The sequence below is a fragment of the Mastigoproctus giganteus genome, chromosome 12 (assembly GCF_048544385.1).
Source record: "Mastigoproctus giganteus isolate SK-2022 chromosome 12, ASM4854438v1, whole genome shotgun sequence".
Lineage (NCBI taxonomy): Eukaryota > Metazoa > Arthropoda > Arachnida > Uropygi > Thelyphonidae > Mastigoproctus > Mastigoproctus giganteus.
Window position 1 is genome coordinate 51,100,213 of NC_143586.1, and position 142,398 is coordinate 51,242,610.

General features: G+C 36.7%; 2 protein-coding genes across 3 annotated transcripts in view; both read right to left on the reverse strand.

Moving 5' to 3' along the window:
* Positions 1-887: 887 nt before the first annotated feature.
* Mic26-27 (MICOS complex subunit 26/27) lies at positions 888-74,798 on the reverse strand. 2 transcript variants are annotated; one of them, XM_090386162.1, is made up of 8 exons: positions 74,778-74,798; positions 71,711-71,848; positions 52,270-52,395; positions 40,810-40,864; positions 38,850-38,945; positions 28,723-28,869; positions 9,967-10,061; positions 888-1,066 (listed from the first exon to the last, which is right to left on the reverse strand). In XM_090386162.1, exons 1-8 carry the CDS (start codon positions 74,790-74,792, stop codon positions 968-970), a joined length of 771 nt encoding a protein of 256 aa, XP_090242288.1. In that variant the 5' UTR covers positions 74,793-74,798; the 3' UTR covers positions 888-967. The 2 variants fall into 2 exon arrangements, with proteins under 2 accessions (XP_090242288.1, XP_090242287.1); XM_090386161.1 differs by having other exon boundaries at positions 9,904-10,061.
* Positions 74,799-119,259: 44,461 nt separating this feature from the next.
* The window catches only part of LOC150077049 (coiled-coil domain-containing protein 32), a 25,679-nt gene continuing 2,540 nt past the window's right edge, over positions 119,260-142,398 (reverse strand). The window contains exons 2-4 of the mRNA XM_090386293.1: positions 141,175-141,368; positions 130,435-130,562; positions 119,260-119,503 (exon numbers count right to left, since the gene is read on the reverse strand). Of these exons, the coding sequence (XP_090242419.1) occupies positions 119,500-119,503; positions 130,435-130,562; positions 141,175-141,368 (326 nt within the window). The 3' untranslated portion in view covers positions 119,260-119,499. The remainder of the gene's footprint in view (positions 119,504-130,434; positions 130,563-141,174; positions 141,369-142,398) is intronic.

The window sequence follows — 142,398 nt, forward strand, 5'->3', positions numbered from 1 at the left end:
CTTCAAAATGGAGTTCAATGAGAGAGAACTTGCAAAAACTTTTGAGTAAGGTAACAAGAATACTAATCAATTTCTAAAGTGCATTAAATACCACAACTCCTTTCAACATATTTTTACAAATCTGCTTTTCATCATTACTGGTTATCAAAAACAAGTACAGGGCCTCTTTGGATGCAAATTTAGGAACTACCATTTCAAATATGCCTGATATTTTGATTTATTGTGCAGAAATATGAAGTTTCATTAAAGTGGCTAGTAATCAAGAAAGGCTGCTGTAAATTTTAAGTTCATTTTAGTTATTCCTTTTTATGTAACTATAATTTTTGCCATGTAAAAGAAATTTCTTATATTGGTATTTAGTAAAAATGCATATATAATTATTTACATACTGTTATTGGCTCGTAGCAAAAGTTACTGGTTTTTGTGGGGGGGGGGCCTTGAATCTCCATAATAAAATTTGGGGAGCTGTGAGATCAAAAAGTTTGAAAACACTGATTAAAGTAACGTATATAGAATGCAATTAAGGAGAATGAATGCTGTAGCCAGTTTGAACGATGCTCAGAACAATTTCTACAGAGCAGGTAGAACAGAACAACACTTAGAAAGAGTTCTGTATCAACAGAACTCTTTTCTTTCAGTTACTGCTGCTGCTATGAAAACTTTCAAATTCAAACATTACCATCTCTAGTATAGATATACGAGAGATGGCTATGAAAAGTAGTAAATCAAAAATTCTCTTTTCTGCTTGATGCTTAACCCTAAACTAAAATTAACGTAACAAATTTCTTGGTTTTTTAAATGCACTTATAATTTTTGCCATCCCCTATAAGGTGACAAGTTACAACAAACATGTTTTGTTGGCTTTTATTACATTAACATAACAAAAATAGTGGTTAAATATTTTATTTTACATAACCCTTATGCAACTATCCATTCTACTAATTCTCTACATTCCTATTAAATGGTTTCACTTATTTGACCTTGTGGTATACATATCTTTATCCTCAGGATTACTCTGACCATGATCACCTTCTGTTGGTTTAACGACTGAGGTCATATTTTTTAGCTGAAAGAAGAATATACAAAATATGAGAAACAGTTCTGAAATTTACAGTCATTAAGCTATCAATATAATTTTAATCAATTTATAATATCCTGAATGTTCTGCCTACTTTTAAATTCTTAATTTCTGATCAAATAGTAGTATCCAATGCTTTTTTTGGGACGGTATGCAATGGTACTGTGTACTGGCACCTTTATTAACAGTGGTGTGTGACATTTGATGCAGTACACTTTGAAATTTGTAATATTACATAAATTTTTTTAACAAGTTTACCTGATATTCAAATAAGCTTAAAGTTATTTAACTAAATTTGCAATTTTCACTGTCTATTAAGATATTTTCTATATAAAACTTTATAACCATTTTTAGAATTCTAAATTACTCAGTTGGACCTCTGTTTAACAAACTCCTTTTATAGCAAATTTTTTTGAATTCTCGTTGGAAGTTACATTTAAAATAGTTTCCATTGAGCAAAGAAAATTTTCATATAAAGAATGGATTAGGATAGACTTAACTTGGTACATACTGTTCGCATTTCTGGCCTTTAGGCAATTAGTGCTGCTGTACGAATTAAGAGAGCTAACGGGAATACTATTCTACAACTGAGGGGTATTCGTACCACCTGTCCTACATACGGAGAAATTGCACTGGTCAACAGTGAGCAGATCAAGGGGTATTCCCAATGCTGACAGTGGGCTTTGGTCAACCTTCTACTGCAGTGGTGTCCAACCTTTTCATGTCAGGCTAGCAACCTCTCACCCACTCTCGTTTTTTTTTCCCCCTCTAGAAATTTATCCTGGGCTGGGGGAGTCCCCCTCCTCTTTTGTCCTTCCCACTCTTCACCTTACTCTAGTTTTCTTTTCCTCCCTGGGAAACTCACTCCCCAGAGAGGAGGGCGAGCAGATAGTATGGGAGGCCTTGCCTTCCTGCGGCTAGGGATAAGTACCTGGATGCAGAAGTCCAGGTGATCACTGCTTCCAGGTGGCCAAAACACACAAGCTCACAGACAAAATTTTTCTGTCCTATCACTTTCTTCCATGTGGGATGAAAATCTCCTGTGCGGGATTAAAACTTTTTTTTTTCTCTCTGCTTCCTTTTCCCCTATCCTAGTTCAACCGGTTGGAATTTTTTTTTTTTTTTTATTACACGACACACACCTTACCTTGACAGAGCATAAAAACTGAATAGAGCAATGAGGCTGAGATTAACTTCTGTTCTAGGAACCACCCATACAAAAACAAATACAATTTTCCCATATAGGGGCCAAATTCAAAGTTAGATTTGTTTTGCGGGTTGCACTGAGTGATTCGAAAAAAATTAGTGTTCTTTTTCCATATCTTGTTACATGTAAAAGAAAAATTGAAAATATTCGGAATTTTATTAAGTACAATACACAATTACATTTACTGAAGAAAACATTTAATGAGAAAATTTTTTTTTTGATAATTAACAAAATTTAAAATGCTGTTTTAGTTCACTTTCTGCACGAGCCATAGGTTGGACACCACTGTGAATCAACTGTAAGCACCCTGTTCAAGAATTAGGAGAGAGTGATTTTCTTTTACGCCGACAAATAATCATCTATTGTTTCATGGAAGTGCATTTTTTTTTCTCTATCCACATTTTTTCATAAATTTTCCTTATCTCTGTTTACACAGTCACAATATCTAAATGACACCGACATTTTGGACAGTTTCAAAAAAAAAAAAAAAAAAAAATTTTTCAAATTTAACAATTAATTCAAAGAACTAGTGACAATATTGATGACGAGATATTGTCACAACGAAGGTATTAAACCTAAACATAAAATGTTGGCATTTGGTGAAAATGAAGTCAGAAAATTGTCAATTAGGTTACAGTTAAATGAAAGATACAATTCGAGGATTTCAAGAAATAACTAATTGACAAGACGGTTTTGGAAGAATTGAAGCATTTGATGAAAGCTCTGAGTGCGATACCAATTTCATCGAGTGAATATGAACAAAGATTTTCACAAATGAATCTGATCGTCAGCACAACCAGAGCTTCATTGATGACAAAAATAATTTCTTCACTCCTATTTCTTAAAATTGTGGACCCACCGCTGACACGCTTCGATCCAGCAAATATGTTGATTCGTGGCTGCTCGGAAATGTCATTCAGCAACAGACACAAAAAAAAAAAAAAAGAAGTCGGCATAGCATGTCAAATGAGAACTTAATAAAAATTTGGAATATTCTACAAAAACTTTATTATGAAATTATTTTTACTTATTACTTATTTTACTTATTTTTTTTACACACTTAATATACTTAATTTGTTGTTTTTATTCCAAAAACATTACTACTAAAGTAACAATATCAGGGGGAAAAAAAATTTTAGAGTACTTTATATGTCCTTTTAATTTTCAATTTTTCTTGATAGTAAAGAATAAGTACTGGCACCTATTTTTTTACAAAAAAAAAGCACTGGTAGTTCGTTGTTTGGTTTTTAGGAGCATTAGCAACTATGGCCATATTGCTCCGGGAATATGCGGTGGTCATTCCCTAACCTTTCCGCATCCTCGGTATTTGGTGGTGACGGGCTCGAACCCCGGTCTAATCAAGAAGCGTGTGCTACGCACTGCTGCTCCTTCCCACCTGGCTACGGAGGCGCCTGCACTGGTAGTATCTATTTTCAAATAATCTCTATCTTTTCACATATTCATGTAATTTTGTGACCTGTGGTAAGCTAGGCCATGCCAGATAACATACCCACTACTGTTTCTATTATTTCATCTTAAAGATTATGAGCTTATATTTCAATACAGCATTAAAATAATCTGAAGATTATATGCATCTCTGTATTCAATTAATGACATTAGCAATTTAGGTTACTCATGGATATAATAAGGATTGCTACATGGTGATTTTCCATGAAATTTTTCTCTCTAAATAACCACTTATTATACCACGAGTTTTTAAAATTTAGTTTATTTAGCCTTATAGACTAAATGTACAATACAATTGGGTAATTTTTGGGGAACCTTGCTGGAACTCATGATCAGACCATACTTGGATGTACTAAAAGACAGAAAAATAAATTGTTATAATTAATTGTGTTACCACAAACTTCCAATTATCTATAATTGAAATACAAATAAAGATAAACAAGAAATTGGCTCACCTGTTAACACATTGTGTTAAAACAGGTAAGCCAGCTTCTTGTTACCTATGCTAGGCCTGGATCTGGAGAATAGTAGGTTGCCAGGTTGGCTATCCTTGAACTACAAAAAGCATTGGGCTCCAGGATAACAACCCAGCAACCTACTACAGGTATAAAATGAGCTGTTAACAGCTCCTTGAGTGAATGAAGGAGACTTAGTCGCTCAGCAAGCAGGAGGCCATTAACAAGTTAAAGGCTAAATAAACTAACTATAGAAACTCGTGGTATTATAGTGATTATTTAGAGAAAAAAATTTCATGACTCTTAAGCATATTACCCAAGCCTTCAAAGCCAAAAATTGATCTCTGTCACTGGAGGGGACCAAAGCATCTCCAAAGCAACGTATCAACTCTGTGGTACTACACTGACAGTGGTAGAGAATGAAAGGGACTTGGGGGTGGTTGTGCAGGCAGATATGAAGTTCTCTGAGCAGTGCAGACGGGCTGCAAGAGTAGCTCATGGAGTATTGTCAATGATATACAGGAATTTTTCCAGCAGGGATAAGGAGGTGATTATTCCCTTGTATAAGGCAATGGTCAGGCCACACCTAGAGTACTGTATACAGGTCTCGAGGCCTCATTTCAAGAAGGATGTAGAGCTGCTGGAACGAGTACAGAGAAGGGCAACAAGATTAGTGAATGGAACAAAGGGGTGCTCTTACGAAGAAAGGCTTAAGTTTTGCAAATTACAGTGTCTGGCGACTAGGCACCAGCAAGGTGATCTGATAGAGGTGTATAAAGCCTTGAATGGTTTGAGCATGCTCAATGCTGATGGGATTCTTCCTCTAGCTCAGAATAATCACCTGAGAGGGCATAAATTCAAATTGAGGAAAGACAGATGTAGGATAGACGTGCGGAAATTTGCCTTTAGCCAGCGGGTGGTTGGTTGGTGGAACAGACTTCCATCCCTTGTAGTGGAGGTTGATAGCCTAAATAAGTTTAAGGCTCAGCTGGACAGGTATTTTGAACGAACAGAGGGGTGAAGTGGAAGTGGGGTTTTTTTTTTTTTTTTTTTTTTTGGCTGATGCTGCATAAGCTTGCTTTCTTGCATCAAATGCCTCTACTAATGCTAATGCTAACTTAATGAAGCACAAAAAGGAAACTGAACACAAAGGTATACACACACAATTTTAAAATTACATTAAATTTTATATGTATTTACATCTAATGATATCAATACATGAGTCTCCCAGAGAAATTATCTCTTGATCTCAATAATGATAAAATTAAAATAATGGGAACAGTGTTTCCGTTAATCTTTGGTGATTCTATTTATAATTCTTAAAATATTACAGATACAAACATTCACATATCCCAAAGTTTAGAAATCAGAAACAAGAAAAATTTTAATATAGATCAGCATTCAGCCATATGAAACTGGAAAGCACAAAAAAGCACATTTTAATGAGAATTGCTTGCAGTACATAATTTTGCTAGCTCCCCCATAGGAGGGGACTCTGTGGAATAAGTTTCTTCATGAAATTTGGAAGTTTTGTAAAAATGAAAACTTTCTCCATAAATGTGTTTAAATATTAATTTCTTATTTTGACTTATCAGCATTTCAGAAAATTTTCAAAAATTAAGCCATAATGTTTTTAAAAAATAAAAAATATAAAATTTTCTTTTTTTTTTTTTTTTTTTTGATGCAATGATATCATCTACACCTATGTATCACTTAAGTCTTCCACATCTGAACTTTGATTTCAGTTTTTGTAAGGAAAAACTGGACTTACGGCTGATAAGAGTGATATTCTCATCTGATTTTCAAAGCTATGTTTTTTGTCTACTATATGGTTGGAAACACAGATGGTAGCATGTAATAAAAAAAAATTTAGACAGTTTAAACATAAATGGACACATTATTTGAAATATTCTTGAAAAGACCTCAAAAACAAACACCTACAAACATACCTCCCACATGAAAACCATAGATCCTAGATAAGTACTCCCCAGAGCCAACTTATGAAAAATGTAGATCTATGTACATACTTACGAAAAGGTTAAAATTGATAAAATTAATTTCACTCCAAAGAACTAAAAATTATAGCTTATCCAAATGCTAATGATGGACAAATGCACCATTTCTATTTAATGAATGTACATTTGAAAAAGCAAATGTGAAAAGTTTTTGAATCTGAATTTTAAGGAAACAATTTTACAAATTTTAAAATGGATTACACATTTCATCTCTCCTGAGGAAAACATTTTGCACAATAATTTACAGCTATTAAATACCATTATTAATTCGTAGCTGCCAAACTCTGACTTTTGGAAAGCTGAAATTTTTTTAATTTTTAAAAGAACAAATCAATAAAGTAGGAAATTAATAGAGAACACGTGCAGATTACTGGAAAATAAGGATGAGGGAAACAGATCTTTTGAAATCCAGATTTTGTCCTTGAAATTAAATTTCACTGACAACATACAATTTTTTTTATTGATTAATGCAGCTATATATTTTTTAAAGTAAAATATATTTATAACTGAGAGTTTTATTTTTTTTAAATTTTGTACAGAATGGGTGAATGGGTCACTATGGGTGATTTTTTTCAGATTTAAAATTAATGTGGCCATGTATCAATATATCTTATTGGATATTTTTTATTTCTGTTTAACGATTCTATGCTCACCTTAACTTTAAATTACTATATTCATAATCTAAATAGCAAAATAATAATAAAATAAAATTATAATCACTTTAGGTGACTCATTACGGTATCTTATTCTGATCAGCTGGGGTATGGTACAGTATAAATAGCACTGAGCTGCAAAGTGGCACACTGCTACTTTAGATTCTACATGTGATATTAGTAATTTATATTTAATGTATAACTTGAAGTACTTATGTTTCTATAATTATTGTGTACAAATGAAATATTTTTTATGTGAGAAGTGAAATGTTGCATCAATGACAGGTTCTGTTATGTTTGTGGCAAATATGTAATTGAACAGCACAAAGAACAATTTATTCTCCGACCAATAAAACTTATGATCTATGTTTTTGGTTGCAAAATAGAAGATCAAGATAGGTTTCAGGCCCCACATATTTGATATGCACATTGAGCAGTGACACTTCAAGGATGGCTGAATGTAAAAATTAAATCTTTATTTTTAGCATCAATTATGTGGCAGGAACAGAGAGATCATTTCGAGGTCCTGCTACTTCTGTTTACCAAAGTCCACTGACTTTTCTAAAAGTAAAAAGTTTCAGTACTTCAATATGCCTTCCAAAATGCAGCTAGTAGCCCATTCTGATGGTATGCCAGTTCCTAAGTCTCATCAAACAGGTACTTTTTAGATGAAGGTATATCATCTCATGAAGATGGTGTACAAATAGAAATTAGCATTAGTGGAGGCATATGATGCAAAAAAGAAAGCTTATACAGCATCTCAAAAAAAAAAAAAAAAAAAACCCTTCCCATTTCACCCATCCATTTCACTCCAAATGTTTGTCTAGTTCTGCCTTGAATTTATTTAAGCTGTCAACTTCTACAACAACAGATGGAAGTTTGTTCTAGAAATCAACCACTCGCTGGCTAAAAGAAAATTTCCACACACCTACAACTGTCTTTCCTCAATTTGAATCTGTCCACCCAGGTGATTAATCTGGGCAAGAGGAAGAATCCTATCTAGCAGCACTGAGCTTGCTCAAATCATTCAAGGCCTTATACACCTCAATCAGATCACCTCACAGGGGCCTAGTCTCCAGACACTAATTTGCAAAACTTAAGCCTTTCTTCATAAGAGCAACCCTTTGTTCCATTCACTAATCTTGTTGCCCTTCTCTGTACTCTTTCCAGCAGCTCTACATTCTTCCTAAAATGAGGCCTCCAGACCTGTATACAGTACTCAAGGTGTGGCCTGACCATACAGGGGATGATCACCTCCTTATTCCTGCTAGAAAAATTCCTATATATCACTGACAAGACACCATGAGCTGCTCTTGCAGATCATCTGCACTGCTCAGTAAACTTCATATCTGGCTGCACAATTACCCCCAGGTCCTTTTCATTCTCTACCACCCTGAGTGTAGTACCACACAGTTGATACGTTACTCTGGGGTTACTGCTACCCATATGCAGTACGTTACATTTTTCTTTACATTACATTTGTCAATGTGTATCTTCTATCAAGTTTAAGTTATATGTATTACGTTATAACATAATGTAAAGTAAAGTGTCCAACAAGGATACAGAATACATAACTGACTCATTCTTGACTGAAGCTAAAAGACCTGAATTGATATACAACTTTCTACAAATGTAGTATATAAGCTGAATTCTTGGGCTCTAGATTACAGGAATGGAATTTGGCTGCACAACAGACAATCATATATGGATAATGCAGCTTGGATATCTGGAAATATATTTCACTTGCAGTGTCAATGATGTGGCAAGAACAGAAAGACCATTTTGAGAATTGCTACTTTTGATTAACAAAGGTAGCTGGCTTTTCTAAAAATAAGATTTGGTACCACAATCTGCTTTTGAAAATGGCCAGCCCATTCTGATGAAATGCCAAATTCCTAAGCCACCCTAAAAATTCTTATCGACTAACTTCTACAAGAATACAGAGAACTTGATTGTAATATGAGCTTCATTTCAAAAGATTTGTTTTCTATATTTGCATTTTAATTTTTTTCCTTTGAATTTGAGTGATGCCAGTGTTAATAATAGTCAATAGCATTGGCCAACAAATTTAAGCAGAACACAGACCAACTGAGCATAAATGCTGAGAATGATGATGTGAATATGTGTCATGATGTCATATCATTCATATCACAGTGACACTGTTAAGTAGTATCGCTTAAAGTTTAACTAATAAGATGAATACCCTTCTATGCAAGTCTGTGGTGTGTTACCAAAACTGTTTATAGCTGCAGCATCATGCATGTGTTATACATATATAACATTGTTTGTTTGTTATTTGGTTTTTAGGAGCATTAGCAACTAAGGTCATATTGCTCCAAGGGATATGTGGTGGTCATTCCCTGATCTTTCTGCATCCTCCATATTTGGTGGTCACAGGCTCGAACCCCAGTCTAATCAAGAAGCATGTGCTACGCAGTGCTGCTCCTGCCCACCTGGCTACAGAGGCGCCCATATATAACATATACATATGTGTTATATATGTATAACATATAGATGATATGGTAGACTGAACTCAACAGCATGACAACCATAGTCTTGTATTTAGGTCTGCAACATTAATAACCATACTAAACACAATGTTCTTCCCATGATAAATCCAAGAGATACTGGCTCCTGCACTTTTTCTTGTGGGGATGATATCTGTGGACAATATAAGTTCCAAAAGCATCTAGTAAATTAAAAACATTAAAAAAACCTTAAAAGATGTTTTGCATTCAACAAGGTAAAAAAACACTGTTCAGCATAACACTTTGCATTTCAGTATTTGTCAGCTTAACATGCTCATTTGTTTTATAATGATGAAGACTTTTCTTAATAATGAGCAAAAGTCCCCAACTAGTTTCCTAATTTAATTAAATTAAACCAGGAAACTAGTTCAGGGCTTTCTTTCTTTCATCGGCATAATGCACTATATCTCTGGTATATTGACATATACCAGAGATATAGTGCATTAGTTCCATAATTTAACTTTTAATAACAGTAATGAATAATGGCCATATATTATTACCCCTTCCTCATTATCTGTGCTCCTTTCAAAAAGCCTAAATCCATAAAAATGAACATCACTCACTTGCTGTGAAATTTTGTCAAATGAGGGGAAATCCACCTTTTTCTTCCAGTCACTGACATCAAACATTCTGATTGATATCTCTCTTAGGTCTTTACCTGAAATAAAAAAAAAATAAAAAAGAAAAGAAAATTTAATTTGATACTCCAAAAGTATGGCTGAAGGGAACGAAAGCAGGAATTACAATTTACTCACATTACACTTTTCTGTATTAAAATAGAAAGAAATGATTTTTTGGAATCATACATAGCTTGCTAATATGACCTTGTCTTCTTTAAGGTAACATCCTAGTTTATGAAAAAGACAGACTGTGCTTTGTCCATATCTAATGCTAATTGTATGCAAGGGGGATAGTATATACGTACAGTAGTATATATGTAGTTAGCCATTAATTATGATTTAAAGGAAATTAAAAATACTGTTACACCATGTGTTAGTTTTAAATGTTTTTTGAAGTGAATCACACCAACTTACACTTAATACTTTGGTGATGTTTCAAGGCTCAACTGGGTACAGGTTTGGCAAACTGTACTTTCATGATTCCAAAAAGTCATTGCTTTCTATTTCAATGCAGAACAGTGTTATATGAGTAGATTAATTTAATACATATACCATAAAATAAAACGGCCTCCGTAGCCGGGTGGTCAGGAGCGGGAGTGCAGTAGCACACGCTCTTTGAGTAGACCGGGGTTCAAGTCCCTGACTGCTGAATACGGTCGATCTGCCAACCCGCACTGGACCAGCGTGGCAGATTATGGTCCATTTCCCTCAGCATGAATTGTTGAGGAGGCTTCCATCCTGCAGTGGGTTGATAATGGTTGCACTTTACCTTTACCTTTTTACCATAAAATACCTCTCTACATATGAAATGGAATGTTATTCTTTCAGCATTTCAAGATGGCAGCTGACATTCACTGGTTGCTGTTAGGAGTGCCACGTTCTTTGATTTTGTCAGTGGCCATGGAGACACACATGCACACTGCATACATGTTACTTGTAAGTGGAGTTTCCATCAAGTACATATTTACCACCATTTAAATTTACATAACTTAAATACACATTTACCACTAACCATTTAATTTTAGACAATTTAAATAATCAAAGTCACTTAAGGTGGATGCATAAGGCAGTTTTCAAAGAAAAGGTAAATTTAAACATCCATTTTACTTACATTTATCAGTAATTAATTATTCAACCAAGTTTCTTTTACTGTATCATGAAGGAAATTTTACTTGAGGGGAGTTACAATGGCCATTCAATAAGTTATCTACCTAAGGTGCTTCTCATAGTTATATTTCAATGATTCATGATTTATCATGTTCCTATGTATCGCAACTTGTTTATACTTTGGCACGACCACCAGGTCAGTGGAGCTTACAATAAATCATCAATACAAATGTTAATCATATTTAAGTGACAGGCTCAAACCCCAATCCGCTCAAAAGAGCGAGTGCTACTGCACTCACGCTTCTGACCACTCGGCTATGTGAGGCATCTTTGAATCATACTAATTTTGAATCCACTATGTTTTTAGGTTGTGCTGCTGTAATAGAAAGAAGGAAGACACCTGTATCAAATTATGGATTTGCTGAAGTACTAGTAATAGAGGCATGTGATGCAAGAAAGCAAACATATGAGCTTACGTAGCATCAACCAAAAAAAAAAAACAATTTCACACAACCATTCCCTCTAAACGTTTGTCCAGTTCCTTCTTGAATTTATTTAAGCTATCAACTTCCACAACGACAGATGGAAGTTTGTTCCAGAAATTGACCACCAGCTGGCAAAAGGCAAATTTCTGCACATCTATTCTATAACTGTCTTTCCTCAATTTGAATTTATGCCCCCTCAGGTTCATAATCTGAGCAAGCAGAAGAATCCCATCAAATTCAGTGTGCTCAACCCATTCAAGGCCTTATACACCTCAATCAGATCACCTCACAGGTGCCTAGTCTCCAGCTGCTGCAATTTGCTGCCTTAAGCCTTTCTTGGTAAGAGGATTCCCTTCGTTCCCCTCATCAATCTTGTTGCCCTTCTTTGTACTCACTCAAGAAACCTAATATCCTTCCTAAAATGAGGCCTCCAGACCTGTATGCAGTACTCAAGGCATGGCCTGACCATTGCTTTATACAAATGAATAAATCACCTCCTTTTCTCTGCAAGCAAAATTCCTGTATATCATTGACAATACTCAATGACCTGATCTGGCACCCTGTCTGCATTGCTCAGAAAACTTCATATCTGCATAAAGCAGTTTCAAAGAAAAGGTGTAGGGTGGTAGAAAAATGAGCCCTATAACACACTCCAGTTGGTACGTTCCTCTGGGGTTACTTCTACCCATATACAGTACTTTGCATTTGTCAATGTTAAACCTCAGTTGCCACTTCTCAGCCCATCTGCCAAAATTTTCTAGATCCTGTTGTAATAGCACACTGTCATTAATGTCATTAACAACCCTGCCAACCTTTGTATCATCTGAAAACTTCAACATTAAGCCTGATATACCTTCATCAATATCATTGACAAATATACAAAACAACAGTGGGCCCAACATCGAACCCTGGGGGACTACAATAATAACATTAGTCCACAAAGAGCAGCATCCATTGATTACCACTCTCTGTCTTCTCCCATTCAACCACCCTTTTATCCATTGTAGCAACTTACCCTTAATACCATACTGCTCCAATTTGTACAGTATTCTTACATGCACAATAGTGTCAAAAGCTTTCCTGAAATCCAAGTATATGATATCAAAATTATTTTTTTGCATCTAGTTCCTTTGTACCCATAACCACATCATAGTATTCAATCAAATTTGTCAGAGAAGACTTTCCCTTAACAAACCCATGCTGTGTCTGAGTTATTGCTGCAGTCTTGTCTAGATGATCCTGCAATACATCTTTAACCAGTGACTCCATTAATTTACCTGAAACAAAAGTTAAACTAACAGGACTGTAATTACTCATGTCACCATTAGATACACCTTTGTGAATTGGGGATACATTTGCACATCTCCAGTCCATGGGGACTTTTCTTGAGTCCAAGGATGATCTCATAATTATGGTTAAGGGTTTGCTTAGTTTGTTTGCTGCCTCCTTTAATATAACTGGATAGATCCCATTAACCTCAGGTGCCTATCTTTAGTTAAAATTCAACAATTTCTCCTCCACTTTTCTCAGTTATTACAAAATCATTATGCACTCTGTTACAGTTTGATAAACTTCTGGAATTTTCATCCTTTAATAACTCCTCATGTGTGAATGTAGATGAAAAATAGTCATTCAGATTATCAGCTATCTGAGCAGGATCATCAACAGTCGAACCATTGATATCAAGTGGACCAATCTGATTCATCTCCATCCTTTTAGAGTTAATATAAGTTAAAAAGTCCTTGCTGTTTTTCTTAGCATCCTTTGTCAAAAATTTCTCATAATCTGCCTTCGCTTGCCTAATCTCCTTTGTGACTTGATTACAGACTAGCTTATATCTGCCATAGGCTTCTGTGTAGCCTGATAATTTATATGCATCCCATGCATTTTTCTTCTCTGTCACGAGTCTTGTTAGTTCATCTTACATCCATTTAGGCCTAAACCTTGAACAATATTTCTTAATCGGTATGAAAAGTCTAATAGCTTCCATGATTAATTCCTTGAATGCTTCCTGCTTAGAATTTGCCGTTGGTAACATCATCAGTTGGTCCCACTGTACAGAATTTAAAAACTGTCGTCTGAGACCACTGTAGTCACCTTTATGGAAGCAAACATCCTTCCCTTTACAACTGATGGTAATTATATCTTTAAGTAAATCCCACATCATTACAGTGTGATCACTGCCACCTAGTGGTTCCTTTATCTGTAAATTCTTAATGCACGAATAATCAGTGCTGATAACCAGATCAAGAGTATTACCCTCTCTGGTTTCCTCTCGAACACGCTACTGCAGAAACAATGATCCAATAAATCCACAAAAGTCTTGCTAGTGTGCGAGAGACCAACCCACAAGTTTCTGTCAATATCTGGGAAGTTAAAATCCCCCATTATAACACAATCTGATTTACTGGCTCATTCTATTTCTCTGTACAATTGTTTGTTGTGCTCATTAGTTTCATTAGCCCTATAACACACTCCTACTCTCATTTTTGCTTTTCCAGTGCTTATGTCACACCAACTTGACTCAACATTGCACTGTCCATCTATATCAATGGGATGCACCTTAGATTTTATGTTTTTCTTAATTAACAGCATAACCCCTCCTCCCTTCCTATCCTTTCTGTATACATTGTACTCCCCAAATTCCAATTCTGCGTGACACCATGTCTCTGATATCTCAGCAATATGCACCTTTGATGTCTTGACCAGCACTTCAAATTCATCATATTTATTTTCTATAATTCTAGCATTGTTACCTTAACACAGCCCATGTATTTATTTGTTTCATGATGACTGCCCCTGAAACCCCTAGCAACCCGCCCTCCAGGCCGCTGCTCATTCTAATAGAAGTAGTCAAGAATCACTTTCACCTCTGCCTGCAGCTACTTTTAACCTTGTAGTCTGTGAATCCCCCTCAAGCTAGCAGTTTTCGGACCCACCTAACGCTGTCTCGATAGCATCAGCAAACACTTGCACTCTCTTCTATTTAAGTGTATCCCATCTCTGTAGAAGCAGTCTCTCCTGTTAACAAGCACAGACCATGCTGGGAAAAATCACCTCTGCCTGCAGCTACTTTTAACCTTGTAGTCTGTGACTCCCCCTCAAACTAGCAGTTTTCGGACCCACCTAACGCTGTCTCGATAGCATCAGCAAACACTTGCACTCTCTTCTATTTAAGTGTATCCCATCTCTGTAGAAGCAGTCTCTCCTGTTAACAAGCACAGACCATGCTGGGAAAAATTCTACCCTTATCCTTGCACATTCCCTCCAGGGCCAAATTTATTGACAAGGCTCTCATCATATGTTGGTGGAACAGACTTCCATCCTTTGGTGTGGAAGTTGATAGCCTAAATAAATTTTAAGGCTGAGCTGGACAGGTATTTGGATCGAACAGAGGGGTGAAATGGGAGCGTATTTTTTTTTTTGGCTGATGCTGCATAAGCTTGCTTTCTTGCATCATATGCCTCTACCAATGCTAATGCTATACTCCCTCCTATTGTGTCTGGGCCAGAATTGCAGACACTTTCAAATTTAACCCTAAATCATGACTTTGACAAGTTTGTTTGTTTGTTATTTTGGTTTTTAGGAGCATTAGCAACTAAGGCAACTGAGAGCCATATTGCTCTGGGATATGCGGTGGTCATTCCCTGACCTTTCCGTATCCTCCGTATTTGGTGGTGACGGGCTCGAACCCCGGTCTAATCAAGAAGCGTGTGCTATGCACTGCTGCTCCTTCCCATCTGGCTACGGAGGCGCCACTTTGACAAGTGCAGGTCAACATTGACCTGTACTTGTTAAGTAAATCTGCAGATCCTCTACTCTTAATGTCATCACCCTTTGTGCCCTTAACAGATGATATCTGCTCTACAACATCATAAACTCTTGCCCCTTGCAGACATACCCTGGTCCTATTCAGTCTATCCTTTTTACACAATATATTACCCATCTCCCTGACAATAGAGTTGCTGACAATAACTAACTCCTGTGGGACCAGTGCATTCTGCCTTGGAGATTGCCGCTGTGTTGCCTGATGCACAAGAGTGAGCTCTGGCATTGAGTTGAGCAGCTGAGAGACTGATGGGCCCATCATATTAATTTCTTCAGAGCCATCTACCCTACACCACAAGTTCTCATAGATGCCCATCAGAATGCTGAGTTGGCACCTAATTTCTAGACACACTCTGCATCTAGCACACACACAAAGACTTCCTCCTTGGCTGGATCATATTCTGATCCAGAGAGTTCTGCAAACATTTCACGAGTTGCACATTTTTTTAAGCTGTGATGCATTGGAGAATTGCTCCCTCCCCTCAGTTCTCTCCCGAGGCACAGCACTGCTGCCACTTTGTGCCCATTGCTTTGTTGCTCTAGTCTGGGGCATAATATTGAAAATTAATAAGATCAATAAATTTAATTAATTAATTATTAATACTACACTATCTAATAGAATCCTCAATGCAGTTATATGTATTACACTACCTAGTTTTACATTAGAGCTACCTATTTACCACAATTAAAAATTTGAATTCCCTACCACTCTCTCTATATGAAAACAATGGCTGCAAGATTCAAATGAAACAACGGTTTTACATATATTAATAGTAACCTATAAAAACTATCTAAATTTAAAATAACCAGCATAACTAGAACTATAAGGCTACTTATAAAGTACAATATAATATAACAATTAAGTAAATAAAATGGCAAACGCATTGCTTTTTTGGAGCCTGTAATTCACAGCTGAAATTTGTAAAGAGAGTCATCACCCTCTCAAAATTGGAGCATCGTTCAGTCATCAAGTTTCTCACCAAAGAAGGAAATGGGCAAAGGCCATTCATGAAAGGATGGTGGCTGAGTATGGTAACAGTGCACCATCAGTGTACTAGGTGAAATTCTGGTCAAAACAATTCAGGGGGGGTAGAGAGTCCGTCGAAGATGATCCACGTCCAGGAAGGCCTGTAACAGCGACCACTCCAGAAATGTGCCAAGCTGTGGAAACACAGATGTTTCCACAGCTTGGCACATTTCTTGGCATCTTGGCACAGATGAATGACAGATGTTTAAAAGTGTCCCAAATCTCCAGAGAATATGATATACCTGTAGGAAACAGTTATAACCATCCTCCATGAACATTTGGGGATGACTAGGGTCAGCATAAGGTGGGTCCCCATATTTCTGATCCCTGTGCAGAAGCAATTGAGAGTAGTGTTGTGAAGAGACTTTAGAGCTTTCTGGAAGGGATCCTGAAACTTTCATCTCTAGAAATGTTATGGGTGATGAAACGTGGGTTCATCACTGGGATCCTGAGACCAAGCAAGAATCAATGCAATGGAAGCACAATGGTTCTCCCCCACCCAAAAAATTGTGGACACAACCTTCAGCTAGCAAATTTACGGCCACCATTTTTTAGGATGCTGGAGAAATTTAATAGATTCACTACTTAGAACACAACTGGAGAGTCATATGCATCCATATTGTACAACTTAAGGGATGTCATAAAGGAAAAATGACATGGAAAACTTTCCAAAGGTGTGCTGCTTCTTCAGGACAATGCACAAGTCACATGCTGTTGCTTTAAGAGAGATAGCTAATCATTGCATCTAGAAGTATAGCTTGCATTCCAGGCCAGCCTATATTTTTAGATGATTTAAATAAGCAACACTATCATATATCTACAATGCATGCAAAAGATGACTTTCAAGATGAATTAAATTTTTCATTAATTTGACTTAATTTATATTTTATTAAAAACTAATTATTTAATCAAGTTCCTTTTATTGTATCACGAAGGCAATTTAATCTACCCGTTTTGAAGGATTTACCTGTTAGTTAATTTATGGTATGCACGTTGCACACAGGCATTGCTAGTTCTTCAATATTATAAAACCCTTGGACACTTTGAAAAACTGTACATAAGAAAAGGAAGATAAATAAATCTAAATTTGAATTTGAAACTGTCTGCAATTCTGCCCAGACACAATAGGAGGGAGTATATGATGAGAGCCTTGTCGATCAATTCGGCCCTGGAGGGATTGTGCAAGGCTCAAGGGGTAGAATTTTTTTCAGCCTGGACTGTACTTGTTAACAGGAGAGATTGCTTCTACAGGGATGGGATACACTTAAATAGAAAGGGTGCAAGAATTTTTGCTGATGCTGTCGAGGCAGTGTTAGGTGGGTCGGAAAACTGCTAGTTGGGGGGGATACAAGGACTAATAGATTAACAGTAGCCACTGGCAGAGGTGGAAGTGATTCTTGCACTGCTTCTATTGAAATGAGCAGAAGCCTGAAAAACAAGATGCAGGATATTTCAGAGACTGCTGGGAGTCATTGCGGTAAAAGTAAACACATGGGTTGTGTTAGGGTAGCTAAGAATAGAAACAGGTGCATGTATACCTGCGTGTACACCAATGCTAGGAGTTTGGTAAATAAATTTGATGAATTTGAGGTATTGCTCAAAACATCAAAAGCAGATATTGTTGGGATATCAGAGACGTGGTGTCACACAGATATAAGGAATGCGGAACTGGAATTTGGGGAATACAATGTGTATAGAAAGGATAGACAGGACAGGAGGGGAGGAGGGGTTATGCTATTAGCTAAGAAACACAAAGTCCAAGGAAGTGAAGCCAGTCGACATCGATGGACAGGGCAGTGTCGAGTCAGTTTGGTGTGACATAAGCATAGGGAAATCAAAATTGAGAGTAGGAGTGTGCTATAGGCCTAATGACTCTGATGAGTATAATAAGATATTGTTTAGATAGTATGAATCAGAGCTGAAATACTCAATATGTTCTACGTTGATAATAATATTAGTAAATTAATAAGAGGAGTTTACCTCAATATAGTACGTGGAACACTTCCGTATGATACCCTCCAGAAATTAAAACGGAAAAAACGAAAAAATCGACAACTTACCGGTACATTAAAGTAAAATATAAATAATTAAATAATCAATTTAACACAATTCAAAATCAATTCAAAACAATTAAAATTCAAATTAACGCAATTAAAAGAATCTAACGAAAATATTCAAATAAGATATTCAAATAAAATATTCGAATAAGATATTGTACAGGGAAATAGAGTGGGCCAGTAAATCAGAGAGTCTTATAATGGGGGATTTTAATTTCCCAGATATTGACTGGAATTTGTGGATTGGTCACTCGCACACTAGCAAGGCTTTTGTGGATTTATTGGATGATTGTTTTCTACATCAGCATGTTCGTGAGGCAACAAGAGGGAGCAATACTCTTGATCTGATTATCAGTAGTGATTCTTCATGCATTAAGAATCTGCAGATAAATGAACCACTAGGTGGCAGTGATCACAGTGTGTTGAAGTGGGATTTACTCAAGGAGGTAACTACGATCAGAGGTAAAGGGAAGGGTTTTTGTTTTCGTAAAGGCGACTATGATGGTCTGAGACAGTATTTAAATTCTATACAGTGGGACCAACTGATGATGTTACCAACAGCAAACTCAAAATGGGAAGCATTCAAGGAACTAATCTTGGAGGCTACCAGGCTTTACATACCAACTAAGAAATATTGTTCAAGGTTTAGGCCTAAATGGTTGTCAGATGAACTAATGAGACATGTGGCAGAGAAGAAAAATGCATGGGATACATACAAATTAATGGGTGACATGGAAGCCTATGATAGATATAAGTTGGTCTGTAACCAAGTCACAAAGGAGATTAGGCAGGCAAAGGCAGACTACGAAAAATCCTTGGCAAAGGATGCAAAGAAAAACAGAAAAGAGTTCTTTACCTATTTAAACTCTACAAGGAAAGGGACGAATCAGATTGGTCCACTGGATATTTATGGTTCAACAGTTGAGGATCCTGCTCAGGTGGCTAACAATCTAAACGAGTATTTTGCATCTACATTCACGCACGAGGAGTTATTCAGGAAGGAGAATGATGTAGGTAAAGTAAACATTGGCAGTGAGCTGGATGATTTTGTAATGACTGAGAGGAATTTTTTTTTTTTTTTTTTTTGATTTGGTAGTTGTTGGCGCATCGGCTTCTGTGGCCATATTGCACCTCCCAAGGTTTTTGCAGTACTTTGATCCAAGCCCGAGGCGGGAATCGAACCCGCGACCTTTGGGTTGCCGGGCAGGTACTTTACCCATTCGGCTAGCCCGGTCGGCTATAACTGAGAGGAAAGTGGAGGAGAGATTGTTGAGGATAAACATAAAAAAGGCACCTGGGGTGGATGGGATCTATCCAGTTATATTAAAGGAGGCAGCAAAGGAAGTAAGCAAACCCCTAGTCATAATTATGAGAGCTTCTTTGGACTCAGGGGAGGTACCCATAGACTGGAGATGTGCAAATGTAACCCCAATTCACAAAGGAGGATTAAAGGCTAACACAAGTAATTATAGACCTGTTAGTTTAACTTCTGTTCCAGGTAAATTAATGGAGGCACTGGTTAAAGAAGCACTGCAGGATCATCTAGACAAGAATTCAGTTATAGCTCAGACGCAGCATGGTTTTGTTAAGGGCAGGTCGTGCCTGACCAATTTGATTGGATACTATGATGTAGTCACAAAAGAACTGGATGCAGGGAATAACTTTGATATTATATATTTGGATCTTAGAAAGGCTTTTGATACTGTTGCACATGGAAGACTGCTGCAAAAATTGGGGCAGTGTGGCATTGGAGGCAAATTGCTGCTATGGATAAGGGGATGGTTGAGTGGCAGAAGACAGAGAGTGGTAATCAATGGACACTGCTCAACGTGGACTAATGTTATTAGTGGAGTTCCTCAGGGTTCAGTGTTGGGTCCGTTGTTGTTTTCGGTGTTTATGAATGATATTGATGATGGGATATCAAGTTTAATGTCCAAGTTTGCAGATGATACAAAGGTTGGCAGGGTTGTTAAGGACACTACTGACGCTATGCTGCTGCAACAGGATCTGGAAAGGTTGAACAGATGGGCTGAGAGGTGGCAAATGAAGTTTAACATTGACAAATGTAAAGTACTACATATGGGAAACAGTAACCCCAGAGCAACATATCAACTCTGCGGTACTACACTGACAGTGGTGGAGAATGAAAAGGACCTGGGGGTAATTGTGCAGGCAGATATGAAGTTCTCTGAGCAGTGCAGACGAGCTGCAAGAGTAGCTCATGGTGTCTTGTCAATGATATACAGGAATTTTTCTAGCAGGGATAAGGAGGTGATTATTCCCTTGTATAAGGCAATGGTTAGGCCACATCTTGAGTACTGTATACAGGTCTGGAGGCCTCATTTCAAGAAGGATGTAGAGCTGCTGGAACGGGTACAGAGAAGGGCAACAAGATTAGTGAATGGAACAAAGGGTTGCTCTTACGAAGAAAGGCTTAAGTTTTGCAAATTACAGAGTCTGGAGACTAGGCACCGGCGAGGTGATCTGATAGAGGTGTATAAGGCTTTGAATGGTTTGAGCATGCTCAATGCCAATGGGATTCTTCATCTTGCTCAAAATAATCACCTCAGAGGGCATAAATTCAAATTGAGGAAGGACGGATGTTGGATAGATGTGCGGAAATTTGCCTTTGGCCAGCGGGTGGTTGGTTGGTGGAACCGACTTCCGTCACTTGTTGTTGAAGTTGATAGCCTAAACAAATTTAAGGCTCAACTGGACAGGTATTTCGAACGAACGGAGGGGTGAAATGGGAGTGGTGTGTTTTTTTTTTTTTTTTGGCTGATGCTGAATAAGCTTGCTTTCTTGCATCATATGCCTCTACTAATGCTAATGCTAATGCTAAAAGTACCACACAACACTATAAAATGACTACGCTTCACTATGTGCAACAAAGGAAATTTATCCCATTATCTTGGATAGCTAACTTACATTTTAAATTTAGGATAAAACAGCCTTATGCTATGATTTTTCTCAAGGAATCCCTGCTTTATTACAGAGCTATAGGGCAGCTTGACCAAAAGCATGCAAGTGTGTGTTTTATTTTAAATTGAAATGTAAATCAGTTATACAAATTAATAAATTTCCTTGCTATTAATGTGAAGTATAGTCATTCCATACTTCAAGTTACCAGAATGTCTTTGTTTTCTAAATTACAAATTTCACAAAAATTAAATATACTCATGTTATTTGTTTTTAAGGTTTTTGGCAAAGCTAATTTAAAGTTTCAACTAATCCACCAACAGCAAGGAAAATCAGCCATTCCTTCCACTGAAAAGATTTTTGCACAATTTTTTGGAATAAGGCCTACATTATTTACTTGTTCATCCCCATTTTTTTCATGTGATTTGGTCCTATTTATCTTAGCACAAAAATTTTTCAGGTGGGTAATAGTGGTGGTGGAGGGAAGGGGAGATAACATCTGTAATATAAACTTGCCAGCCTTTGAGTTTTTAAAAGAATGTGGTGCGCACTATCAATCCTTGACTTTGTCTCTTCAGGTAATAACTACACCAGATTTTACCAATAACTTACACTATTGCTTCTTTACAGGTTAACTTCAGTTAACAGCAGCAATGTCAGCTAGCTATATAATTGAAATCAGCAGTTATATGCCTGAATTCTGATTTTATGCTGCAATTTTAATAGTTCATGATCCACAAAAAGTATGAACAAAGGCATAATGAAGAATAAAAACATATTTATCTAGTGCGACCAATACTAATGTGACTATAATTGAATACTCTGGCAAGAATCTTATAAAATGCAAAACAATATAACTACTCACTCTATGCAAATCTTAAATCCACCCTTCCATGGAATATTATTCTTATTAATGGGGTAATACCTTTAAAACTTCTCTCAAGCTTCTAGATTCTGTTCAAAAGAAGGCAGTCAGATTAATTAATGACCCATCTCTTACAAAGTCTCTCTCTGCTCTCTGTCTCATTGACATCCAGTTTCTGCTGCATGCCTTTTCTGCAGATATCCATGGCTACTGTCCTTTTCAATTGGCATCTGTAATTTCTTCACTCTCTCCCAAACCAGTCCAAACATATGCCACAACCAGTCAGCATCCATTCACTGTCCAACTTCAAACTCACAGAGCAAACTTTACCTCTTCCTCATTTATTCCTACTACTTCTGTTCTCCAAAATCATCCTTCCTTCACATGTATTTCCTAAAAAATTATAATCACCGAAATTCATGTCTAATATTCCAGTTAAGTATATTCCAGCCTTTGACTCAGAGTACTAGTAATACCTCTTGTATTTTCTTTGAGGGGCGGAGGGAGGGAGGGAGGGAGAGAGGGAGGGAGAGAGGGAGAGGCCATTCAAAAAGTTTCTCTCCCTGCCAGTTAGGAAGTTCTTTATACCATCTTTTGGGAGAGCAAGACTGTTCATGTATATTTCCTAAAGATGGGTCTTAAAGGTATTAATAGACTACTATAAGACTACTACCGTCAGACTACTATAAGCAGTGCTTTTTTTGGGACGGTACGCTGTACCGGCACCTTTATTAACAGTGACGTGTGACATTTAGATGCAGTACACTTCAAAATTTGTAATATTCCATAATTTTTTTTCACTTTTACTTACTATTCAAATAAGCTTAAAGTTATTTAACTAAATTTGCATTTTTCACTGTCTATTGTTAAGATATTTTCTATATAAAACTTTATAACCATTTTTAGAATTCTAAAGTACTCAGTTGGACCTCTGTTTAACAAACTCCTTTTATAGTGATTTTTTTTTTAATTTCCTCTTGGAAGTTACATTTAAAATAGTTTCTGTTGAGCGAAGAAAATTTTAACATAAAGAACGGATTAGGACAGACTTAACTTGGTATGCACTGTTCGCATTTCTGGCCTTCAGGCAATTTAGGCAATTAGTGCTGATGCACGAATTAAGAAAGCTAACAGGATTACCATTCTACAACTTAGGGGTACTCATAACACCTATCCGACCACCTGTCCCACATACGGCGAAGACGCGCTGGTCAACAGTGAGCAGATCAAGGGGTATTCCCAATGCTGACAAGAGGCTTTGGTCAACCTTCTACAGCAGTGGTGTCCAACCTTTTCCCCCAGGTCAGGCTAGCAACCTCTCACCCACTCTTGTTTCTCCCCCGCCCCCTGGAAATTTATCCTGGACTGGGGCCTTCCCTGGGCCGGGGAAGTCCCCCTCCTCTTTCGTTCTTCATCCCTCTTCACCTGACTCTAGTTTTCATTTCATCCCTGGGAAACTCGTTCATCAGGGAGGAAGGCGAGCAGATAGTAGGGGAGGCCTTGCCTTCCCACAGCTAGGGATGAGTACCTGGCGGCAGAAGTCCAGGTGATCACTGTTTACAGGTAGCCAAAAGGCCAATACACAACACTATACTACAAAACACACACACAAGCTCACAGACAAAATTTTTCTGTCCTATCACTTTCTCTCATGTGGGATGAAAATCTCCTGTACTGGATCTTTTTCCCATCCCAGTTCAACCTGTCAGAATTTTTTTTTTTTAATCACATGACGCACACTGGCCTTACCTTGACAGAGTCTGTAAAAATTGAAGAGAGCAACGAGGCAAAGAATAACTTCTGTTCTATGAGCCGCCCATACAAAAAACACAAATACAAAAACAATTTTCCCGTACAGGAACCATATTCAAAAAAATTCAAAATTAGATTTCTTTCGCAGGCCACACTGAGTGATTCAAGAAAAATTAGTGTTACATTTTCCATATCTTACGTCTAAAAGAAAAATTAAAAATATTCAGAAATTTTATTAAGTACATACACAATTACATTTACTGAACAAAACATTTAATGAGATAATTTTTTGATAATTAACAAAATTTAAAATTCTGTTTTAGTTCACTTTCCACGTGGGCCATAGGTTGGACACTGCTGTGAATCAACTGTAAGTGCCCTGTTTGAGAATTAGGAGAGAGTGGTTTTCTTTTACTCCAACAAATAATCATCTGTTGTTTTGTGGAAGTGCGTTATCCACATTTTTCCGTAAATTTTCCCTATCTCTGTTTACATGGTCACAGTACCTGAATATCCGAATGACATTTTGGACAGTTTCAAAAAAAAAAAAAAAAATAAAAAAAATAAAAAATTCAAATTTAACAACTAGTTCAAAGAACTAATGACAATATCGATGAAAAGAGAAGGAAAATGAGGAGAACAAAGGTATTAAAATTTCAAAACATGAAATGTTGGCATTTGATGAAAATGAAGTTAGAAAATTGTCAATTAGGTTACAGTTAAACGAAATAGATACAATTCATGGATTTCGGGGGTACCTTATTGATAAGACGGTTTCAGAAGAATTGAAGCATTTGATGAACGCTCTGAGTACGATACCAATTTCATCGATGAATGTGAACGAGGATTTTCACAAATGAATGTGATTGTCAGCCCAACCAGAGCTTCGTTGATGACAAAAACAATTTCTTCATTGCTATTTCTTAAAATTGTAGGCCCACAGGTGACATACTTCGATCTGCAAATATGTCGATTCGTCGATGCTTCGGAAACATCATTCAGAAACAGACGCAAACAGTAAGAAAAGAATTAGCATAGTGTGTCGGATGAGAACTTAATAAAAATTGGGAATATTCTACAAAAACTTCATTATGAAATTATTTTTACTTATTACTTATTTTATTCACATTTTACTTTTTTTTTTTTTTTTTTTTTTTTTTTACACATTTTACTTATTTTTTATATATTTAAATAATAAATTTATGCTTAATAAACTGTGTTAATATACTTAATTTGTTGTTCTTAATCCAATAACATTACTACTAAAGTAACAATATCAGGAAATAATATTTTAGAGTACTGTACTTTTCGTGTCCTTTTAATTTTCAATTTTTCCTGACAGAAAAGAATAAGTACCGGCACCTATTTTTTTACAAAAAAAGCACTGACCATAAGCATACAAAACAAAAGCTTTTACCAGTAAAAGACAGATTATATCCTACCAATCATTCTCCACCTTTATGACAATGTGGTAAGTATATGTACTTTTCTAAATTTCCTTTTAGCCTCCCTTGCAGTCTCTATACCACTTGTAAGAATTTTTTTGCATTCCTTTATACTTAATATTAAGCAAATATATTTCTTTGTTCATTTTTCCGTGTTTTATTTTTCTATGAAAAATAAAACTTGGCGGCTTTTTTTTATTAATACAAGCTGACAAACAGGTTATCTTGATGTGCTGAAAATTTAGTAAGTCAATGGCCCACTTGTTTTATATTTAAAAAATAATATATTTTGAATAAAGCATATATATATATTTTTTATGTAAACATAGCATAGTTAGTGGCCTCCGTAGTCGAGTCGTCAGGAGCAGGAGTGCAGTAGCATATGCTCTTTGAGTATACTGAGGTTCAAGCTGCTGACTGCTAAATACGGTCGCTCTACCAACCAGAACTGGATTAGCGTGGCAGATTATGGTCCATTTCCCTTAACACGAATTGTTGAGGAGGCTTCCATCCTGCAGTGGATTGATAATGGCTGCTGCTTACCTTTTTTTTTTTATAGCATGGTTGAAGAAACAAAACTTTTAAAACCATAGCTATAATTTTCATCTGAAGCTCTTTTTAAATACTTTTTTTGGAACTAATTGAAAAGGTCTCTTAGTTTAACTTTTACAAATTTGATGCTCTTAAACTTTTATCTTCAACTTTATCTTAAACTTTTCTAGCTTTCATTGACATTAAACTGGATCCATTAATAACAGTAAAAATTCCTCTTACTTGCAATTTTCTTCTTTTCATATAGTGCAAGAGTGTGTGTGTGTAAAATTTTTAACTACTATTAAACATGCATTTTAAACCTTTCAAACATCAGCTGTTTTCATCACAATATTCCTGCCACTATGATGTGCTGTAGTTCCTAGTGCAAAATTCGCAGATTAATTTTACACAAAATCTTTATTCACACTGAACAAAACTAATTTCCTAAATAAGAAAATGATTTCTATGAAATTTTGCATGCATTAACTAAGTTTCAATAAGTTATACAATCATCACGTTCTATTTTCACTCACAGAACATGTTCAATTTTTCCTTCTCACCTCTGACAATCATTCATAACAACCAACATGGACAATGAAACTATACATCATTTAGTACTGGTCTTCTCACAAAATTATTTAAATATGCATATTTCTTAGCAGGAACATATACAGAACTTTTCTAGTGATAGCTGAGTTAGAAAAAAAAAGGTTTTTTCTCTCAGTAATTGTTTTACTCCTGCAGGAAAGAAACATTACAATTGCACCCCTTGCCAATAAAGGTGCAATTTCAGATAGGACATGGACATGAAAGGAATAGATAAAATGAATAGATAACATAGAGAACAGAAACTGTGAAATGGTCTGAGAACAAAGGTGTATTCGTTGCAAGCACATTTGCCAATAACTATCCCACTGATACTAAAAGGTGGAACAGAACCCTGAAAATCCTCCCACACACACACATTATTACTCTCTGAAAGTTCATGAAAAGTGTCAGTGACTAAACTATAGCTTATTAAACTTAAGCTATTCAATAGCTTAACAGTTTATTACTAAATAATATGTAATATCAGTGGAATGTTACCACAAGCTATTCCTTCACTTTTCCAATCCACTAATTGTTTACAGTATACTCAGTAAATGTGAATCACTGGTGGAAATACCAAAGATAGGAGAGGGGGGGAGGGAGGGAGAGAGAGAGAGACTACATGTTATCCAAAAAATTGAATAACATCTATTTAAAAACACAAATTGTACAGCCTGAAACCTAGGCACCTATGAGGAGGTCTGATTGAAGTAATTAAAGCTTTAAACGGATTGAGTAAACTAAATGCTGATGGCATCCTTCCTCTTTCTTGGACAATGCATGCATAAAGTTATGAAAAAGGATAGTTGCAGGATTGATGTGCAAAAATTTGCTTTCATCCAGAGAGTAACTGATTACTGGAACGAATTTCCATCTGGTGTTGTGGAAGTGGGTAGTCTGAATATTTTTAAGGAAGGATTACACAAATTATTAGAGGAGATGAGTAGTTCTTTTCTTCTTTTGGGTGATGCTGTACAAGCTTGCTTCCTTACATCATTTGATACTATTTGCTACGTATACTATGTGTATACTACTATTAATACCAATCCAGGACATATGAATAGAAGCTGATGACCTGTATTCCACAGTTGGTGATTCATAGTGCCAATGTTAAAAATTCAAAGTGCAAAAGGCAAACTGTCTTCAAATGCTATGTCCATTCTTTGGCTTGACAAGAACTGCATCCTGTTATTTCATTTCAGTGCTTGTTTATGCAAATTTGCAAGAAATAAAGGTAAAATTATTTCACTTTTTACCCATTTGTCTACACATAGAAACAAAATCATGAGTAACTGATTTTTTTTTAAACCAGCAAATAATTCATGCATCAATGAGTAATAAACTAATCAAACAGATTACCTTTTCAATCTATTTGGACAAAATATCCTCTAAATCTGTATGCTTAACTTTGAGATTTTCTCTCCTCCATCTCCTACTTTTTAACCCTTCAACATCCTGCTGCCTTTCTAATTACATCATAATTTTTAAGGTGAACAGACAATACCAACAATGGAATAAAAAATTCTTGCACAATTTCAGTCATGCTCTTCTGATCAACTTCAGTGATTATTTTCAGTTTAGTATTAACCACATGGTACAAGAAAGCCCTAAGCGTTTGCAGCAGCATTTCCCAGAAATCACCAGAAGATGATGGCAGGGAAATTTTTATTCTGTACTTTTCTGTTTGAGCAATATGACAGTTGACAGTACCACAGACAGGAATTAATTTCAAATTAACCAAGTTTTCCTTCTCCACAGGAATGAAATTATGCCTTTGGGTTATCCAACTCTAAAGCATACAAAAGCCATATTCTCTTTGATTGGATTTGCTGCTGATTTTGAGTTGTCAAGCACTTTGGGATATACTATACAATATCAAGTTAACAAGGTTTTCCTATATTTATGTTTATAACATGGCAACCAAGTCTAACTGTAAAATTATTCATTTATGCCAAGAATAAAGATGAACTGTTACTTCAATATAAACAGTTCACTTGTCAGAATAAAACAAAGTAAACATCAACAAAGCAACTGTAATGTAACAAAACTACCTCTAAATAACGAAATCACAGGGAATATATTTGAATCTTACCTGTATACTCTTTAACAGCAGATATAGTATTCTCACTGACAGTATGATAACTCGATTTTGCTATCTCAAGAGCTGCTTTAGGATAACATGCTGCTGAAACACTTGCTATGCCTATACCACTATACAAAATTTTCCGTATCAACCCACCTAACAAATATAAAAAAAGATACTTCTCTGATTGTTCTGAATTAAATAATAATAAAAAAAAAAAAGTTCATATGCTGATAAGACACTTTTATAATGACAAAGTTAAATCTTATGTAATAAATTTCAGCTGATTAATGCATTATAACTTAATTTTTATTTAAATTACTTTATATTTACCATAATTTTTTAAATAACAATACAAGGTGTTCAGAAAGTTCCATTATTCTTCCCCCCCACACACAAAACAATTATTTATGATAAAAATATACACTGGTGTTCAAAGAAACTGCATCACCCCTTAAAATTGTAATTGTCGTCCAAATAACATAAGTATATGGCAATATTTCTTACAGATTGCATCAGATAAGATTGACACACATAGATTATGACATAATATTGCATCAGCTGTTACTTTCAGCTATCTAAGCACACTCTGCAAGAGTTGCAGTCATTCCTTGTTTGTGTCAGGATGGCGAGTTACATGCAGTTGACGCCACGAAGAAAGAGTGCTATTATTGCTTTATGTGAGGAAGGATGTTCTTCCCATCATATTGCTTATAGAGTGTCTTGTAATCAGTCAACAGTGAGTAATTTCTTTCCAAACTCAAGAATACTGGTTCTGCTGATAGGAAAAAATGAACCAGATGCAAATGAGTCTGTATGCCAAAACAGGGTCGTGTTTTGAAGTGCTTATGCCTTAAAAACTGTAAAGCTTCTTCATCTGAGCTGAAAAGAGAATAGGAAGAACATATAGGAGTGGTAGCAAATGCAGAAACAATCAGAAGACGCCTCTTCAAAAATGGACTTGTAGCTCGTCATCCTAAGAAGCCCCTCCTCACACAAAAAATGAAAAAGGCCCGATTAATTTGGTGTAAGGAGCACGTCAAATGGAGCCCCGAGAAGTGAAAGTCAGTTATTTTCTCGGATGAGAAGAAATTCAATCTGCATGGCTCTGATGGGAGACAAACGATTTGCCATAGACGTGATGAAGAATACCATCCAGACTGTATGGATGTACAGTGAAATTCCGTACCAGCCAAATGATATGGGGGTGCATTTTCATATCGCGGAGTAGGTCACCTGCAGTTTATAAAGTTTCCGTAAATGCCAATGAATACATGGTATATTGGAAGGCAAATTGCTGCCAACCATTAGCTAAAGACCATTTCAATTTGCCAAGTAACTGCATCTTTCAGGACGACTCTGCTCCTTGTCAATGGGACCAAAAGTGTAAGTAGGCACTTCCGTAGTTACTTTAGCTTCATTTCTGCATTAGAGGTTTGAAAGTAATGTGTTTACATTTGTTACAGGTGAAAAAATGGTTGGAAGAACGGTAGTAGTAGTAGTAGTGGTGGTGGTGGCATGTGATGCAAGAAAGCAAGTGTATGAGCTTATGCAGCATCAGCCAAAAAAAAAAAAAAAAAATCACACCATTCCCTCCAAATGCCTGTCCAGTTCCTCCTTAAATTTATTTAACCTATCAACTTCCACAATGACAGATGGAAGTTTGTTCCAGCAATTAACCACCCGCTGGCTAAAGGCAAATTTCCGCACATCTATTCTACATCTGTCTTTTCTTAATTTGAATCTATGCCCCCTTAAGTTCGTAATCTGAACAAGTGGAAGGATCCCATCAGAATTCAGCATGCTCAACCCATTCAAGGTCCACTACAACTCTTAGCTGGCCAGGAAACAGCCCGCAACTGAATCCAATATTGTTGGCATCGTGTGGAATCTGCAGTTGCCAGAAAGAAACCCAAGACCCTTCATGAACTTCAGGAAGCCATAATTTGTGCTTGGAACCACGCACTATCAGTTTATTATCTTCAGAAATTGATCTTGTCAATGCCTCGATGGTGTGCTACTGTCATCAGGGCCAGAGGCAGTTCAACTAAATATTAGTTTGCACCTGATGAACTTTTCATTTTGTTTTCCATTTAAAATGATAAACTGAAGAAAATTAAGGGCTTTTGATAACATTTCAGCCATAATTGTCGTGTTTACCAAAATTGTTGTATAAAGGTTGCAAATGCTCATTTTGGAATATTTTAGAGCACCTGTCAAATATTACTTAGCTTTGCCTTAAATATCTTTTGTTTATATTTCTATTTGTGATGCTAGTCATTAAGGTAACATACCATTGCGAAAAAGGGTTAGAAATGCAAAATTTTTAGGTGATGTACTTTCTTTGTACACCAGTGTATATTAATGATACATTCTTTATTTAATATTTGTAAAAGAATAAGAGAAGTTTATCTCAATATGATATGTAGAACACTTCCGTATGATACTCTCCAGAAATTAAAATGAAAACAATTAAAAAATTGAAAATCTTACATTACAGTAAGAAATAATTCTTTATCTAAATTTTTTTCATATGTAATGGCAGTTGGTACCAGGAGTTTCAGAAGGGGGTTGGGGATCATGGAACCATGCATCCAAAAACACTATTAAAGAGTTATTGTGCATGAAAATGATTTACAATAATCATTTGAAGTTGTATCCTTAACCTGGGTTAAGGATACAACTTCATATAGAGATGTGAAGGTACCCAAACAGCAGTAAATAAAACACTGATATTATTGCTTTGTTTGTAAGAATGCAATCTCAAAATGAAGGGGAAGCCTTTACTTCTATTGTTAACCCCTCCTCTTTTTAAAAGCCAATGCATTCTGACATGGTGATTCTGTGTATAAATATTACTTATTCATTGGGGCTCATTCATTGACAATACTGCTTAATTTCATGGCAATGAATTTATTTTCCAATCTAAGTATGTAGATATGCTTAAGCAAAGTAATTACATCACAAACACATTCCTGACAGATTTGTCTTCCATGACAATATAATAGTTTTGATTCCCAGACCTCTCCAAAGAGAAATTCCTCCAGTCATAGAAGTGAGAGGTCTGAATTTGATCGGCAAACCTCTCACATCTATTACTGAAGAAATTTTCTAAAGTTTGTTTCAATCTAAAGGAATTTCTCAAGTCCTCTTCAATGTAGCAAGCTGATCTCAGGCAGAGGAAACAGGGTTTCCATGTAAGCCATTCCAGATTTTTCAGCCAACATGCACACAACATGCAAAATTGGCCAGTGAACCCACACTTATATAGACATAATACACAATGGCACATTATAGCCTAAGCCACTGATGTGCCGAAAACCCAACAACAACAACAACAGAGGATTTCCAAATCATTGACATTTGTGGTTATCTACAGGCATTTTAGAAAAAGCAGTACATTTTGCCCAGCTAAAAACCTGCCAAGACAACCATAAGCCTAAAATCAGGAAGTTGAAATTCTTCAGATTAGCATTAGTAGAGGCATACGATGCAAGAAAGCAAGCTTATGCAGCATCAGCCAAGAAAAAAAAAACAAAAAACGCTCCCAACTCATCCCTCCATTAATTCCAAATAACTGTCCAGCTCAGCCTTAAATTTATTTAGGCTATCAACTTCCACAACAAAGGATGGAAGTCTGTTCCACCAATCAACTACCCGCTTGCTAAAGGCAAATTTCCGCACATCTATCCTACAACTGTCTTTCCTCAATTTGAATTTATGCCCTCTCAGGTGATTATTCTGCGAAAGAGGAAGAATCCCATCAGCATTGAGCATGCTCAAACCATTCAAGGCTTTATACACCTCAATCAGATCACCTCGCAGGTGCTTAGTCTCCAGACATTGTAATTTGCAAAATTTAAGCCTTTCTTCATAAGCACATTTGCTTTCATTCCATTCACTAATCTTCGTTCCCCTTCGTTCCACATACCTCTTCGTTCCATTCACTAATCTTGTTGACCTTCTCTGTACTCGTTCCAACAGCTCTACATCCTTCTTAAAATGAGGCTTCCAGACCTGCATACAGTACTCAAGGTGTTGGCCTGACCATTGCCTTATACAAGGGGATAATCACCTCTTTATCCCTGCTATAAAAATTCCTGTATATCATTGACAAGACACCATGAGCTACTCTTGAAGACCGTCTGCACTGCTCAGAAAACTTCATATCTGAATGCAAAATTACCCCAAAGTCCTTTTCATTCTCTACCACTGTCAGTGTAGTACCACCGAGTTGATACGTTACTCTGGGGTTATTGCTTCCCATATGTAGTACTTTACATTTGTCAATGTTAAACTTCATTTGCCACCTCTCAGCCCATCTGCTCAAATTTTCTAGATCCTGTTGCAGCAGCGTACTGTCATTAGTGTCCTTCACAACCCTGCCAACCTTTGTATTGTCTGCAAACTTCGACATTAAACCTGATATACCATCATCAATATCATTTATAAATACAGAAAACAACAATGGACCCAACACTGAACCCTGAGGGACGCCACTAATAACATTAGTCCACGAAGAGCAGTGTCCATTGATTACCACTCTCTGTCTTCTCCCACTCAACCATCCCTTTATCCATAGCAGCAATTTGCCTCCAATGCCACACTGCTCCAATTTGTGTAGCAGTCTTCCATGTGCAACAGTATCAAAAGTCTTTCTAAGATCCAAATATATAATATCAAAGTTATTTCCTGCATCCAGTTCCTTTATGACCACATCATAGTATCCAATCAAATTGGTCAGACAAGACTTCCCCTTAACAAACCCATGCTGTGTCCGAGCTATAACTGAAGTCTTATCTAGATGATCCTGCAGTGCTTCTTTAACCAATGGCTCCATTAATTTCCCTGGAACAGAAGTTAAACTAACGGGTCTATAATTACTTGTGTCACCCTTTGATCTTCTTTGTGAATTGGGGTCACATTTGCAGATCTCCTGTCTATGGGTACCTCCCCTGAGTCCAAGGAAGCTCTCATAATTATGGCAAAGGGTTTGCTTACTTCCTTTGCTGCCTCTTTTAATATAAGTCGATAGAACTCATCCACCCCGGGTGCCTTTTTTATGTTTATCTTTAACAATTTCTCCTCCACTTTCCTCTCGGTTATTACAAAATCATCTAGCTCACTGCCAGAGTTTAATTCAATTCTGGCATTCCCCTCCCTGAATAACTCATGTGTGAATGTAGATACTAAATACTCATTTAGTTTGTTAGCCACCTGAGCAGGATCATCAACATTTGAACCATAAATATCCAGTGGACCAATCTGATTCGTCCCTTTCCTTGTAGAGTTTACATAGGTAAAGAATTCTTTGCTGTTTTTCTTTGCATCCTTTGCCAAAGATTTCTCGTAATCTGCCTTCGCCTGCCTAACCTCCTTTGTAACTTGGTTACAGACTAGCTTATATCTATCATAGGCTTCCATGTTGCCCACTAATTTTTATGTATCCCATGCAAATTTCTTCTCTGCCATATGTCTCATTAGTTCATCTGACATCCATTTAGGCCTAAACCTTGAACAATATTTCTTAGTTGGTATGTAAAGCATAGTAGCTTCCCAGATTAATTCTTTGAATGCATCCCATTTTGAATTTTCTGTTGGTTTCATCATCAGTGGGTCCCACTGTATAGAATTTAAATATTGTCTCAGACCATCGTAGTCGCCTTTACGAAAGCAAAAACCCTTCCCTTTACCCCTGATGGTACTTACCTCTTTGAGTAAATCCCACTTCAGCACACTGTGATCACTGCCACCTAGTGGTTCCTTTATCTGCAGATTCTTAATACATGAAGAATCATTACTGATAATCAGATCAAGAGTATTACTCCCTCTAGTTGCCTCCCGAACATGCTGATGTAGAAAACAATCATCCAATAAATCCACAAAAGCCTTGCTAGTATGGGAGTGACCAACCCACAAATTCCAGTCAATATCTGGGAAATTAAAATCTCCCATTATAAAGGACTCTCCGATTTACTGGCCCATTCTATTTCCCTGTACAGTTTCTTATTATACTCATAAGAGTCATTAGGCCTATAACACACTACTACTCTCAATTTTGATCTCCCACTGCTTATGTCACACCAAACTGACTCGACATTGCACTGTCCAGCGATGTCGACTGGTTGCACTTCCTTGGATTTTGTGTTTCTTAACTAATAGCATAACCCCTCCTCCCTTCCTATCCTGTCTATCCTTCCTGTACACATTGTACTCCCCAAATTCCAGTTCTGCATTCCTTACATCTGTGTGCCACCACGTCTCTGATATCCCAACAATATCTGCCTTTAATGTTTTGACCAACACCTCAAATTCATCAAATTTATTTACCAAACTCCTAGCATTGGTGTACACGCAAGTATACATGTACCTGTTCCTATTCTTAGCTACCCTAACACAACCCATGTGTTTACTTGCACTGCAATGACTCCCAGCAGTCTCTGAAATACCCTGCACCTTGTTTTCCAGGCTGCTACTCATTCCAATAGAAGCAGTGCAAGAATTACTTTCACCTTTTCCAGTGGCTACTGTTAATCTATTAGTCCTTGTATCCCCCCAAGCTAGCAGTTTTCCGACCCACTTAACACTACCTCAATAGCATCAGCAAATATTCTTGCACCCTTTCTTTTTAAGTGTATCCCATCCCTGTAGAAGCAGTCTCTCCTGTTAACAAGTACAGACCAGGCTGAAAAAAATTCTACCCCTTGATCCTTGCACAATCTTTCCAGGGCCGAATTGATCAACAGGGCTCTCATCATATACTCCCTCCTATCGTGTCTGGGCAGAATTGCAGACACTTTAAAATTCAACCCTAATTCACGGCTTTTTTTCAATAGTGACCTGTACTTTATTATTATTATTATTATTATTAGCATATGGAGTAAGGAAGCCCGAGGCTTATGCTGCACCCGCTAAAAAAAAAAAAAAATTCTGAATTACCCCGAGAGAGAGAGAGAGAGAGAGAGAGAGAGAGAGAGAGAGAGAGAGAGAGAGAGAGAGAGAAGAAGAAGAAGAAGAAGAAGAAGAGGAATCAAAAGGGAATCACCAAGAAAGAGAAGAATGATGATATCTAGCTCAGGACCCTGGATGTGCCAAGCCCATACTCACCAAATGTGAGCCCCTGCAGTTAAGTAATTCTGCCGGTCTCCTACTCTTAATATCATTAGTGCCAACGTATACAACAATATCACCTTTTGTCCCCTTAAAAGATATCTGCTCTATAACGTCATCAACCTTTGCCCCTGGCAGACATACCTTGATCCTGTTCCACCTATCCTTTTTATACACCATGTTCCCCATTTCCCTGACAACAGAGTCACCGACCACTACTAGTTCCTGTGTGACCAGCACATGATACAAGAAGATCCATGGACAAGTACTGTGAAGCAACACCAATAAATTCATGTTGCTCTGCAGGTTCCTCACATCTCTTCGGCACATTCTTTAATGACAGAAATTGTATTCCCTTTGTATGCAGAAGACTATCATCATCATCATCAACAACAGTTCTGGTAATGGCCCTGGCATTTGAGAGAATTGTTGAATATGCACAACAACCTATTTTTGCAAGTCAGATACTATTAATTGGTGAAGAGAGCTTTGCATGAGATAGAATCATCAACTTGCATGAGTAGGTGGAAGAAAATCTGCATGGTGTAACGATAAGAGGACCCATAAAGAGTACTTCTCTATTCACATCTGGTACAGTATTGTTGATGATCATTTAGCTGGGCCATACATTTATCTACATTAACTGACCAATCAAGATTACTAGCATTTTTTGGGAGATTTTGGCAGGATTGCTTGAAGATGCTCCCCAATATTAGTCAATAATTATGAAGCATAAAAGACAAAAATGGAATCGTTGCCAACTTGTGTTATGTGACCATAATGCGCAATTCCATTATTTAATTTTTAGCAAACAATGAAATACCAAATGAGCTGAATGTTTTTAGTATGGCATACATAAAAAGAAATATCGATAATAAATGTATTAACTGAAATGCAATTATAGCAGAACTTCAATCGTCCATCATGGTATGGGACCGAGACCATGATGGATAATTGAATAGATGGGTAATAGAATATGTACATTAAAAACATTATACATACAATAGACCGGGTCATCTAACTTGTTTATTTTATTACATAATACATAACATAATGAAATTTAATTAAACTTTAATTATTATTTATTTTTTACCGGGTCATCAAAAAATCATAGTACAGATATCTGACTATTTTAATATATTTTGACTTAATATTTTGTCTAGTAATGTCATAAAAAAATTTAAAAGAAAACAATATTACATAATTAAATTAATATTACATAATTAAATTAATTTTCTAAAAAAGTCAGTGAATTTCTTTTGTTTCATTATCCCTCAAGTATTTTGGGAGGCAATGTTACGAAATTTTATGCAAAAGTAACACTTGCATAGCATCTGCTTCTTGTACCTCGAACCACTCAATGCACTTTGACAGCAAAGTTTCAGCTTCACAGCGGCTAATTATGTTTGTTGTTCTATCAGCAGCAGTTTTTTCTTCTTCTTCAGTTTCAGAATCATCCGAAGTTGTCATCACTCTTTGCACAATTTCATTGTCATCTAAAATTTCAAGTCCGATGTCCACATCCAGTCCACATTAAAACAAGGAACAATTGAACATAACTGCAAAATTTCAGTTTCTTTGGAATGGTTCCTGTATCACTTGAATATATTTCTGACCACAACTTATTCCAGCTTCTTTGTATTGTTTGAACTGGAACATCATTCCAGGCATAAGCAACATTAAAAATAGAATCTTTTATAGTGTAGCTTTTCCAAAACTCTATCACATCTAATTTATTTTCTGCTGAAACAAGTTTTTGAACATTTTGTGTTAACGACATTTCATACTCTTGATCACACTTTGGTCCATCGGTTAAATGAGAGGTCATGTTTGCTGGCAAAAAGTGGCATGATATTTTGCTATCATTGCTTTTTAAATCACTTATGTGTATGGGATGAGTCCATCAATAGCATTGCATATTGTGGTAAACTTTTTGATGCCAAATGTGATCTTACACATGGTACAAATATTTTATGGAACCAATCATGAAATATATCTTGGCTCATCCACTCATTGTTTTGTGTGAAATATTTAACTGGCAAACCATTTAAATTAATATTTTTAAACGATCTAGGCTTTTTTGGTTTTCCTATAACAACCAAAGGCAATTTATGACTACTGCTGGCATTAGCACATACCATTATAGTGATGCTATCTTTCTGCATCTTATATCTCGGTGCCATATGTTCAATCATTGAGGCCAGTGTCTTTAGAGATAGTGCCTTCCAATTAAGGCCAGTCTCGTCACAGTTGTATATTTGATCTTTAACCAAACTTCATTCAGCTATTTCCTTCTGTAGTTTTTCACAATAAACAGAAATTACTGTGCTATTTGCACTTATCTTCTCACCCACCCTGGATAGACAACTGTTGAATACCATGGAAAAACTTAAATTTGTCCAACCATCCAATGCTAGCCTTGAATGAAGGATCTCCGCCTAGTTTTCTATTGATTTCAATGGCTTTTCGATTATTATAGGTCCCATCAATGGAATTCCTTGGCTACGTTTTTGAATAAACCATTGAAACATTGCAATTGTTCATTTTTAGCATGCTTCACTGTTTTACGACTTTTAACATCACCATCAGTGGTTTCCATTTTCAACACGTGGTTTTCAATGTTGTCTACATCATGCTTTATATCATTTACTCTTGTTCTTCCTATTCCATAAACCGATGCTATACTTGTAGAACTTTTACACTTTTACCTTTTCTTAGACAATTGATTATTTCATTTTTTGTGATAATCCCAACGCTACTCTCTTACATTTCTCTGTCATTTCAATGGGTTTACTAAATAAAAATTATTAAAATATGAAACAAGAGGTTAAAGTAAAACCATATACGGTGGGTTGTAAACAAAGACTGGGTGACACATGGCGCCAGTATCACAATGCATTACAGCATAGTAGGGTTAAGTGATGGTTAACAGAGACTGACAGTAAATAGGGTGATGGACAATTGAAGTTCTACTACATATATATATATATACTTTATATTTTAATATAAATACAGTGAACTTTTACCTCTAGCACCCAAAATAAAACCTCCAAGACCACCAGCAGTAATCGCAGCTGCACGTGGCAAAATGTTGGATTTGTCAGTAATGTAAGCATAAGCACCTATAAAAATAAATAAAAAAAGAAAAAAGAAACAAAATAGAATATCTGACAGAACTTTTCCTATACCTAACTGATAAGTATTTACAGTTAAATTAGCATTATTAAACACATTTTATCTATGTCTAATTAATTATCTATGTCTAATTAAATAACCATTTAAGAGAATGTCTGTCTCACTTCATTTGGACATACTGAAAAATTATGCATGTAAAATCAAAATCTTTTTAATGAAATTGAAGGTTATAGTGAAAATATATATTTTTTTCATTTTCATTTATTTACTATTTGCTTGTTTGATGGCACAAGTTTCAGGGGATCTAGACTCCCCATACCTATGATGTTTTTGAGCTCAGTTTATGCAATTTAGATATGATCAAAAGAACTTAGTAAGACATACAAAACTACTCTCATTTTTACTTACCAATTGTGAGAGGGCACAACCATCTGTCTAGAATCTGTGTACAATTTTAAGATGTTTTGCTATAAACTGTTACAGACAGGCACATTGCCAACGCTCTTGTTTAGTTTGAACATTTAAATGTATAATCAGAAGTTTATTTCAAGGGTCAACATTGTGCCTAACTGCACTTATACCTCAGTAAGTCTTGAACATCCTGAGATTTTTGAGTATTGACAAAGGAAGGGTTCAATGTGGTGCACATAATTGTAATTCTACTTTCACTTATAGCCAGAAATGCTATGTTTTTCATATGCTGATAGTAAAAGTGCCTATGTGCAATCATCGCTCACCAATACTAACTGATCTTTTCTGAATTATATGTTTAGTCTTTGAGCTATACCTTTTTCATTATGAGTTTTTCAAATTTATTATAGAGTTCCATAACAGCTAATTATCACCACTTTTTTCCCCTTCTATATAAAGCTATTTAATTCATTTTTAAAGAAAACATTGACTTGGTGCATATACACTAGTCCAGAAAGTGTTTTTTTTTTTAAGACAATGGGGTGTTTTTTTTTGATTTTCAAACAAGTGTAATATTATATCAGATATTTCAAAATATAAAAAAAAAAAAATTTAAGATGGTTACTTTTAAAACTGGTATTCATTCTGTAACAAGAAGGAAACTGAATTCGTCTTTTAGTAATGACAAAAAAAATTTGGAAATTGGAGAAATAATGAGCACTTAAACCTGCGTGGAGGTTTAATCTGCTTTTAATTTCTTAAAGAATTACGATTATTATCATCAAAAAGAATATTTAAGAAAAAATAAAATTTACATTAGCATCTGCATGTATAAGCTGTATAAAAAAGAAGTGAGAGAAGAAACAAAAAACTTTTTGAATTTTCCTGTTCAACGAAAGAGGAATTTATAACTTAGAGCCCTTTCATATCCATAAAAAAAGTGAAGACAAGAACTAAGTGAAAGCAATGATACATCTCCTTTCACTTAATGTGGACATTTTCCCTATTCCATCTAGGTGCAGAGATTTTTAAAGTGAAAATTTAATTTTTACACATTTTTATTTTTGAAGTTTCACAATAACTGATATCAAGTCTAAAAAAAGTTCTTATTTATACTCTGCCACAACCACTTAGCCAGAGGAGTTTACAATAAATCACGAATACAACTGTTAATCTTATTTAGCAGTCTTTCAACCAGAGTACACTCAAAGAGCATGTGCTACTGCACTCTGAATCCTGACCACTTGGCCATGTCAAGCCTATTTCATATAAACAAAAAAAAAAAAAAAAAACACCACATATTTTGGACCTAAAATTAAAGTTCCTCATATAAAAGTAGATTAAATTTACTCCTAGTATTCAGAAGTAATATACTATCTACAATTCTATGTACAAGTATACTCAAGGCTATTTATAAATTTTCTGAAATACAAAACTTACCTTTTGTGTGTTCAATACCAGTTAAATAAATATGCTTTGTCTGTTCTGCAACACCCTAAATGGGAAAACAAAATAGTACATAATGGTGTGAATTAAAAGCAAATAAATCATTTTCTTTCATGTTTTAATATATACACACACACATATCCTCTCCCCCACCCCACAAAAACATTAATAAATACTTCAAAACAAGCCAGAGATAATAACATCACAAAATGTATTTTTCATAATAGCATTAGCATTAGCCGAGGCATATGATGCAAGAAAGCAAGCTTATGCAGCATCAGCAAAAAAAAAAAAAAAAACCACTCCCATTTCATCCCTCCGTTCGTTCGAAATACCTGTCCAGCTGAGCCTTAAATTTATTTAGGCTATCAACTTCCACAACATGGATGGAAGTCTGTTCCACCAACCAACTACCTGCTGGCTAAAGGCAAATTTCAGCACATCTATCCTACATCTGTCATTCCTCAATTTGAATTTATGCCCTCTCTGGTGATTATTCTGAGCATGAGGAAGATTCCCATCGGCATTCAGCATGCTCAAGCCATTCAAGCCTTTATACACCTCTATCAGATCACCTCGCCGGTGCCTAGTCTCCAGACACTGTAATTTGCAAGACTTAAGCCTTTCTTCATAAGAGCAACCCTTTGTTCCATTCACTAATCTTGTTGCCCTTCTCTGTACTCATTCCAGCAGCTCTACATGCTTCTTGAAATGAGGCCTCCAGACCTGTATACAGTACTCAAGATGTGGCCTGACCATTGCCATATACAAGAGAATAATCACCTCCTTATCCCTGCTAGAAAAATTCCTGTATATCATTGACAAGACACCATGAGCTACTCTTGCAGCCCATCTGCACTGCTCAGAGAACTTCATATCTGCCTGCACAATTACCCCCAGGTCCTTTTCATTCTCTACCACTGTCAGTGTAGTACCACAGAGTTGATACGTTGCTCTGGGGTTACTGTTTCCCATATTTAGTACTTTACATTTGTCAATGTTAAACTTCATTTGCCACCTCTCAGCCCATCTGCTCAACCTTTTCAGATCCTGTTGCAGCAGCATAGCATCAGTAGTGTCCTTAACAACCCTGCCAACCTTTGTATCATCTGCAAACTTGGACATTAAGCTTGATATACCATCATCAATATCATTTATAAATACAGAAAACAATAATGGACCCAACACTAAACTCTGAGGGACTCGACTAATAACATTAGTCCACGATGAGCAGTGTCCATTGATCCATAACCATCCCTTTATCCATAGCAGCAATTTGCCTCCAATGCCACACTGCTCCAATTTGTGCAGCAGTCTTCCATGTGCAGCAGTATCAAAAGCCTTTCTAAGATCCAAATATATAATATCAAAGTTATTCCCTGCATCCAGTTCTTTTGTGACTGCATCATAGTATCCAATCAAATTGGTCAGGCAAGACTTTCCCTTAACAAAACCATGCTGTGTCCGAGCTATAACTGAAGTCTTGTCTAGATGATCCTGCATTGCTTCTTTAACCGGGCGCCTCCGTAGCCAGGTGGGAAGGAGCAGCAGTGTGTAGCACACGCTTCTTGATTAGACCGGGGTTCGAGCCCGTCACCACCAAATACGGAGGATGCGGAAAGGTCAGGGAATGACCACCGCATATTCCCGGAGCAATATGGCCTTAGTTGCTAATGCTCCTAAAAAAAAAAAAAAAAAAAAACCAAACCAAACAAAGCTTCTTTAACCAGTACCTCCATTAATTTTCCTGGAACAGAAGTTAAACTCACAGGTCTATAATTACTTGTGTCAGCCTTTGATCCTCCTTTGTGAATTGGGGTCATATTTGCACATCTCCAGTCTATGGGTACCTCCCCTGAGTCCAAAGAAGCTCTCATAATTATGGCTAAGAGTTTGCTTACCTCCTTTGCTGCCACCTTTAATATAACTGGATAGATCCCATCCACCCCGGGTGCCTTTTTTATGTTTATCCTCAACAATTTCTCCTCCACTTTTTCCTCTGTTATTACAAAATCATCTAGCTCACTGCCAGAATTTACTTCACCTCTCGCATTCCCCTTCCTGAATAACTCCTCATGTGTGAATGTAGATGCAAAATACTCATTTAATTTGTTAGCCACCTGAGCAGGATCCTCAACTGTTGAACCAGTGGACCAATCTGATTCATCCCTTTCCTTCTAGAGTTTACATAGGTAAAGAACTCTTTGCTGTTTTTCTTTGCATCCTTTGCCAAGGATTTCTCATAATTTGCCTTTGCCTGCCTAATCTCCTTTGTGATTGGTTACAGACCAGCTTATATCTATCATAGGCTTCCATGTCACCCATTAATTTATATGTATCCCATGCATTTTTCTTCTCTGCCATATGTCTCATTAGTTCATCTGACATCCATTTAGGCCTAAACCTTGAACAATATTTCTTAGTTGGTATATAAAGCCTAGTAGTTTCCAAGATACGTTCTTTGGACACTTCCAATTTTGAATTTGCTGTTGGTAACATCATCAGTTGGTCCCACTGTATCGAATTTAAATACTGACTCAGACCATCGTAGTCACCTTTACAAAAGCAAAAACCCTTCCCTTTACCCCTGATGGTAGTTACCTCTTTGAGTAAATCCCACTTCAGCACACTGTGATCACTGCCACCTAGTGGTTCCTTTATCTGCAGATTCTTAATGCATGAAGAATCACTACTGATAATCAAATCAAGAGTATTACTCGCTCTAGTTGCCGCCCGAACATGCTGATGTAGAAAACAATCATCCAATAAATCCACAAAAGCCTTGCTAGTGTGTGAGTGGCCAACCCACAAATTCCAGTCAATATCTGGGAAATTAAAATCCCCCATTATAAGACTCTCTGATTTACTGGCCCATTCTATTTCCCTGTACAGTTTCTTATTATACTCATCAGAGTCATTAGGCCTATAGCACACTCCTACTCTCAATTTTGATCTTCCAATGCTTATGTCACACTAAACTGACTCGACACTGCACTGTCCAGCAATGTCGACTGGCTTCACTTCCTTGGATTTTATGTGTTTCTTAACTAATAGCATAACCCCTCCTCCCTTCCTATCCTGTCTATCCTTTCTGTACACATTGTACTCCCCAAATTCCAGTTCCGCATTCCTTATATCTGTGTGACACCATGTCTCTGATATCCCAACAATATCTGCCTTTGATGTTTTGAGCAATACCTCAAATTCATCAAATTTATTTACCAAACTCCTAGCATTGGTGTACACGCAAGTATACATGCACCTGTTCCTATTCTTAGCTACCCTAACACAAACCATGTGTTTACTTGTGCTGCAATTACTCCCAGCAGTCTCTGAAATATCCTGCATCTTGTTTTGCCGGCTGCTGCTCATTCCAATAGAAGCAGTGCAAGAATCACTTTCACCTCTGCCAGTGGCTACTGTTAATCTATTAGTCCTTGTATCCCCCCAAGCTAGCAGTTTGCTTACCCACCTAACACTGTCTCAATAGCATCAGCAAATATTCTTGCACCCTTTCTATTTAAGTGTATCCCATCACTATTTAAGTGAAGATATTTTGTGCTATATATATAGGATAAGAATTTTTGAGGAAAAAAATCTTAATTTATATGTGAATATTTCCATGCTACAGAACATATTTTGTGCTGAATATTTGGTAATAAATTTACTTATAAGTAATGATTAAGACCAGAATTCTCTTAGTCAATGATTTCTTATTTTCTGTTAATCATGCCTAAGTAGAATGTTATTGTACAATATGGATGACGTACTACTCTCAACTTTCTCATTGTACAGGACAATTCAAAAATTCATGAAACCCAAAATGAAAGAGCCAATTTCTCTCATTTTGGATCATACGCAATTCTTACAAAACCACAACAATGGTAGCACTGTATACAACTGCATGCAGAACAGTGATCGTTAGGTTACACTTACACAAACTTATTCATACTGGTTTGCTTGTGATGAAGCCATCAGGACATATTCCCTGTATGAACATGTGTTTATAGGCAAACAATACTTCCTTTCAAAACTGCATGTGAACATCAAAGTAGAATTTAGAGAAAAATATCCCAATTCACCAGTTCCAAATAAATCAAAAATCTCACGATTCACTCACTTTCATGAAACAGGTAGTGTTTGTGACAAAAAAGAAATGGATGCCCTTCATTGGTAAGCTTCATTTATTATAATTTATAATTACTTATTGTTATTATAGTTATTATAATTACTTGATCACACCTGATAGTAAATGAATTAATAAATTTTAAATATTAAGATTCTTAGCAAAGCTTATTATCTTAGTACTCACCTCTACATCTGTATTTGTTAAGGTTAAATTTACATAAAGGAAAGTAAAAGTTTTCAATTATATTAATAGATTAATTAATTTAAAAACATGTCTCTAGGAAGAGGGAGTGCACCACCTTTTTTCTGGTTGTCATTTATAAAATTATATGAAGAATATTTGCATGTTGAAAAGACCAACAACTTCTTCATATAATTTTATAAATGACAACCAGAAAAAAGGTGGTGCACTTTCTCTTCCTAGAGATATGTTTTTAAATTAATTAATCTATTAATATAATTGAAAACTTTTACTTTCCTTTATGTAAATTTAACCCTAACCAATATGGATCTAGAGGTGAGTACTAAGATAATAAGCTTTACTAAGATTCTTAATAGCTAATCAACAGTACTTCAAGCTTTCAGCTGTAAAATTGGTCAAATTTTAAATACTAATATTTGAGTCGCATGAATTTTTAATCACACTGTATTTCTCACAAATGCTTCTCCTAGAAGATATCACGGTGGGTTCAAATCTTAGTGTTTTCTTCAATGCACTCAAACTTTTGTCTTCCACTCCTCTTTTAAAATGTGCAAGCCAACTGCTTATATCAGTGACATAGTTTAGTTTCCTCAAATTTTTATAAATCCAGACAACTGAGTTTTCTCCCAATTTGAAAAGGAACTCTGTCATTGGTGGAAACAGACATCAGCTTGACTGTTCATAACTTTGGATCTGTAAGAGACAAACTTTTATTTTAGCATATTTATGTCTTAACATCTATACTAGCAATATATACAAAACTTCATGATGCTAACTCAATTACAAAAAATTTTGTTCCCCAAGAGGCATTACTTATGGACCGACCCTTCTATATTTACACCCAACTTCTATTCTATTTAGAATATATCTAGCAGAAGCTTCCAAAATGATTTTAGTGGTACATTTAGGTCAAACATCTGCTCAGCCACCATTTAAGCCTAATTACACATGCAGAGTACTATTAGTTACATATATGTGGTCTGCTGGGGGCAAGGTATAAACACAAGGGAGGGGGGTCTCCACATTCCTGGTTTGAGTCACTTCTCCCTCCACCAAACCAGTAACAAGCAACACAAGTTAAACTTCAAGCTTGTCTCTATCATAATCATAATGGACATGAAAGTAGAACAATGTGTGTGTGCATCAAGTTTAGCATGAAAAAGGAAAAAACAGCCAAAATCTTCCAAATATTAAGAACAACATTTTATGATACTTGTTTAAGTAAGGCCTAAACAAAAGTTTATCAGTGGATGAAAAATTTACAAAATGGAGAGGAATCTGTCAAAGATGACCAATATTCAAGTTGATCTTCAACTTCAAGCAGTGATGAAATGGTTGCTATAGAGAGCAAATATTCTTTCTGATTAGCAATCAATAATCCAAGAAATGGATGATAAACTGGGAGATTCTGGAATTTCCATCATCATGCCAAGCAATTGTGACTGAAAGCCTTGACATATGTTGAATGCCAACAAAATTTGTTCCAAAATTACTGAATAATGACCAAAAGGTTCACCATTAAGAACTGTGCAGGGAGCTGAAAAGAAAGGTGGGAATTGACCCTCATTTCATTGTTACTTGTGATGAAAATTGGGTGTATAGCTATGACCCAATGGAAGTCAACAAACCAACAACAAACTTGCCTTGTCAAAAAAAAAAAAAAAAAAGATTTGGTCAAATGTGAAAACAATGTTGCTTGTTTTGTTTTCAACATGGGGGGGGTGTATTATTCATTGAATTTGTTCAGAATGGTCATAGAGTAAACTACGGTATTATAAAGACGAAAAAAATCAGGAGAAAACAACACCAGCTCTTTGAAAATGGTGGGTAGTTTCTCCTGCACATATCACACTTCCCATTTAAGGACTTTTCTTGTTCAAAAAACAATCTCATAGTAAATCAACTCTCCATATCCATCTGACCTTGCCCCACATGACTTATATCTATCAGTCAAACTAAAAATTAAGCAGAAAGGACAAGGTCTGATGACATTCCAACAATCTAACAGAATTCAACAGCAGAACTCAATAGTTCACAGCTATCTTAGTGTCAGCAATGCTTACAGAAGTGGTAGGAAACGCTAGAACACTTTCATATCATCAGTGAGAAACTACTTACAAGGAGGGAGAACACTTATTAAAATATTGTATGTGCCCTAATTTTTTTTAGGGAAAAATAGCCTCAGGCTTTTTTTATCAGATCTCATATAGCATATACAGATCTTATGTATCAGTTTCTGTTTAAAGTTCTGATAATGTTCATCTAATGACTCCTTAAAAGATAAAGCAATTATATAAATGAATCTATAAAGTTAATAAATAAATATAAACTTGTATTTATATAAGTACAAGTTTATATTTATAAACAACACAAACAATCTAATAACTGCATATATTCTCCATACGTAATAAGTGTCTGGATAGCCCACCCAACTTTAACCACTCTTCGACAAGTGGAATTTCCATCCATCCTCAAAAAATTTTATCATTTGTGGGAAATAAAAAGGAAGAAAACTGTGTTCAGGGTTCTAGGTATAGGAACAGGTTTGTGCTCCCAGACACATCTGAGCACACATTACTTACTGTTCATTCCTTTTATTTTTCTGAAATCGTTAAATTATTTCAAAGATGGGTGGGAAACTATATATACTACTATTTCTTTATACTGTGGAGGTTTTGTACCTACTGCAACTAGCTATATTCTTTTCTACCACTAAGGCCCATTATTGTTGATTTAGGCTACTTGCTATATTAAGCTATTTTTAAGCTATATTTCTGCATTTTGTATATTTTTTCAATAAACTTGACTATGATTAACATAAGGTAATTACTATCACTTTAGTTAAAAATTCATTTTAGCCTCATCAGTTTAGCTTCTTTATTTCAGCAATGTATCCAAACTAACTAATGCCACATGCTACCCATGTTGGCATCAGTTCTTTTGTATACAATAAGATTTTCAATTTAATTTTTAGACTTTCCATTCCTCTTTTTTTTTTTTTTTTGTTTCTTTGTTGCATTGACAATAACCTTCATACATGGCAATTAACATTAATCCAAAGAAATTTTCTAAAAATTTTTATAAGCTTTCTGAACTTTATTTAAATTATGGCTTTTTTTTTTTTTTTTTTTTTTTTTATGTAAACCCCAAACACGAGAGGTATTAGAACCTATAGTACTTAGTACCGTGCTTGTGTTGGAGGTTGAGAAGATGAAAGAAGATATTTGTTGACCTTGGAATTGAACTTCTGTAGACTGTAATTTTCAGGAAATATGTATGAAGGAAGGTTGTTCCAGAAAACGGCAGCTGAATGAATAAATGAGAAAGATGAAAAGTTGGTTCTGTGAGTTTGAAGTTGGACTGTAAATGGATGATGGCGGCACGTGTTCGGACTGTTTTGAAAGAGAGAGCGGGAATTATAGAAGCCAATTCAGAAGAACAGTGCCCATGGAAGTATCCGTAGAAGAGGCATGCAGCAGACACAGTACGTCTATGAGATAGCAAGTGGAGAGACTCTGTTAGAGATGAATCATTAATTAACCTAACTGCCCTCTTCTGAATGGAATCAAGAAGCCTGAGAGAGGTTTTGGGGGCACCACCTCAGATGTGGGAACAATATTCCATGGCAGGGCAGATTTGCAATTTATACAGAGTGAGCAGCTGTTTGGAAGAAAAGTAATGCCGAGAACGAAAGAGAAAACCAAGTTTTTTAGATGCAGAAGAAGCAATATTTGTAATGTGCTTGTGCCAAGAGAGATTAGAAGTCAGGGTAATCTCCAAAAGAGATATATCATTTTGCCTAGAAATCGGAGTGTCACTAAAGATAAGTATAGGAGCAGAAGAATCCTTTTTGCGAGATATAAGACAAGACTGAGTTTTAGAAGAGTTGAAATCAACTAAGTTGTCTTTGCCCCACTGGAGAATTACCTGAAGATCGGCATTTAAGGAATTGGTAGCAGATTTTCGAGAGAGTTTAAGCTGATTGAACAGGGAAAGGTTTCTCAAAATGGAAAGTGGAATGCAATGTGCTATCATCGGCAAAACTACGGATAGGATTTCCAGTCAATGAAAGGTCATTAATATACAAGAGGAAAAGAACTGAACCTTGGGGGACACTGGCATTAGTGGAGAAGTTAGAAGACGGAAAGCCATCTTTCCGTCTTCTAACATCACTCACTGAGGGTGATCTACCATCACTCTCAGTGAGCGATCAGAGAGAAAACTGGATAACCAATTATTAAAAACAGTTGGCAAACCATAAGATGGAAGCTTGTTTAGAAGACCTTTATGCCAAACACGATCAAAAGCCTTTAAGATGTCAAGAGCAACTACTTGTGTTTCACAGAACCTTTCCATTGAATTAGTCCATAAATGGGTAACATAAGCTAGAACATCACCAGTGGATTGATACTGACAGAATCCATACTGGTGATCTTTGATCAGACGGAAGATTTCTAGGTAGTTTAAGAGTTGGCAGTTAATTGATTTCTCCATTACTTTAGAAAGAGTAGAAGTAATTGCAATGGGACGATAATTCAATAGGAGGGATTTGGAACTGGCTGGATATGAGCAAAGCCTTTTTAGGAACTGGCTGGATGAGCAAATTTCCAAGCAGAAGGAAAAACACCTTTGGAATAAGAAAGTGAAAAAAGGTGGCAAAGAATAGGAGTAAGTTCAGGAGCACAGGTTTTGAGAACAAGTGGAGAAATACCATCGGGACCTGGAGCTTTCTTAGCATCAAGATTCGTCAAAATCCTTCTGACATCCTTTTGACGGAAGACCACAGGAGGCATTGAATGGACCGTGTTGGGAATGGTGGGAGGTGTTTTACCAAGATCATTAATACATGAGTTGGAAGAAAAATGGGATGCTAGCAGGTTAGCTTTATCCTTCGCTGAAGTGACAACAGAACCATCTGGTTTGGACAGAGGTGGGAGCAGAGATGGGCAAAAGTTGCAGCGAATAGCTTTGGCAAGTGACTAGAATGCTCGGCTACCATTAGGGCAAGAAGCAAGTTTTCTACTCTTAGCCTGTTCAAACTCTAGTTTGGACTGATTAATAACTGCTTTACAATTGTTGGAAGCTTTGGCGTAGGCAGAAAATGAAACTAAAGACTTAGAAACAAGCCAATTACGATATGCAACATTCTTCTCTTGAACAGCCTTACCACATTTATTGGAAAACCAAGGTTTAGATAAAGGACAAGATTTTAAAGTGGAGTGTGGGATAAAGGAATCCATTCCTGCAAGAATAATTTCACTGACACGATCTGATCTGAGCAAACGTTGACATCAGAAGTTTTGAAACTGTAATCGGACCAAGGAAAAGAAGAAAAGAAATCTCGCAGGTCATCCCATTTTGCATTCTTGTAATGCCAAACAACACGAGGTTGGGAATAGCCATGAGATAAAGGTTCCATATTTCTCATGGAACCTCATTGTGTAGAAGAGACAATCACCAAGTTGTGATCTGAAGTGCCTAAAGGACCTCTCACTTCGACTGTGTACTTAGAAGGGTTGTTTGTGAGAAAAAGATCAAGCACGTTGGCTGTATGATTAGGATTGTCCAGTATTCTTGTAGGTAAATGAACAATCTGTGTAAGGTCATTAGTAATTGCAAAAGCCTCAGCATCTCGACCAGCTGGATCGGTGTGACTAGAAATTGGAAGCCAGATGGAGTTGTGAACATTAAAAGCACCAAGGAAAATTACCTCACTGTTAGGAAAGTTGGACTGGAGAAAGTCAAGTTGCAAAGAGAGGAAGTCAGAGAGCCCAACTCCACTAATCACTTGGACTTCCAAGTGATTAGTGGAGTTGGGAGAACGGTAGAGACAACAGATGAATTTTACACAATGAGGTAGAGAGATTTTAAGCCAGAGAAGATCAAAGAGAGGAGATTCCAAATTGCCAAGTCATTCCAAATTGACAGGGAATATCAGAATGGACATATGTACAAGTACCGCCTTTGAGGCAAAAGGAATCATACAGCGAATAATTTAGGCATCTGAGATGAGCAGTAGTTAAATCAAGCGATAACTGAGATTCTGTCAGAAAAAGTACATGGGGTTTGGCAGACTTAAGATTCTTACAATTTATGGTTTTTTTTTATGACTGAAGATTTCAGTGAAGGGGACACATTTCACCATAATAACGTAAAAACCCACACAATTTCAGCTATTGGTATTATCGCAAATGCAATAAGATCGAGGTTACTACCCGTTTATAATTAGATGCACGAACAGAAAAGCCCTGTAACCCGGAAGTGCAAATTGTTTTTATTGTTTTTTGTTGACCTCCAGAAATGTGCTTTAGTAAAATGTGAGTTCGCATGATAATAGTGTGTTTCCCCCTTAACCCTGTGAAGTTCTTTTCAGAAAATTTCATTTTGACTTTTATCATGGTGCCGACTAAGACAATAAGTGACAGCACTACTAGTAAATCTAAGAATGTGTGAAAATGGCCAAACATTAACAAGTAACGCGCGGAATTCAGATTTGTCGATAATAATATAATAGCAATATGTTATTAGTCATTCCCGAGTTACGTAAAACTCGATGAAGTAAGAAGTCTGGAATGTATTTCTTACGTATGTCGGAGATTTTTGTATTTTTGGATTAACCAGGAACTCGATTATCCGGGATTTGTTTTTTACCATCTATCCCGGGAAAACTGAGAGTCTACTGTATTTCTTTTTACATAAATTACATGCAATATTTGATATTATATATAATACTACTTTTCTTTGTATATTAAGCATTATTTTATTTAGTTATTTCATTTATTGACTCCTCTTAAAACATATATATGCCACACAAACTTTATTTTTAGATTTTACCTTGACTTAATTTCTTTGACATTCTGGAATACATCTCTGTTCTTCCTATAATAATTGAAGAAATAGGGATGCATGGTAATGTTATGAAGTTTCTAATTCAAATTACCATCATGAAATGCACCTATTTTATTAACCAAGTATTAATATGATGCTGAATATAAAATCTGCATTCAACCCAAATGTCACTATGAAAATTCCAATCAGTTATGTAACATTATTAATTCTGTTAGGCATCATATAATTCATGAAAATAAATCACATAATTACATTAGCAAAGGAATTTCATTTACCTCAACAGCAGTCAGGTACTTAGCTGTTGATTTACGAATTTTTGAGATTTCCTGCTCCAAGGTTCCAGGCAGAGCTTCAATAATTTCATACTGTTCAGTTTCTTCTGGATCAGTATAAATAGGGAGCTAAATCAAAATGATGAAAGATAACAATATTAAATAAAATAAATATTCTAATACACATGTGCAACTTTTATGTAATGTTTAAAAAAAACATTCTCATTACATGTTCACTAATTAACACTTTCATAAGAATTAGCATAGGCACATGATGCAAGAAAGCAAGCTTATATAGCATCAGCCAAAAAAAAAAAAAAAACACCCTTATTTCACCCATCCACTCGCTCCAAATGTTTGTCAAGTTCTGCCTTGAATCTATTTAAGCTATCAACTTCTACGATGACAGATGGAAGTTTGTTCCAGCAATCAACCACCTGCTGGCTAAAGGCAAACTTCCACACATATATCCTACAACCGTCTTTTCTCAATTTGAATTTATGCCCTCTCAGGCAATTATTCTGAGCAAGAGAAAGAATCCCATCCGCATTGAGCATGCTAAAACCATTCAAGGCTTTATACACCTCAATCGGATAACCTCGCAGGTGCCTAGTCTCCAGACATTGTAATTTGCAAAACTTAAGCCTTTCTTCGTAAAAGCAACCCTTTGTTCCATTCACTAATCTTGTTTCGCTTCTCTGTACTCGTTCCAACAGCTCTACATCCTTCTTAAAATGAGGCCTCCAGACCTGTATACAGTACTCAAGGTGTGGCCTGACCATTGCCTTATACAAGGGAATAATCACCTGCTTATCCCTGCTAGAAAAATTCCTGTATATCATTGACAAGACACCATGAGCTACTCTTGTAGACCGTCTGCACTGCTCAGAAAATTTCATATCTGCCTGCACAATTACCCCCAGGTCCTTTTCATTCTCTACCACTGTAAGTGTGGTAGCACAGAGTTGGTACGTTACTCTGGGATTACTGCTTCCCATATGTAGTACTTTATATTTGTCAATGTTAAACTTCATTTTCCACCTTTCAGCCCATCTGCTCAACTTTTCTAGATCTTGTTGCAGCAGTGTCCTGTCATTAGTGTCATTAACAACCCTGCCAACCTTCGTATCGTCTGCAAACTTGGACAAGCCTGATATACCATCATCAATATCATTTATAAATACAGAAAACAACAATGGACCCAACACTGAACCCTGAGGGACTCCACTAATAACATTAGTCCACGAAGAGCAGTGTCCATTGATTACCACTCTCTGTCTTCTCCCACTCAACAATCCTTTATCCATAGCAGCAATTTGCCTCCAATGCCACACTGCTCCAATTTGTGCAGCAGTCTTCCATGTGCAACAGTATCAAAGGCTTTTCTAAGATCCAAATTTATGATATCAAATTTATTCTTTGCATCCAGTTTCTTTGCGACTACATCATAGTATTCAATCAAATTAGTCAGACAAGACTTCCCCTTAACAACCCCATGCTGTGTCCGAGCTATAACTAAAGTCTTGTTTAGATGATCCTGCAGTGCTTCTTTAAACAGTGCCTCCATTAATTTCCCTGGAACAGAAGTTAAACTAACAGGTCTGTAATTATCTGTATCTCACTTTGATCCTCCTTTGTGGATTGGGGTCACATTTGCACATCTCCAGTCCATGGGTACCTCCCCTAAGTCCAGGGAAGCTCTCATACTTATGGCTAAGGGTTTGCTTACTTCCTTTGCTGCCTCCTTTAATATAACTGGATAGATCCCATCCACCCCGGGTGCCTTTTTTATGTTTATCCTCAACAATTTCTCCTCCACTTTCCCCTCAGTTATTACAAAATCATCTAGCTCACTGCCAGAATTTACTTCACCTCTGGCATTCCCCTTCCTGAATAACTCCTCAATAGTGAATGTAGATGCAAAATATTCATTAATTTGTTAGCTACCTGAGCAGGATCATCAACAGTTGAACCATCGATATCAAGTGGACCAATCTAATTCAGCCCCTTCCTTCTAGAATTTACATTAGTAAAGAACTCTGTGCTGTTTTTCTTTGCATCCTTTGCCAAAGATTTCTTGTAATCTGCCTTCGCCTGCCTAATCTCCTTTGTAACTTGGTTACAGACCAGCTTATATCTATCATAGGCTTCTGTGTCACATGTTAATTTATAAGTATCCCATGCATTTTTTCTCCTCTGTAACATGTCTAATTAGTTCATCTGACATCCATTTAGGCCTAAATCTTGAACAATATTTCTTTGTTAGTATGAAAAGTCTAGTAGCTTCCAAGATTAATTCTTTGAATGCTTCCAATTTTGAATTTGCTGTTGGTAACATCATCAGTTGGTTCCACCTTATAGAATTTAAATACTGTCTCAGACCATCGTAGTCACCTTTACGAAAGCAAAAACCCTTCCCTTTACCCTTGATGGTAGTTACCTCTTTGAGTAAATCCCACTTCAGCACACTGTGATCACTGCCACTTAGAGGTTCCTTTATCTGCAGATTCTTGATGCATGAAGAATCACTACTGATAATTAGATCAAGAGTATTACTCCCTCTAGTTGCCTCCCGAACATGCTGCTGTAGAAAACAATCATCCAATAAATCCACAAAAGCCTTGCTAGTATGGGAGTGACCAACCCACAAATTCCAGTCAATATCTGGGAAATTAAAATCTCCCATTATAAAAGACTCTCCGATTTACTGGCCCATTCTATTTCCCTGTACAGTTTCTTATTATACTCATCAGAGTCATTAGGCCTATAACACACTCCTACTCTCAATTTTGATCTCCCACTGCTTATGTCACACCAAACTGACTCGACATTGCACTGTCCAGCGATGTCGACTGGCTGCACTTCCTTGGATTTTGTGTTTCTTAACTAATAGCATAACCCCTCCTCCCTTCTGTCTATCCTTCCTGTACACATTGTACTCCCCAAATTCCAGTTCTGCATTCCTTACATCTGTGTGCCACCACGTCTCTGATATCCCAACAATATCTGCCTTTGATGTCTTGACTAGCACTTCAAGCTCATCGAATTTATTAACTATACTCCTAGCATTGGTGTACATGCAAGTATACATGCACCTGTTTCTACTCTTAGTTACCCTAACACAGTCCATGTATTTACTTGTTCCACTATGACTCCCAGCAGTCCTGGAAATCCCCACTGCCTTGCTTTCCAGGCTGCTGCTCAATTGCATTTCAATAGAAGAATCTCAAGAATTTCAAGAATCACTTTCACCTCTGCCAGCGGCTACTGTTCATCTATTAGTCCGTTTATCCCCACAAGAGTTAAATTCTGATTACAATTTCCAAAACAAAAAACTATATAAAAAACACCCAAGTTATACCTGTTTTTCAAGGAGGGAAGGGGAGAGCCAATGCAGTTAATATACAAACAGCATTACATTTCAAGCACACCAGCAATAATTCATGATTTATAATAAATATACAAGCAAAAAGCAATGACTTTTATATGCAAACCAAGAACATTTAGTTTCTGTGTATCCCATATTACCCATTCATTCCTCCAATCAGTGGATGGCAACAAACATAAATATCCAGTGCTTCAGCTACAATATAAGGTATATGGATAGCCTATGTGACATGTATGAAAAAAAGAAAATTTCTGTATTTCTATTGATACAATTTTAACAAAATTTTGGATATAACTTGACAAATCACAATAAAAGTCAAATATGAAATTTCAAAAAATTCATCAACTGTGTCAAGTTATTACATGCAAATGGACAGACAAAAAAAATAATAATTGCTAAATTTCTATTACTCCAAATTTTATTGAAATTTGGGATGGTCCAATAACTCTTTCTAAAAGAGCTGAATATAAGATTTTATGAAAATTCATCCACTAGGAGTTGAGTTGTTACATGTGGACAAACAACTGGACATGGTGAAGACAATACTCACTTTGCACATATATGCTAATTCACTTAAAAAAATAAAGGCTCTGTGCCTATTTGAACACATATTTATTGCATCTTCAGAATTCTATGGCTTTTAAAAACAATTTGTGAAAAATAATTCTTCCACATTATTAGAGTTGCTGTCATTTTCACAGCTTGTAATAAATAGCATGAATATGAATAACTAAGCCAACATTTTGGCTTTTTGGAAGGGGAGGAATAGAAAACAAATAAATTGATAATGTAGGAGTTAACGAATAAAATTATTACTTGATTACACTACACTTCTTTTAATTCATATTTTAGTTTTAGTATTAGGGTGAAATGATGCAAGGAAGCAAGCTTATATACAGCATCAACCAAAAAAAAAAAAAAAAACTACTCACCTCTTTGGTTCATCCTCCCTCTAATAATTTGTCAAATTATTCCTTAAATTTATTCGAACTATCCACTTTTACAACACCAGAAGTAATGTTCCAATAATCAGTCACTCTCTCTCTGGCTGAAAGCAAATTTTCACATGTATTCTAAAGCCACTTTTTTCAATTTAAGTTTATATCCCCTTATGTGCATTGTTATGAGAAACAGTAAGGACACCATTAGTATTTATTTTCCTCAATCCACTTAAAGCTTTAAACACTTCAATTAGGTCTCCTGGTATCTAATTTCCAAATGATGCAATTTGCAAAACTGAAGTCTTTTTCGGTAAGAGTACCCTTTTGTGCCCTTGACTAATGGTTACTCTTCTTTGCATCCATTTCAAGAGATCCACATCTTTCTTAAAACAAGGCTTCCAGATCTGTATGCAGTACTCAAGATGCAGCCCAACCATTTATCCTATACAATGGGATACTCATCTCCTTGTCTGTGCGCTGTATATTACTGACAGAATCCAATAAGTTGCCCTGGCAGTGTGTCTATTACTGCTCAGAAAACTTCATGCCAGTCTCTCTGTCTCTGTCTGTCTGTCTGTCTGTCTCTGTCTCTCTCTCTCTCTCTCTCTCTGTCTCTCTCTCTCTCTCTCTCTGTCTCTCTCTCTCTCATTCTACACCACCACCCTGAATATGGTACCACCTAATCGGCATAATATTCCAAAATTACTGAACCCCATATGCAATACCATGCATTTATCAATGTTAAACCTCAACCACCACTTCTCAGCTCAATTGTCTAATTTATCTAGGTGTCGCTGAAGTAGTATTCCTTGATTCCTGTCATTAACCATTCTGCAACCTTTGTATCACTGCAAAACTTAGACAATAAGCTTGAATTGCCTTTATCAATATGGTTAATAAATATTGAGAACAGACAGGGGCCCAGTACTGAATGCTGAGGGACTCCACTAATATTAGTCCAAAAAGAGCAGTGCCCTAAACTACCAGTTTACATAAAGATGTTATGTACAAGAGTCAGTCCATAAGTTACGCCCCCTTGGCAAAAAAAGTTTTTGTTGTTGTTTTTGTAGCAGGGTTTTAGGAGCATCAGCACCTAAGGTCATATTACTCCATATATATACTGTGTAAATTGCATGTGTTCTGTGGTCAATTTTCTGTTTGCTGGATGAAAAACCCATTTCAGAGAGAAAAACTATGCTACCCTCACTTGAGACCAACCAAGTCAGCCACATTGTGAAAAAGGGCCATAAAAATTCCTCACATCATTGACAGGACTCAAACTCTGGTCTTTTCCACCCACTGCAAGGAGGACAGCACTTGTGTCAACTGTACTACCCACGAGTGCGAAATTTTTTGTAATTGCGTTAGTATCATGAAGTTTTATATATTACTATTATTGGTATTAAGACAAAAACACAGTAAAATAGTTTCTGTCAAACCGTTTCTGCCAATGGTCAGCAATAAGAATTCCTTTTCAAGTCAGGAGAAAATTCAGCTATCTGGATTCATGAAAAATTGAGGAAAGCATACCAACAAGACACTATTGATATAAGCAATGTTCGTAGATGGCTTGCATGTTTTAAAGGAGGAGTCACTAACGCTTGTGACCAGCCAAGGAATAAAAGACCCAAAGTATGTGTGCAATGAAGAAAACACTAAGATTTTGGATAAATGATTCAAAAATATGGGACAACTACCACATATGCATTGACACAATGCACTGAGGCATTCAAAATAAGTGTATTATCCATTTTAAACACACCAAATTATAGGAAAATATGCTGCCAATGGGTACCCAATATGTTAACAAGAAAAATGAAATTCTCTAGGCAGGAGATCTACCAAAACCTGTTTCAAGAGTGCAATAACTTTCAAGATTTTTTTAAAAGCCTGAAAAAAGGTGATGAGATCTGGATCCTCCATTACGAACCTTATTCCAAATGCAAGTCTATGGAATAGATGCAGCCATCATCTCCTGTGGGGGGAAAACCTTAAACTGCCAGATCATCAGAGAAAATTAGGGTCAAAGTGTTTTGGAACAGGAGAAGCTCAATTTTGGTTAATTTTTTAGATAAAGGTCAGACTATAAATAAGGAAAGATACTGCCAAACATTCGATAAGCTTTATGCAGGATCATCTAGACAAGACTGCAGTTCAGACACAGCATGGATTTGTTAAGGGAAAATCTTGTCTGATCAATTTGATTGGATACTATGATGTGGTCACAAAAGAACTGGATGCAAAAAATAATTTTGATATCACAGAGTAGACTCTCGATTTTCCGGGATAGACGGTAAAAATAAAATCCTGGATAATCAATTTCCCGGCTAATCCAAAAATATCGAAAAATATTCAGCAAAGTACCTAAAAAATATGACGATAGATAAAAAATGAAAAAACTTACTATGTTGTTTTAAACTTTTGAATAATTTAAAGTTTTTGTTCAATTGAAAGCACAACTCTTGGTTTACCCATCATTTTCATGATTTTTTATTACTTGAATAAATAACGAAACAAAATATGTCTTTTTGCAGTGCACAGAACACAACAATCCATGCAATGCACTAAAACAAACTAAACATTTGTTCTCTTTCTATTGTTTTTTGAGCAGCAGGCATGAAAACAGCGGGAGTTGCGGGACAATAGGTACATTCATCTCCCAATCATGACTTATAATCACATAGGAAAATATGCTAAAAATGTTATTAGTGGAGTCCCCCAGTGTTTGGTGTTGGGCCCATTGTTGTTTTCTATTATATTTATCAATGATATTGATGAAGGTATACTAGGCTTAATGTGCAAGTTTGGATATGATAGAAAGGTTGGCAGGTTTGATAATGGCAGTACACTAAAAGTTGGGCAGATGGGCTGAGAAGTGGCAACTGAAATTTAACACTGACAAATGCAAAGTACAGCATATGGATAGCAGTAACTGCAGAGTATAATACCAACTATGCAGTACTAGACTCAGGGTAGTGAAGAGAGTCAGGGCAGTACTAGACTCAGGGTAGTGAAAAAGACCTGGGGGTAATTGTGCAGTCAGAAATGAAGTTTTCGGTGCAGTGCAAACAAGCTGCCAGAGCAGTTCATGGGGTCTTGTCAATGATATACAGGAACTTTGCTAGCAAGAATAAGGAGGTGATTATCCCTTTGTATAAGGCAATGGTCAGGCCACACCTTGAGTACTGTATACAAGGTCTGGAGGCCTCATTTTAGGAAGGATGTAGAGCTGCTCGAGTGAGTACAGAGGACAACGAGATTGGTGAGGGGGTACAAAGGGGTGCTCTTGCTAAGAAAGTCTTAAGTTCTGCAAATTGCAGCATCTAGAGACTAGGCACCTGTGAGGTGATCTGATTGCAGTGTATAAGGCTTTGAATGGTTTGAGGATGCTCAATGCTGATGGGATTCTTCCTCTTGCTCAGATTATGCACTTGGGGGGGGGTCGTAAATTCAAATTGAGGAAAGACAGTTGCAGAATAGATGCGCAGAAATTTGCCTTTAGCCAGTGAATGGTTGATTGCTGGAACAAACTTCTACCTGTCATTGTGGAAGTTGATAGCTTAAATAAATTCAAGGAAGAACTGGACAAATTTTTGGAGTGAATGGATAGATGAATTGGGATGTTTTTTTTTTTGGCTGATGCTGTATAAGCTTGCTTTCTTGCATCATATGCCACCGCTAATGCTAAAGGCAATAAAACAAAAATAAAGGCTCTAAGAGGACATCAAATCACAATACACCATGATAATGACAAGCCACACACTGCCCATGACTTGGATAAAAACAGCAAGAGGGTTTTGCCCCATCTCAGTATAGCTTTCTCTGATTTTTTAAATTTGGATATATGAAGAGATATTTTACATCCTTTTAGGCATCCTTTTACCACACTACATAGGTCAGTTGGAAAGAATGCTGGCACAAATATATTAATAAACAAGGTGAATACATGGAATAATGTGCATGTGCTTCCCAGTGTTTCTTTAATAAATAATATAAATTTCAACTTTTTTCTGTTATCATATACCTTTATATTCCAAAGAGGCAGTACTTATGGACCAACTTTAGTACATGTCAAATGTTTCAAAACACTAATGACTTTCTCATAACTGATGAGACATTAATAAAATCTAAGTTAAAACTGCACGAGTTACCTACCTACATATTGCCAGCAGAAGCATAGCTAGGTTTTTGGTACCCTTGGCAAATTTGTGGCTATGCACCTTTTTTCGATAATCGGTAAAATCATAATAAATAATAATAAGTACAGTCGGAACTGTATTTAAGGAACTTCTTTATAGTAAAATTTTCAATTAGCGAATTTTTTTGAATTCCCCTTGGTAATTACATTTAAAATAGTTTCCGTAGAATGAAGAAAATTTTCCATATAATGAATGGATTATGAGAGACTTAACTGGGTACATATTGTTCCCACCTCTGGCCTTCAGGCAATTTAGGCAATAGTGCTGTTGCTAAGCATGAATTAAGAGCTAAAGAAATTAGCATCTGAAACTTAGTGGTACCATTTTTTTTTTTTTTTGATTTGGTAGTTGTTGGCGCATCGGCTTCTGTGGCCATATTGCACCTCCCAAGGTTTTTTGCAGTACTTTGATCCAAGCCCGAGGCGGGAATCGAACCCGCGACCTTTGGGTTGCCGGGCAGGTACTTTACCCACTCGGCTAGCCTGGTCGGCCTAGTGGTACCATAAAACCTATCCAACTACCTGTCCCACATACCGAGAAGTTGAGATCTGCCCACTGGCTATGGATACATGGCCAGTGGACTAAGGATACATAATGGGCAGATCAAGACATTTTCTGCATTCAGACAATAGGCTCTGGTCAACCTTCTACTGTAAACCTGTTAGAGATTTAGGAGAGAGTGGTTTTCCTTTACCCCGACAAGTGGTCATTTATCATTTCACAGAAGTCAATCATCCACACTTTGCTGTAAATTTCCTCTATTTCTATTTACATGGTCACAGTAGTTGAATATCCATGTGACACTGACATTTTGGACAATTTCAAAAAAAAAAAAAAAAAAAAAATTAATTTAAGAACTAGTGACAATATCGATGACAAGAAGAAGAAAATGAGGACAACTAAGTTATTAAACCTTCTAAACATGAAGTGTTGGCAGCTTTTGAAACTTCATTGAGGCCTTCCTGAACATACGTGTTTGAGTGTTAAAACAAATGTGAACTTTTTTTTAACGATCGACGTACACTAAAATCGAATGGACAACAAAAGATAGTCAAATATTTTGCAAAATAATTCTTAAGTGTAGTAATATTGTGCGCATCATGTACGTATGAAAAAAATTGTTTCTTAATATGTATGTATTAATAAATTAATTGTTTTAAAATGTTAGAAAATTTATTTATTCCTGCTTATTTCTGATTTATTTCCCATCTTGTACTGTATTTCTGAATGTTGAATTATTTTTAATTGTTAAAAAGGTCATATTTCTTTATATCGATCCATATTTCTTAATCCTTTTAAAATGACTTCAATTGTTTGGGGTTTTCTCTTGGACTTCCATTTCAGTTGCATCATTTGTTTCATCCTCATTCGAATTAAGTTCGTTTTCATTGTCACCTTCTATTGTAAGCCAGTTTTGTAAACTAGCGGAATGGTTTTTTTTTTTTTTTTTTTAAATTTCCTCTTTATGCAGCCTTACTACAAGGTACCGATGTAACCTTTTTTTCTTTGGTGGCATGTCTAAAATTAATTGGGCCTTTTGTTGTTTTATTTAGAGTAAAATCACAATATTCATATAGCAAGCACACACACACAACTTCTAACTTATTCAGTATCATAGAATGTACACAATGCCTCAATTTCAAACTATGCATTCGAGCATGTGCTGATGAAGCGGTCACCTGATTGGTCCCCTCAAAGTTATGTTCTGGAGGTTTGGTTTGGTTTGGTTTGGATTTTATTGGCACATTAGCGACTAAGGCTATAATGCGCCAAGACCAGGTAATATCTAAAAATTTAACATCTCAGTGACCTAATTAGGCCACCATGTCCAGATCTAAAAACAAAAAAACATAAATAAATAACAATAACATATAAATTTTAAATACGATTAAAAACCTTTATTGCTTTCAAAAAGCTAAAAATAGCAGACACGTTGTCATTGTCGGATAAAATCTGACTGAGTGTATAAGGCTCAGTCAGATGATTAAAAGCGGTAAAACGGGTGCTGCTAAAATCTGGACAGTCAATTAAAAGGTGTCTGATCGTTAAAATTGTGCCACAGGACACACACATAGGAGGGTCATCAGCCCTCAGCAAAAATGAATGTGTCAAATGACTATGTCCTATGCGGGTCCGGGCGAGAACAACTTCCTCTTTACGATTCCTGCGCAGACTAGACTGCCACAGTTCAATTACAGGCTTTATACGATATAGTTTATTCCCAGTCTGTCTATTCCACGAATCTTGCCATTGGGAATGTATCTTTTGATGTATTATTTGCCTGTAGTCTGTATAGGGGACTGACAGGCAGCAATTATTATTGGGAACTGCTGATTTGGCTGCGGTGTCAGCCAAATCATTTCCCCTAATCCCAATGTGGCTGGGGATCCAGCAGAAGCGGATATCATATTCACGTCCAAGCAGGAAGTGAATCTTCTGCTGAATACTAGACAGAACTGGATGAGGATTATATCTCACAGTTATTAAAGCCTGTAACATGCTGAGAGAGTCGGAATATATAATGAACCGTTGGTATTGACATTCACTAATGTGATCCAAGGCTAACTCTACAGCGTGCAGCTCTGCAGTAAATATGCTGCATTCAGAGGGAATCTGCTCCGATGTAGTGCTGTCTGTAAAGACAGCAGCAGATCCCACATATGATTCCGACTTCGAGCCGTCTGTGTAAACTGGCGCAAAGTCAGAATGTTCAGCTCGGTGTGCTGAATGAAGCTGCAGGTAGACCGATGATGGAGTGTCCGACTTTCCCCAATTTCTGAGGGACAAGTCACATGCCGGAACATGAGCATGCCAGGGTGGAAGGGGTTGCTTCGGTGTTTGGGCAACCTTGTCTACCTTGATATTAAGTTCTTTGAGTAGCTCTTGGAGACGAATACCAAAAGGACGATTGGCAGTCTTACGGGTGTTGTACAAATTTTCCCATCGTGGCTCAAAAACGGATGGCCACGTAGGATGGTCTGGCAGGGATTTCAGCTTTAAAGCGTAGTTTAGAGACAACTGCTTACGTCGAAGCGATAACGGCGGTTCGTTTGCTTCGACATATAAGCTCTAGACTGGAGATGTTCGATATGCTCCAATAGCGGTACGGAGAGCCAGATGATGGACAGGATCTAGCCAACGAAGTACACTGTCTCTGGGCGAATTGTATACCAGGGACCCGTAATCTAGTCTGGATCGTACAAGTGCACGGTAGATGCATAGAAGGGTGCATCGATCCGCACCCCAAGATGTTGAGGAAAGAGAGCGCAGAATATTCAGCCCTCTTGTGCACTTTGTGCGGAGTTGACGGATGTGATCCAGAAAAGTCAACTTTTTATCAAATACGAGTCCCAAAAATTTTGTGTCCGACGCTACTGGAATAGCATTTTGTCCGAGCCTTAATTCAGGTTCAGGATGAAGATTACGCTTACGGCAAAAGTGCACGCAAACGGTCTTCTCCGGCGAGAACCTGAAGCCATTAGTAAGTGCCCAGGAATTAAGACGATCAATGGCTTTTTGCAGTTGTCTTTCAATAACCCTCATGTTGCATGACTGACAAAATATGCTAAAGTCATCAACATAGAGGGCACTGTTTACAGTTGGAGGAAGTTGTTCTGTGATGGAATTTACTTTGATGGCAAAAAGCGTGACACTTAATACTGATCCTTGTGGTACTCCCTCCTCTTGGCTAAAGGAGCGAGAGAGTGAGGATCCCACACGAACTTGGAAAGATCGATTGGCTAAAAAGTTTTTAATAAAAATGGGGAGTTGCCCCCTAAGACCCAGGCTATGCAGTTCTTTTAAGATGCCAAATCTCCAAGTTGTGTCATACGCTTTCTCCATGTCAAAAAACACCGACACCAAGTGTTCGCGTTTTAGGAAAGCATCCCGGATGGATGCTTCCAATCTAATAAGATGGTCCAGAGTGGACCGGTTCCTTCGGAAGCCGCACTGGATGTTGGAGAGAAGGTCATTTGATTCGAGATACCATATTAAACGAGAATTAACCATTCTCTCCAGGATTTTGCACAGACAGCTAGTCAGAGCAATAGGACGATAATTGGTGGTGACTTTTGGATCCTTTCCTGGCTTAGGGAAGGCAAGAACGATTGCCTTGCGCCAGGAGTCCGGAAACTGCCCTTCAGTAAAGATTCTGTTATACAGAAGGAGCAGACAATCCATAGATTTTGGTGAAAGATGTTTAACCATTTCATAATGGATACCATCTGGTCCAACAGCACTTGCTTTGGAAAGGGCGAGGGCTCTTTTCAGCTCATGAATAGTGAACGACCCATTGTAGGGATAGAGGCCCTTGGACTTAAAATTAAGTGCCTGTTTTTCCAGTTTATTTTTCAGGACCAGGAACTCTGGGGAATACGAAGATGTTGCAGAGATGTTAGAGAATGTTTCCCCAAGAGCATTGGCTATTGCAGTTGGATCTGCAATAGCGCATCCATTATAATCTAGGATTGAAGAAGGGTGGGATGTATATTTTCCCTTCATTTTCCGGATTTTATCCCAGACTACCTTAGAGTTGGTAGACTGGTTAATAGATGATGTAAAACGGATCCACGATTCCTTTTGACTCTGACGATGGATGTAGCGTGCTTTGGCTCGTGCACGTTTGAAAGCAATAAGGTTGTTCGTGGTAGGATATCGGCGAAATATCCCCCACGCTTTGTTTTGAGCCTTTTTTGCTGCTGTGCATTGTGAATTCCACCAAGGTTTGGGAAATGGTGGAAACCGGGTTGATGTTTTTGGAACAGCATTTGCAGCTGCTTGGACAATATTTTCTGTGATGTACTTGACTGCATCATTGATAGGCTCTTGACTGACTGTGCTAAGATCAAAATTTGCCTGATGTTGGAAGGCAGTCCAGTCAGCCTGATCAATCTTCCACCGTGGTAACCTGAAGGGAAGACATGGTCTCCCACTGTGTAACGAGGTTATCACAGGGAAGTGATCGCTTCCGTATGGATTCTCCTCCACTTCCCAAGTGAGTGAAGGGAGTAGAGAAGGGGAGCAGATAGAGAGATCAATGGCAGAAAAGGTACGGATAGGCATGTGGAAGAAGGTGTTTGTTCCAGTATTTAGAAGGGAAAGGTCACTGTCATTGAGCATATGCTCTATGACTCGTCCCCTTCCGTTGATGTTGGCACTACCCCACAGGGTGTTATGTCCATTCATATCCCCGAGAAGTAAGAAAGGGGAGGCAACTGCGTTAGAAGATCATCAAGGTCTGCCTGGGAGATGTCAGTCCCAGGTGGCAAATAGATAGAGCACACAGTTAATAAAAATCCCACCGTAAGGCGAATTGCAACAGCCTCTAGGCTAGTTGTAATTAGTAAGGGCTGCACTGGGGTCTGGTTACCCACAAGGATAGCCACTCCCCCATGTACAGAGCCATCCGCAATTCTATCCTTACGAAAAATTGTGGTGTTATGCATCATGGGATCGTCATTTGCCTTTAGATATGTCTCCTGCAAGCAAAAGCAAACTGGCTCGTGCTTTTGCAGGAGGGCCTTGATGTCATCTATATTTCGCCGGAATCCACGACAATTCCATTGTAGGAATTTAGCCATTATTTTGGCTTGGTGGGTCCATCAGGCGGCTTCCGAGGTGCTGAGGGCTTACTTTTATCAGTCTTGGATTTGTCTTTTTTAGGGAAGAATGGACGCTGTCCCGTGTCCATTTCCTCCTCCGCAAAGAATTCCAAGACTGAATCATCTGGTACCTCCTTCTGCTCGACATCCATCTTTTCTTGGGTACTAGGGGGGACTTCCCCTTTCTTATTCTTTTCTTTCATAATTACCTTTGTAATTTGTGGAGCATTAGGAGGTACCGATATAGGAGTGGCAGCTGATTGGTCCTTTTGTGCAGGTTTTTGAGAACTTAATAGATACCGCGCGATGGGAGTGAAAGACTCCTTTGGAGGAATGGTCATGTCCGTCTGAGTTCCGACGGAACATCTCCCTGCTACCTTCTGGGCGTAGGTAGGTTTGTTGATATTCAGGGGTTTGACCGATTTCCTTGCCTCCTGGTATGATATATTTAGCTCTGCCTTTAGCCGTTGAATTTCTTTTTCTTCTTTCCACCTCTGGCATGCTCGTGAATAGGCCGGGTGTTCGCCTTCACAGTTAATACAGGTGGGTTTTTCGGCTGAACATGATGATGTTTCGTGGTCCTTTGCACCGCATCGAGCGCATGCAAGGACTCCGCGGCAGGCCATTTGAGAATGTCCATACTTCTGGCATTTAAAGCACCGCAAAGGGTTCGGAACGTATGGACGCACTGAACAGTTGATGTATCCAACTTTTATCTCGTCAGGAGGTTTAGGAGAGTTAAAAGCCAGGATAACGCTCCTGGTTTTAACTATTTTTCCATCCCTTCGCGCAGTAATTCTCTTGACGGCAATAACTCCCTGGGGTTTTAATTCGGAGCAGATTTCCTCCTCGGTTACGTCGAGAAGGTCCCACTCCGAAATGACACCTCTCGATGAATTGAGTGTTCTGTGTGGTGTCACTGTTATAGGTATTCCTCCGATTGATGTTGTTCGGAGTAGATGTTCAGATTGCCTGTCATTTTTAGTTTCAATTAAAAGGTCTCCAGAACGAAGCCTTTTAACTGATTTGGGTGAACCTGCTAATCCGTCTAACCCTTTTTGTATAAAAAAGGGCGACATTTTACCAATTGGTGTCTCATTGGTAGAATGCATAATTAAGAACTTTGGGACTGGCCCTGATGGTAGTTCGGTTCGCTGCCTCTTATTAGCAATAACGCTATCTGCTTCTTTATCAATTGTTTCAGATAGGGACCGGGTTGGGGCCCCTGAAGAAGTTAGTTTATCAGGATTCATAGAGTTTTTTATATGGTTCAGTGCCCGGGCTCCCCACCCACCACGGAGCCCAAAGGGACGCCCACTACCCGGCATGCAATAAATGCGCTCGGGAGTGGGACGCCAGGGCTACCCAGACACTATACCCGCACCGCCGCCAGCCTGAATCCTGTCCCTCGGACCATGAGGGTAGGGGCGTGGCATTGTCACGGTTGACCCTCGCAGGCGAGCCTACTAGCCGATTGATCCTAGCCGGGCCTTCCAGGACCACCCGTCTTGTCGAAGCAGGGGCCAAAGTGGTGTATTGAAGCTGGGCCCCTCAACCACCAGGATCCCCCTTTCCAAATTTCCACGGGTCGCAGCGCACGGCAAACACGCCGGATTACATTGATGTAAGCCTGGAACCTGGGCTGTGGGCATTGGATCCCAGTGATGCTAGTCTGGAAGTCCAGCAGCATCACTGGGAGGTCCCCTCACCACGTACAGGTGCCCACGTCGAGGGGTGTTCTGGAGGGCAAACAGATCTATGATGCTATACAGTATGTACTGTACTCAGATTTAAGGATGCATGCAGGCTTTAATCACCTTCCGAAAGCACGCCATTTGGCAAAATTAATTTTCACCCTGCCCTCACATCCTGATGCAACATCACCTAGGGACGCCATTTCATCTGCTAGCCTAAGGTGGCGAAATAGCATGGAACAGATGTGGCCTGTCAGTGGTGCCCTTCTGATACCAGCATCCTTGACACCTGCCCTAATGCCAAGGCATTCCTACGCTACAGATTGCCAGTACCATGAAAAATAACAACAATGAAAGCTGAAAGACAGTATATTATGTAAAATCCTTATACCAACTAATGGGGCTTGTCTCTCTCTCGTTCTTTTTTTTTTTTAAGGAATCAACATTCCAAAAAAAAAAAGTTTAGTTAGCAATAAGTCATGATTCCAACTCAAAGAAGCAGTGGAATCCATTAAAAACTTACAGATCTTATATAATAAAAGTTATAAGTTGTGAAGAACAATGTGGATGCATGAAATATTGATGCAAGACTATTAATATAAGAAATAAGCACACCACTCTGCATTGCAAAAACACAATTTTAGGCATTTTACTATATAAATACTATTCTTCCATGTTACATCATAATGTAAAGTTTAATTACTGTAAAATTCTTTTTCAGATTGATTCGTAGAAAAAGGACCCACATCTGAAACATGTGGAGTAATACTATATATACAGTTAAAGGTTAAAATACTCAAAATCATGTTCTTGCAACATAGAGTAGCATATTTATTTATTTTATTAAAGAAAATAAAAGTTATCTAATAGAATTTTTATACCATTTCTCATCAGCAGTAAATAATATAAGCAGTAGTTTAAAAAGAATTCAAAAGCATGATTTTAAACTATATTACAGTAATAAGCTTAATATATAAGTTGTGAAGAACAATGTGGATGCATGAAATATTGATGCAAGACTATTAATATAAGAAATAAGCACACCACTCTGCATTCCAAAAACACAATTTTAGGCATTTTACTATATAAATACTATTCTTCCATGTTACATCATAATGTAAAGTTTAATTACTGTAAAATTCTTTTTCAGATTGATTCGTAGAAAACGGACCCACATCTGAAACATGTGGAGTAATACTATATATATATATATATATACAGTTAAAGGTTAAAATACTCAAAATCATGTTCTTGCAACATAGAGTAGCATATTTATTTCTTTTATTAAAGAAAATAAAAGTTATCTAATAGAATTTTTATACCATTTCTCATCAGCAGTAAATAATATAAGCAGTAGTTTAAAAAGAATTCAAAAGCATGATTTTAAACTATATTACAGTAATAAGCTTAAATAATAATAACAAAGGGCCCCTCCAAACAACATTTTTATTGTTTATCATCAATAAAAAACTACAAATCCAATGTAATTTCTTAATATCTCTTTCATACCATAAAAAGAACTGCAGCACTTTAAAGACACAATTTCTAAGCTTATTTTCATATGACCAAGGTCAGTTCATTATCATTAAAGTATGACAATCTTTACCTTATTTTTAAAAAATATCTGAAGCATTAAAAACAAGCTTTCTCAAATTCAACTACATGGAGTAAATAAATTAAACAAATCTGAGCTTCTGATTAAGTAAACCAATGCTGATATAGTAGGACTAACAGACATATGGTGACATCCAGTGATAGGAAATGCAGAATTTCACAGAATTTCACTATGGTGAATACAGTGCATTCAGGAGAGAACAGGAAGGGATGAAGGCAAAGGTCATGCTTCTTATCAAAAACTCCCTGAAAGCAATCAGATTAAGTTTAGATGATCTGCAGTAAAAGGAAGGTCTATTACAGACCAAATAGTTGAAAAGAGTATGGCAAAAATCCCTTTAAGCAACTTGAATATAAGTGTGATTTCCTCATTATGGGCAAGTTCAACCTACCTCTTATAGATTATAAATCATGTGCTGGAAATATATTATGCAGAAACAGTTTTTTTGAATCGACTGGACAGCTGTTATTAATTCAAACGTGTTACAGAAAGTACAAGGGGCACTATATAGCTTTGGCTTCATTCTCACTATGGATCTAAACTGTATAAACTACTTAACAGTGCAGGAACCAATCGCAGGTAGCAACCATGATGTCATAAAGATAATTACATAAAAATTCTTAATTAAATAACAGACTGACTGACTATACTGTATTAAATATGAATAACTGAAATTTAAGGAAGTTGATTTTCTTGCTCGACATACTTCCCTTTCATTATTATTCAAGGAAATTTAACATTATTCATGACAAATGAATAATAGTAACCATACAATTTTCAATAAGTCATCAATCTCAGGTTTTTTTTTTGGTAGTTGTTGGCGCATAGGCTTCTGTGGCCATAATGCACCTCTCAAGGTTTTTGCAGTACTTTGATCCAAGCCCGAGGCAGGAATCGAACCCACGACCTTTGGGTTGCCAGGCAGGCACTTTACCCACCTGGCTAGCCCGGTCGGCATCAATCTCAGGTGTAGCAAAATGCACTCTAGCCCTTTCCCCTTCATCTTTTTTTGTTTGTTTTGTTTTCTTTTTCCATTTAAAATTTTTCTTTTCTTAATTTTGTCTTTTAATTTTTTTATTTTATAAATCATTATGATAAATCATGTTGATGAACACTTTGAATAATTACTTTAGAATTTAACATTATAAAATGTTTTTATCATTTCAAATATACTTATTATGGAAACAACTTTAAAAAAAAATAAACAAATTTATATCTACTGTAAATCCTGCAATAGGATTTGTAAATTACAATCAAAAATAGCTTGGAAGCAACAGATTGCTTTTTAAATAATTCTGATATATCACTTTGATGAATACTCTGAATAATTTCTAAGGTAAATTATTTTGCAATTAAAAAACCCTTGGTAAAATGTGTATATCTTTCTGAAACATATTTTCAATTAAAATGACACTGCCTATTGTACTAATCTAACAACAGGAAATATCATGGGGTCAAAAATTTTTGCTTCAGGCATAGTCCCAAACCATTCCCTCAACCCCAGGGGCTCACATCTGGCGAGTATGGGCTTTGGCACACCCAGGTTCCTGGGCTGGATATAATCATTCTTCTCTTTCTTGGTGATTCCCTTCTACTTCTCTCTCACTCTCTCAGGGTAACTCGGGAATTTTTTTTTTTTTTTTGGCTGGCGCAGCATAAGCCTCAGGCTTCCTTGCACCATATAGCTAATAATAATAATAAATAAAAGAGGTCATGTAAAGGTTTATACAGTGCTTATATGCAATTTGACTGCACAAAGAAAAAGGCAAACCTTATTTGTATATTATTATTAAATGGCCCGAACCTGCACTGCCTTATTTGCTCCAAATTTATAATAATACAAAATTAAGAAATTTAAGTAAATGTTGATATATTTAATACTGAAGTAATCTGTAATTAACATTAAAAGTTCTTTTAAATTAAAAGTTATTTAAAAGTTCACATTTAAATACTAGCGAACAGCAAGTATAATTACTTTTAATAAGCAATAAAAGTTAAATTCACCTCACTTGGCTTAGGAAGTCTCTTAGCACAACAACAAGGCTTCAATGGTTTATCCTCAGCAATTACTACAGGAAGCAAACTAAGAGAAGGAACTGCTACCAATATACTGGCCGGATGAAAAATCCTCCTGAGTATAACCTAACAAAAATGTACAACCTTTCATTACATGTATAACCTTTCATGATACAGAAATTATAACTCTTACAGACACATACTGGACTTAGTAGCCCTCGTGTTGAAAGGTTATGTTGTTGAAAACACCAATTTTCAAAAACATATCCTTTCATAACATTAAAATTTATATTCTGATTTAAACTTGGCAATTATTGTAAGCAATTTCACTGTTAATTAAAAGTCTAGTATACTGAAACGAAAAAAAAATAATAATATTTACTTAAAAAATCACCTAAAGATATTCAACTGTAAGGCTTAAGTCCATTTTAAAATTCATAAGTTGTCACAAAATGAAAAATATATATTATGACTGAAACCATCACTGAGCTGTCAGTTGATAGCATCTGATTACCTTCTGAGGAAACAGCAATTCTCAATGAAACAGCTTTAAAATGGTGGCATCGCATTGTGAAAAACATGGCAATTATACTTTGCAAAAAATAATGTTTACTTGTAGTTCAACACCAAGGCAACTTTTGATAACTGCACTGCAACATGAAAGAAATGTGTGAAAAAAAGAACTTGCCATATATTTTTCACATGGTAGCTCAATAACCTACAGATGGACCTACAATTGGTAAATGAATACGTGGAAACCAATTAATCTAAAAATGGAAAAGATAAAACATCAGTTGACACATAACATACATTCAGCTTTCTTCAATGTTGATAGTTTTCTCAGTGTATAACTTATTTTGGTGAGAAAAAGATGATATAAAAATTACTTTTGGTTCCACGTATATTCCAGTATTTACAAAATTCATCTTATTTGACCCCAGGGGCTCACATCTGGTGAGTATGGGCTTGGCACACCCAGGGTTCTGAGCTGGATATCATCATTCTTTTTCTTGGTGATTCCCTTCTACTCTCTCTCTCTCTTGGAGTAATTCAGAAAATATTTTTTTCTTTTGGCTGGTGCAGCATAAGCCTCAGGCTTCCTTGCACCATATGGCTAATGATAATAATAATAATAAAATTTCAGTGAAAAATATATCAAAAAATTTTTAGATATATACATTTTAATTTTACTGACGTGGCAGGCATATGAAGATAAGTATATCAATAAGTAAGTTTGGATACAAGAAAAGTTTATGATTGTTTAAAGTAATGTAAAAATAACTCATGCCATAATTTATCAATGTAAAAGTTTTTTTTTTTTTTTGCAGAATTAAAAATGATATAGATACTGTTTGGTCTTAGATACCTAAGACCAAATGAGAAGGCAAGTGAAAAAAAAGTGTTTGCCTTATTCAAAGATTTCCTGTAACACAAAGAGATAGGAAACCTATTTTGGTTGGAAAAATGTCCTCTTGAAAGCAAAATCTGAAGGTGACGACAACATGAGGCTATGCCTGCACCCATAAATATATGGCTGGGTCCAGCCCATGGCCTATATTTTGATTATGCCACATATCAATGCATATTTCAATGCTAAGCCTAATATAAGGTATAGTTTGAATATTCTAATTCTTTTCCTGTGATTTTGATACTAATAGTTTTTTCTAAATTTATAAGATAGGATCTAAATGAGAAATCATCATATATATATATATGTACAGGAATAAAAAATATGTGATTTATGTTTTAGCCAATCTACTTTTCCAGAGGAACCTTCCAGGGCACATCAAGGTATACCCAAAAGTAGACATGTTATCAGCTTGACCTGTACCAAATTTATTAAAGGAGCCTCAAGAATTCTTAGTGCCAGAGGTCTGCTAGGTAGTACTAGTAGCAGCAAATAGTGCAAGAAAGCAAGCTTATTCAGCATCAGCCAAAAAAAAAACCCTTCCTATTTCACCTATCCATTCCATCCAATAATTTGGCTAGTTCTTTCTTGAATTTATTCAGGCTATCCATTTCCACAACAACAGATGGAAGTTTTTTTCCAGCAATCAACCACCCGGTGGTTAAAGGTAAGCTTCCACACATCTATTCTGTAACCATCCTTCCTCAATTTGATTTGTAGTCCTCATATACTCATCATGTATGCATGAAGAATCCCATCATCACTGAGCTAGCTCAATCCATTCAAAGCCTTAAACACTTCAATCAGTTCACTTCACAGGTGCCTAGTCTCTAAAAGCTGCAATTTGCAGAACTTATGCCTTTCTTGGTAAGAGCACCCCTTTGTTCCCCCTCACCAATCCCATTGCTCTTCTCTGTGCAAAATGGCTTGGTATTAAAAAATAAAATCTTAATTTACTGTCTATGCACTCCATAACCTTACTCATTCAGTTTTGGAATTTGAACTATCTCTTCTTCTTTCCAAGGGGTAAAGCATTACTTTAGATTTTGTTTAGTCTTGTGCAATGGATCAACTAGTAGGTACTCTACCCATAAATTTGATTTAAATTCTCTAAACAGATTCATCAAGATGACAGCATTCTTTTATTTTTATTATTATTACCCATATGATGCAAGGAAACCTGGGGCTTTTGCTGCACCAGCCAAAAAAAAAAAAAAATTGTGTTCTGAGTTACCCTGAAAGAGAGAGAGAAGTAGAAGAGAATCACCAGGAAAGAAGAATGATGATTAACTATATTCGCTGTTGTAGTTAACAAAAATGTACAAGTTGGCCCCGCTTCTGACTATAACTGATTTTATCAGCATCCCTGTAAAACAGCAAGTAACAGGGTAACTTCTGTACACAGCTGATTCTATTAAAAAAATAAAAAAACTGAACATAAACAACACACTAGCTCAAAATATAAAATACAGTCGTGCCATCATTAAAGAACCATCGCACATTTATGCGAGGTAACCATAACATGAAATTAGTTAACGTCTTCAACGACATGTAATATAAATAAAAAAAAATTTTGATTAAAAATGTGCTTCATGACTATTTATACTTTCTAAAGGAGTGATAAAAAATTTCGAATTCCCCACGAACCTTAACAGTAGCCATTATGATTATTACTTGCGATAGATGTCGCTTTCGTAAAACAAAAGTTAGAGCCATTCCCTGCAAATATCTTGAATATATATATATATATAATTTATAAACAAATAAATAATATATTTTTTCCAGGTTCAGTTACTTACAATATAAGCTTATAACAATTCATTATCGAAAATAACCTCTTTCTGTATATAGCTATGAGCAACTCGGTGTGCTACTTAGTGCACTGATCTCATATTGTAGGACCTCGGGAGTAATTTTTGGTAGAATCGCTTTCCTCCTCACACCGGGTAGAAAAAACCTGAGTTCGAGTCCCATCGTGAAGAATTTTTATGAGCCTTTTTCAGAACATGGCTGAGTCAGTCGGTCTCACGCGAGTCAGCATGGTTTTTTTTCTCCTGGAAACTCAGTTTTTTCATCCAGCAAACAGAAAATCGGCCACAGAACACACGCAATTTACAGACACTATACAAGTAGCAATATGGCCTTAGTCGCAAATGCTCCTAGAACTCTACTACTGTTCCCCCATCATATTGGTATTGCATTACTCTAAAGAAAAGGCACTGCTCCAATGGAGAAGTATATTGCTTTTGATTTAAAATTCATGCCTCTACCCACATCTGTGGATCCATTTTGGGGATCGCATCGGTGGGCAGTTAGGCATTACAAAGACTTCAGCAACCTAGTGATGAAGCAGATCCACAATATACAATATACAAAATGGTGCTGTTAGTAAAAGATACATAATTAAGTCTAGGGCAAAAGCCTCAAGCTATGAAAGCTATAAAAAAAGTCAATATACGCTTATGCAACTAACTGCATGTTTTTTTCAGGCATTTTCGTAATTTAGAGTCACGATATCAGGCATTTTCAGATATCGTGACTCTAAATTACGTGATCCTATAGGCAGGGGATTTACTTTGCGGGATGAAAAACCTGGGTCTCTGGTAAATATAGTCACATGGATCATGCAATCCTAGTTCCAGTTTACTTTCAACAAAACAGGTAAATTGAACTAAAGAATGCACAAATTCCAGATAAAAAGCATTAGCGCTTTTAAGATAGCTTTTTTAATAAAAAGCACTAACACATAGCCTTGCTGTTTTTTTTTTATTTGTGTATGTCTAAGATACAGCGGAATCTGAATGTGAGTTCAAGTCGGCCTTGTTAACCTGTAAGCCAGTCGTGGAGTAAGTATAGTTTGCATAGAGTAACTGCGTGTGAGTGACCTTACAACTCAGAAGGAGCAACCACCTGGGAAGAAACTTTTTGGTTTCTTCTTGGTTCTTCCAGAACCTTGCCTTGCCACGAGAAGGTGTGTAACACACACACACACACACACACACACACACACACACACACACACACACACACACACACACACACACACACACACACACACACACACACACACACACAACTAATATGTTACCGGTTATAATATTACCAGTAATAAGTAATACTTATTACACTTATTACTGTAACAAGAAAACAACTAACGAGAATGAAATTGCATATCTATGAGAAGCAGATCTTTAGCTTAAATGAGAGCCAGACAACACAAGAAACAAAAAACAAAAAAAACTAACATATTAGTGACACCCGCGAATATCCCCGTCTCCCCAGGTACATTATGTTTTTAAATTTCTGGTGTTCTCTGGTCGATTTTCCATTTATCTCGACGAAAAACTCGAGTTTCTGGGTAATGGGAACCTTGCGATCTACTCCTGAGCCTGGAGTAAAAAAAAAAAAAAAAATCCATGAAAGTTCCGCTCATCATGGATAGGATTCGATCCCAGGCCTTTTCCTCGGATCGAATTACACTTACCTGGTTGGATGCTGCTAATGATATTCTGGACTTCATATTTTTGTTATTATAATTCCTGTGCTACCTGCAAAGACAAGATACAAGGAGATAACTACCTGCAAAGACAGAGTACAAGGAGATAACTACCTGCAAAGACACAGTATAGGGAGAAAACTACAGTTGAAATAACTTTTGGTAAGACTGTAATGTTGAAAAAACAATGGGCAGACTGAAGAAGGGCAAACTCACCATCTCTACATGTTATTGATAATTGTAGATAGTAATTGTAAAGAGTGGTTATAGTAGCAAATGATGCAAGAAATCAAGCTTATACAGTATCAGCCAAAAAAAAAAAAAAAAACCTACACACTTCACCCATTCTTACCCTCCAAGAATTTTCCTTGTTCTTCCTTGAATTTATTCAAATTATCCACTTCCACAGCAACAGATGGAAGCCTGTTCCAATAATCAACCACCCGCTGCCTGAAGGTAAATTTCCGCAGACATCTATCTTACTACCATCTTTCCTCAACTTGAATTTATATCCTCTCATGTGTAGGCTCAGCAAGAGGAAAAACGCCATTAACATATAGCTTACTCAATCAATAGAAGGCCATAAACACCTCAATCAAATCACCCCCAGGTGCTAATCAATCTCCAGACGCTGCAATTTGCAGAAATGAAGCCTTTCTGGGTAAGCGCATCCTTTTATTCCATTGACCAATCTTGTTGGCCTTCTCTGCACCTGTTCCAGCAGATCTGCGTCCTTCTTTAAGTTTATATAGTATTCAAAATACGGCCTAACCAAAGCCTTTTACAAAGGGATAATCACCTCCTTATCCCTGCTAGCAAAGTTTCTGTATGTCATTGACAAAACCCCATGAGCTGTCCTTGCAGCATGTCTGTACTGCTGAGATTATTATATATCTGACTGCACAAATACTTCCAGGTCTTTTAAATTTTGTACTACCATGAGTGCAGTACCACACAGTTGATAAGTTACTCTGAATTACTGCTACCCAGATGCAGTATCTTGCATTTGCAAATGCTAAATTTCAACTACTATTTCTCAACCTATCGACCCAATTTTCCTGGATCTTGTTGCAGTAGCTTACCATGATTACTGTCGTTAACCACTCTGCCAACCTTTTTATAATCTGCAAACCTAGACATTAATCCTGATATATCTTCATCAATATCATTAATTAATATTGAAAACAACAATCGGTCCAGCACTGAACCCTGAGGGACTTCACTAATAACACTAGTCCACGAAGTGCAGTGCCCACTGATAATCACTCTCTGTCTTCTTCCACTTAACCACCGCTTTATCCAGAGCAGTAACTTGCTTTTAATGCCACATTTCTCAGTTTGTACAGTCTAATTAGTGTCTGAAACGTTGAAAGCTTCAATGAATGAAAATACACGATTTTCTGATTACTGCGTTAGCGTCTCGATGTCGGAAGAAGGTTATTAGCCAGAGTATGTCACCCCAAATGAAGTTTGGCAAAGATGCTAACAACATCTGGCATTTATTTTTTCAGGAAAGGTGACTAATAGTCACCGTTCCTGAAAAATAAATACCGTGTGGTACATTGGCATGCTGAATACTTCTACTCTTCCTACAACGTAAAAGCATTATGTGGAGGGCTGTTATCTGTTTCAGCATGGCAATGCAACATGTTACAGTGCACAGTCAGTAGTGACTTGATTTGAAGACATGTGCATTCAATAGCTTCACTTGGCTGCAAAAAGCCCCAACCTTTATCCCTTTGTTATGAACTGGAACAGTGGCTTCTGGTCAGGGCAACACACAGGCAGTCGGTAATTAAATTTACCACTGTGTCGAAGGAGGAATGGACCAAAATACCATCTCTTGTTTTCAAAAATTGGTGTGCTGATACTCTGTAAAATGTTGCACCAACAAAAGGTTTTTTTTGATACACGAAGGTACCCAGTTACTTTTGGCAATATAAGGAACACTACTTAGCCTAATTAAAATTTCATTTAATGTTATGATGTAATAACGAAATATTGAAATAAACTATTCATTTTAACATTATTGTTCTTGTACATATGCAAAATAAATAAATAAATAAAATAATAATAATAATATTGATGTACGTTATATTGCCAGAAGTAACTAGACACCCCATTAGATAAATTTTCTTTCTGTTTTATTTTTTTTTCTTCTTTTTTTTTCTCTTTGATTCTTTTTCTTTCTTTGTTTATTTATGTTGTTAATTCCGTTTTGCTTAGCCCAATAGTGCGCATATTTTTAAATAATTTCTCTCAGTATTTTTATAATTGTTATAAAAAACAAAATATGAAAAAAAAAGTTTCTTTCATACTTCATTTTAATATACGTTTTTCTTTTAAATGTATAAAATAAAATCGAGTTTAAAAGTTCTGCAGCTTTGCGAGTTTGTCATTTTCACCATTTTAGAAAATGGTTTTAGTTTTTAGAATCTCGCTGCTGAATTGAGAAACTGGTATATCGCAGTGTTTTGAAACAACACATTAGTGTCTAGCAGATCGCCGTGTTCTTCTATTTGATACATACACTGAAAAGACAGAATTTATGGGATATCTGGTTCCTGGGCAACGCGACGTTGTCACCCCTCTCGCTAGTGGACGAACACACCGCTTGGCAGGTATATAGGTCCACTGCATTCACGTAGACAGTAATTCGATGTCAGTATGGATAAACGTCGTGAGTTAACCTACTTTGAAAGAGGAATAATAGTGGGTGCCCGACGCATGGGTCACTCTACAGCGGAGGTGGTACAGAAATTGCATTATCCCCATTCGACAGTATCAAGAGTGTATCGGGAATACGCCATTTTCGGAATAACATCATCGTGGACTGCGCTGTGGGTGGAGAAAGGTGGTGGATGAACGTCGTCGTCTACGTCTGTCTCGAATTGTTTCAGCCAACCGGAGTTTCAGCCGCAATAGGTTATGGGAGCCGTCAACCCACCAGAGTCCCATTGCTAACACCACGACACAGGACTTTACGCCTCAGCTGGGCGAAAGAACATCGGCACTAGACCGTGGATGCTTGGAGACGGGTCTCCTGGTTCGATGAGTCCCGTTTCCAGTTATTTCGAGCGGACGGAAAGGTGCGTATCTGGCAGAAACCACACGAAGCTATGCACCCGTCATGTCAACAATGACCTGTTTATGCAGGTGGATGATTGATAATGGACTGGGGCGTATAATCAACTGGTACACGTTGAGACTTCTGGTACGTCTAGGTGCATCTCTAAACGATCCAGGTTACGTGTCCATCCTTGCAGATTATTTGCATCCCTTCATAGTCATCGAGCATCCACAATGCAACGGGCTCTTCCAGAAAGACAATGCGCTTCCCCACAGATTTTACCACCATGGTATGGCCTCCCCGTTCCCCGGATACGAACCCTGTGGAGCATCTTTGCGATGCTGTGGAAAGGTCGGTTCGAGCTTTGAATCCTCCATCCAGGAATGCGATAGAATTATGGACAGCGGTGCAGCAAGCATGGACGGATATACCTGTGGAATGCTTCCGTGAACTAGTGGACTCAATGCCTAGCCGTGTGATTACCCTAATCCGGGCGAAAGGTGGGCCTACATGTTACTAGGTAGGTATCCAATGATTTCTGTCCACTCTATGTACATACAAATTTTTGTATAATTGAATTTTGATGTGAAAAAATGCATGATGTCAGTTTTCATTTAACAAACATTTATTTTCTATTACAAATAACGTACTATACATAAATATAACAAATATAGCAAATTCATGCTTGCTCTGCAAGCTAAATCTTAAAAACATTTCTTTTTTAATGAAAAAAAAAATCATTCGGATAATCATATCGTTTTACTCAAAAAAAATGCTGACTGGACATATTCTGACAAAAGTTTGAAACGAAACCCTTCTCATAAATTACTGTGTATGTTAGACATTGCTCGCAACTAACTTCGGTAAAAATTAAAATATATTTTATTTTATTTTATTTTTTAAAATAAAAAATTAAATATATTTTAATTTTTACATAGTCAAGCACAAGCAAGCATGTTCATAGGGTTATACCTTGTGAACGTGCTTGACTGTGTGAATTATATAAATGAATATTATATAATGTAAATTATACTGCTAAGAAAATTATATTACTGTGTTAATTCTATTTGAACGTTTCTTTCATGCATATATACGAGTATATATTTGACTAGTGATAATAATCAGTGCCCACGCTACCTGTTTACTGGCCCTGTTGAGGGCATTTGCTCTGACTTCTCTCCAAGTTTTTAAAGCTAGTTTTAAAATTTTGAAAAATGCACTTTCAAAAAAGTTGTAAACCTTAAATTCTTCGATTGAGCGGTCCTGATAATAATGAATAATAAAGACATTAAGAATCAGAATCAGAGCAGTTCCTGAATAAAGAATAAGAGCAGTTAAGAAAAAATAAAAAAAAATAGCTTATTTAACATCAGAAAATTACAATTATTAGATTGACAGTTCATTCATTGTAATTAACTTTTTTTTAACAAATCCTTGAGATAATCACAATGACTACAATGCCTGATAAATCACATCTTGTGAAAAACACACTTGGTTCAAATCCAATCTCGACAGGAGTTATGTTTATGACTTTTTCCCCCTGCATCTGGCCGAGTTAGTCGGTCTCAGGGAAGGGTTAAGTGTTTTATCCTCCCGGAAATTCAGGTTTTTCATCCCACCAAACTGACCACACAATTTATAAACAAAGATATACAGATTCTTCTTAGCATTATTTTCTCTCATAGAAAACTTTAAAAACAGCCTAATCAATTATACGATTTTTAATTTAAAACGTGACTTAGCCATAAAAAAATAGCCGATAACATACACTTATTAGATGAAGCTAACCATAATTCTAGTAGAGTTAATAATTTTAAACAGTAATTTTATTATTCTTTGGTTCTGAATGTACCTACAACCGTTTTAAGGAAAAAAAAAAAAAAAAATCTTGTAGCTTAAGTAAACTATATAGGCGTGTTCTAGTGGGTTCAAGTCCTATTGAAAGACACCCGAAAATATTAAAGCATCTTTTTTTCCCGTTGCTGTAATTATATGCTTTCTATTTTATATAAATAATTACTCGAACTAATAATAAACGCACAATATGTAAAGATAAATGCTTTAAATTAACTTGAAAATATACCAATTTATAACAGCTTTAAAACTGATTTAAAGCCAGAGAGTTTGACGTATGAAAATTATCGCATATCTTTGTTTACAATTCGTTCAAGTCGAACCATGATAACGCCCTCTGTCGTTCATATTAATATTTGAGAATATTTTTTTTATCCCAAATCTCCACCACTGCAACAATCCCTATCGTAAATGTCCTTACAAATAATTATTACCAGTAATTTAAAAATCCACAACATATTTTCTTATTTTTAAACGCAACTGGAGTTAAAAATAAGAAACTACTTTTTGTATTTTGGCTTTCTACATTACATTACTAGCATTATAAGATTAACTTTACATTATAGGATTTAATAACAATTAATCATAATTATAAAAATTATACTTAATAACTATACATTTGAAAAAAAAAATCTATTTAAACGTGCTATCATATATTTTAATATATACTTTTCTAAGGAAATTACCATACCATAGCTTACTATTTATTTATTTTGGTATTAATTTTTCAAATAATTATTAGTTGTCAGAATTTCATTAGTTGACAGAATTTTGCTCTGTTGATTTCTATGATGTCCAGCTTGGTCGGCACCGTCTACTACTCGTTTGCAGAGGTCTAGGTTCGATTCCCGTAGATGACTGGTGGAATTTCTTACGTCCAAGGGAGCTGTTGTTAATTGATCTCAGGCAGAGGGAGTAAGGTCCTCCCCCTTTGAGTTATTTCAGTTTTTCACCCATGCCCAATATGCAAATCGGCCAGTGAACACTTCTGAAATCAAACACATATACGGATATGAATGACAAGTTTCGGGACCGTTAAAAAAATTTAATTAATTAATTATTTATTTATTTTGCCGATATCTATGTTCGAGATTGCATGTTTTTACATAGGTAGTAGCAAAGCATATTCTCCCGACAAATTAAAATCCTGTTTCAGACCAACATCAAATCACGGACCACTATTTGAAGTTCTACACACTTTTCCTAAATTAATAATTTAAAAACTAACTAAACTGATAAAATCAAAAATGCAAAGAATATTAAAGGATATTAAAATGAATCTTAAGAGTTTGTACCATATAATGGTAATAAATACAGAAACCAGCCTGTAGATGCTTAACACAGTTATGAAGGGTGGAAATCGTAAAAAGGTGAATATTTACTTTGCCATGAAATAACTTTCTAAAACAGTTTATGGCCTTTAAGGCCTCGTAATGCAAGAATTTACTAACACGTATTGAAGTGCAAAAGAATCATTTTAATACTAGTAAATTCACAAGGAGCGCAATTGCAAAAACGGCATCATTATTATATAATACACCATATTGTGAAATCTTTTACGAGTTGCTTAGTCATGCACTTTCGAGTAAATAACGCTTCCCCAATACAGAAGATTTGATTCTAGCTGTCTGTTTGTACACTCTGGGTGCTTACCCGCCCAGCGCTGAGCGTATAATAATTCCCGAAACATTATTTATTAAAAAGTGCACGACTAGGGAAGGTGTGAGATGTTATGACACTGATGCCGTTTTGTAAACTTTGTTTTCGTTTCTTATGAATTTACTGCATATTAAAATGATGCTCTTGCACTACCAATACGTGAAGATTATCCTGAGCATGCATGGTATCTCATAGATTCATTATTGAACGTTTTATCTAAGTGCATGAATGATTTAAGCAATTTCGCGGCGTCATAAGATGTGAAATACAGTATTAATCATAACATTTGCATAAATATTTCTTTTTTGTTTGCTATCACACCATTTGTTAGCCTGAGTGAGTAAATTATATATATGTTCTTCTTAGATTTCAAACATCATATGAAAAATATTCTTTTAGTTTTCCACGGGAATCTGACTGATTTGTGATATTTCCTCTCTTGAGTTGGCATCTCATCAAAATCTTCTTCCTTTTTTTTGCTGTTTCCAAGATCGATTTCCATGTCAATTGCATATCGATGACGCCAGGGATGTTTCCGGCGGATTTTAGGTGAATGTCTCACATTTCTTGGCCTGTATCTGGACCGTGGTTCATGCCGAAATCTAGGGACACTCTCAGAAAAGGGATCATCCTGCATTTGCTTTTCATATGGTTTAGGAAATAGAGGACGAGGAAAATATGGCTCTCTATGAAATGGTGAAGGTTCGTACATATACTGAGGTGCACTTTCAGAAAAGTCTTGCCAGTTTTTCTCATCAGTTGGATTCGGTGGTGGAGAATAGTGGGCATGTTGTTCACTGGACAAAGCATTCATACCTCCGGATTTCCCGAAATAACCAAACTTTTCCATGGGACTTAAGAACTGATTATCATATAGGTGCGCATCAGGATATAGTTGGGAGCCAATATTTACAGGATATTTTCCATGTTTAGGAGAAACCCTGGAATGCATAAGAATATTTGAATTAATTTTGAGACAATTTAAATAATACTATACTGTATATTATTTAGTGGAAAAATATACTATACTATATTTTTTCACTGAAATATCAAAAATCTAAATTTTAATGAAGATATGTAAAGATATAAAACATATTACTGTATTATTATATCATTAATATCAATAACTGTATTTAAAATCAGAAAATTCTAACCGACAATAATGAGCTCTTGTAATTTATATTTATATTATATTAAGTTATATTTATAATTTAAATTACCTTAGAAACATTGAGAAACTTGAACCTACAATGTGAACTTGTACAATGTATAACACACTTACGGCATTGGGAGATACTTGATGCTTTTCACTGGAAATGGAAAAGGTAGAGGAATAGGCAATGGAACAATAGTTGGTTTCTTGATGGCGCTGATCAAAAGGGCGGTCATAAGAGTCTTTTTCAATTTAAGGTCTCCGGATATGCCGTCGAGTAACAAAAGAAGTAGTGGTAGAAATACAGATGGCTGAATCCTGCACTTAATTTTCACCATCGCACGAAATCTTACTGAAGCCATCTGATATTGTTGAATCCTACAGCCGCCGACTTCTTTTTCTAGAAATAAACCAAAAGAAAGGCAATTTTTGGTTTTGGTCACAAATATTAAGAATTACGAATATTGAAAATTTTATGTATTTAATTTAAAATACTCTACTTCAAATTCCTTCAAAAAAATGTATGGTACAGACTTAAGAAATCACTCATTCTTAAAAGTTCCTACGATTAGGATAAATTTAGATGTTCTGTTTCTGTAACTCGCATGTTACGCGAAGGTTGTTGAGTTTTGGGCGTATCAGTGACTTAGACCTTATTGCGTCGTATAAGTTATGTTTGCAAATTGCGTGTGTTCCGTTGTTAATTTGTCTGCTTACTGGACGAAAAACCCAAGTTTCCGGGACGAAAAAACATACTACCCTCTCCTGAGACCAACTAACTCAGCCATGTGGCTCTAAGGAAATTCAATGTTTTATATGCTTTACACTCTGTATTCTGTCCAAATGTTCTTTGAGTAATCAATGAATTCGTCTAATGAAATCAAACTAACTAGTGAATTAATCTAATGAGTTGGCGTTTTTAATTAACGGAATGTAATCTATTTTTATATATTGGTTCTTGTGTAAGGAAAGACGATATTCCTCCTCCTTCGAGGGTCAGGTTTCGCCACTGTCAATTTAGAACCGCTGATAAGGGATTTGTAAATCCCGAAATATACTGTCATAGCAATGTTTCAGCATTTAAATAAACAGCAGATTACCCTTTTGGCGATGGCATTTGTTTAAAAGTAGTGCAAAACTAACAGGGAAACTCGTGTTAAAAGTTTAAATCCTGCCGACAACAAATACATAAGAGAGGACAAGAAAGTCCATTTACTTTTCAAATTGCCTTTTCATAATTTTCATTATTTTTAATAATTTTAAAAAAAGAATTTTTCATTCTTACTTTTCATAATTTTTAAAAAAAGGCGAAATAGCAATTTTATAATTTTGATATGCATTACTTCTTTTTTCTTAGTGGGTGTGAACTCGAATTAAGCGAAATCAGAATTAACGAGGGTTAATTTTTTTTGTTATTATTTTGAGTTCTACATTATTTCTTTTTATTTTCTTTCTTCTGGGTTTTTTTTTTTTTTTTTTTTTTTGAGCAACCCTGGTCTGTTCTTTTGGTTTTCTTCTTTATATTTTACCTTATTCCTTTCTGTGCTAACCGGTATCGGCAGGTTATACAGATGGAGGGAGTGGATGTGAATGCCACATCCTTGGATCATGAAGTGCTAGAAATCAGATAATGGCCCGTTTCCACAGAGAAAAACGGAAACCAGTTGAAAGTAATTTCTGCTGTCACCTGGGATAAGAGGCCAATCACTGAACACCACAAAAATAACATGATTCTAAACTACAGAGCACGGAGACCCCACCGACTGACTTGACTAAGTATTGTATCAACACACATTACACGTGGCGAGTTTGTAGTAATCTGACAGACTCGTCTACATAATATGCGGACCTTGTGTTGTATCTTATGAAGGGCGGCCCCTGTACACTAAAAAAAAATCAAATTATTATATTAGGGTTACTCGTAACTGATTACATAAACCTGAATTGGTGTCTGTAAATTGTGTATGTTCTCTTGTCGATTTGCATGTTTTGCTGGATGAAAATAACCCAGTTTCTGGGGGAAAAACCAGCCACGGAGTGAAAAAAGCCCATTAAAGTTCCTCGCGTCATCGAAGAGATTCGAACCCGGGCCTTTTCCACCGGGTTTGGGGAGAGATCCCTGTACATTAGTTCAATTTCAGTATATCTGTGCTACCAGCATGACGAGGGTAGTACAGACTCGAATCCAGATTACAATTACCGCCCTCTCACACAGCTGGAAAGGACCTGGGTTTGAATCTAGTGAATGGAGCGAGGAATTTTTTATAAGCTGTTTTCATATCGTGGCCGAGCTAGTCGGTCTCGATATAGGGTTCCCAAGTTTTTTTTTTTTCATTCAGCAGACAGGCGAATAGACATCGATTTAGAGACATAATGCCTTTTGAGTGCATGAATTGCCCCTTGAATAACCCATAACTTGAAAATGTAAGTTTGTATACTCTATTCCATACATAGTTTCTCAATTACTATTTTTGCAGGTATAAATCGGTTGGAACAACACGAATATGTAGTGTGAAGCAAAACTCGAGACAAATCTTCCAACGTTATAATGATGTTGAACAGTTTACTTAACAATCTCCTATTTCTTTTATAGTGAATGTAAGATCATAGCAACCATTTTCATTTTTGGTTCTTATACGTTTTTACATCATATAATTATAAATAAGTTGTGTTTTTTCTGGCTGTTTTAAGTGTCCTAAAGTGTCTTTAAGAAGGAAGAAGGGGTTGGTTTAACAGATTGGGCCAACACCACCGAAAGTCGGCCATCGAGACTGACATAGCTCAGAAATAAGGAGGGAGTTTGACAGATCACATTGAACAACAGAAGGCGATCAAGAACCTGAGGGATTACTTTCAGGAAAACACAACACCAATTTACCAAACCATAAGAAAGATAGACAAGCGACACATACCGTTCAACCTCACGCACACAGACGAGAAGAAACACAGACAGAAAGATGGGCGAATAAGGTATGATCCCCAGTCCGTACTAGAGATCCTACTCACAGACTATACTAGGGACCGCGCCATAAGAAAGGACAAGACGGTCCCTCACAACAGATAGGACATAACTCTCACTAACAAGAAGGAAAAGGCTAACAACCTGATCGACATAGCGGTGTCCAACACAAGCAACCTCCAGAAAACCTACGAGGAAAAGATCAGGAAGCACACAGTCCTAAGACAGGAAGTCAAAGAGATGTGGCATATGGAACAAGTAGGACCATCCCGATCACCATGTCGACTACTGGCATGGTGTCAAAGAGCTTCTATAAGAACCTAGCAGCAATAGGCCTCCCGGAGAACATCTACATGAAACTCCAGAAAGCAACAATCCTGAACATTTGTAAGATAGTCAGGAGTTCCTCGATCAATAAAAATAACCGGATGTAAGCACCCCCCCATGCATCTGGTACCAGTATCTTTCGCGGGATAATAAAAAATCGTTATCAATTTTCCAACCTTGCTTTAAAGTAACATATCAAACAAGATTGTAAATTCCCAATACATGTGAGGCCGCATTTACCGAGGTGCAGTGACGGGGATGCTCCAGGGTCCTAAGATCGCAGAAACCTCTTACAAACCCAATTACCGTTAATCCAGTGCCCACACGAACTTATTTTTAGGAACTCTAAAAAATATGTGTTCTAAGTCCCTAGACCAGTGTTATCAAACCTGTTGTCACCATAATTTATAAAAGTGGTCGAGGGACTTGACAGCAAAACCGAGCTTCTTATTTCGGAAGGCAATAATCCCATTAACAGTGACGAGAGATACACCAAAACAACCTAACGTATACTACATATTTTAAATATGAGTACATATCATTGTACTTAAAAAAATAGTTATTAATATACAGTATTTGCATGTATAGTTTAATATTTATGGTCCGTGGCCTCTACTTCAAATATAAAAGTAGCCCATATCTGAAAAAAATTGGGAAACACTGGTCTAGACTACCTAAATCTGGCACTGAATATACAGTATACGTGCAAAAATCAGATAAATATTATATTACATATAAATATCAGAAGTACCTAAATCACGGTGGCCCAGAGCGAACTTTTATTGGAGTGGTTTCTTAGTCAAATACTTTATAACAATAATGTGATAAATAATTAGAATTTTTTTTAAGAAATTTAATCCGTGGGATACGAAAAGAATGTGATTTTTTTTCTCACAAATTGACAGAATAATTATATTATTTATTCTTATTGTAAATATTTACTGTTATAAATCTGATATTTTTATCTTATATGGCATTCAACATATATTTTGGACATTTTTCATCACTGAGTTGTAAGGGTTAAAATCGTCTGGGGAATGGCATAATTTTAAATAAGTAGTAATATACTTCACCACTTGAATAATGCTTTTTATTAAAATGCATTGCCTGCAGAGCTCGTGACGAGGTGCCTTCATGGCTATCTACAAAACTGAGGCTATTGTCCTAACCTATACATTAATGTTTGTTTATTTTTAATTTCTCATTCTCCTTTGTCCTTCCCCACTGTCTGGGCCCCGGGAGATCGCCATTTCTCTATACGTATTACACTTCTGTATATAAGAATAATGCAAATAAAGGGTGGGACTTAACTATTACAGTCTTCATGTGTCACAAATCTATTTTAGATAGTGAGCAGGATAAGTTGTTCATAAAAATTAGGTTCATAATTTTTTTTATATATATATCCATAAAATTTTCAGCTATTGGCAACCCGTCCTGATCGATATATTTAGCTTGTTTTTTTAATAAGCTAAGACCTGACTAAAGCGAATATGTATAATATTCTAACTGTATAATAATGTACATCAACATTATTATACAGTTAAATTGAACTGGTATTAGATTGAATTAAAACTGGTAAAGAATTACTAATTCTTTTTAACGTAATGTACACTGTGTATGTCGAGTATTCGGGCCATAGTTAAAAACTATTTAAAATATTTCCCTTCCAATAATAAAATCTTATATTTCTCATCAAACACGTATTACTAATATCATACATCAGCATTAAAAAAGAATTGGATTTATGAACGATTATTAATACTTAGCCACATTTCATATGGCTAAGTAGGTAAATCTCGTTCATAAATTCCACACACATAAAGAAAATATATGGTCTTAACTTAGAATTAAAACAAAGACTGTAAACATAAAATTTAACCCACGATTCGAGAATTGAAATATAAATTCTTCATCAGAATGATTGTTAATCACAGTCATTCTGACGTTGATCCTTGATTGTTTCTTGAAAAGAAATATACAGTATTGAGTTTTATGCGTTTACCTCACTAATTAATTTTAAGTCGGTCTGCTGAGCAGATAATAGTTCAAAATTACGGTCTAAGACAAAACTTTTCTTTTGTCTCGTATTATAGACTCCTTAAAGGTAAAAATACTTACATCTCACCTGTAGTATAGCCTTCTAAAAGAGCCCTTTTCACCCTTAACGAATCATGAGTAGTAATTCAGCAATTGTCTTCAACACAGCTCAGACTTCCCTACTGAATTATCCCAATCCTTTTGTCTCTCACTGCTGGTCCAAATCTCTCGATATTCCACAGGAAACTGAAACAGCCAACCGCTACCGGTGCACCTTACATTATACTTCATAGCACAGATAACTGCTGTGTTCTATTTAAATACCCCCCTCCATCTCCCCCTTATTTTCAAAGACCTTGATATTGACGAAAATTTCTCTGCAGGTTATTTCCTAGACCCACCTACATTTCCCGTGGACCGTGTTATGATGTTGCTGTCATTCTTAACTTCTCCCAATTTTTGGCATGGTTTTTATTACCATTATTATCCATTAAATAAAGGACTCAAACTTGACCTGTTTCCGCATTCGATGAAGCGTTTCGGTCAGTCAGCGTTGGGTTCTTCGCGTGGCGTTCTCACTGTGAATTATCCATGGAATAAATAGGGAAGATGCGACGATTTCCCCCCCCCCCCACCAGCAAAGGCAGAATGTTGTTAGATTTTTATGCGTTTGTTTTCTATTTACCTCCGGATGTCCTCGATATCCCTAAGCAAAGCACAGCTGATGGTTTATTCCTAATTCCTTTGACCCCATTACCAACTATTCACTTACTAATAGTCGACCCCCTTCCCTTCCATACCTTGTTATGAGTTCATGAGCTACACAAGCTTGGTAATGATCCAATTATTTTAATCAAAACTGTAAATAGAAACGCCCTATTTAAAAACTTCTGAATATTTAAGAAATAATTTCGACAAATTTCTTTGTTTTGGGTAATTTTAGGAACAGAATTATTTTCAACAATCATTGAAGTTTTCAGCTAAGCTAAGAGGATAATCCCAACAGTTTTGCTTAAGCAGCAATTACCCTTGAAAAAACACTTGAATGAATTGCATGTCGATCACTTCTAGGCTATTCGTTGGTCTTTGTTTAAAGCAAGTTAAAAGGTTTACCTCAAATTACATAATCCACCTGACTGTCTAAAATTTTTATATTTATTTAATAATATAAGCAATCCTATTTTGAATATTAATAATATTCAAAATTTGAATGATAATTTTGAATATTATTTGATCCATGCACTCAATTTCCCGGCTACCGAAATACTTTGCTTCTACAGACCATGGCCATGCTGCAGCTTCTTGAAGAGATAAGTGTCTGCTATGGTTTATGATGATTGTTATTCTTTTTCCAATTTTTATTTTTATTTTCATTTTATTCTATTATAAATTGTGAGGCCGATCCCGGGAACCTGTTCCCTTTTTCTTTCCCATAGGTTTGATGGAAATGGGAGGACAGTTCCCCTGGGACATTCGCGCTGGGAACACTGATTTGATCATAAAATTAAACGTAACTGGATAAATAAAAGTATCAGGTTGAGTAAAAATGATTGAAATATCTAGAACATAACGGATATGTCCATCATTTGTTTGTACTGTTGTCGAAAATGACAAAGGTATTTTTATCACGTTCTCTCACGCTAAGTCAATATTTAAATTTCAACGAGTTGCCCAAGTATTGCTCAACTTTCAAGTAAAGAACACTTCCGAAACAGAAGTATTTTTCTATTTGTTGAAAAGAAGGTTTCACTGTCCTAACTGCTGTTACAAGTGTACTGTTTCTTATCAAAGGAACTGGGCAACAGGAATTTCTTCTGTTGTATATAAATACAAAATAAAAAAAGAAATAAAAAAATTTAACAGCGAGTATTTCTCAACCTTAACAAGCAATGGGAACGAAACGCAGAACTTTTAACCATGGTGAGAAAGCAAAGATGCTATTCAGTGTGGCGTACGTAAAGGATTTATTTGTAGAAAAGTAGTACCGTACACAGAATTTGATTTTAGAGAAAGTGGAGTGATGAAATTATTCAATCAATCAGGTCTCCCCGCAGGTGCCTAGTTTCCAAACGATGCAATTTAAAAACTGAAGTGTTACTACCTTTCTGTGTTCCTGACTAATTAATTAATTTTTTAGTCAGAAAGAACTAAAAAATGTGTATTTTTCATGAAAAACCTTCAGGACTGCTTTCCGGTCCCCCATAATTATTATTATTATTATTATTATTATTATCATTAATATCAATTTATTTCCGAAGAAATGTCCCTTTACAGCTATGCAGCTAGAGGACATGAGTTACATACAGAGATAAAACATAAAATACAGACAAATGCATTGTATACAGAGCCCAGATACAATATACAGCCTTAAACAGGTGAAGATACAAAAACATAAAGATACAACAAATAAAAGTGCATACAGATACATCGGAGCGTGGACAGTGCGGCATCACAGAGAGTCCACCTAGAGCATGACGAGGGCATACATGTCTGCAAGAATTGAAGATCTGTAGGTTCCGTCCTTGCAGAGTTTCTCAGCGTCTATGGCTAATCTATTGAATATTTGGAAGGAGTTATGTGGAAACATGTTGTCCAGGGAAGACGTGCTACGCAGCTTCGATCTGTATGGGCAGGTGTTGGACTGGCATCTTCTCCAGTCGGACGGTCTGGCGATGATATCCCATATATCAGGTGAGCTCAGTTTTCCGGATAGAAGCTGAGAGAGGGTAAGAAGGTTCCTAGAGATGATGTGATACCTCCAAGGAAGCGTATTAAGATTGGTGACCAGAACAGATTTTGAGATTGTAGGTGTTAGCCCGGCAACCCTATTTAGCCATTTCAAAATCCAGTGTTACAGGGAAAGGAAGCTGGCTTAGTATGATGAGGGTGCTGAGGACCATATAGTCGAGGCATATAAAGGAATTGGGATAATGCAACGAAGAATGTATTTGATGATAAGGTCCGGGTTATGGAAGTTGGAGATCTCTTGTTTTACTGCCCATAAAGCCGAATATGTTTTCGTTCGAGTGGCATTAAAGTGAGGCAAGAAAGTGAGGTCTTTGTCCCAGGTGACACCCAAATCCTTATGTTGGGTTACTTTTTTAACTGGAGAGTTCGCTATAATGATGTTCACATCGTTGGTATTTTTCTTCTTGGTGATAGAGAGTTGTGAAGTTTTCTCTTTATTAATGGAGAGCCCAATCGCATGAAGGTAGTTTTCCAGTTCATGTAGCTGTCGGTTGGAGCTACCAGGGGCTCACATCTGGTGAGTATGGGCTTGGCACACCCAGGATCCTGAGCTGGATATCATCATTCTTCTCTTTCTTAGTGATTCCTCTTCTACTTTTGACTCTCTCTCTCTCTCTCTCTCTCTCTCTCTCTCTCTCTCTCTCTCTCTCTCTCTCTCTCTCTCTCTCTCTCTCTCTCTCAGGGTACCTCGGAAAATTTTTTTTTTTTTTTTTTGACTGGTGCAGCATAAGCCTCAGGCTTCCTTGCACCATATAGCTGGGGCGCCTCCATAGCCAGGTGGGAAGGGGCAGCAGTGCGTAGCAGACGCTTCTTGATTAGACCGGGGTTCGAGCCCGTCGCCACCAAATACGGAGGATGCGGAAAGGTCAAGGGAATGATCACCGCATGTTCCCGGAGCAATATGGCCTTAGTTGCTAATGCTCCTAAAAACCAAAATAACAACAACAACAACACCATATAGCTAATAATATTATCATCTGCGTAAGTGGTAAAATTAGTACGGTTTGATAGGAAGGGTTCTAAAGATGCGGCGAAGAGGGCGGCAGAGAGAACGCCCCCTTGGGGGAGCCCTCCGGAGCAGAGAATGCGGTGATTATGGTTCTGGTTTCTGATCCATAGGGTCCTGGACTGAAGGAGTTTCCTAAGGAGAAATCACTTCCAGATAAGAAATTTTGAAAAAGTGGCAACTACACATCTGTACAAGTGTGTGCTGACGGGTTTTCGCATATTGTGCAGGCTGAAAAATCTGGAATAACTCACAAAAGTTTACTCGCTCCTTCTGAGATGAGTTAACTATAAAGCCTCCACTGAAGAGGATTTTAGAAGGTCCTTCGGTCGTACAGGACCCAGATCTCTCCAATGGAGAGGAAGACCACGACGTATCGTGCCGACTAAGCTGCCACGCACAACGGAGGAATAGAAGAGATGGCAGAACTGATCATCATCAACTCAAACCACTCATGAACACACCTATTACGATGTATAATCATCTTATATTATCTTATAGGCAATTCAGAAAGTGGCTATCTCTTTCTGAGGAAAACACTAAAACATTTTGTTGTCCTTCGGAATTTTTGTATTACTCTTTTTAAATTACGACAACTCAAACCGTTGTGCCACTTATTATTCTCCAGATGACACAGTTTGTCTTGTATGATGCCGGTACAGAAGTGAATTCAGCTACCGATTTGCATATTGTGCGCGGGATGAAAAACTCTGAATAACTCACGAGGAAACCCTGTTCACTCAGCCTGAGATTGGCTCACTATAGCTCCGATTTAAGAGGTCTTTAACAATTCCTTCAGTCTTTGACAGGTTTCGAACCAGACCTTTCTAAAAGTGTAATAACAACTTGAGAAACCGTACTGTTACGAAAGACGACTCAAACACCATCGAAGTCTTTGTTGCGAATCCGATTTTTTCCCGAAACAAACAATTTGCGGATAGTTTTTTTTTTTTTTTTTTCAGTTAGTTGTTGGCGCATCGGCTTCTGTGGCCATAATGCACCTTCCAAGGTTTTTGCAGTACTTTGATCCAAGCCAGCCCGAGACGGGATTCAAACCCGCGACCTTTGGGTTTTCAGGCAGGCACTTTACCCCTCCCCCCCCCCTCCCCGGCCAGCCCGGTCGGCAATTTGCGGATAGGGGAGATGGTTGTAGAATCTCATAATTTTGAGTTCCAAGGGCACATTTCGAGTAGATATAGGTTGAACGTATCCTGCAAATCCTGGACAGTATTGTAGATCGGCAATTCAATCTCGCAGTACAACTTAAAGCTCTGCAGTCTCTTTTCTGTAGCATTTCCTTTCTGTCACATTTATTGCTGGAAGCGGATATACCACCTCCTGACCACACCTTAAAATTCTGGAAATTGTAACCTTGTACAATCTTGGGATTTCTATAGCTTTTGGCTATTGCAGTTCCATCTTCTCGTGCAATAACACAAAAAAGTTGACTTTTTGGAAAGTTATACCATGCGTTTTCCCCATTTGGGTGCCTATTTTTGTTGTTGACCGTGCCTCACACCTTTAGTATATTTAATAGATGACGTCTACATGTCTACATAACACCCCATGCACGACTCGATTCGAACAGAACCCATTCCAAATGAGTAGGAGATGATACTCCACTATAGCAGCCACGGAGGTTTGAAAGAAATGAAAGAAAGATCAAAGCAGATTTATGTATGTACATGGTGGATGAAATAGCCAATATTTAATAACTTTCATAAAATTTTCAACAAATCTGTTGAAAAACCTGTTGTTGGGACTCTAATTATGTAAACCAGATAGTATACACACTGTAAATCAATTTTGATTCCAGGATAGTACCTATACCAAAGCATGAGTAGTTTCAGGGTGTTAATATTTTCATTTTTAATAACATTGCTCCCTAAATACGTAGCAAAGCAAGTACAGTATAACAAAGCAGACTGTCCAATTGAAGTATAAATATAACTGAAAATAGCCCTGACTATAAAGTATAACTATGCATCGTTGAAGGAAAGAATCTGTTGCATTCAAGTAATGAAGATAAGAGTTCATTTTTTTGGTAGATCATTAGGATGTTTACTCGAGGGTTAAATTACGGGTACCATATTTTTTCAATTGCTGTTTCAGGACAGTAAATAGGTATATAGCCCATATTTGTTTGTGTGAAATAAGGAAACAAAACGGATATAGCATGAAATGATAATAAAAAAGCCAGAAAGAATCAGATATATACCTCTACAGTAAATGCATGATCTACTATGGTTTTGTGAAATTTGAGAAACAGAATGGAAACATTTATTATGGACCAGAAAAATCAAGTTATTTTCAAGCTACACAATAAAGCTTAAACTATTTTACGATATTTATATTCTCGGATATATTCTGTTTCTCTAATAAAAGAAAAAGGGAAGAAAAAGGTGTCTGTATATTATTAAGGCAACAATAGTAATATATATTAGTTCCGAGAAATATTTTTGAGATTAATATATAAAAGTTAACATAAGTCATAAAAGGTAAAATACGTAGACATATTGCTATTGTCTTTCCAAAAAAATAATAATAAAATAAATTTAAAAAGAATTATTTATTTTATTATTTTTTGTGCATAATTCATTCCCATTCGCGTCAAGGCTGTTACCTGATTTTTGGGTCTGCTTATACAAGTGGAGCCGAACTAGTGACTTGACCCAGTTCTGATACCATATACATTTAGCATTCATCCCATAAACAAGCTGTCGTTTATGGGAATATGGGGTTCCCACAGATGACAGCTGATGATTATGAAATTCGCCATGCTTTACGCACTACCGGATCGTGATTACGTGATTGTGTTTGGTTTACTAAAAAAATAATTTTAGGATCACACGATCATTCTATTAAAATATCTCGCCATTCTTATGCTAATAGCTTATCAAGTCGATTCTTCATATTGGTTGAAAAAGATCCCAAAAACAGTAGAATAAAATTTCACGATCACTCCATATATGTGGTGTTCAAACAATCATTTCACACACCTGAAAGAAGAACCAGAAAAGCTATTATTAGTTCAGTGAATAGTCTATAAGTATTTAACTCAACCTAGCATCTATATGCTAGGTTGAGTTAAATCCATTACTGGACTAATCTTCCAGGTTAGGCTGGAAGATTAGTCCAGTCATGAATAGACTAACCTTCCAATCTTCGACCAAGAATGGTAGTCTTCTTACTTTCAGCGCATTTGCCATTTTATTTCTGTTGCCAGTGAGAATTCGTAACTTATACGAGGCCCCTCTCAGTAACAGATATTCTGCTGTATAGATTCGCTTTACATTGGTTGGGGAGGAAGATGCCCCGGTTTCAACACCATATAGGATTATTGAATATATACAAGACAGAATATACGATATTACTGGTTTGGGAACACGGACGTTAGTCAGTTGATTTTTTGTTAGCCAGTGGAGCTGATCCACTTTGACCTTCACGTTTATTCCAAATACGCTTTTCATTTTCAACATTTTGATCAACAATAAATGGAATACTCTTTTATTCAAATTTCACAGAGGTTTATCGGATTTTTCAACCACAAAACAGGAAAACCAACCAGAGGACACATTGTATTAATAGACATAATACAGATGGGTGGATCAGATTGTTCTCGGTTAACCTTAATACTCGTATGACAACTTTTTTTTTTTTTTTTTTTTGAATCCGCCCCTTCGTTCAGAACCAGTGAATTCACACTGTTCATTGCTGTAGTACCCTTCCGTACCCTGAAAGCTGTAGCATGGATGAATGTTGTGGATCCTCCAACATCTAGTGTTAGGTTGCTACAAGTTACAGACCATAATATTGTCTGATCTTCTGTGTAACTTCTGAATTCTCTTAAAATCTTAATAAAATGATCATAAATATCGATGGCACCTTTCTCCCAGGTTATAAACCACTCTACTGCCCCACTGTATATTTCTAGGAATATAACATATTAACCTCTTTTGTACTATTCTTTACTGAAATGCAATTAATTTCTTCGCTATGTTTTTTATTCCTTATAGGCAGTACGATGGGAAACGCAGTAAGATTGTATTGAGGTGAACAATTTATCAACTTAGTTCGAATTAATGCAGAATGAAATAAAAAGGTTATCCTATTTTTTAATTGTAAATATATAAATCATATTGTCTTAATCCTTAGCCAAACAAGCCTTTGAAGTAACACCTTCTATTATACACTGATCAGTCAAAACATTATGACCAGCGAGTCGTTATGCAAATCGAAGCAACTGCAGGTGAACTACGGTGCGTGCGCGGGTCGGGACATGGTATAAAAAACACCTGTTACTGACAGTGTTACTCTTGTTCTTCAGATGGGAAAGGCAGTGGACGTAGCGAGTTTGACAAAGGTCAAATTGTAATGACCAGACGACTGGGTCAGAGCATATCCGAAACGGCACCGCTGGTGGGGTGCTCACAGTCAGCCGTCGTTAGGACCTACCGAAAGTGGTCCGAGGAGGGAAAACCCACGAACCACCGGCGAGGTGTTGGACGACCACAGCTCATCGATGCTCGAGGTGAGCGAAGGCTCTCCCGGGAGGTACGTGGCAACAGAAGAGCGACTGTAGCGCAACTCGCCGGTTATTGGAATGCTGGTGATGGGAGTAATGTGTCACAACACACAATACACCGAACCCTGCTGAAAATTGGGCTGCATAGCCGCAGGCTGCTCCGAGTGCCCATGCTAACCATGGTTCACCGGCGACAGCGCCTACAATGGGCACGCGAGCATCGAAACTGGACCTTGAGTGATTGGAAGAAGGTCGTCTGGTCCGATAAATCACGTTTCCCGTTGCACCATGTGGACGGTCGGGTACGTGTGCGTCGTTTACCTGGGGAAGTGATAGCGCCTGGACGCACCGTGGGACGAAAACACGCCAGTGGCGCCGGTGTCATGCTTTGGGCGATATTTTGCTGGGATACCCTGGTCATCCATATGCCGGACACTCTGACGTCTACCACCTACCACCCAGGACTCCACGCGACGTTCCTCTTCACTGGCCATGATGCACTCCCGAAAACAGCCGCCCGGTTTACTTGATTGACCAAAGAGGACTCAACACTGGACTACTCCGACTCCGAACGTTACACTGCCCAATGTTGGGGTAGCACAACGGCCTAGATGACTCAGCAGTGCCACAAGAATGGACTTCATGGACGGGAGAACGTTCCCATGTATGACCAAAAACAAGCTGACAACTCTTGGATGGGATCACACTGTCTCAGGAACTGCAACCGGACTTCTCCTATTTGATTGGACTATGACATCTGCAGTTTTGCTGCCAGCGCCTTTCTGGTGATCTGTACCGACTCACTTGCTCGGTACCTTTAATCCTTCCCCTGGTCGGGAGGGGAGGGGATGGGCCTCTGTCTCCTCCCCTCCAGGCTGCCCCCTTCTTCCTCTGGTAGGGCATGCCCTAGCGGGGCATGTCCCCACTGATCTGTAGTTCCTATATTTCTGTCTGTCCCCCTAGTCTTCAGTCTACCCCCCGCTCTAACTAAAACGACAGCGTACGCCCTTTAAATTAACAGCCAAATTACTAGCATTAAAATTCAAACCTCTCTTATTAAACGATTTCGGCTTAATCAAACTCTAGTGCTTATCCCTTTTTTCTTTTTTTTTTTTACAATAGGCCCTTGCCACTGAAATCTTCGGAAACTAGGTGGCAGGACCTGCAAGAGTACGAAATATAATTTACTGGGTACCTGACCTGCCTCCTCGTGGCAAAGTGTGGGCAATGGTAGGTCCCATTAGGGGCTCAACGGCTAATCAGCAGGATAATGCACCATGCCACATCACCGGGTTGTTCGAGACTGGTTCGCGGAACATGAGAAAGATTTCCAGGTATTGCCCTGGCCTCCAAATTCTCCAGTCCCATCGAGCATCTTTGGCGTGTGTTGGAACAGCAACTCCGATCTGCGGCGTCTCAACCACGGACTTTACAGGAGTTAAATGATTTGTGGGTTGTTACGTGTTGGTACTAGATACCGCAAGACACATTTGGAAATCTTATAGTGTCCATGCCTCGCCGGTTACGAGCTGTTTCGGCTGCACGTGGAGGACCAACATCATATTAGGTAGGTAGTCATAATGTTTTGGCTCATCGGTGTATGATATTTATTACAACATTGTAAGCCCTCGTGGGTAGCATAGTTCGCTGTCCTCCCCACACTGGATGGAAAAGACCTGAGTGAGAATCCCATCGATGACTGGAGGAATTTTTATTGGCCTTTTTCACAACGAGACTGAGTCAGTCGGTCTCCGGCGAGGGTAGAATGGTTTTTTCTCCCGGAAACTCGAATTTTATGTCCAGCAAAACAGAAAATCGACCTCAGAACACACGCGATTTACAGACATGGAGCAATATGGCCTTAGTTGCCGATGCTCCTAAATCCGTACTACTACTACAATATTGTAATACTTATAAGTACTGTACCTTTAAAATGTTTAGCGTTATAACGCTATTACTACTAATATCAAATTCATAACCACAATAATCACTTAAAAAAACTTGCATAACCTATGTGATTCTTAGTACGATTTCCATACTCATCGTTCAGAAGAACATCGCTGCGCAGACACATTTAAAAATAGATTAGAAACACTAAATTTGTTTTTATCATTTGCGAAAATTATAATACGAAGAAATGCGGGAGGACAATTATACATTTTTTACATGAAGTCTGAAAAACCCTGCGGTAATATGTGATAAATGTCCAATAAAATATTAAACCTCGTTTACAATTTTTGGTTTGATGTTGTAAAGTTTTGCGCGTACAGCGACTTAAGCCATATTGCGCTGTATATATTATTGTCTATAAATTGTGGGTGTTCTGTGGTCGATTTGCCTGTTTGCTAGACGAAAAACTCGAATTTCCGGGAGAAAAAACCAAGCATCCCTCTCCTGGGACCGACTAACTCAGTCAAGTTATGAAAGCGGCCCATCAAAATTTCCTCACCTCATCAATGGGATTCGAACTCAGGTTTCTTTTCATCTAATGTGAGGAAGATGGTTTTTCTACAAACTATGCTATCCAAGAGGGTACAAGTTTTAGATGGAGTGACAAATAAATTTCGCTTCTTTTGTGTGTCAGTGTGTATAAACCATCACAAATAAAACTGACACGTTTCTTAAGTACAGGAAGTCTAGAAAATAAATACACAAATGAGCGGCCATGCTTGTCGTTCTTGGTTGTCCTGCTGACAAAAATACTGTCTAGTCTGCTTTGATAATTTCGTGACTACAGTGTTATGGCAAATTCCTATCATTATGTTGTTTTCGAAGAGCTGAAACCATTGAACTAATACAAAGTTTCTTGAATATTCTATCTCTAAACTTGCTGCTCGTAAATAAGGCTTAAGGTCTTCAGAAATGCTGCTCCTATAATTTCCATTTACAAAATATTTGTTCTCCCGATGCTGGAATAAGAAGTTCAAATGTGGTCTCCTTATTGTGTTGGTCACATTAAAGTTTTGAAAGTCTATAGATCTAATTTTCTGAAGTTTATCGGCTGTATAATAATAATTCCAAATATTGAATTTCATCCTTTTGAATAAACTTATGTTTAGCGCTATTTATTATTTCCAGCGTTTAAATTATGTCAATTTTAATTACTCTCCCCGACTTCTTAGAAACTCTTCAGCATTTGCCTTAAATCTGGCACAAATCATTTATTGTCTCAGTTCTTAGAGTTGCAGCCCTCGTGGGTAGCACAGTTTGTAGCATCGTCAACACCGGGTGGAAAAGTGCTGAGTTCGAGTCCCGTTGATGACGTGAAGAATTCATTTTTATGGGCCTTTATCAGAACGTGGCTGAGTTAGTCGGTCTCAGGCGAGCGTAGCATGGTTTTTTCTCCCTGAAACTCGGCTTTTTCGTCCAGCAAACAGACCACAGAACACAGCAAACAGACCACAGAAATTTAGAAACATATGTATGGCGCAATGTGTTTAAAACCCTACAATACCAACCAACTTTGTGCTCATTGAATTTTATATGAAATGTTCATAAGGAACACGTGTGCTACCACTGTGTTTAAAATACTCTTGTAATTTCGCCCTAATTCGGAGACAGTTGTGAAGCCTGCTCGATTACATTAATTGTTCTTTTATTTTTCTTAAATAATAAGAAAACAACTTATTAAAACTAAAATATATTTCTTGGCTAAATGCCTAAGAGTAGGAAAGAGTTTCTTTATGCATGGGTAAAGCGCACACATCATTTCTACTACCACGGTAGTTTTAATTATATCTCAAATTGTGAATAGGAACACAACGAGTTGCCGTGGTATTGCACTATCTCGAATAAGTAGTAACGCTTTACCTATGGAGAAGACTGTTGTTACTTATTCTCGGCGGATACCACCACCTAGACGGCACCATTTCGAAGCTTATAGGCTTCTCATCGGTGGGTGGGTGGGTGTAGGTACCCTGTTGTTGCAATAGTGACAACCTAGTTCAAGCATATCTCATATTGTGGAGTTATAAGTCATAACTGGGTTGTCACTGTTGAAACAGTTTATTTTGATGGAAAAGTCTCTTAGTGAATTCCAATTTCTCTTATTTTGTTATCAATGGTGTTGATGTGTGATTCCTAGAAAGATATCCCAGTTCATTTGGTTGATGGATTAATAGGATTGTTACTTTGTAACTATTAGGATTCGCTTGACATTATTGTATTTATAATAATTAAATTGGAAGTAATTTTTTTTTAATGGGTTTTATGTACAGCATTAACAGTGTTCCCGAGATTGAAGTAACACAGAATAAATCACAGGTAATTTGGTTTTCTTAAGTAATTCTTTGGTTTATATCTAAATAAGAATAATAAATTATTAAAATAATATGGATAGTTAATCGTTTTTCCAATTTTCGGGAGGATTTGTATTAGCCATACGCAACAAACCTCAGGCCTTTGCTGTACCAGGGGAAAAAAAATGGAATGAGAGAAAGTTACAGACATTTTTATTAATTATTTACATCATGTACTGTACATGTTTGTACAGCTTTAAAATAATTTTCAATGTTTTTCTGCTTGAAGGATGTCATCTTTTCATTTCTGTAAAATTTTGCAATTTTTTTTTTCAAACGCACATTAATTGGTTCGCATTTCTGTGTTTAAACACAGAAAAAAAAAAAATTTAGCTCATTCATTTATGTTGATTTTGTAATTTACAGAGCCATTTTTCGGAATGTCGACTGGAGGTCAAAAAACTGGTTTAATTTGTTGTTGACCAATAAACTTGTTTGTTGTTATTATTACTCTTCATGGACAAAATCAAAATTTCCACTACAATTGCCACATTAGCTGCACTAACAAACAGCTATCGACAAAAAAAAAAAAAAAATCCTGGTATCAAATATGGGGCCTAAAAAACAGTAAATAACTATATTCTACCAAGGACACTAGAAAAAAGAATCTCTGGGTTATATTCCAGTCTGATTACTCATTCATTATAACGCACAAGCGATTTATTATTTAATGATTTCTGCACACAATAAAAAATGTAAACTATCGTTACGCTTTTTTGCGTTGTTATCAGATCAAAAAGTGGAATATGCCTCGCAGATATGGAACGTGATGGGTCTAGAAGTAAGGTTGACAACTCAATAGAGCTTTTTTTTTTTCCTTATAGGTAGAGGTACGTTTTAAATTCGTCTGTTCTAGTGCAGAAGTACCACAAAAAAAAAAATAATAATAATAAAATAAAATAAATAAATAATAATAATAAATAGATTAATTAATTAATTTAAAAATATTTTAAAATGGAGGACAAGAAAAGTTACCATCCAGGCTTCTATTACCCCATAAAATTTTATATTTGTGGCCCATGTTTCTTGTTCCTCTTACCAGTGAAAATATACCACCCTTGTTTATTTGCTGATGCCCTTCAGGGCCTTATACATATACCTAAATCGGGTCCCCTCCCCCTCACAAATGCCTGGTTGAGAAGCTTTGAAGATGAGAAGCGATTAACGCTCCCCCGCCAATCTAGGTGGTTGTTGTAAGGTTTTAGGCGCATCAGCAACTTAGGCCATATTGCGCCTATATAATGCCTGCAAATTGCGTGTTCTGTTGTCTATTTGCTGTTTTCTGGACAAAAAACCGAGTTTCCAGGATAAAAAAAATTATGCTACTCTCGCCTTAGACCGTCTAACTCAGCCCCATTGTGAACGAGCCCATGAAAATTTCTCGTGTCATTGACGGGATTCGAACTGAGGTCTTTTCCACCAATTGTGCTGCCCGCAAGGGCCACTAATCTAGTTCTCTTCTCTAGGACCTCTCAAGAAATTGACAACCACCAGTCAAAAAGGAAGCAAAAACCTAGAAAAGGAAGGGCCCCTATAGAAGGCCACTAGGAGTTCCCACGTGGGTAGGAGTGAGGAAGGAAAAGTTCAAAGGTGGGCAGTTAAGTGTGGAGCCCTTGTATGCCGCCAATCTATCTCACATCAAAGAAAGTCCAGTTTCAAAAGAGCCTTATGAACCTGCTAATTAGGAGGATAAGTTCCACCTGAGTCTTCCTGAAGGTGAAGCAGCTCCAATTGAGCAGGCCTATCCCGGAACTACGATGAAGGATTATGCACCTGTTTGTCTGCATAGATCTGAACAGGATTTTCTCTTGTTAGCAGAAAAGAGGGACCACCAAGACAGTGGTGATAATCTGACGATGGAGACACGGGGTCCGGCGTCAGCAATTCTCCAAGCAGGAGAGGAGGGAGAATCTGAAGCATGAAATCCCAGGCTGGAGGATGGCCTGAATCAGCACTGTGCTGGAGGGACACCGAGTCTATGTCGAAGAGTTTCGGACGTCAGAGGAAGAAAATTCATGTAGAGAAAGAGTCCCAACATCAGCAACTGGAAGTGCGTTTTTTAATTTGTGACCAAAAGAATCTGGTGTATACCAGCTGGGAGTGATTATATATCTAAGATTGCCGCTTACTCATATTAGTCGGTTGACGTTGACATGCATCTTGGTGTGTCGACACATTATCAGGTTTTGAGAAGCAGTAGGAGTCTGGAAGTGATTCGAGGTAGGTGGAGAGGCAACCAAGAAGAGGTGATGAAATAGATTCCTGATTACAGCGATAGTGAAGGAAAACAAAGTCTGGAAAGCATCATTAATCTTTAGGAGAACGTGTTCTGGCTTAAGAGAGGAAAATTTGAGTAATGAACTGAGTTCTGAGGTCTAATTAAATATTGCAATCGTGCATGATGTGCTGCCAGTTCTTTCTTGTCACAGTGGCAGAGAGCATTGCCTGTTAGACCCAAGTCCAGCAGTTTCCTTTTGAATGATCCATGACCTTTAAGAAGATAAATCAATTTTAGATTTTGAGTAAACCGAAAGTGACTTATCTTCTTACCTGTATAGAATATTTCAACTACTACCTCACAGTCGTCTTATACAAATAGACAATGACGTTCTCCTACACAAGGCTTTTCCTAATGTAAATTACACTGTTGCAAATATCGGTTTCCCCGTGATGCTTGACTGTTGTTTTGTAAGGATCATATCTATTAATAACTTTCTGACCAGTAACGGTATTCTGACATTTTTCATTACACATTTGTGATATTCATGGAGAGTGGAGTTGCATTAGGTAGTTTTACGCTAAAGGTAGAACGAGGTCCCAGTACACTTTTTCAAAAACTGTTTTATTTTAGGCTGATACATATGTACACATGAGCAAAAAATGACAAAAATCACATTAGTGGGCCAAGTGGAGTAAAAGTTAATCCGATCGTCGTCTGGAATTGAACCTCGGAAGTTTTTTGAAGAGGCTAGGTAGAGTTCTCGATACATTTGGAATAACAGACATGCTAAATATTATTCAACGACAATTTGAAATCCTCTGCTGCTATTATTTTTGTTCTTGAGCCAAAGCAACTAAGGTTAGAAGCGTATTCTGTCTGTAAACTGCCTGTATTCTCTGATAGATTTGTGTTGAATGAAAAACTAGATTTGTGTTGAATGAAAAACTAGATTTGTGTTGAATGAATAATACACAAGAATTGCACAAATCCGGCAAGGATGCCGGATTTGTGCAGTTCTTGTGTATTATTACCACAAATGAAGACGCTAGAAGCCGATTATTTCAACTGCGGTTATAGGTGTTGCGAATGTCCGATATTCGTTTTATGTGAAGTATAAATAGTGCCATTATCCCAGGGGCTCACATCTAGTGAGTATAGGCTTGGCACACCTAGGGTCCTGAGCTGGATACCATCATTCTTCTCTTTCTTGGTGATTCCCTTCCCTTCTTCTGACTTATTCTCTCTCAGGGTAATTTATATATATATATATATATATATTTTTTTTTTTTTTTTTTTTTTTTTTGGCTCGTAAAATAAGCCTCAGGCTTCCTTGCACCATATGGCTAATAATAATAATTCTCCTTCTTGGTGATTCCCCTCTACTTCTCCCTCTTTCACACACACAGGGTAACTCAGAAATTTGTTTTTGGCTGGTGCAGCAAAAACATCGGGCTTCCTTCCACCCTATGGCTAATAATAATAATAAAACGATAGAGACACTGAACAATTCCTCATTCCCCCTCGGTGCTGATGCTGACCAGTGTTGCCAACTCTTAATAATATTTCCCGCTAGCCGCATACTCAAAATCCGCTATTTTTAACACTTAACCCGCCAAATTTTTAAAATTTTCATTTGTTTGTACTTTGTAGTGAATAAAAACAAACAAACAAATAGTATATATAAATAGTTATTTATTTTCTGTTTTTAATATAAAATCAATATCTAAAAATCTAAATTAATTTCGAAATTCAATATCTCCTTATCATATGCTTCTTCTGTACCTATTTGCGAAGCACTTCTTCAGGTAAAACAATTTTTACAACACTTTTCAACTCTTTTGAGCCCGTATCGTACTGATAAGATTGCATTAACCATGCCAACACTGATTCTGTTGCGTGTTTTGTTTTTTACTAGATTTAAGTTGCTGAATATTCTTTCCACATCTGCATTGGATAATGGCAAAATTAAAATACCCAATGCAAATTGGCTAATTTCTTTAAATGGATTTTCACCGCTTGCATCTGGATATTTCTAAACTTCTGACCAAAACTTCATTGTATTGTTGATGTTTTCTCATTTAACAAGAGTAATGTTTATATACTGTTGCTCATTTTTTTCAATTTGATTCAAAAGATTTGTTTACTCTTTGTACTTCAGATAAGATAGGTTTTAAAAGTAAAATATACGCTAAATTACTTTCATCTTTGAACATTGAATAAAGAAGTTGTGCAGTATAACGTTTGTCAGTCAAACGAGTTATTTCAAAATGGGCTTTTATTTCAATATACTGTTCTAAAATTCTTGTTATAGCAACTTCAATGGATAATCACCTTGTTTGACACGAATGAACTATCTTTTTCGGATCTGCACCATCGTTTATGGCACTTTATAAATATTTAAATTGATTCTGTCAGCTAGTGGATTTACTAAACCAATTATAAGTTTCAGCGATCATGAATTCTAGACTTCTAGGGAATATTTCGCGGGTTGCATGAGATACTGCTAATTGCAAAGAATGACATACGCATTTAATTAATATCAATTTCGGTACATCGGACTTCAAATGTGTATAAACGCTGTTATCAACTCCAATCATAACGCTAGCATTATCTGTCCCAATGCCCACAAATTATTTAAATTCTGGTTTAAATCGTTTCAGCTAATTCTTAATATTATTTTTGGTATATTGTAATTATGGAAGGTAGATTAAATGATACTGAAAACAGACTGGCTCTGATGCCGTAGCCTAGTGGTCAGGCGCGCGGGTGCATAAGTACACGTGCTTTGAGTGACCGGGGTTCAAGCCCGTGACTGCTGAATACGGTACTGTTTCTTGTATTCTGTGTATCTTGTAAACTCCTCTGACCGTTTGGTCGTCCCCGAGTATAAACAGAAAATTTATTAAAGGAAGTTTAAAATTTTCCAGCGTTATTTTAATTGAATTTGAAATATTTTCAGCGTTACATTGATCTAATTCCACAAGAGCTAAGAATGTAGAAACTCTTTTATCGAATTGCTCATCATAATACACAATTGCAATACCTAATAGTTTTGTTACACTAATATCGTTTGATTCATCTAGTAACAAACTATAATTTGAAAAGCCATTGGGCACTGACTATAATAAATCTTTCTGAAAGTGGGGGTGTAGGATATATTTTATAACGCCGTTGCATTTTGTTCGATGAATTTTTAAAGTTTTGGCTGTTTGATCTTGGAATGCATTCTTACATAATTCACCAAGGTGGTCTATTGCCAGTATTGACGAGTGAGCACAAACAAACAAACTTAACTTTGCTTCAGCTTCCACTGTTTGTAAATTCTTGGTGGGAAAATTTAATTTAGATTGGTTGCCTGATCTATTAGGTGAAAATGGTTCTTCTACTGACTTAATATGTTTGAAAGTTTTTAAATGACTTTTAATGTTATGTCGGTAATTCGGATCGCATTTCTTGGAAGCCAATCAAATACGACGAATAAAAATTATTCAATGCCATTTCTTCGCGGTTTCAAAAAAAGGCGTCATTAGAATTTTTCCCACATTTTTAGATTTGATTCAACAATTAAAGCTATGACCCAACAGTCAGGTCGTTTGACCGCGGGCGTAACTACGTAAAATTGTTGGGGTTCTCCTCAGGGAAATTCCAGAATAATATAAAACCGATTCTTCGCTTTAAAAAAAAAAAAAAACAAAAAAAAACTATGAAATATGATATCCCTACTATGTTTACGATGTATATCGATAAAACATTTCAATTATGAAATATTTTTATTGTTAATTAAATAATTACTTGAACAATTAATTTAATATTTGTTAAATAAATTAGCAACTAAGGAGCATTAGCAACTAAGGCCATATTGCTCCGCGAGGGCTAATCAATGACTCTGCTCTTCGTGGACTAATTTTATTAGTTGAATCCCCAGAGTTCGGTGTTGGGTCGATTGTTGTTTTCTGTATTTATTAATGATATTGATTTTTTAATTTAAATGTTACATTGCCAAAATATATAAAATGCTAAACATTTATACTCTTCCCGCTAAAACATCCGCTATCCGCTATTTCATATTTTAATCCGCTAAACCTGAAGCAATTCCGCTAAATCTAGCGGGAAAACCGCTAAAATGGCAACACTGATGCTGACACCGATATATCGGCAGTTGCCAGGAAGGATGTAGCAAGAAACTGTTTCAGGAGAAAGGTTAGAAAACGCACAATAGTTAAGAATTTTATGGTATAATTAATTATGGAAGAGTTGAGCGCAATGTGCGCTTTTCTCATTTAATTGGGGTACAGAAATACCTCGTCACAGCTTAGCATATGGATTTATTTTGGACGTTTTCTTTCATCATATTTTACAATTGAAATGACTGATTGCATGTTTTCTTTGCCATCAAGAGATGGCAGCACGGTCAGTGAATTCGATTTTTAAGTTCTATTCAAATTCAACTTTGAGTTGAATATTTTGAATTAATGATGTTGTTCGTACAAAAAAATTTAGGCTTGAGAAACTGCAAAGAAATAATAAGTGTCATATTAAAGCCACCCGAAAACTAATTTATCTGCCCATGTGTAATATGTCCGTAAATTGCGTTTGTCGTCTAATCGATTTGCCTATTTTACCGGACGAAATACTTGAGCTTCCGGGAGGGGGGGGAGGAGAACGTTGCTATCCACGTCTAAGACAGTATACTCAGCCATGGAGTGCAAAAATAAATAAAAGTTTTAAAAATAACGGTTTTTCTTGCATTATGAGAGTATTGGAACCCGGGCCTTTTCCACCCTCTGAGGGAAAGAGAGTGATGTTTGCAGAGCAATCGGGTACGGGACATGATACTGCCAAGGGGGATGTCTTTGTGTGTGCGCGATGTAAGGAGTGTATCGATATCAGGCAACAACTCGGCGTTCTTGTGGGCCTATATGAGAGCTTGAAGGACAGGGTGGATGCCCTCGAAGAAACTAAATTGAGGGGCCCATCAAGCTCTCAGCTGCCCACATCAACGCCAGAGCTTGCACTTGGGCATCGCGTGAGACAGAGACAACCCCCAAGGCAGAATGCGCTGGTCCCGAAGAAACTAGTAGTTGTTGGTGACTCTATTGTCAGGGAAACGGGGAACATGCTTTGTAAAAAAGATAGGTGGAACAGGACCAGGGTATGTCTGCCAGGGGCAAAGGTTGATGACGTTGTAGAGCGAATATCATCTTTTAAGGGCACAAAAGGTGATATAGTTGTACACGTTGGCACTAATAATATTAAGAGTAGGAGACCGGCAGAATTACTTAACAAGTACAGGTCACTGTTGAACAAAAGCCAAGAATTAGGGTTGAATTTGAAAGTGTCTGCAATTCTGCCCAGAGACGATAGGAGGGAGTATATGATGAGAGCCTTGTCGATCAATTCAGCCCTGGAAAGATTGTGCAAGGCTCAAGGGGTAGACTTTTTTTCAGCCTGGACTGTACTTGTTAACAGGAGAGATTGCTTCTACAGGGATGGGATACACTTAAATAGAAAGGGTGCAAGAATATTTGCTGATGCTATCGAGGCAGTGTTAGGTGGGTCGGAAAACTGCTAGCTTGGGGGGAGACAAAGACCAATAGATTGACAGTAGCCACTGGCAGAGGTGAAAGAGATTCTTGCACTGCTTCTATTAGAATGAGCAGAAGCCTGAAAAACAAGATGCGTGGTATTTCAGAGACTGCTGGGAGCCATTGCGGTACAAGTAAACACATGGGTTGTGTTAGGGTAGCTAAGAATAGAAACAGGTGCAGGTATACTTGCGTGTACACCAATGCTAGGAGTTTAGTAAATAAATTTGATGAATTTGAGGTATTGCTCAAAACATCAAAGGCAGATATTGTTGGGATATCAGACACGTGGTGTCACACAGATATAAGGGATGCAGAACTGCAATTTGGGGAGTACAATGTCTACAGAAAGGATAGACAGGATAGGAAGGGGGGAGGGATTATGCTATTAGTTAAGAAACACATAAAAACCAAGGAAGTGAAGCCAGTCGACATCGCCGGACAGTGCAGTGTTGAGTCAGTTTGGTGTGACATAAGCATTGGGAGATCAAAATTGAGAGTAGGAGCGTGCTATAGGCCTAATGACTCTGATGAGTATAATAAGAAACTGTACGGAGAAATAGAGTGAGCCAGTAAATCAGAGAGTCTTATAATGGGGGATTTTAATTTCCCAGATATTGGCTGGAATTTGGGGGCTGGTTACTCACACACTAGCAGGGCTTTTGTGGATTTATTGGATGATTGTTTTCTACATCAGCATGTTCGGGAGGCAACTAGAGGGAGTAATACTCTTGATTTGATTATAAGCAGTGATTCTTCATGCATTAAGAATCTGCAGATAAATGAACCACTAGGTGGCAGTGATCACAGTGTGCTGAAGTGGGATTTACTCAAAGAGGTAACTACCATTAGGAGCAAAGGGAAGGGTTATTGCTTCCGTAAAGGCGACTACGATGGACTGAGACACTATTTAAATTCTATACAGTGGGCCCAACTGATGATGTTACCAACAGCAAATTCAAAATGGGAAGCATTCAAAGAACTTATCTTGAAAGCAACTAGGCTTTACATACCAACTAAGAAATATTGTTCAAGGTTTAGGCCAAAATGTATGTCAGATGAACTAATGAGGCATATGGCAGAGAAGAAAAATGCATGGGATACTTACAAATTAACACATGACACAGAAGCCTATGATAGATACAAGTTGATATGCAACCAAGTTACAAAGGAGGTTAGGCAGGCGAAGGCAGATTACGAGAAATCCTTGGCAAGGGATGCAAAGAAAAACAGCAAAGCGTTCTTTACTTATGTAAACTCTAGAAGGAAGGGGATGAATCAGATTGGTCCACTTGATATTGATGGGTCAACTGTTGATGATCCTGCTCAGGTAGCTAACAAACTAAATGAATATTTTGCATCGACATTCACACATGAGGAGTTATTCAGCAAGAGGTGTATTCAACTCTAGCAGTAAGCTACAGAATCTTGAAATAACTGGGAGTAAAGTGGAGGAGAAACTGTTGATGATAAACACAAGAAAGGCACCCGGGGTGGATGGGATCTATCCAGTTATATTAAAGGAGGCAGCAAAGGAAGTAAGCAAACCCTTAGCCATAATTATGAGAGCTTCCTTGGACTCAGGGGAGGTACCCATAGACTGGAAATGTGCAAATGTGACCCCAATTCACAAAGGAGGATCAAAGGCTGACACAAGTAATTATAGACCTGTGAGCTTAACTTCTGTTCCAGGAAAATTAATGGAGGCACTGGTTAAAGAAGCACTGCAGGATCATTTAGACAAGACTTCAGTTATAGCTCAGACACAGCATGGTTTTGTTAAGGGGAAGTCTTGCCTGACCAACTTGATTGGATACTATGATGCAGTCACAAAAGAACTGGATGCAGGGAATAACTTTGATATTATATACTTGGATCTTAGAAAGGCTTTTGATACTGTTGCACATGGAAGACTGCTACACAAATTGGAGCAGTGTGACATTGGAGGCAAATTGCTGCTATGGATAAAGGGGTGGTTGAGGGGGAGAAGACAGAGAGTGGTAATCAATGGACACTGCTCATTGTGGACTAATGTTATTAGTGGAGTCCCTCAGGGCTCAGTGTTGGGTCCATTATTGTTTTCTGTATTTATAAATGATATTGATGATGGTATATCAAGCTTAATGTCCAGGTTTGCAGATGATACAAAGGTTGGCAGGGTTGCCAAGGACACTACTGACACTATGCTGCTGCAACAGGATCTGGAAAGGTTGAGCAGATGGGCTGAGAGGTGGCAAATGAAGTTTAACATTGACAAATGTAAAGTACTACACGTGGGAAACAGCAACCCCAGAGCAACATATCAACTCTGTGGTACTACACTGACAGTGGTAGAGAATGAAAGGGACTTGGGGGTGGTTGTGCAGGCAGATATGAAGTTCTCTGAGCAGTGCAGATGGGCTGCAAGAGTAGCTCATGGAGTATTATCAATGATATACAGGAATTTTTCCAGCAGGGATAAGGAGGTGATTATTCCATTGTATAAGGCAATGGTCAGGCCACACCTAGAGTACTGTATACAGGTCTGGAGGCCTCATTTCAAGAAGGATGTAGAGCTGCTGGAACGAGTACAGAGAAGGGCAACAAGATTAGTGAATGGAACAAAGGGGTGCTCTTACGAAGAAAGGCTTAAGTTTTGCAAATTACAGTGTCTGGAGACTAGGCACCAGCGAGGTGATCTGATAGAGGTGTATAAAGCCTTGAATGGTTTAAGCATGCTCAATGCTGATGGGATTCTTCCTCTAGCTCAGAAAAATCACCTGAGAGGGCATAAATTCAAATTGAGGAAAGACAGATGTAGGATAGACGTGTGGAAATTTGCCTTTAGCCAGTGGGTGGGTGGTTGGTTGGTGGAACAGACTTCCATCCCTTGTGGTGGAGGTTGATAGCCTAAATAAGTTTAAGGCTCAGCTGGACAGGTATTTTGAACGAACAGAGGGGTGAAGTGGAAGTGGGTGTTTTTTTTTTTTTTTTTTTTTGGCTGATGCTGCATAAGCTTGCTTTCTTGCATCAAATGCCTCTACTAATGCTAATGCTAATAACCACTGAGCGGCTAACTGCAAAGAAAGAAAGGATGATTCGGGGCTAGAAACTATGATCTAGGCACTTTCTATTTCCAATCCCATTCTTTCCTTCTTTCCATTAGTACCTTAAGTGGCACTGCTACATATCTCTGACCTAATATTAGCCACTACTTTCCAAAAGTGAGGTGTCCCACTGCATGCTGTAACCATGCATATGGTAACAAAAAATGTGTCACTGTTGAGCATATGGGAGTTGTTCTCCAATCCATATAAAAACGTTTGTCTCAATGAAGTATAGCTCAAACTAACTGGCAAACATTTATAAGGAAATAAAATGCACATTGTGTACGGGTTTGTTTTTCCGGTGTCATTAGAGGGAATGGTCAGATGATGTAGTTTTTTTTGTTTTTTTTTTTTTAAGCTCAGGCTGTATAAGCTTGCTTCCTTGCATCATTTACCACTACTAATTATAAAATATTATATTAACACATTTGTTACTCCTAAACCAGGAAGTGGAGGCCAGTATTGCAGCAGTATGTTTTACAGAACTTTAAGGACACTACCATGGAACATTATCACAAAAGACAGTCTGCCAGTAGCTGATATCAAGGGGTATTTGTATTATCAAGCATAGCAATCTTATCAATGATACTCACATCTACTACCATGAACTATAAACATAAAATTGCCCCTAATCTCTCCACAATGCTGCATAACCCATTCTGTAAGCTGTCTTCTTCACTATCCTTTCAGATGGCACTATTTAATTGCTATAGTTGCTCTTCTAAGGGAAGCTCAAACAAAGTTTGCAGATGATACAAAGGTTTGCAGGCTTGTTAATGACAGTAACAATGGTCTGCTGCTGCTGCTGCAACAGGATCTAGAAAACTTGGGCAGATGGGCTGAGAGGTGGCAACCTGAAGTTTAACATTGACAAATGCAAAGTACTGCATATAGGTAGCAACAACCTGAGAGTAACGTACCAACTGTGCAATACTACACTCTGGGTAGTGGAGAATGAAAAAGACCCAGGGTAATTGTGCAGTCAGATATGAAGTTTTCTGAGCAGTGCAGACAGGTTGCCAGAGCAGCTCATGGTGTCTTGTCAATGATATACAGGAATTTTGCTAGTAGGATAAGGATGTGATTATTCCTTTGTATAAGGCAATGGTCAGGCCACACTTTGAGTACTGCACGCAAATCTGGAGGCCTCATTTTAGAAAGGATGTGGAGCTGCTGGAAAGAGTACAGAGAAGGGCAATGAGATTGGCGAGGGGAACAAAGGGGGTGTTCTTACTAAGAAAGGCTTAAGTTCTGCAAATTGCATCTTGAGACTAGGCACCTGCGAGGTAACCTGATTGAGGTGTATAAGGCTTTGAAAGGGCCAAGCAGGCTCGGTGCTAATGGGATTCTTCCTCTTGCCCAGATTACGCACCTGAGTGGGCATAAATTCAAATTGAAGAAAGACAGTTGTAGAATAGATGTGTTGAAATTTGCCTTTAGCTGGGGTGGTTGAATGCTGGAACAACCTTTCATCTGTTGTTGTAGAAGAAGTTGATAGCTTAAATAAATTCAAACTAGACAAATGTTTGGAATGAATGGATGAGCGAAATGTTTTTTTTTTTTTTTGGCTGATGCCTTATAACGGGTGACGAACCTACGGCACGTGTCCAAAGTGGCACACACAAATTTTTCGGGCATTTGTCAAGTTCTCACTATACGAAAATGTGTGATTAAATTTCTTGAATATCGCCTTCTGAGGGAATTGTTACTTGCATCAAGACAACTCTCTACAAACTGCTTTTCATTCTAGAATTTTTTGCAAAGCACTTTTGGTGACGTCACACCATTCAGTAAATAGCTGTATTCATGCAGTGATTTGTTTGAAGTTGGAATGGTGACTCTTATACCATGTGTGATGAAAAATATTGATTTTTGCAGGGATTTAAATCCAGTGATTATGGTGAATGTGTGACCACAGAAGTGCTTTACAAAAAATTCCAGAATGAAAAGCAGTTTGCAGAGAGTTGTCTTGATGCAAGTAGCAATTCCCTGAATTTTTCGGGCATGCAGAATTCAGGGCATCCCAAAAAAATTTCAAACTTTGAAACAACATCACTCCGGGAATCCACCTGCACACGCCCGTTCTGTCTACCGGGCAGGTAGTGACGTCACACCATTCAGTAAATAGCTGTATTCATACAGTGATTTGTTTGAAGTTGGAATGGTGAGTACAAAATTGTGACAAAATTATGTGATTAAATTTCTTGAATATCGCCTTCTGAGGGATACACGAGGGTAGTTTTTTTAAGATTTGCCCAATTTTGGCATGCACCCTTAAAAAGGTTCGCCACCCCTGATTTATAAGCTTGCTTTCTTGCATCATATGGCTCTACTAATGCTAATGCACAATTCCTTGTTCCAAGTATTACATTGCATTGTTGTAATTTTAAAACTTAATTTATTTAGAATTAAAGACGTGAAAACTTAACTTGTTTATACATCTTGGCAGCCCAACTCTTAGACCATGTGTGATGAAAAATACTGATTTTTGAAATTGATCTAAGGGTTGAGAGATGATTAAGCTTACTAGATATTTAAATAGATCTTTCTAAATATGCTATACACTGATTCCAATACTTATGCAAGCATTTCTGATTGGCTTATTTTGGATTAGTTTAGTTCATATCACATTCTGAATAACTTCCTTGGCAAATCTGCGACCCATCAAGGCATCTTAAGCTGGGGGAGATCAACAGATTGCAGGAATTTAAATCCAGTGATTATGGTGAATGTGCGACCACAGAAAAGTGCTTTGCAAAAAATTCTGGAATGAAAAGCAGTTTGCAGAGAGTTGTCTTTATGCAAGTAGCAATTCCCTGAAGCTCACTTTTCTAGACGTTTTTCTAAACAGCACTGCACAATTTCTGTAGAACAGCCGTAAAGTATTCCTAGTTCACTTTTTGACCATGCAGAACAAATTCATAATGAACAATGCCCTGCAAGTATAAAAAATATGATAACATGATCTTTACTGAGATGCTTGCTTTTTTTGAGCCTCGGAGAAGACAATCTTCCATTGGGAGGACTGGGCCTCTTTTTTTGGTTTTACAACCATACACAACAATTTATGAACAGTAATGATGGAAGAAACTAAGTGTGGGTTAGCAGCACATAGAACATCAGTGTGCTGCCGCTAACCCATTTTCCAATCATGAATGATGTCTCATAAGAAATACTAATTTCACTAGCCACTCTGTGGATAGTTAAATGTCGATTACTCAGAATCAGATGATGAACCTGAGTAACAATCATTGGTTTTTAAAGTTGACGAACAGCTAGAGTGAGGATTAGCTCTGATAGACAAAGTGGCCCTCTTTAAACTTTGTGAATCACAATGTTTTTCAGTGATTCACAAAATTTTCATTTAAAAAAAAAAAATACATCTTCTATGTATTAATTTTTTTTTAATGCACAGGTTTTAACAGTATACTTTCTTGATGTTCATCTACAATTGTATGTTCATAACCAAAATAACAAGTACAATTATATACGACTTCCATATTTTATATAATTCTATATACACAATATGCATTAGTACAATGCAACCAACACACCTCATTATAACAAAACCAATAAATGCACAAATGTCCCTCATATGTGTATGAGGACCACTTTTCTACAAAAAGTTATCCTCACTCTTTTTATTACTCTCCATAATTTAATCCTTAAACACGTGTATTGAAAATGTAACATTAACAGGCATGACAGGCAGACATTTTTCACTATTCTCATGCTTAAAATAATGCCATGAAATAATTCACAACCATTTGTGTTTTTTGAAGCCATCTTTATTTTTGGTCTGTTACAAACACAACTGTAAAAAATGCATTTATTTTTTTTATATATTGAAAAAATTATGCTTTTAGTTAACTTTTTAAAATAAATCAAAACTGTGTGCTTCAGCCATTGGGTGATGATAAACAAATAACATGAAGCAAGCAGTGCATTAGTATTGCAAATACTATAATCAAATGGAACCAACACACTCTGGATGAGAAAAAAAACCAAAAAAAAAACCTGCCGAAATCTTAAATTCATATTTTTTTTATATACAAGAGGCTTAGCAAAGTCTAAGAAAGTTTTCTTTATTTTTTATGGCCAAACTTCTTCAATAACAAAACAATTAATGATACAGGTCAAAAGTGAAACCAATAATGAAGGAAAACTCAAGTATAGGAAGTACTTGAAATAATGAATCAGTGCAATGACATCAGTTTAATTCGTAGCCATCTGCTAAAGAAATTGAACTGGCATCGTTTTAATTATATCTCATATTGTGAATACCTTCACAACAAGTTGCCACGGTATTGTACTTCCTCAAATAAGTAACACTTCACCAGTGGAAAAGACTAATGTTACTTATTCTCAGCGGATACTATCATCCATATAGCACCATTCCAAAACATAATGGCTTCTCATCAGTAGGTGGACAGGTACCCTAGTGTTGCAATAGTGACAACCCAGTTATGAAGTATAACTCCATAATATGATGCCTGGTGGTGTGCAGTAGTATAGACTATAGAGTATTTTAGGGCAAGAGCCTCATGCTACATAGTAGAATGACTAATGTATAGGTTAATGCAATGTCATCAGAAAACTAATGGTTGAAGAAAAACTAAAATTCAGATGACGTCACTTTAAAAGATATTTTCAAACTGAAGTATTTTTACCACCAACGTGCTTGGGTAAAGGGTTAAAACAAAATCTGACGCAAAATTTGTTTTTCAGTAAAATTACACATTTTAAAATGCAATGAAATGCATAATACCTCTTCAATGCATGCTAATTCAGACTGATTGCAGATAAAACAGGTTGTTATTGTAGGGTTTTGGGAATTTAGACCATATTGTGCTGTATACATTGTTTCTCCCAGAGGAGAAATCTTGAGGGATATCAACCAAGATTTCTCCTGGGTGGGGGGGGGGTTCTCATATTGCAACTGGAAATATTTGAAATAATGAACACTTAAACCTGTGTGCAGTGTAATCTGCCTTTAATTCCTTAAAGAATTACAGATTATTCCGAGACATTCTGTGATAGTACTTTCTATACCACGAAACATCTGAGAATAATCTGTAATTCTTTAGAAATTAAAGGCAGATTACACTCCAAGCAGGTTTAAGTGCTCATTAGTTCACCAATTTCCAGTTCTTTATATATCTGCACAACATGCTGCTAAAAGAATATATAAGATCAAAATATAACTGAATAAGGCTTCCAAATTAATGATTAATTTTTTTAACACACAGAAGATTTTAGCAGAAGACATAGTAATGAGTGTAATTCACTCATTACTATGTCTAGATGAGTGTCAGACATGTTGCAACTGCTGTAATGCTGCAGTTTCAAGATACCAAGTCCCTGAACTACTTTATTACACCTCATATAAAGAAATATAATGTTTACATTTTGTTTTCTTAAAACTTCAAAGAAAAAAATCCTATATAAAAATATAACTTTCTTTAAACTGAACACAACTTGACAAAAAATCTAAAATTGCTCATTTAAGAAGTTTAATCTGTTTTTATATCTCAGGTAGATTTACTTGTCCTTAACGGGCTGTTTCACAGAAATGTATACACAATATAAAATAACATGGGTTAAATCTATATATCAAATAGCTATCTCAAGATTTACTCATACCCATTCAATAAAATATCATGTTTTTATCTGCAATAGAGAGAAAGAGAAAGGAAGAATATTTCACTCTATCTCACAAGATATGAATGATAAGTATTGCAGAAATGATTTAAGTCTTGTTTTTTTTAATTTAGAATACATCTGAACTTCAGGGATATAGTTGCTTTATTGTTTCCTACCTGTTTTAAAAGATCTTTGCTGATTAGAGCAACTTTTGAAAGGCATTTTTACTTGGACCATAATTAGCATAGTTAGCAGTCAAATATTTATCATTCAGATGTATTCTGGTATTCTATTTCTGGCAACCTCTTTTTGACCAAAATAAAAACTAGCACTGTTAATGCAAGGATACTCTCTAAGGATATCCTCAACATTTCTCTTGGAGGGGGGGGGGAAGAGGGATAAAACTCACTGGTTGAGAACCAGTAATGTAATATATTACTACTGAATAAAATTCCCAAGTTAATGATTTATTCATTTCTTTTAATACACAGAAGATTTTAACAGTTCCTGATTTGCATCTATAATTGCAAGTTTGCAAGTTAATAAGCAAAATAATAAGAACAACTATATACAATTTCCATATTTTGGATAATTTAGTTCTATACATATATAATACATCTTGTTACAATAAAACACATTAATGCGCATGTATTCATTTTCTTCATAAGATCTGCCTGGTAACCATACATGCCACATCCATTACCTAGTGAAAGAAAAAATCCAACATTTGTGTGTAAAGAGTAACAAAGTTAAAAAAAAAAAAAAAAAAAAAAAAAAAAACATGAAAAATTAACTGAATTCCTTATATTACAAATCAAAAATGGATATAAACAAAATCTATTACAGCCTCTCTGTGATTAACGTAAGGGTTGCGTTCCGCGGAACTCTACGTAAGTTGGAATTTCCCTCGTGCTTGTGCAGCACTCGCAACTGTGCTCACTGAATTGATTGAATCAAAAAAGAAATGTTTGACGAACATGTGAATAGAATTATTTATTGTATTTATTCAATTTTTTATCTCATGCGCAGGAAAAATTACAAAAGCATGCAATTTAAAAATTTTCAAAATTATAAAATTACAAAAAAAGAGAGGAGACGGGCATAACATCAATAAGTTTTACCTCTCAAGCATCTTTGTGAGAATCAATGTCTTCAGCTGATAAGTACGTTGCTGTGGAGGTTAAGGGGTGTGGAGATTTAGATGGGGTTGGCCGCTGAACTTTACAAAAGAACATATTAATGGATGACTGGATGGTGGGTTTTTTTCTTCTTTTCATCATAGATTTCTTTGTAGCAAGCAAGCATATCATTCACCCCTCTGTTAACTTTTAAGAATCATTCGCGGTCAGGATCCATCTTCTCAAACCTCGCCATTACCAATGCAATTTACAAAATGCCATTGCCATCTCTCTGGTAATGAAGCGTCTCGGCTCCTCACTTGTTTCATCTTGAGCTTCGTCGGCATTTTCTTCTTTCACTATTGCTGCCTGCAAGTCAATAAGTTCTTTGTAGATAATTCCTTCTCTTCTTCCTCTATTAACTCCTCCACATCTTTGGCAACAACCTCCAACTGAAGTAGCTCTACAACCTTTACAATCTTTTCTGTAAACTTTTCATATAATGCATCTTTTTCAAACCCTTCAAAGCCTTTTACGTGCCATGGGCATATTTTCTTCCATGAACCATTTAAACAACTTTTACTAATTTCTGCCCAGGCCTTATTAATGTTTAAGATAGCATGGTAAATATTGTAAGATTTCCAAAAGTTTCTTAATGTAAAATTTTTCTCACCGTCTACTGCAGACAATGCCTGAGCAAATGTTGTGCGTAAATAGTATGCTTTTAAATTCGAAATAACACCCTGATCCATAGGTTGGATGAGTGAAGTCGTGTTTGGCGGTAGAAATATGACTCTCACGTTCAAATTGAAATCATCTAGATGCATAGGATGTCCAGGAGCATTATCTAATAGAAGCAAAATCTTGAAAGGGACATTGTTGTCTTTACAATATTTTTAAACCTTGGGAATGAAGCAGCATTTAAACCAATCCTGAAAGAGAGATTATCCATGCTCCGATTGGAAATACACGGGTAGGGTGACTTTATTGATGCCCTTAAATGCACGAGGATTTCCAGTATGGTACACAAGCAGTGGTATTAATCTGTAATCTCCTGCTGCTTTAGCGCCAAGCAAGAGTGTGGCCCTATCTCTTGAAGCCTTGAAACCTGGCACTGTCTTTTCCTCTTTGGCAATGTATGTTCGATCCGGTATTTTTTTCTAATACAGAGCAGTCTCATCAACATTAAAAATTTGCTGCATTGAATAGCCACCTTCATCAATAATTTTTTCCAATACATCACAAAATTTCCCTGCAGCTGCGGTATCGGCACTGGTGACTTTGCCACATACTTTATTAATGTTTTGGAAACCAGTGCACTGCTTGAACCTATTAAACCATCCGTTACTTGCCATGAACTTGGCTTGGGGTTTGCCGTACTTATCCTTAATATCTTCATAAGTACTTGTTGCTTTTGCTTAAATGGCCATTGAACTCAGAGGCACTTGCTTCTGAATCTGATTTTCCATCCATATTATTAATAGCTTTTCCATCTTCGATATAGCACCTGAACGCTGTTTTGTGATCACTGTTGATCTTAAATGTGTTGATCCTTTGACACATTCTTTTATACGTGCACTGTCCTTTAATAAAACAGTATTCAGTGTTGAAGCAGTGAGACCTAATTCCCTTGCAATAGATGACAAACTTTATCCTGCTTCGTACTTTTTAATCATTTTCATCTTCATTTCTAAATCAATTGTGTTTCGTTTCCTGGCACTGCCAGCACTTGCACTTTCCATCGGTCCTTTTCCTTTTATCATTGTAATACGTAAATAGGAATGAAGAGAAGTTTCTGAAAATTTGGTTTTATATGATTGAAGATTTCAGTGAAGGGGAACACATTTCACCATAATACCATAATGTAAAAACCCACAGAATTCCAGTTATCGGGATTATCGCAAATGCAATAAGGTCGAGTTTAGTACCCGTTTACAATAGATTGTGCTAACAGAAGTCCAATAAACCAGAAAGTGCATATTGTTTTTATTGTTTTTTGGTGTAACCTCCAGAAAGCCGACCGGGCTAGCCGGGTGGGTAAAGTGCCTGCCTGGCAACCCAAAGGTGGCGGGTTCGATTCCCGCCTTGGGCTTGGATCAATGTACTGCAAAAACCTTGGGAGGTGCATTATGGCCACAGAAGCCTATGCGCCAACAACTACCAAAAAAAAAAAAAAAAAAAAAAAAAAAAACCTCCAGAAATGTGCTTTAGAAAAATATCACAAAGTTCAAAATTGATTCTTATAATGGGAACATATGATAACAATAAAAGTGTAGTGCAATTTCCATTATAAATATGACCATTATTTCCATTAAAGAGAGATAAATAGCTTAGTAATATAGCGAAATTTTCAATTTTCAAGGACTTGGAACAAATTACAAAAAAAAAAACTATGTTATTGGGTTCACATTACGATATTTTCATCCATTTATCCCTACAGATGCAAAATACGTTTCCATATTTTTTTCAGTTTGCACCGGCCGGCAAAACCTTACATAAAGTCAAATTTGCTTAAGTCGAGTATTACATAAGTCTGGGAGTTCCATTATATATTATCAAAACCATCCTTGAAAAATGTTTGTCTGCTATCTCATCAAGTTTTCCATTGACAAAGACATAATTTTAGAGATCTTGATGAGAAATTGAATTTGTTATATTAACCATAATGAAATAAAATTTAAATTTAAATTATGAAGTGATGTAATTGAATAATCATTTCTGTGGCCAAGTTCCCACACTCCTTTTGCTCACCACTGTGACCGAGTAGATCTCAGTTAAGTCCAGCCACACTTATATGGCAGCATTTTATATTGCCATACAAGTGTGACAAAATGAAAGGAATATTAATATGAAATGAAATATTAAATATTTTTACATATTGTCTCTGTGAGGAAAAACAGTCAACTCTCCTGACTAGCCATACTTGTGAAGATTCAGTAATTTACAAATTTTATCGAAATTTTATAAAATTAAGTGTATCTCCTTTAAAGTTCACCATTTACCATTATTTTCATATATACTTAACACTAAATTTTTGACCATTTTTAATTTTTCAGTTCTGTTCCTAGGTATTTTTATGATTTTACCAGTAATTTTATGATTTTCAATAAAATATCAACATATAATTTTAAAAATAATTTAAAAATTTGACATGAAAGTTTGGCAACTACATATAAACATCAAAGCAATGTTTTCAATCACTTTGATTTTGTTACTGATTTAGTATATTACTAAGTGAGTCTAACAATGTGTTCAAATACTTGAAGAAATATTGTAGTACCTGGAAGAATCAGAGACATTATCAGAAGGCAACCTGCAAAAATAACTTGCAATCTCAGTTTCTGATACATAACATCAAATGTCAACCTAAAATTCAAGAACAAAATACAGAATCAGAAAGTGGAAATGACACTGTTGGTGAACATTCAGTGCCTGGTAAATGTTCAGACACAGAAAATTACTAAATGCACTTTAGGTACCAACATATCTCTTGCAGTTCTTAATACTGTTGAAGAGATAAAGGACCCACATCTAATAGTAAGTATCACTTAAATGGTTTCCATCGTTAGATAAAGATGAAATTCCACCAAATGATCAAGCACTTTCTGAAGCACCAAAGAGATTATTTTGAAGGAAATTTAGCTAAATAGCTGATAAACTTGATTTCCCAAATGTTACTTCAGTTCCCTGAACTTTTTGATGACACCTCATATAATTTACAGGAAAAAAGATCAAAGGGAGGGTCAGCAACTAACACAAGAGCTAGTAGAGAAGTATTCAAATGTGACAATACAGTAATTGGTCTGTGGACAAATCAGCAAGAGTGAATGAAAAAAAATTCCATAAAATTAAAACATCTGACCAAAATTTCAGAAAATTGTGGGAAGTTTGCTGCACTGATGGGGGAGAGGGAATAATTTTATTACAGGAAGCGTAAAATCATCTAATAATATTTTGTTGGTTTTCTATATTTAATGCTTACATTTTTTGAAGTTAGCATTAGCATTAGTAGAGGCATATGATGCAAGAAAGCAAGCTTATGCAGCAAAAAAAAAAAAAAAAAACACGTTCCCATTTCACCCCTCCATTCATTCCAAGTACTTGTCCAGCTCAGCCTTAAATTTATTTAGGCTATCAACTTCCATAACAAAGGATGGAAGTCTGTTCCACCAACCAACCACCTGCTGGCTAAAGGCAAACTTCCGCACATCTATCCTACATCTGTCTTTCCTCAATTTGAATTTATGCCCTCTCAAATGATTATTCTGACCAAGAGGAAGAATTCCATCAGAATTGGGCATGCTCAAACCATTCAAGGCTTTATATATCTCAATCAGATCACCACACAGGTGCCTAGTCTCCAGACACTGTAATTTGCAAAATTTAAGCCTTTCTTTGTAAGAGCAACCCTTTGTTACATTAACTAATCTTGTTGCCCTTCTCTGTACTCATTCCAACAGCTCTACACCCTTCTTAAAATGAGGTCTCCAGACCTGTATAGAGTACTCAAGGTGTGGCCTGACCATTGCCTTATATAAGGGGATAATCACCTCCTTATCCCTGCTAGAAAAATTGTTGTATGGAATTCCTGTAAGCAAACCATTATGGCTAAGGATTTGCTTACTTCCTTTGCTGCCTCCTTTAATATAACTGGATAGATCCCATCCACCCCGGGTGCCTTTTTTATGCTTATCTTCAACAATTTCTCCTCCACTTTTCTCTCAGTTATTACAAAATGTTCCAGCTCACTGCTAGAGTTTAACTCACCTCAGGCATTTCCCTCCCTGAATAACTCCTCATGGGTGAATGTAGATGCGAAATACTCATTTAGTTTGTTAGCCACCTGAGCAGGATCATCAACAGTTGAACCATCAATATCCAGTGAACCAATCTGATTCATCCTTTTCCTTCTAGAGTTTACATTGGTAAAGAACTCTTTGTTGTTTTTCTTTGCATCCTTTGCCAAGGATTTCTCATAATCTGCCTTTGCCTGCCTAATATCCTTTGTGACTTGGTTACAGACCAGCTTATATCTATCCTAGGCTTCGATGTTACCCATTAATTTATATGTATCCCATTCATTTTCCTTCTCTGTCACATGTCTCATTAGTTCATATGACACCCATTTAGGCCTAAACCTTGAACAATATTTCTTAGTTGGTATGTAAAACCTAGTAGCTTCCAAGATAATTTCTTTGAATGCTTCCCATTTTGAATTTGCTGTTGGTAACATCGTCAGTTTGTCCCACCGTATAGAATTTAAATACTGTCTCAGACCACCGTAGTCACCTTTAAGAAAGCAAAAACCCTTCCCTTTACCCCTGATGGTAGTTACCTCTTTGAGTAAATCCCACTTCAGCACACTGTGATCACTACCACCTAGTGGTTCCTTTATCTGCAGATTCTTAATGCATGAAGAATCACTACTGATAATCAGATCAAGAGTATTACTCCCTCTAGTTGCCTCCCGAACATGCTGATGTAGAAAACAATCACCCAATAAATCCACAAAAGCCTTGCTAGTGTGTGAGTGACCAAACCACAAATTCCAGTCAACATCTGGGATATTAAAATCCCCCATTATAAGACTCTGATTTACTGGCCCACTCTATTTCCCTGTACAGTTCCTTATTATACTCATCAGAGTCATTAGGCCTATAACACACTCCTACTCTCAATTTTGATCTCCCAATGCTTATGTCACACCAAACTGACTCGACACTGCACTGTCCAGCGATGTCGACTGGCTTCACTTACTTGCATTTTATGTGTTTCTTAACTAATAGTATAACCCCTCCTCCCTTCCTATCTTGTCTATCCTTCCTGTACGCATTGAACTCCCCAAATTTCAGTTCTGCATTCCTTATATCTGTGTGACACCACATCTCTGATATCCCAACAATATCTGCCTTTGATGTTCTGAGCAATACCTCAAATTCATCAAATTTATTTACCAAACTCCAAGCATTGGTGTACATGCAAGTATACATGCACCTGTTCCTGTACAAGTAAACACAACCAACGTGTTTACTTATACTGCAATGACTCCCAGCAGTCTCTGAAATACCCTGCATCTTATTTTCCAGGCTGCTACTCATTCCAATAGAAGCAGCGCAAGAATCAATTTCACCTTTGCCAGTGGCTACTGTTAATCTATTAGTCCTTGTTTCCCCCCAAGCTAGCAGTTTTCCAACCCATCTAACACTGCCTCGATAGCATCAGCAAATATTCTTTCACCCTTTCTATTTAAGTGTATCCCATCCCTGTAGAAGCAGTCTCTCCTGTTAACAAGTACAGACCAGGCTGAAAAAAATTCTACCCCTTGAGCCTTGCACAATCTTTCCAGGGCCGAATTGATCAACAGGGCGCTCATCATATGCTCCCTCCTATCGTGTCTGGATAGAATTGCAGACACTTTCAAATTCAACCCTAATTCACGGCTTTTGATGATATCTGCTCTATAACGTCATAAACCTTTGCCCATGGCAGACATACCCTGGTCCTGTTCCACCTATCCTTTTTACATAGCATGTTCCCCGTTTCCCTGACAATCGAGTCACCAACAACTACTAGTTCCTGTGGGAACAGCACATTCTGTCTTGGGGGTTGCCGCTGTGTTGCGTGATGATCAAGTAGTAGTAGTAGTAGTGGCATGTGATGAAAAAAAGTAAGTGTATGAGCTTATGCAGCATCAGCCAAAAAAAGAAAAAAAAAAAAAAATCACACCATTTCCTCCAAATGCCTGTCCAGTTCCTCCTTAAATTTATTTAACCTGTCAACTTCCACAACGACAGATGGAAGTTTGTTCCAGCAATTAACAACCCGCTGGCTAAAGGCAAATTTCCGCATATCTATTCTACATCTGTCTTTTCTTAATTTGAATTTATGCCCCCCGTAGGTTCGTAATCTGAACAAGTGGAAGAATCCCATCAGAATTCAGCGTGCTCAACCCATTCAAGGCCTTATATACCTCAATCAGATCACCGCGCAGGTGCCTAGTCTCCAGCCACTGTAATTTGCAGAACTTAAGCCTCTCTTGGTAAGAGGATCCCTGCATTCCCCTTACCAGTCTTGTTGCCCTTCTCTGTACACACTCAAGTAAATCTACATCCTTCCTAAAATGAGGCCTCCAGACCTGTACGCAGCACTCAAGGCGTGGCCTGACTATTGCCTTATACAGAGGGACAATCACCTCCTTCTCCCTGCTAGCAAAATTCCTATATATCATTGACAAAACCCCATGACCTGCCCCGGCAGCCTGTCTGCATTGCTCAGAAAACTTCATATCTGACTGCACAATTACTCCCAGGTCTTGTTCATTTTCTACCACCTTAAGTGTAGTACCATACAGTTGGTATGTTTCTCTGGGGTTACTTCTACCCATATGCAGTACTTTGCATTTGTCAAGGTTAAACTTCAGTTGCCACTTCTTAGCCCATCTGCCCAAATTATCTAGATCCTGTTGCAGTAGCACACTGCCATTACTGTCATTCACAACCCTGCCAACCTTTGTATCATCTGCAAACTTCGACATTAAGCCCGATATACCTTCATCAATATCATTGATAAATATACAAAACAAGAGTGGACCTAACACCGAACCCTGTGGGACTCCACTAATAACATTAGTCCACGAAGAGCAGCACCCATTGATTACCACCCTCTGTCTTCTCCCACTTAACCATCCTTTTATCCATTGTAGCAACTTACCCTTAATACCATTCTGCTCCAATTTGTACAATAGTCTTCCATGCGCAACAGTGTCAAAAGCTTTCCTGAAATCCAAATATATGATATCAAAATTATTTTTTGCATCCAGTTCCTTTGTAACCACATCATAATATCCTATCAAATTTGTCAGACAAGACTTTCCCTTAACAAACCCATGCTGTGTCTGAATTATTGCTGCAGTCTTGTCTAGATGATCCTGTAATGCATCTTTAACCAGTGACTCCATTATTTTACCCCGAACAGAAGTTAAACTAACTGGTCTGTAATTACTCGTGTCACCCTTCGATCCCCCTTTGTGAATTGGGAATACATTTGCACATCTCCAGTCCGTGGGAACCTCCCCTGAGTCCAAGGATGCTTTCATAATTATGGCTAAGGGTTTGCTTAGTTGCTTTGCCGCCTCCTTTAATATAACTGGATAGATCCCATCCACCCCAGGTGCTTTTCTTATGTTTAACTTCAACAAATTCTCCTCCACTTTGCTTTCAGTTATTACAAAATCAATAAGTATCCTGCTACAATTTGATAACCTTCTGCCATTTTCAAACCTTAATAATTCCTCATGTGTGAATGTAGATGCAAAATACTCATTCAGTTTGTTTGCTATCTGAGCAGGATCATCAACAGTTGAACAAGAACCATCGATGTCAAGTGGACCAATCAGATTCATCCCCTTCCTTTTAGAGTTTATATAAGTAAAGAAATCCTTGCTGTTTTTCTTAGCATCTTTTGCCAAGGACGTCTCATAATCTGCCTTCGCCTGCCTAACCTCATTTGTGACCTGATTACAGACTAGCTTATATCTGCCATAGGCTTCTGAATCGCTTGATAATTTATATGCATCCCATGCATTTTTCTTCTCTGTTACAGGCAGCTAAGAGCTTAATGGGCCCCTCAATTTAGATCCTTCGAGGGCATCCACCCTGTCCTTCAAGCTCTCACATAGGCCCATAACAACGCTGAGTTGTCGCCTCATTTCCTCACACTCCTTACATCGCATGCACACACAAAGACATCCCCCTTGGCAATATCATGTCCCATACCTGATTGCTCCACAAACATCAAGCAAGCAGTGCATTTTAAAAGGCTGTGATTCAGAGGGCAACTGCCTCCCCTTAGTTCTCCCCTCAGCCACAGCACTCCATTTAGCTTGAGCCTTTTGCTTTGCTGTTCTGGTCTGAGTCATGATTCCGATTCAATTTCAATAAAATTTCAATTTCAGTACAAAATTATAACCCTAAACTTGTATCCCAACGCAGTTGTAACACTATATATCTATATATATTTTTTAAGTGTCAAGTATTATCTTTGAGTTTCTTTATATAAGTTCCGTATCAAGTTATGTATTAATTAATTATGTTACGTTCGTAAAATCTAAGTCATTATATGTATTTAATTAAAGTACAATTTAATTGACAATGAAGTTCAACAAGATTAATAAATTACTGATTAATTGATAATATTATATACTATACTATACTAAGCTAACGCTATTTAGTTCGGGATATAACGTCGTATCGTATAACAATGGCAGCAAGCTACGAACGGTAAATCTACGAACACTTAAGTATTAATTAACTTCCAAAATCTTGCTGTCTCAATTCAGAATAAACCAAGGATCTTGACTAGGTCTATAATAAGCTACTTATAGAAAATAATTTAATATAACAATTGGTCAATAAAGTGGCTAAATATGGTTAAAAAACTTCCAATTCGCCGGCTCTGCAAAATTTGTAAAACACATGGATTGGATATCCTTACCGATACTAAGTAATAACCTACAAAATCTCTATCTAAGTTAAACTTTAAACTAAGTATAGTAATTAGGAATATAAAGCTACTCTAGAAAATAAGTTAATATGCCAATTCAAGCCAATTTAAGTTAATAAAACAGAAAAAATTTCTCTATGTTCCTCAGCCGTAAAAACTTCGCCTGCACAAGGCTACTCTCGTCCCCAAAGGAGTTATAATAACTGCTTCAACATGAAATTAACTGGGTTGTCTTCTACTGTTACATATGAAGTTTTTTTACAAGGTTTATTCACTGTTAATGTGTTCCAGTCAAAATGACTGGCAGTGGCACTTCTAGCTAGGTAACCACAGCTACCAGTTCTAGTTCTAACACTATGAACCTGTAAAACACCTGGATTTGCAACAAATATTTGAGGACAAAATGCAGCCCATGGTCCACTGCTGTCATTCTCTCTTTTTCTCTCATCTAGACAATTAAGCCTCAACTAGGCTAGTAAAATTCATTTTATGCTATTGTCATTTGGGTTCTTAACCTATGAGAGCCTGTTCTTCTATAAGAATGCATATAGATTCTGGAGGGAGAGAAGCAGCTGAACTAAAATCAGGGTTGCCACACAAAAACTACACAGATTTCTTTTATCAACGGCAACTTTTAATACATCCCCACTCCCCCTTTTTTGCTGTTTTTCATATCGAATATTTCATGTGTATTATTCAATGTAAAACTGAATATTAAGCTTATTCTTAAATAAGTTACTAAGAAATTTTTTGACAATTTCTGAAAAAAAAATTTCCTGGGGTTGGGAGTGGATTAAGCATGCTGACAAGCAGATCTAGCTGTGTATTTCAGAATGAACAGGTCCTATTACAGACTATTTTCAGATATAGTGACCATAATGTGACTAGTAACTTTAACTCAAATAGAGTGAAAAGGTACACAGTATCATATTTTCAAATTTAATACATATAGCCATCAATAACATCGTAATCAAAAATTATAAGTTGGATCTATATACATTTATTTACTGATTACCTCTCTATAGAACTATTTTCAGAATTCTGTGATATCATTTCTGCAGTATTTTTAGCTAGTACATCTGCTTCCAATAAATGTTGTAGTTCTTCAAGCGTCAATGCATTTTTCTCTGGAAATAATCGCCTCTGTAAATCAAAACATGTGTATATATTAATCTTACTGAATGTAAGCAGCATTTAAAGTTTATATCATGCAAATATCGTAAGAATAGAGGTGTTGTGAAACCCACAATGAGCAGTAATTGCAGTACTGCTAGTAGTGAACTGAGACTGGTGATCATCAGGAACTAAGTATTGTAAAATATTCAACTGAAAAACTGATGGTAAGAACTTGTATTATTTAAAATACTTATCTTCAAATTTTTAGTACCTCTAGTATTGATTTTTGTGAGTACAAAAGATAATGTGGGGGGGGGGGGAACAGTCAGAGCACGATTAATTTCATAAAAACCAGAAAGTGGACATGCAATATTTCATATAGCACCCTTCAGCTTACCTGATTACTGCATGTTGATACAATGTGTTGTTCTGAGTCCTGCTGAAGTGTGGTTAAACAACAACAGAAAAAAAAAACTACATATTAACTAGGTCCAAAAGAAACCATTTACTGCCTGCCATCAAGTTCAGAATCTGCACTTCAGTGTTTTTAACACAAGAGACATTCGAAACCCTACTTAACTGAGGGTCATGGTAAGTGCCATGCTCTCAAGTGGGCGCCTCCGTAGCCAGGTGGGAAGGAGCAGTAGTGCGTAGCACATGTTTCTTGATTAGACCGGGGTTCGAGCCCGTCACCACCAAATACGGAGGATGCGGAAAGGTCAGGAAATGACCACCGCATATCCCGGAGCAATATGGCCTTAGTTGCTAATGCTCCTAAAAACCAAATAACAACAACAACAACAACAACAACAGCTCTCAAGTGACAACATATATTAAAAAAAGTTCCTGTCTAGAGCTCACACTGGATCACAAAACAAGGCATTTTCCACAAAATATGGAGGAGCAGCAACTGTAACTACAAAAGCTTAATCAGTGTAGCTGAATTACTACCTTAGTGCTAAACTGGCAGATAGACAAACTGAACTAATGGAGAAGGGGCATAAAAAACTAAGTTAGCTTGTAGGTTTAATTAGAAGAGCACCAGTAACACATGAAAACTCACATACTGAGTTTTTCAGATAATTTATGAATAAAATGTCAACAAAAGAGGACCAGTTATATATACCTATTACACTAACTTTAAGGTGCAAATGCTGGCCGGGCTAGCCAGGTAGGTAAAGTGCCTGCCTGGCAACCCAAAGGTCGCAGGTTCGAATCCCGCCTCGGGCTTGGATCAAAGTACTGTAAAAACCTTGGGAGGTGCACTATGGCCACAGAAGCCGATGCGCCAACAACTACCAAAAAATAAAAAAAATAAAAAAAAAAAAAAAAGGTGCAATATTAGTCTGAAGGGATTTTTTCTGCAAAGACAAAAACACACAAGTGTGTTACACAAAGCACAATTCTCACTGCATTCAGCAGCAACAATATGAGGAAATAAATTAGTGTCTACTAATGGAAGAACTGCAGGAAAGAATGTAATACATATAGTATTAAATAAAATACATTATGCCTTCTTCTCTACCCTTGATCATACCATGTATGTGAAAGCATTTATTGCAATGGAGCAGCTTTATTCCCATGGCACTGAAAAATCTTGACCTTCCAAATTAAATTCCTATCCTACCCATTAGGACAGATTTGTGATTTTAGTGCTAAGGTGGTCTACATATGGATCTTTGTATAATACAGTAGACTGTCGAAATAATGGCATCCCAAACAGCGGAACATCCAAGCTAATGGCACATTGAGATTGGATGTTTACATACAGTGCAGATATCTTGCAGTGCCAAAAAACGAAAAATGCAAGGTCACGTGATTACTGTATTTGTTCACATTCACCATTTTGAAAGTGAATTCTATATTGATCACTGATAATTCGTGATGAATTATATCACTGTTTTACATTTAATTTAACATAAAAACTCCTCACTATGGCTCCTAAAGTTAATAAACCTCATACAGAGAAGAAAAACATTAAAGCTTAGTGACAAACTTGATATAATCCAAACTATTAAATTAGAGTCACCTGGAAAGTTAATTCTTATACCCATATGTATTGTCTGTAAATTGTGTGTGTTCTCTGGACGATTTTCCTGTTTTGCAGGATGAAAAACCTTGCTGTCTATGCCCGAGACCAACTCAGCCATGGAGTGAAAAAAGCCCATAAGTTCCTTGTGTCATTGACGGGATTTGAACCCGGGCCTTTTCCAACCAGTGTGGGGAGGACGGTGACTATACACATGGGAAACAGCAACCCCAGAGCAACATATCAACTCTGTGGTACTACACTGACAGTGGTAGAGAATGAAAGGGACCTGGGGGTGGTTGTGCAGGCAGATATGAAGTTCTCTGAGCAGTGCAGACAGGCTGCAAGAGTAGCTCATGGTGTATTGTCAATGATATATAGGAATTTTTCTAGCAGGGATAAGGAAGTGATTATTCCCTTGTATAAGGCAATGGTCAGGCCACACCTAGAGTACTGTATACAGGTCTGGAGGCCTCATTTCAAGAAGGATGTAGAGCTGCTGGAACGAGTACAGAGAAGGGCAACAAGATTAGTGAATGGAACAAAGGGGTGCTCTTACGAAGAAAGGCTTAAGTTTTGCAAATTCCAGTGTCTGGAGACTAGGCACAAGCAAGGTGATCTGATAGAGGTGTATAAAGCCTTGAATGGTTTGAGCATGCCCAATGCTGATGGGATTCTTCCTCTCGCTCAGAATAATCACCTGAGAGGGCATAAATTCAAATTGAGGAAAGACAGATGTAGGATAGACGTGCGGAAATTTGCCTTTAGCCAGCGGGTGGTTGGTTGGTGGAACAGACTTTTTTGGCTGATGCTGCATAAGCTTGCCATCCCTTGTCGTGGAAGTTGATAGCCTAAATAAGTTTAAGGCTCAGCTGGACAGGTATTTTGAACAAACAGAGGGGTGAAGTGGAAGTGGTTTTTTTTGTTTTTTTTTGGCTGATGCTGCATAAGCTTGCTTTCTTGCATCAAATGCCTCTACTAATACCACTGTGCTACTGCCTGCGTGGTAGCACAGTGGTATAAACTTGATACAATAACGAAAATAGAATGGGGCATAAGCAAGAGTGTATTAATGGCAGAATATAACACTGGACTGTCAACATGTTTACGTTTTTTTATGTGCAGTTAATAAAATTGCATTATAATCTATTTCTTATTTAGCCTCATAATTTCTGCATTAAATGTATTAAAAATAAAACTTTCTAGATAATGGAAAAATCAAAATAACAGCACCTTGAATCCCTGAAGGTGCCATTATTCTGAAAGTCTACTGTATAAGAATGTCTTATATTATACAAAATCAACCAACACATAGTGTTGGTTGAATCACCCAAGTTGAATGGCAATTTTCTACATTCTATATGCATATAACATGCAAGAAGTATAAAGAAATATATAAAATGTTACAGCTGTGAGAGACTTGTTTCAATAAAGTCCTTGCTTGGCATGGAGATTTTTATTTCTAAATTCATTTATATTTTTTTTTTTTTTTTTTTTATGAAAACCCCAAACACGAAAGGTATCAAAAACCTATAGTACTTAGTACCGTGCATGGGTTGAAGGAGAAGTATGGTGGGGGAAGGGGGATGCCGGAAACTTTGCTCAAGAGACTAAACATGGGTTTCACCACTTCAAGCCTCCAATAAGCAAAGTGGTGGTATTTCACCGGTTGATGAAAGTCATCTACCACCTATATGCATGAATTTAGAAATAAAATAATTTGTAGAACTTCTTTAGAAATACAGGCCAAATAAAACAACTGTATACATCAACAGAATATTTAAATATAGTAATTAAAAAGTGGGGGGTGGAGGATTACTGCACGTTATGGCTGAAGTGTCATGACCTTCGGTGGCAAATTTTGGGGATTATATTGGGGTCCAGGTAAAAACTCCATAAGGCTTATTTACCTCCAGAGAACAACTTGATGGCAAGAACAACAAATGTAGCAGGAGGAAGACTGACTGATCAGTGTCAGACATCTGAGGGAGCTAATGCTAACAACAGTCACTGTTTTTGGTAGTCAAATAGTCATCACCACCATGGCTCCAAGAGTAAGCTGCATTATGCTGATTAACTCTGGCCTGTCTGTTTTGAATATATAATGATCTTCACAGGATAATGGGGATTGAGTGTTAGTAGATGGGGCTTGGTTCAGTTGACTTGCTGTCTTGAAAGTCTCTCTTGGAGTGCTTGAGACCATTTGGTACAGGTAGAAGTGATGTGGGAGGAGGGGAAGGATAACAGGGTAGTGGTGTATGGAGTCGGGTATCTCCTGAGATGGCATCTGAGGTAAGAGAGAGGGCAATCCAGAATGAGGGGAGGGGGATGGTGAATGTGCCAATGTTTCTGACGTTGACACTTTGGGCTGATGTATAGACCAGGCTTTTAGAAACTCTCTCCACGAATGCCTATCTGAAACTTGAAGAATCTAAGGGCTCTTGAAGATGCATATTTCTTACTTAATTATTCTATTAATCTACTAATGTATATAGTTGTTTTAGTTAGCCTTTATTTCTAAAGGCAACTCTGACTTTCAATAAATTAGTTTTATTTCTAAATTCATACAATGTACTGTTTTACCTTTCATACTTATTACAATAAGTCATATTTTATAACCTACATTTGTAAGTGATACATATATACAGGGCAGAGTGCAGTGATCTATTGGATCAAAAAGTAACAACTACTTTCGGAACTAGCAGATGGCACTGGAGGGAACATAAAATGTGTTAACTGCTTCAAAGGCATTCAGTCAAACATAGTGTTAAGTTGTGTGCAAACATAGAGAAATGGAGTTTGAAACAATGTGCATTTATGGTTGAATGTTATGCCAAATGTAAATCTATGACTAAAACTTGGCATAGTGTTTGCAATAAGTTCAGTGTGAATTATACAGGTGTTACTCTTCACGAAATACTTGCTTATGAAATACTGTTATTACTGGTTTCCCACCATCATATAACAATGGCAGGAAGCCAGTTCCGTTGTTCAGTTGAAATGCAAAGATCATAAGGATGCCAAAAAATGTTGCAACTGTGAGAAAGTGTTTCGATAAAGTCCTCCTCACTCAGCATGGAGATGTTCTCAATCGCTAGGAATCTCCACACAGTCCCTCATCTGAATTTTATTTCTGGATTTTCATCCCTACAGGATAGCACTCACACAGGAATTGAATGAACATGATAAAGCAATGCATTGGTTTTGCAAGATTTTCAAAGATTGTTACAACAGAATCCAAATTTAATTAACAACCTTTTAATAACAGATGAGGCAAATTTCCATCTCTGTGGTGCTGTAAATAAACAGAACTTTTGGTATTGGTCGAACAGAAATATGCAACAGATTGATGAAAGACCACTGAACAGTCCTAAATTTGTGGTTTGATGTGGAATTGCATGCATCATTTGGCATTTACAGTCAATATTTCTTTGAGGATGATTCTAGTAATTCTGTTATGGTAAATGACGACTGATATAGATCCATGCTGAAAAGTTTTTTGGTTCTATAGCTTCAGAATCAATGGTTAGTGTGGTTCCAGCAAGTTGGGGCAACTACTCACACAGGACATGTAATAACTAATTTGTTGCACCAGCTGTTTGGTGACTGCATCATTTCTTGTTATGCTTGGCTTTCCAGGTCACATCCAATCAACTTTCTGCATCTGACTTCTTTTTGTGTGGTCATCTTAAGAGCAAGACTTATATTAAAAAACCTCAAATAGTTGTTGAAATGAAGGAGAGAATCATGGAGAAGATTCAAGCAACTGACAATGCCATGAGAGTTTGTGTGATGCAGAATATCATGGAAAGAATTGAAGAATGTATTTACAAGCAAGGGAGACACTTAAGTGATGCTATTTTTAAAAAAAAGTAGCTAATAAAAATGCCTTTGCACTCAAATAATCTGTATTAAAAATTGCTCACTGAAAGAATTGTAATGAAGCTTTAGCAATTTAAATTGTCAGTCTGTCATGCTCCACCCTTTATATAAACCATACTTTCAGAATCAATTCAGGCCCTGTAAACAATGAAAAAAGCTTATATTAACATGTCTGATTCTGAATGGTTACAGAGCTAGAGCTGTTTAAATTTTAAAAAATGGCCTTTGTGGTAAATACACACATACAAAAAAATAATAATAATAAATAATAATTATAAAAAAGGAATAAGCAAACAGGTACCTAGTATGAATAAACACTTTACTAGGTATGTGTCTGCTTACTGTTGTTTACTTTTATTTTTAAATAATTTACTAATTTATAGTCTACTTGCAGAATAGTTAATTCTTTCCACTTATTGTGAAAAAAATTTAAATACCACCAAACAAAATGAATAACACATAGATTTCATTTTAAATTTTGTCCCATGTTTCACAATTTTTTTTTTTTTTTTTTTTTTTTTTTTTTTACTGATGGAGACAGAAAAAAAACAAAAAGTACACATTAATATACTGTGTGAAAAGTATTGTGGATGAATACTCAAATTTAAAAAAAATTATAAACTTGACTCCAACATTATTTATGCAATTTCAATGGTTTATTGAGTTCCTAAAGTATAAATTAGACAAAAGACAACCTATTTCCTACCAAAAGGAGCCCAATATACTAAATAATAATGCAATCTTGTCAACATTTCAGATCCAACTTTGGGTATCTGTTATCAAGACATTGCAACCAGAAAGAAGAGTAAAGAGTAACTGAATTAAGAAAAGCACAAGAATAATGCACCCATGGTTAATTAATTCCTCAAACAATATCTAATATATATTTGTGCATTTTATATAAATAGTTTTGCAATAACTTCAGTCATTTAATGCTTAAAATAAGATATAAAATAAAATTAATATTGTATTAAAAATAAAGTTTAAAAACGCAATTATTTAATAATTGAAGGCAAAAGATCTGATTTAAGCTAGCTTAACAACTAAAATACATAAGAGAACCTATAAGGTTGGGAAAAGTTTCCAGTGATCTTATTTCAGTAAGCTATAAACCCTGCTTGAAAGTAAACTTAATGAGATCCAGCCTTTTGTTTCTCGCTAAGAGTTTATATTTACACTCCCTTATATAGAAAAATTATATTAGGTGTGTTAATGGGTAATTGGTAATTTTCTCCTAATGAAAATATATTGCTCTATTCATTTATTAGACTAAGGCAAATTGGCAATATCATCGAATAATCATTGTTTGAAATACAGTATACTAATCCCTTGCCATTAGTGAGGGAACTAAAAAAACTTCATGAAAGTCAAATTCAGGAATAGAAGGCCTTATAGGAAAAGGGGTTATGGGGACTGTAGTCACAAGTGACTATGGTCTTCATAAATATTTTTTTCCTATATATTAAAATAATATAGATAAAACAAAGTTAATCTAAATGACATTTTAAGCACTTTAATAATAAATTTTAATTTATCTTTAATTCTGAGATGACATTCATTGATGGTGATGCAACCTTCTGATTGCAGTGATAGGAAAATTCACACATTTGAATTTGAATTAGTTGGGGCCCTAAAGCAGTATTTTGTTCCCTCCCTCACTGCTACAAAATTGTATATTTTAAATTATATTTTGACTTTTTGGGGCAGCCAAATATTTGGCACTGCACATATGAAAGCAATCGTTGTTTGAAGAGGTTGTTTTTTGTCTTTTTTATCACTTTAATAAATATACAATTAATGAAATATCACTATCTTTTATTTTATTAATCAAAGATCATCTGTGAAGTAAGTGTTCAATTCAAGAGGAAATTGAAGTACTGTACAGGCACTCCCCGGCTTACGTAATACTCAACTTACAGAAATTTGATTTTACGTAAGTTTTTGCCAGCCGGTGGAAACTTAAAAAAAATCATGGAAATGTATTTTGCATCCCGTAGGAATAAATGGAGGTATCGTGAAAATATCGTAATGCGAACCCAATAACGCATTGGTTTTTTTGGTAATTCGTTCCAAGACCTCGGAAGTTGAAATTTTAACTACATAACTAAGCTATTTATCTCTCTAAAAGTTCATTTTTATAATGGAAATTGCACTACACTTTCATCATTATCATATGTTCTGTTATAAGAATCAGTTTTGAACGCCTTTGTGATATTTTTCTAAAACATTTCTGGAGGTCACTACAATAAAAACAATTTCCACTTTCCGGTTTATTGGGCTTTTCTGTTAGCACAATCTATTATAAATGGGTAGTAAACTCGACCTTATTGCATTTGCAATAATACCAATAACTGAAATTCTGTGGGTTTTTACGTTACGGTAAAATGAGTTCCCCTTCACTGAAATCTTCAACCATATAAAAAACAAATAAATTTTCAGAATCTTCTCTTCGTTCCTATTTACTTATCACAATGGTGAAGAGAAAGGGACCAACGGGAAGTGCAAGTGCTGGCAATGCTAGGAAACGAAACAAAATTGATTTAGAAATGAAGATGATTAAAAAGTACAAAGCAGGACAAAGTTTGTCATCTATTGCACGGAATTAGGTCTCACTGCAGTGAATACTGTTTTAAAGGACAGTGTGCATATAAAAGAACATATTAAAGGATCAACGTATTTAAGATCAACAGTGATCACAAAACAGAGTTCAGGTGGTATATCGAAGATGGAAAAGCTATTAATAATATAGATGGAAAATCAGATTCAGAAGCAAGTGCCTCTGAGTTCAATGGCCATTTAAGCAAAAGCAACAAGTATTTATGAAGATATTAAGGATAAGTACGGCAAACCCCAAGCCAAGTTAATGGCAAGCAATGGGTGGTTTAATAGGATCAAGCATAACACTGGTTTCCAAAACATTAAAGTATGCAGTGAAGTCGCCAGTGCTGAGTCTGCAGCTGCAGAGAAATTTTGTGATGTGGTGGAAAAAATCCCTTCTAAATCTCCACAGCCCTCAACTTCCACAGCTGTGTGCTTATCAGCTGGAGAGTTAATTCTGGCAAGATGCTCAAAAAGTAAAACTTGCTGATGTTATGCCTGTCTCCTCTCTCTTTTTGTAATTTTATAATTTTGAAATTTTTGTAATTTTTCCTGCTCATGAGATAAAAAAATTTAATAAATAATTCTATTTACATGTTTGCTGAATATTTCTTTTTTGCTTCAATCAAATTCAGCACGCATAGTTGAAAGTGCTGCATAAGCATTTTTGGAAATTACGACTTATGTAGAGTTCCACGGAACACAACCCTTACCTAAGTCGGGGAGTGGCTGTATATTACAAAAAATTATGTTTTTTTTTTTTTTTTGTTTCACTCTGATTTCACTAGAAAACTATTCTCTTCACTCTTTTTGTAACTCAGTAACTCAATACTTTCCAAGGTAATTTTCTGCCATAGTTACTTAAATTATGGACATCTCTATTGGATAAGGTGAAATACTGCTACACAGTTGGATATCTAATACAAGGGTGGTTCAATAAGTAATGCACTATAAGCTGTAATATCTTTATTTGCGATATTGTAACCATACTTCACATACATAAAATACAATCTTTCAACTTTGTGAAAGTGAAAATACCATTCAATGTAAGAAATCACCACACCTGCTGAATTTTCTCCAGCATTTTTTCCAGTCAGTGAAAGCACTTTGGTAAAAATCAGGAGACTGACATTTACACCCAATGTTAAATGTCAGAAATGAGTTCCATACCACTCTCAAACACTTTACCATGCATGTATGTCTTCAGTCTACTAAACAAAAAAAAAATTGATGAGGGTGAGGTCAGGACTATAGAGGGTGGGTGACTCTTCTCATTATAGAAACTGCTTTAGAAACCATTGCAGTCACCTCTGGACATTATTTTGATCAACTGTCTGGTCACCACAGACTGCCAGAAATTTGGATAGATGTGGCTGACTGATCACCCGATCTGAACAGGGAACTCCATCACACACCTTTGCTGGAAACAGCTGTTACTTTGTCCATCCATATCTTTAGACTAGAAAAATTATATTAGGTGTGTTAATGAGTAATTGGTAGTACAAGTGTACATCATAAATCCTCCCTTCCTTATGCACATGCAAGTAAGTAATTGTGCATTAATTATGATCCACCCTTGTATATTAGTTATAGGCATGATTTAGAAAACCCAAGTCTCTTACCAAGAAACACTTGAGTCCTCTAAATTGCAATATTTGGAAACTATGCATTTGTGAGGAGACCTAATTGAAATGTTTAAGGCTTTAAATGGATTGGGTAAACTAAATATCAATGGCATCTTTACTTTTTCTTGGATGACACATAAGACAACTTTAAACTGGAAAAGGATGATTTCAGGATAGATGTCTGGAAATTGCTTTCAGCCAAAGAGCAGTTGATCACTGGAATAAACTTTCACCTAGTGTTGTGTGAGTGGGTACTTTGTATCAAGTACCCACTTACACAACACTAGGTGGAAGGATTAGACATATTATTAGAAAGTATTTGCAAATATAGTGCATAATTTTTTTATTTTATTTTTTAGCTGGTGCTGTATAAACTTGCTTCCTTGCATCATTCTGCTACTAATATGATTTCAAATGCCTGCCAGTGGGCTAAAATTATGTAACTGATTAATACATTTGATATTCAACATTTTCTTTAAGAATACTTTCTTTAAGAACTACTTACTTCCATGTATGAAGCTGACACTTCCTGATCCCCATTTTCTGCCTCTGGTAAGAAAGAACTTGGTTCTTGAGGGAGATTGTTGCTCCCATTTACCAAATAACTCATATGACCTTCACGAACTTGTTGCAAAGTTGAGAGTATAGTGTGTGGTGTCGGTTCACGTGTTTTTCCTTTCAGTCGTGCAAGCTTGGATTCTTGAACAATGAGAATACATGGTATATTAAATTATGCAACAAAAAAAAAAACTTTAAAATTACCTAATTATGAACATAAAATAATTTAAAAATGAAAGTGAAATTTAATTATTTAATGTGTTATTTATTAGACACACACTGTATTATAAATAAATATGCTCTGATTACACAAACTATGAAGAAAAACCTGCAGCAAAATAAGAAAAAAATGAAAAATGAAACTATATTATATCTATATTAACAGATAATTCACTGATGGGGAAGGGGATCAATGTAATGAAATCCAAACTTGGACCAATCACAAAGCCACACAATACATGGCAACAATTAACATAACTTAGAGAATACTTTAATGGACCCTCCTCTGTGTGTACACATAAAATCAGTAATCAAGAACAGATGGCAATTGTATCTAAAATCCATCCTAAATCAGAAGGGTATTTTACTGATTGATTTATCTTGCAAGGTGATTTAATATTGGTAGCTTCAAGGAAGTACAGCAAAATCCCATTACTACAAACCTCTTGTGGGTGTATGAATCATTTTGTTGCAATGACATTTCATTCTAACAAAATGAATAATCTTCTTTCAGAAGAATTATTTGTATAAATAAGTTTTGCTGCATTTTACTTTATTAATTTTTACTTTATTTTATTTAAATATCAACTTTACAATCAATAACTAAATAAAATGACCAAATGTGCTACAAAAGTAAAAATATTTTGTTCAGAGAGCATACTTTAATTATAATAAATACCACACATTCAGAAATACAGTACAATAGATAAGACTGTTACTTTTAAAAGTAATATTAATATTATTATAAATTAATAATATTCATATATTAACTTTGTTTTTGATGTTTAATTTTTTTCCCAATTCAATTTTAACGTCATTGAAATTATATGGGTACACCAGAGGCCAAAAAAGCTGATTTAAAAAAAAAAAAAAAAAAAGAAGGAAAATGCAGCAAAGACAGACTGAAATAATTCATTGTACCAATAAGACTTACAATGCACTATGAATAATA

What these genes read in the sequence shown, in the direction of transcription:
- Mic26-27 (XM_090386161.1), bottom strand. An exon ending in AGTACCTGACTGCTGTTGAG is followed by an intron (nt 40,865 to 52,269) that starts GTAAATGAAATT and finishes TTTCCCATTTAG; the next exon opens with GGTGTTGCAGAACAGACAAA. An exon ending in TGGTATTGAACACACAAAAG is followed by an intron (nt 38,946 to 40,809) that starts GTAAGTTTTGTA and finishes TTATTTTTATAG; the next exon opens with GTGCTTATGCTTACATTACT.